Raw genomic sequence first — 121,745 nt, forward strand, 5'->3', positions numbered from 1 at the left:
AAGGATTAAGCTGAGAGACCAGGTCAATTTTATACCCTCATTGAACTTTCAGCCTCGTCTTCTCCAAGAAATATGAATAAAGTGGCATTTAAGTGCATTTGGATCCATTCATTGTAGAAAAATAAGTATATCATGTCTACCCCCTACTTGATGTCTTCTAACATACTTAAAATATTTAGCTTACCCAGCCACCCACCCCCCTCCCTCCCACACAGAGAAATATGAGATGGAATGTTGTAATATTATTTTTTTTTCTTTATCATTTAAAATATACCTTTCTTTCACTCGTCGGTTATGGTTTATTATTAAGAGTAATCAAACTATAAATAGATACTTATTCTTCCTTTTCTGTCCTGTACATGTCTCTATGTCACTCTCCCAGCAGGCACATAACGTTATTTCATGTTTGCTTTGACATTGTTATTTAATTGCAATGTTGTAATGTTGTACGACTCGATGTTGCATTGTCGTTGAATGAACATTTACGAATCTCATATTCACATTTCTCATTCCACAGTCTGACAAATCTGTTTAATATTTGGATATTTTACCTAGAAAAAGACGTTAATGTCAACAAAACAACAAAACTTTATGAAAAACATGATGACTTAAACTTTTCAATATTCAACTTCTCTTATTACATGTAATGTAGCGATATACCCTTATCACCTGCATATTGAGCTTATGTTTCTCAGTTGAGTGAATACGCAAGAGCATGCTTTACATACGAACAATATCTAAACCAATACAAGCTTTTGATAAAGACGTTGATGAAACAAGGATATCAACAGTCTCGTTTATAGTCAATAGTTCGATGGTCGATACAATGACCTTGTCAGCAAATACAATCTAACAATGGGTCGAATACTGTCTGACGTTTTTCATACTAATTGTTAGGTTATTATTCACACACTGAATTGTCTCCCGATTTTTCAATTTTCCCAATCATAACACAGAGCTCACGGCAGATGTGACCTGTCTATAGGGGATGCTTACTTCTCAATGGCACCTGATCCCACCTCTGTTGCTTTTAGAGGTTCGTGTTTGTTCTGAGGCAGATTTGTATTGTTTTAATTGAGTTTTCAGCTTGATTACTTTTCCATATCTCCATATTTTATTAAATGTATTTTTACAAAATATTTTTATTTAAAGTGTTTACATTTGTTAATCTTTAAGGCGTTTTGCTGATAATAATGTTTAGAACATATTTTCCTACATCCTACTTCCACAGTCTCATATTTTATCAATTCTATAAATGGATTTTAATATTATACATGTTTAATTCTTTTTTAACTGAATTGATATATTGATACATCAAACTCAATTAGTACTTCAGCATTTCGCTTCATATGATTTTCATGCACATATGTTGTCTGTTTTTAGCACTGTTTTGTTGTATTTTATCTTTTTAATTCTGCTGGGTTTTTTTACACTCTTTCAGAAATCTATATAGTTTTCAGAGACCAGGTCTTTAAACAATCAGTCCGAATTTCCATGGGTATCAATTGCGCCACACATATGGTAGTATTATGGACTGAATGCATGATAATCTTTCGGATGTGGTAGAAACCTGTGGGTTTGAAAGAACGTGCTAAGTGAGTGTTTATTTTGCCAAGTAATATATTATAAATGTTTCGCATAATCTTATGTTTCTTGATTATATCAATTTTCTACTTCTAACAGTTCTAAGAATTATAAGGTGCTGACACACGGACAGATGGACGCCGGGTTAAGTGATTCTAAGTGTCGCTCTGCTCTGCAGGCGAAATAAACAGCTTTATCGGACCAGTAAAATTCGATTCGAACAAAATTATGTGATATCTCATACTTTGATTATATTGATATCTTTATGTAACATAATCACGGGCATAAAATTATTAGGATTTAATACATGAATTTGAATTTCTTTGATTACACGTCATACCACCCGATAAGCATTTTCTTCCAATGGGGAAAGATAGGCAACTCTTTTTACGCAACTAGAATTTCATATGTGCAGAATTTATCTATCGTTGCACTCAGAAAGTGAAAACTGTACCAACGAATCATTTTAATTAGAATAAAGTCAATTCTATTCTATAAAGTTTATTCGTTCACTGGCGTTACGAATTAGTCGTATTTCGTACATTAGTTTATTGATTGACTATTTTCTTCATTCTAGCCATTGCATAGGCCACAATTTTGACATCAAAATATATCACTCCGCGGTCACTACCATTTAAAGGATATCTGTACCCCTCTCTCCCTTGACAACTATAGCATTTTCTGCCGAGTATAGTTGAAGTGGCAACGGTTATAAAAGTTTCCTGAACATAAAAGTATTATTTTGATTTTTGTTTCATTTTGGCCAAGTTATGAGTCGTTGTGCTTTCAGCAATTAAAGATATATAGGCGTGAGAGTCAACACTCAAAATGCCCAAAGCTAGAATTCAGGTAACTTGATAATTCCTAAAACTACATTGGGAACCAAAGAAACTGGCATAAATCTGAACGAATGAATACGAAAAGTTTTCACCGAACAACTGTGCAACATGTATTCAAAGAAATATGCAAAAATCTTTTCATATTGCAAAGGTTAAAATATGAAAAAATGAAACAAATATTTTTGCGAAATACTATGATTCTATGATTTACTGTTATGAACGATTGTTTAAAGGATAAAATGTATAATGTTGTGTATATTTTGATAGAGAAAAATGTATGCACACATATGACTGATTTCTTAGCCAAAGTTACAGTGAATCTGATCATTACACAATTCACAATATCAAATCCAGTGTGAAAAGGGTAAATGAAAATCAGAATGCAAATTGCTTACATCGGCATCTAGCTACATCAAAACAAGGCGAATATGCATGTAGTTTCAAGCAAAACATTGTTTTTATAAAAAATAATTCGTAACGAAGAAATTTTTAAACAGTTTTCCTAAAACAAAAGTGTAATCTTCACTCGACAAGTATTTCGGAAAAACCCAAGATAGAAAACACTTGGTTTTCGAGGATGCAAAGATGTACTCGTTCAACAAGATGCATCTTTTCATCATAAGATTTCATATAATTTTTTTTAAATACTAAAGTATATGGCAACACGTGATATCCTACTTGTTAGCAGACCTATATTTATATTCATATGAAGCAGAGTTTATTCAACATCTTATACATGAGAAAAATAAGACACTTGCTGTGGCCTTCAACTCGACATTAGATATGTCGACGAGGTATTACATGTATCAATTAACAATACATTGTAGTTATTTCCATTCATATGTCGACACGATATATCCCAGTGAGATTGAAATGAAAGATTCCACAGAATTTGACACGTCTGTCTCATATTTGGATATTTTACTAGAAAAAGACGTTAATGGTAACCTAACAACTAAGCTTTATGATAAACGCGATGACTTTAACTTTTCAATCGTCAACTTCCCTTACTATTTGCAGCAAATATCATCATCACATGCATACGGGGCATCTCTCAGTTGATTCAATAGGCAAGAACATGCTCTATTTATAGACAATTTCTTACACGAGGTACGTTATTGTTAAACAAGTTGATGGAACAATAATATCAACAATCTCGTTTAAAGGCATCATTTTGTAAGTTATATAGTCAATACATGACCTTGTCAGCACATACAACCTATCATTCAGTCAAATGCTGACTGACGATTTTCCTACAAATTGTTTGGCCATTATTTACATGCTGAATTGTTTACAGATTATACCGTTATTTCCCTATCATGACAAGGAGCACACGGCGGGTGTGTCCGGTCGGCAGGAGATGCTCACTCCTCCATGGCACCTGATCCCAATATATCCCAATAAATATTTTTAGTAGGACGAGTGAGGATATTTTTGAATTTCACATTAACATTAATTTCGGGATCATGGTTTGGATTAAAAGCAAACGTAAATAATTAATGCTTTCTACGTTTTGGCCTTATTAACGGTTGTGTACTGTTTATTGTTTTGTGATATAAGAGAATTTAATTTGATATTCATTAATAAAACATTCGATGCGCTTAAAGTTGCAGAAATCAATATTTAAGGCATATATCATTCGGAGACAAATTGCCCGTGTGTGAATTTTTTTTGTAGAAATCCATGTTGCAATTACTTGGATTCTTGTATTCCGTTTCACTTTTCACTTCCAGAACCTTAATGTAATTATTTTCCAAACACAATAATTATTTTTTGACATCTGATACAATGTACATATACACCATGATTTGATTCATGATTTGCACCATGATTTAATTCATATTTGTGTGCTTTGTATTGATTTTTTCTACCTTGAAGTATTCTTTGTATTTGAGTAGTAATACATAACATAGGAAGTATGAGTAATCACCGAAGTCATTTCTGAGATGTGATGTGAAAGTTAAATTCAGAAAAGAAAAATTTAAATTATTGCCCATATGCTTAATTTTCGTATACCTTAGACACATTTTTAAAACTCCCTAATGATTTGAACAAATGTGAATAAATACGCCATTTGGATTATTATACATCCATGACATCTGTTCTTTCTTTATATTCATTTGCAAACAAAAGACTCCCACAATGTACTATTCAGGCCTCATAAAACCGAACCTGAAAATACATGTACTACTTGTAGTATTCCATTCATGAGGATAGTGGTGTACAACAGTTACATATATTGCTGTGTTGTTTCTGTGAAGACAGTTGAAAATATTTTCTATCTCTATTCTTCATGAAAGAAGTCACCAAACTAATAAAAAAAAATAGGTACTTGGGTTAGTTGGAGTGACATTTGTCCAAGAAAGAGCTTCTGGTAAATTTATCATGATTGGGGAGCATTTATACGAAAAAACATTGATAAAGTCATTTGCATTGAACGACTAGTTACAGAGCGCAATGGACATGGAATTTTTTCTGAATAAAAAATACATTCTTTTCACGGATGGGCGATTCTTTTTAGTACTTTATAATCGAACAAATGAATATGGTTTATAACTACATGTTGAAGACGATTAAATTTTTACATTCAAATTTAAATTACATTTAAATTTGTCACGTGGTTTTAGCAAATATACATGAAGTATTGGGGTTATCTATAAATTGGAATATGGCAAGGACATATATCAATTTCATTATCTAAGTTTATTTTATAAATATTTTTAACACACTTTTTAGTTTGTGAAAAGTACTGCTCGATGCAAATTATCCATTTGTAAACTCATGTATTACAAAGAGAAAACAATCCATCGCCAGGCTTTACATTGAAATTGTATATTGCTTTGCCGTATGATATGATATGGTAAGTGTAAATACGTTTTGTTTATATGGCTGGAATGCTCTTGCATCTTAACTAGCCATGGATAGTTTAAATACATTAGTCAATTCTATACCTAGATATTTTAGGCATCACTTAGCTCTGTTTAAACTTTTTTTGTTGCTTTTCATTCCTGGCTGTGCAAGTGAGAAACATAGTGTTATTCTCACTTATATATCCCCTCAACGAGAGGACTAGTGTGCATGTAGAAGCAAGTGCAGATTTCCCTCGAGTCTTAACACTAATCACATTCGTTAATTACTTTTCTCTAAAACGTCATTACAGGCGTTCATAAACAAATCAATAACGACGCGATGCATATCTGCAATGCAATGGAAAACAGGAAAATGTAATGCAGTCTCCGTGTTATACATCCAGTAATAAAAAAGCATGGTACATTCATCTTCAAGATATATATAAAATCCTATTTTTTATTCTTCAGAGAATTCTTTGATCGAATGTTTAATATGCTTATCTATTTAATTGGTCCCCATGGGCCGATAACAAGCGAGAAACCCAGCCCATAATGAAGGAGGGAGGGTCGCTGTTTATCAATAGATAGCTATCCAATATCGTTATGAAAAAAGAGAATCGATTCGATTAGCTGAATCCAAAAACTCAGGTATATAAATAAGGTCATTACACTATGTACCTGTTGATTAGTAGCTGGAATTAGCAACAGCGCTCAGTGAAGTTGTTTAAGAGATCTGAAGACGTTTTTCATCATTGTTGATCATGCTAATGGCTGAATCTATTTCAAACTCATTGTCAGAGAAAGGATCAGTTGTAATGGCGGTGGACTATAGTGATAACGCAGAGTGGGCATTTGACTGTAAGTACTGATTTACATACAAGGATACATATAAATATATATTTGATAAAAACAAGAGTACGGGGCGACGCCAAAGTGATCGTTCGCATTATTTATACACTATAGTGTCTATGATGAATTCAAAAATCAAAATGTGAGCCCCCTTCTTTCGAGCACTTTTAACTACAAAAATAAGCTTTAAGTTTATACCGTATTTGGCAACCTGAAATATCAATATCAAAAGATTCTTAAAGAAGATGGTAAACAGCAGGCAGACAGTAACACAAAGTGTCAACAGCTTTTTAAGAAAGATCAAGCAGACATTGTTTTTACAAGTATGCATTGTCAATACTGCAAAGAGATTTCAGCATTTCAAAAAGTTTGAGCCTAGAAGACATTTATAGCAAGAAATGAAAAAGCATAACATACACGTATTGAACTAATTTACATGTTTTAAAAGAGAATAATGAAAAAATAGAGATAAATCTGTATAATCATTTGGACAAAAGAGACAACTTTAAAACCTTATTTTGTGCTGCCTTTTTTCAAATAACAAATAATATTTCTAATAAATTGTTCAATTTTGGGACAATATACAATTAGCAAGAGAAAAGAGAACATTCCCTTATCAAGGGTGTGCAGATTACAATATATTTCAATAAAATATGAAGACAACGAGCAGTATTAGCTCAAACTCCTTGGAATCAGATGCCATGGAGGAGTGAGCATCCCCTGCCGACCGGTCAAGACCACCGTCAGCTCCTTGTCATGGTCGGGAAATAATACATTTCTAAAATCTATTTTTTTTTACATAAAAAAATCGGCATTATGACTAGTTACCTTACACACCTTACACACAAAAATCGCTTTGTCAAGATAGACAAGTAAATCCAGACATGTATGTTAAAAATATTAAACTTGTCGAAACACAGACATGTTTTAAGTAATATGAAAATAATTTCTCTATTTATTGTCCATGCGTAACTGAAAATGAATTTTCTATACAATGTTTTAAGTAAATATCATGGATCTGATGTTATCCGATGTAATATTGATGCAATCGCAAAATGTCATAAAGTAACTGTTGTAAAACGCTAAAATCACTTTCGAAATCCTAAGAGACATGTTTGATCAAATTGATATTGGTTAAGCTTTTTTATTTATCTCGTAAAGAATTCCCATTTGTGGATCGTTTGTAGTTTGAACATGCATTGGAGAGTAAAATTATAGCCATAACTAAAACGTATCTTTAATTCCGATTCAATCATTTTATGGCAGCTTTTCATGCTATAAATGTAATCAGCTTCTAAAAGGACTTGGAACTTGGAAACCGGGGCGACGAAGTCGTGTTATTTACAACTTGAAAAATAAAACTGTCACTAGAAAATTCTGCAAAAGTAGATCTCGAATATCTTCTAGTAATTCCACAGAATGAGGTTCAGTGCCACGGCACCAGTGCTGGAATCAAAGCCTGTCTTTAATCAATGTCCTAGGATTCTTCTTTTTCCATTCTTTCTTCAGGTTCTCCCTGGATGTGTCAATCAAGACGTTAATTGTGTATAACTGATTGATTAGCACCAGTGACATTATTGATCTCTAAATTTGCATCATCACAAACAATAAAAATTCCAGTTATTTTTTCCTTACTGTCATGGAGATTTGTGTTATATCGATCAATTTGAACTGATACCTATCTAAACAGTCCAATCAATTAAATTACGTAGTATAGGATCTGAAATAGACTGAATGGTGTAAACGATTGGATATCATATTTTCCTTTTAAGAGTATTATTTTTATTATGAACTAGAAAACCTAAACGTTAACAATACGAAGCAAAATTAACCACATATACTCTTAACATAGCAAATCATTTTTGTTAAAAATAATCCACCTATTGGCGTATTTTAATTTTAGCATAGTTTATTTCATGATATATTTGATTGACGTTGCTGATATTTTGAACACCTTCAGATTAAATATATATCCCTATTCACTACTGTCGTTGGCTGTCGTACATCACAGTGATACGCAAGAGAAATAGTGCGTTTGTTTTCATTCATTATAATTATTTTGTTTGTTTGTTTGTTGTTAACGTCCCTCTCGAGAATTTTTCACTCATATGGAGACGCCACCACTTGCCGGTGGAGAGCAGTAAATTTTTTACCTATACTCGGCACTCAGGGCCATTGAGCTGTGAGGGATCTATTTCGTGCCAGCACCTACTGCGACACGGGACCTCGGTTTGTACGGTCTCATCCAAAGGACCGGTCTCCACGTCCCACAGTGGGATTTCATTATAATTAAATGCCTGTGCTAATATAGTCATTTACTAAGTATATCTAGAACTATAAGTTTCATTTGATATCATACTTGGAATATCATGTTTTTACTTAATGTAATAAATCTTGACGCTAGCCCATTGCTTAAGTGTCTGAGCGAGGAACAAACGAGAACCCTGCAAGAGGAATTGCCAAATATATATTACTTGGTATCGATTACATCATTATCTTGATATCATTAGAAAGCATGAAATTAAGTGTGAATACATTTGTCAGTTTTTAAACATTCTGAAATAAGCTTTATAAATACAGTATTTTCTGTACACGTTACTAAATATATAGGACAAGAAATAGGAACCTTTGTTGGTCAAGTTGTTGTTCTCTTTAATGTTTTTCATACAAGTTGTTAGGTCATTATTTTCAAACTGCCCATGTTGGCTCTGCTCATAATTTGTATTGTATAAATGGACTTTGAGAATGATCGCTGTTTGTTACTTCGTTATCTTCATATTTCATTCATGAAATAAATTGTCAAACCATAACAAATCAAATAGGATTAGATTTGATTGAATGATTGTATGTTGTTTTACTTCCCATTCGAGAATTTTTCATTCATATTGAGACGTCACCATATATCAGTGAAGGGCTTCATATTTTGATCTTTACTCGGCACTCAGGGCCATTGAGCAGTGAGGGATCTTTATCGTGCCAACGCCTGCCGTGACACGGGGCCTCGGACCCGCAACTTTCACTTCAAAGTGCCGAGCGCATGGCGAAGGAACAGTTGCTACCCATTTTTTATCGACTTAGGTCAGTCGCGGTCGAGATTCGAACTCACGACCTCCCGATCACGGAGCGACCGCTCTACCGACTGAGCTACCGTGAAAGGTAATTAGATTTGAAACATATAGTGAGTTGAAGTATAACAGATATGATAGATTTAAATGGTAACATGGTACGATAAACAGTAAGCGAACATTTGTTGTCATCCTCTTTGTGAAAAAAGACAAGAGCACGCAATTTGAGTATATAAACGAAGCATTTATTCAGTAAATTAAAAATATTATAAATGTTACGCAATTCATTATATCTTTAGATCTTACAATAAAAATAATACAATTAATAAAAAGAGGAGTATATAATTATATAATCCCGAGATGTAAATCAGCGAGGTTTTTTTTTTTTTTTTTTTTTTTTTTTTTTTTTTTTTTTACATCAGTTTTTTGTGCAACGGAATTTTGTCAGCTGTAAAATATTCAAAAGTGATTTCAAAAAGTTTTTTCTTTCTAAAATCTGATTCAATGAAAACGCTCACATATATACGCATTTTCTAGCAATTTTTAAGGATATCGCAGAATCAACTGTAGTCAAATCAATAGCCAGACATCATCCTGATATTTCCCTTCCTCTCCTTTTGTTTGAGACCGATATGTCATTCATAGCGTTAATTGTGTGTAATGGATTGATTAGGGCAGATGATAATATCGATTTTAATCAGATTCACCAAAGAAGAAATTGAACAACATTCAATTCCAAAGCATGTACTGGGTGGTGGGGAAGATGTTCGTGCATGAAGATATGTCTTAAGTTCTTATTTTCGCATTTATTTATTCATTTATGTACATGAAATTAATTATTCTGACCTTTGCAAATTCATTAATTTTTGGTTTATACAATCCAACTATATGGATAAACCATAATCTTAACAAGTTTTACTTATGTCACCATTCTTTTTAATGTATGCTTCATATATCATCTCTGAAGATCTTCAACAGATTATCTATTGCATTCAGTTCGTAAACTCAAAGTTTTGTTTAATACAGAAGCATGCATTTTACAGGACTGTAGACTGATCTTGTAGGTATGTTAAGTTATATTTATTTTTTTTTCTTGGTTTTTAGAAAATGTCACTATATTTGACACTGAGATTTTAAAGCTGTGTGTTTTGAATGTATAATGTTGATTTTGAAGAAATTTCTTTATTCTGTATTTTGCAAATTCTATGGTCTACATAATATCCTTGTTTGCAAATTAGCCTACCGTTAGGAGGATCTTTGATTGACATATTTTGTACCCATTGTTAAGAGATAAGATTTTTATACTAATTTTGATTACTGATAACTACGCTTACCAGATTAATCAAGAAGGCTTACGGCGAGTGTGATCGCTTGAACGGAGTTGCTTTCTCTTCCTAGGCACCTGATCCTACCTTTGGAGTGTCCTGGAGGATATGCTTTTGCCCTGTTCGGGATTCGTATTGTTTACAGAATTTGTGATGAAATATAAAAATACAGTAATCATGCTCTAAAGCACAATGAAACACAATATGAGTAGAGCAAACACGGATCTATGAAAATATAGGAGGTAGGATCAAGTGCGAGGATACAGGAGTAAGCGTTCTCTCTCGACCTCCCTTTTGCCCTTTGTCATGATCGGGTAAAAGAAAGAAAGCTGTAGTCAATTTAATATAAATAATAATCTAACAACGTATATGAAAGACGTCAAGCGAAATTCGACCGAACTACAGAATATATTTTCAAAAAATGTCATTCTATCGACAATAGAATTTTCGATATGGTGACTTTGGACGAGATCGTAGATACTCTTGTATCACCAACTTATTTGTCAGTAGCCTGCCTTGTTTTAGGAATTGTTAGTTCAGATTGTTGTTATGTTCTTTCTTATCTATTCAACTGTTGGACATAAACCTCATATGCAGTGATATCAATTACTGTTTTTTTTATCTTAACCTTTTTCGTTAAATATGCCAAAAAATTATATCTTTCACAAAATAAAAGGACTCATTGAAAATATTGTTGTTTTTTTTTTTTTTTTTTTTCTTATTCTGCAAATTTATTACACTCAGCTTGTAGCTTCAATGACATTTTCTATAGACACATTAATTACATTCATATAGATTAGGTATATTTTGAAAGTATGTATCAATATAATGTAAGCATATTTCTACGGTTCACACATCTTTGGTCTTTCATATAACATCAAAAAGTCGTAAAAGTTATTTAAGCATTATTTTCTTTATTTCACATACATTGCAATGCGACATAAAATCGTAAGATACAACTACGATAACCTATCAAACATTTGTGTTAGATATTTTTAATCAGAATTGTTACCTTCTTTCATCCTGACAATCGTTTGATTCATTGACATTCAAATATCTCATGGTGTGTACATTCTAGATATACAGTGCAGGGAACTAATTTTGTTACATAAACCAGCATAAGCATTAGTAGCATCAGGATCGAGCTAGCATCAGCAAGCAAAGGATAAAACCAGCATTGACCTACATAAAATCAGCATTATCCTACTAGCATCAGAAAATCAATGAGTTTTAATTCAGTAAAAAATTAAAAAAGAAAGAAAGAATATTGGTTAAAGTATTCACATTATTGATACATAGTGAGATATTATGATCAAATAATTGTAAAAGGCACTTTTATTGCTTTAAACGGCAATGCTGAAATTCATTATCTACTTCCGGTAGCATGATGCTACTTCCGGTAGCATTGACCTAATTCTAAAACAGCATCAGGATAAGGATTACAAGCATTAAATCAGCAAGCAAAGGAAGCATTCAAATCAGCAAGCAAAGGAAGCATTCAAATCAGCATTGATGCTGTAACAAAATTAGTTTCCTGCACTGTACACAGAGATAGTATCGCGTGAACTCTCTTTAAATAGTTCACATGATAGTACATGTATATTTTATTTTCAGGACATGATCTGGGAGAGTAATGCTTCCCAGTCATGATACGTACATGTGTACTTGCATAAGAATCCAAAACCTCATGAAACATTTTATATAGCATCCCTTAATATTCAGTTATTGACAATTTGTTGCTCTTTTCTCTTCCTAAGTGAAAACATTCTTGCGCAGAGTAGAAAATCTGTTTTATACAGAGTGTTACCCTTATATTACAAAGTAAGAATATAGTAATTCCCCTTCAGTGCAGGTCCGTGTGTAGGTGAAAAATTTTCAATGATATTAAATACCGGTAAAATACAGGATCCTGCCCAACAAGTAAATTCTGTGCAATCATATACTGAAAAAATGGTTACATTTGCAGCATGCCTGGGGAGGAACTTTGATCGGTCGAAAGCGCCGCTGATCACTAAAATAATATGAAAGAAAGAAGAGAAAAACACTGAAAAATAACTTTATTAACTAATGGTAAAACGTTGTTCAGTTTAAATGAAAGAGGTATTAAGATCTCAAGATTACGTAATATTCCTAAACAAGGCCAATTTTGAATGTTGTGAATAGTCTGATGTGAATGTTGTGGAAATAGCTCAGTGATAATTAAAGTTTATAGTCTAAAGCTAATAAAGGCAAACCTTGTTGTGTAGCTTGGGTTGCCGATTATGTACGTACTAGCTTATTCAATCATGAAACGCAATGTGACTTTGAGTAGTATTTTTATTTTTTTCAAATTTTATCTCGATTTCTCGAATTCAAAGACTTTTTTATCAATCGTTACTTCGAAATCGTATTGAATGATTAAACGTCTTTTCCCCTTGATCTTCAAGACCAATCTTAGAATAATTTTTAGAAACTGAATGTGGAAGCAAACAGAAGGAAACTGTTGTTTTTATTTCTGCAGTCTTTCAATAACACTGAAGATAACTAAATATTTATCCCTATCTGATAGCGGGGTGTTGATTTATAATTCTCAGACATATGATCAAGTATTCATCAACGAAATCAATGTTAAACTTTTCAAAAAGCTTAAATCTGATTGTTTTCTCTCTCTCTCTCTCTCTCTCTCTCTCTCTCTCTCTCTCTCTCTCTCTAAAGAAAATGTTATTGTGAAGAAGAGTTTTCTTGATGTACATCTTTAAGTCATATTGGTAAAATTGTGTGAGTGTGTTGTTGAATATGTTATCTAAGAAGAATATGATCGTACTATATAAGAAATCGACAGAAAGATTTTATGGAAAATTTTAGAGAAAACTTGTGCATCTTACAATTGTAATGACACGAGTTCTTGCCTCATCGGTATTGTTTATAATTTCATACCAAGTACGAATTCTTGAAACCATTTAAAGTACACAACTCCTGTAAGAGTGCAAGCACCATTCTTGTTGCACAGATATGTTGAATCTACAGCTGAGGGTTTGATTACTTAGAATTAAATACCTAGTCCTAGACTCGGTGTCTTGGAATCAATTTTGTATTACATGTATTTGTAAGTTTCAGATCAGTTCTTTTTTACAAGGAACTCATAAAAAAATAAATTTGAAAAGGTTTGGTTTAAACTCCTGGGCTTGGGCTTGGGGACACTGGGCTTGTGACTTGTTAAAATAATATTGAAAACCAATCATATTTAAAAGCAAAAAAAGAGAACACTTTATTCATGGAACACTTTGTAATAATCCATTTTTCTTCTTTGCATGATCTTCTTAACGACCAACAGCTAATAGGGCTCCTTTACAAATAAGGAGATCACCGAGACAATTTAGGTTGATGTGAACCTTGTCCAATTTCTTCTCTTAAAGCAGCAAAAAGTAAATGTTAAAGAGAGATTCATCCTCACTACCACAAGGGTCCTTTGTCAACTCGTTGCCGTTGAACCCCTGACAAATTTTATTCGATTTTCTGTGGGCTTACTGCAGCGATGTCTTTTGGGGATATTTAAACATCTTGATTGCTTTCTTATTGCTCGACCAATCACATTAAACCTTTCGATGATAAACAACTTGTTACATTTGCAATTAGGTGTCAACTGCTTACTTTCTGTTTAAGTTTTATATCAACTTAAGAAAGCCCCGATCTCATTGTTGCTTATCAAGAGAAGCAAGTCCATAGAATAATTAATGAAATTCCCCAGGGGTCCAACGGCAACAAGTTGACTCATAACCCCTCACGTTAAGCGGATGAGGGAAATTATAATGTGCTTACATGTATTATGCGATGAATTATTGAGTTTATTGTCAAATTCCATGGTGATCTGTTGTGATCACTGGGTTAAAGGAACACATGCTGAAAGATCCCTCTAAGATTGATGGTTACGTTACTTTCTCTCTAGCGACTTCTAAGAGTGTGTAGAGTGATGGCTTTACGAACAAATAAGTTCATTGAGAGATCTACAGAAATTGCTGAGATATTGAGTGCGACAAAGAGAGATCACTGTAACACCAAAAGAGAACGTTGAGAGATCTTTAAGCGTTCAGGAAATGTTACGTTCCTTTAACGACCTCTAAGAGACCTTTAAAAGTTCCAAGAGATTGGCGAATTTTTTCGACTCACCTTCGACTTCTTTTCAGAGACTGATTACCTTTGCAATTTTTTGGATACTTTTTGCGGGGTAGAGTAAAAATTTTGAAATGGCCATGGAGAAGACTGTAGATATCTCTGGGAGTTCCTGAGAGACCATGACGATGACTGGACCACCATTAAAAGATCGCAGAGAGGTCTAGCCAATTTCGCACTCTCAGCAATCTCTCATCGGTCGCCACCTAGTTTTAAAGGAGTTTGATGAAATGTTCTGCACAAAGAATGACTTCATTAATTTTTATATTTAATCTGTGAGATGTCCTTCCTATATTTTGCTCTAATACACGCAATTCGTGTAATATTCTTCTTCTCTCTGGTTTCTAGAGTAACTTACATAATTCTTACTCTTGGTACCTAAGCAGGAGAGTTTTTATCAAAATTGGAATTTGCAATTTTAAATTGTATTATTCAAAATTTTATCTCATTTTTCACATACCTGTATCAAATACTTCTGAAGTAAACCTTTTCTTTTGTCTGATTTTTTGAGTATTTTGGCTATATGATATGCTTTAATCACCTTTTCAGGAAAAGCAAATGTTATTTCTTTAGAAGTTAAGATCATAGAACATCTCTAAATATTTTGCTGGAAATTACAGTTTCTTGTAAGGATTTGTTGAATTATCAATTGGAAATTAAAGGATTAAAGGCTGATGTAATATCCTTTTTTTCTCCTTAATAGACCATCCTGCAGTGAAACGTTGCCGTAATGAATTCGTATAACATTAATGGTAAAGCTTAATCAGTCGCCTTTGTATAAATGGAAAAGAAAAGAAAGCAGGTGCATTGTCATACTTTGAAAACCATTATTATACTTTGGCCTTTGTAGCTGTATTTCAATATGTCTAAGAAATCCGGTATCGAGAAATATTTCACTGCATTACGTATTCAAGCAATCAGAATATTCATCTGTATTATCAACCACATCACATCTTAATTCATGAAACTTCTCGTTTACACAATTTACAGAAAAAGTCCCGTTTTAGATGTTTATTCGCATGTAAATAATTCAACTGTTTGAGCTGAATAATAAGAATTGTTCGAAAAAGAAAAAAAAAATAAACCAAAAAATAATCAAAAAATAATTTTTCGATTCCCTACAAATGCACACCAGTAGCCATACGCTGCAAGAAAGAAAATCAGAGGATAATTAACTGCAGTTCACAGTTCAAACTTTTACTCGAATAAATCCACTACGTTTCTTATAAATTCATCTACGTTGAAAGAATTCACAGTGCATGAATATAACTTTGTGTCAGAAGATTTCAGCGAAAAAGAAATACGACCAGTTAAAGAAGGATAACAAGAAAGACTTTTATACTTTTCGTTGGTTACAGTGCATTTTCTTAATTTTAAATTTAAGGTCTGGTGCGCCGAGGTGTTTGAATTAAATTACTTGCTTCAGAAAAATTTGGTTAGATAAGTCACTTATTTGAATGTCTTCGAAAACATATTAACTATTCTTTTCTGATTTATAACTATAAACTTTGATTAGGCACTATTTTAATAGAAATTTCGTTTGAAAGTTTGAAAGAGCCATTGGCAACAAACGCGAAAAGAGGGTTATAATATTTTGAATGTTAATTTTCTAATAGCGTAGCTGTTTATGAAACTGATTTGACCAATAAAGTATCTGTTGTGTACACTTTTATTTCCCTTTTACTTTAATCGTGGTGATTTCATTTTGTTGACTGAATTAAGGGGAAAATCTCCCTTTCGAAATTTAGTTCTGTGAATATCTCTTTACATTTTGCTAACATTTGTTTGATGAGACATATAAAATGGATGAAATTTATCTAGCTTCAGGTTATGCTTTCTAAAATTTTTACCATTTCATTATGTGTTTCAATTGCCACTTGAAAACGAAGAAAAATGTAATGTGTTTAAAACGTTTGAGAAACCATAGCTCAATTCTGTACACAAATATACAAATAGTTTTGACTACTGTACCAGGGTTAACAGAAAAAAAAATCATCTTGTATCAATTTAGAAACGTTAATGCTAGCTTGCTAAAAATTACCATTAATTGTCATAATTATTATTACTCACTTCAACAATTGTCTTGCCATGCTTCAAATTACATGTAAATGAGCTTGTCGCTACCATTCCGCTATTCCGGCCATTCAAGTATCATGGATATTGATGAATCAGAGACACACAGCAGCGGAGTCCTTGTAACAGAATATTATATTAAATGCCAGAGACATTATAAAGCATTTGTAAGAGACATAAGTAAAAGAAAATGAATTCTGTTCTGTAGAGTTTTTGGAGAAGGGTAAGTCTAATGTACTCAGGGGATGAGATAACAGGTATCAAATGATTCCGTGCTTGCCAGTCATCAATGAACTTGCTTCATGTTATATCCAGAAATGGGCTATTTTCCATCATTTCTTTACAACTAGTTATTGGACGGACGAAACGAATTCGATCCGATTAATTTTCTGTCATATAAAATAGGTTAATTATTTGATATCTGCACACAATGAGAGCTAGACACGACAGGCCGATTCAATAATGATCCAAAGAATCATATCAGCTGCAGAATAATCCAGAACTGTATCCTTACAACACGAGTCTGTGATGAATGCGTTAGATGGGCAATTAATTAGTCAATAAGAGAAAAAGGATGAAAGACGTTGATGTAGAATGACAAGAGTATACTCACCTTTATTCGTTACATATGTATAATGTGTTTTCTTCTGTTAAAAGGAGACGTTATCTACTATGTTTAAGAAGATCTCTGATTTTCGTAAAATGCTGGCAGAATACATATCCAATGCCTTATCGGAGAAGCAATCTGTGATAATGGCTATAGATCATAGTCTTGATTCAGAGAGAGCGTTCGACTGTAAGTATAAATGATATACTTTTTAAACACTGTCTTGGAGACAAGCTTTGGCCGAGACTTATTATGTCCTCTATCTAATAGTTCTTATATTTACATTTATGTCTTTGTTGGGTAAAAGAAACAAATTTGATTGAGAAGTCTTGGAGTATTTGGAAATTTTCATGCAGTTTGCCTATAATTGTAATTTTCATGGATTTAAGGTATTCACAAATCTAAAGGATGCTACTATTATATTTGTGGAGAGTTGTTATCATTTTCACTATCAATGTTATACTAACTAAAAAGATATAAAACAATCAACTCTGTTTTATAGGGGTGATTTAGAGTTCAATCCTCTATAAGTCATTGGAATATATGTGTTGCTATAAAGCAACGCGTCCAGAAGACGCTTTTAAACCTCATTTTATTTTAAAATTGTAGTTTTAAAAAACTATGTGTTTTAGGAAATTTATCTTTCTGACCTCTTCTTCTCAGGTCAATGTCTGTATCATTGTTATTTTTTGGTCTGCACTCATTTTTCCTTCTCGTGAAATGGCTGATAAAGATGTAATTTTTGCAGATCGATTAAAGGCAGGAAATGGTTCCCGTCACCCGTTGAAGGCCAGAAATATAATCAATGGTTAATTCTTTGATATCTTTAATGCTGCAAAAGAACACATCGCATCATCAGGTTTTTTTTTTTTTTTTTTTTTTTTTTTTTTTTTAAAAAAAAGAATTGCCATTGTTAACGGTAGAAGTTGAAGAAAAGAATTTGTAAGAAAATCTCTTGGAAAATTCTTTGTCCATTTTGTTTTAAGATATAAGGAGGAAACCAGAGTATTTCAATGTACTCCTCACACAAAACAAATAAATACTCTTGCTTTTAAGTGGATTTTAGCTCTTTTATATAATTCTGATCAAAAGAGTTTTTAGTCACTTGCAGCTCAAATATTTAAAACTACTGTACACATGCCTTGCTGCCTCCATGCTTTTAATTCACGTTAACCCTGCACAGCTAGTAATACTGTACAGTAAACTTCCTTTTAATATTTCACGACATATCGTTTTTTTATACTTAATGGCTTTGATGCTCAGAATCGACTTTCTATTACTGTCGGTTTTTATCGGTTTGCTGTTTATTCTACCAGCAGATACTCCAGGGCATTGGTATTTCATCGCACTTTCTTCCTTAACTCTCTGATGAGGAATGTTTATTTCAGTTTCCTCATGGTAAAAATTGATCTAGGAACCTTTAAGTATCCCTTGCCAAATTTAGAGTCTAACTTAAATCATTTACGATCACACTCAGAAATGTTCTTCTTGTAGTTTGTTTAATATAGTTAATTATTGATGAAAAAATGTTCATGTGGAAAATTACATAAAGTGTAATTATTTTCCGTATTCTGGGGATGCATGCTCGTCCCAGGCACCTGATCCCACTTCTGGAATTTCCAGGGGTTTGTGTTTTATGCCATGTTCACAGATTTGTATTGTTTGTAGGTTTTTGAGATCGGTTACTATTCGTTATTCTCAACTTCTTTGCATTCTACAACATGTGTATGAAATAGGTACGAATATATAGTGACCGATAATTGATAAGTAAATAATCTATTTTTCAATTATTTCAACAACAGTTTCGTGCACTAATATTTTATATAATTAAATCTTTAAATATCGTGTTAACTTATCTCCAAACATACTTTTTCGTAGATAAATTGTTGATAAAATATTACAGCACATAAATAAACAGAATAGACAAGAAGAAAATCGAAGACATTTTTTGCTGTTATATCTGAAAGAAAAGTGATATATTATATAAGGCAAGATCTTAAAATAAAAATTAATGTTTAAGACAAAACATGAATAAATATGAATATAGCCTATGGAAACCCAAGTTTAAAAAACTTGAAATATAATGGCCATCATCTATCAGTACGTTCAATTTCTTTTTGTCGCAATTTATTCCACATTCTATTGATTGGCATAGTTGAAAGTCAGGTACCTCTTGTGTCAGAAGAAATCATAACTACGTAAGATTATTTTTATTTTTGTGGATTTCAGGCACAAAAAGCAAATTGTTTTCTCATGTTTCATGATAGTATCAAAAAGTTTACTTTAGGTACATTTGTTTCATACATGTATAATAACGAACAAATCAAATGAATCGAACAAAATTATAACATCATTTTATATACCCCATCCCACCTAACCCCAAAATATGCAAACGTCATAAATTTAAATGATTGGATACGTTTTGATACGTTTTCCAAGTACTTTAAAACGTACATGTATCTTTTCGAAGATATTAAAAATATATGATGATTGGTTGCTTGTATGCTTTACATCCCAGTGAGTATACTCCACTCATATTGGGACACCACTTATTGCTGGTGGAAAATTGCAAATTTAGGCCTATACCCAGCATCTTTGGCCATTGAGTAGTGAGGGATCTTTTTGGTGCCAACATCTAATGCGACACGGGACCTCGGTTTTTACGGTTTCATCCGCAAGACCGTTCCGCAGTGGTTTTCGAACCTTCGATGTAAGGATCTACTAATTGTTTGCGACTTCCTGTTTTTACCTAGAACGCACTTACCACTGCGTCACACGGGCGACTACAGTAATAATGTAAAAAACTCAAAGTACGCATGACTGTAATAGGTAACAAACAGAATGCGTTATTCCGATTGCCCGTATCTGACGCCAAGTTTCATTTCAAACGCAGAGATATCTTAACTCTATAGTCGCCATGAAATTACATGCGTAATGATTGCATGATCCTAAAGTATTCAGTAAGAAAATAAATATTTAGAGAATAAAGTAAACTTTGAAGTTAGCAATTGTATCTAAGCATTTTGTTTACATACATTGATAAACTTAAGCTACATGCTGTTGTCTTTTATTTGAAAATCCAGTAAAATTGAAATAAATATGATACTATTTACATCCCCTGATATAATGTTAATGACATGGACGCCATCTTCCAATTATCAAACTATACAGAATACAAATAAATGTTAGATGCCAATTACGTGCCTTTGGACACAGCTATGAGGGACGTTAGGTGCTATTAAGATGTCTTATTAATAACATTTTCTACCGTCTAACTCGAAACAGTGCACTTTTAATCGAAACCTACCTGGTGATGGCTTTCGCCGCCTATGATTGATTGATGAATTGATAAATTCTTAATAAGCTGCTGATCACAATCAGATTGGCTTTATTTCTCTTGCATGCTTCTTCGCCATCTTAGAGATCTGACAGAAGATAAGCTCTTCCATCTGACGGCATGTAGTGATTTGAGTGTCAGATTTGATATTTTCCTGTGCAAAACTTCACGTCCATTGCATCAAAAAACAATTGATTAGCATAAGATGTGCATCTATTAAGGATATGAAAATATGCAAGTCTTGAAAACAGTTCATTTTTTTCATAAGGCAGAAAATATGCATCCAGACACAGGTTGGTTTTGCAGGCATACTATTTCTTAAATACTTCATTTCCTACTATTACATAAATATTTGTTAATTGCTAAAAAAAAATCCTTGCTTTTGGTATTTAGATTTAAGCATAAGAATGGTAGTTGCTTTGACAATAAAAGCCATTATATATAGATTGATAGATATTCATAAATGTGAGGAATATTTCAGGGAAATTGAAGTAAAAAAAAAACTACTCACCTTGTTTTTTTTAATTGTGGCACTAATTACGTACATGTACAGATGCATGCAGATTGATTTGATATGAATGCCTCTCATCTATTCAAGTGAGCATTAGTGCGTTCTTCATGAATTAAATGAATTAAATGCATAGGTATTTCCCCTTATATCAAAGATACAAGGTTAAGTATGAGTAAAACAAAATCGTTTTTAAATTTATATTTATACAGCCGTCACGGTAGCTCAATCGGTATGAGGCTCGCTCCGTGATCGGAAGGTCGTGTGTTCGAATCACGGCCGTGACTGACAAGTTGATAAAAAATAGTAAGTAACTGTTCCTTCGCTAAGCGCTCGGAACTTTGAAGTGAAAGTTACGGGTCATTCAGATGAGACCTTAAAAACCGAGGCCCCGTGTCGCGGTAGGTGTTGGCACGATTAAGAACCCGCACTGCTCAATGGCCTTGAGTGCCGAGTAAAGGTCTAAATAAATTTGAAGCCCTTCACCGGTATATGGTGACGTCTCTTTATGAGTGAAAATTCTCGAAGGGGACGTAAAACAACATGCAATAAATCAATCAACATATGTGTACACTATCAAGTCACATTATTTCAACATTGAATTTATACCATTGATCAAGTTCTAGTGGTATTTATTTTAATGTATTTTAGGAAGGTCTCACTCATTGAGATCAATTTTCAGGTTCTGTTGATAAAGTCTATATCATCAACTGTAGAGGACAAATCAGCTAAATGACCAGGCAGTATTTGTACCTTATCGCTTTTCCATTGTTATATATCGAAGACACTTCTCATACGTAAAGACTTTCATCTCACATAATTATATCTTCCGGCTTTATTCTGAACATAGAATGTATGTTACAGATTCTTACTGTTAAACTCCGTATTAGTAATGGTTGTTTTGGGTTATATTGAACAATGATTTTTTTTTTATTATTTTGTTAATATAGAATGAAAAAAACGAAGATAACAAAACAGTGAGATGCACCCGAAGCAATGTTTTTGTCTTCCATTATTGTTTTTAAGTCAGAAGGCTGCAAGAAATCCATTTTCTCAATGATTCTGAAGCATTTCATAAACCAAGTTACTCTCCTTGTATAAAATCCTGTTTAGTTTCCTTTAAAGCAATTTGAGTATTTTATTTTATTTTGCTGTTAAAATGTGCTGTTGTGATAAATCTATGTGTAATTTAAACATTTATGATCAAATAGACTAAAATAAAGTATTAAATTTTTTTCAGAAGAAAGATTTCTGTACAATGGAATGTATAGTATTTTATAAGAAATCAATGTTCTGCAGGTTGACAATAATGTAATTTTGCTTTAATCAAAGCTGATAAATAGTTCTTACATTTCAAATATTAATAACATAAGTTTATAAATGTACTTTTTCTCCATTGGAATAATGAATTACAATATAGCAACAAAAATTTCCGACATCAAAGTTGCAGCTCATATTGCTTAAGAGCATGTATATGGCACCAGTATACGAAGTACAATTCTAGCATATAAGTATTATATTAATAGCAACCATCCTGATTATTTTGTTTAAATCCTTGCTAACAGGCGTTGACATTTGACATTGATCTCTGACACAATCTTGTTTTAGGCGAGTTCACAGTGAATGCTCTTGTTTTCTAGACAGTGTTTCTGAAATAAAATTTGTATGAATTCGTCAATAATTGGCATTCCAGAACGTCGCTTTATAAATATATTGTTGTTATAATTGGGGAAAAAACTTCATACTTTAGGATAACACTCCTGAAAAACCATTATTACTTCTTTAATAATATATTTAATTTTCAAACATGTACTGTAGTATTATATAAAGGTCAGGAAGAGAGCAGACAAGGAAATAACCAACGTTAAGAAACTTAAATGCTTGTAACTGCATGAATTGCTGGTTAACCATAACTCACCATTTACATAATATACTCAATAGTTAAATGTCGTGAAAACTCCTTAGAAACATTTGAGAGAATTAGAAGTATCAAAATTTAAAAACAAAATTGATTTAAGTCAGCAACATGTTTTTTTTTTATCTTGATGTAAACAATCATACGCATTTTTAAATGTCATTTTTAAATTGACCATCGTTTGCATGTATAGCATTAAGCATTTCTTAAGAACTAAATGAAGTACTGCAGATTGCACTTAACCAACGCCAGGTAAAATTTCAAACTACGTGATATCTGAATTTTATTATTCTAACAAACTTCTCTTTTAGTAAAAATTTTTATTGCAATATTTTTCGCTCTGCAAATAGTTTTATCACCTTCTTTTATTATCATGTGTTTTACTAACGTGAAAAGCATGAAAAATGTTAATCTGAAAATACACATTTTGACATTAAGCAGCAGTTTGTGCACCGAAGAATGACGCTTTCTAACGTATCGCCTAAGTAGACCTGAAAGATTGAAAACCTCGAAAGTTGATTAATTTTCTTAACAACATGATCTTATGTCATGTTGCTTATAAATCAATAAAGAAGTTTCTGTTATCATGCTTATGTGAAATAAAGCGAGCATTCAGTCGGCAGACACACATTTGATTCCCGTTGATAGTTCTGCGGAAGCTAGTCGTTCCAAGCCCCATCAGACGATCGCTACCATTGAGAGCAGTCTTATATTTCTTGTCTCTAATAAAACCATCCCTCTGCTCTAGATTTGAAGCCATTGCAGCACAAGCCTAACTTTGTTCCGGGAAGCAGAGTTTTGCAACCTGAGTTATTAGTGCAATCAGAAATCCATAATTCTATATTTAATGATTTGTCAATTTCACGATCTGTTGAACCACAGGGCCAGTACCAAGGAACATAGGAAAATTATTGGATAAAAGCACAACCCTGGACACGCACGTCTCCAGTGAACAGTGTGGAAAATAATTTTATCAAACTAAGGTTGGGCGGGAAAAAAAAACAGCAGAATTTCATTTTGAATGAATAACAGATCAGAGCCTGAAACAAGTGATTCGAAGAGTCTGAGATTTATTTTGCAGACACAGAAAATTTGGATTATTTTTTTTTTATCTGATCAAGCTTAAACCTACGATAACATCGTGAAAGTAAAACCGTCCACAACTGTTTATCAAAGTGACAACACATGAAAAATTAATCTGAAGCTGCGATATTACATTAACCCGCCGGATATCGTTTTATAAGAATCAAAAAGGAACTGCGTTAATCAGTTGTCAAATTGTTATTCTGCTATGATGGCTGAGTCTTTCACAAATTCAGTATCAGACAAAGGGATTATCGTGATGGCAGTCGACTACAGCAATAACTCGGAATGGGCTTTTGACTGTAAGTAGATTTGAAGTCATTGCTCTTTTAAAATATAGCAATTCAACGACCAAATATAAGGAAAAATAAATTTAACGTGGAGGACATCGCTTTTCTCTTACCTTACAATTAATACAAGGGAATAAAAAATGATATAGTGAAGGGGAAAAAAGCACAGCTACAAAACTTAAAATTTCCTAGGAATGTCAGAAAAATTATTTACCAATCCCAGTAAGATAATTATCTGGGTTAAGGAAGAAACAACTCATTCTTCTTGTTAAGAAAACAATCGGAAAACTAATGGATGACCGAAGTGCCTATAAACTTTATAAGACCTCATACAGACATCGAGAAACTAACGAAATTGAATATTTTTTATCGCAGACATTAAATCGATAGATGTCACTTGTAACAATCGGACAAACTGACTACTGGTAGACAATTCCTACGATTGTCTCTTCTATGTTGTTAAGACTTTAGTTGTCCAATGTTTAAACGGGGTTTGTTGTGGGGGCCAATAAATTAAACGATATTTCCTGCAAGATTACGCTTCCTTCATTTTGGTAATTCTATTGTATTTATAAATTGCTATTTATTTCATATATTAATCCTAGATGATCTTCTTAAAGACTTGTTTTACCAAGAAGTGAGACACTCAACCTACGCGTTATAGAAACGTCGTGTTTTGCTGCTTCACTAATACTCGTATGTCGTCAATCACTTTTTTGCAAAGAGGGCACTGGAAAGCAGACCGGACCGTGGTGGATATAAAATTTCTTGCTCTGTAAATAAAGAAATATCTCATAAATCTGATACAAAATTCTTAATTGCTATCCTGTTAATTGAAATGATTGAGGTTACTCAACTTACAAAAGTAAACGGAATAAAGACGTTAATTTGCGGCTATGTACGGATCTAACTGTTAGGCTTTAATGCAAAATCAATAAACTTAATAAAATAAATGTTGTTTAATTGACTTAAGCTAAAACGACACAAATTTTTATGCGAATTATTTATTTCAATGACAAGTTTATATCTCGGAAACATAATTTTGGAAAGAAATACAATGGATTTCTTTTGTTACTTTTTGGAAAAATTTGATAAATAAATTTTTCACCTGTTGCATCTTTCATTGATATCTGTTTCTCAGGCTGGTAATTGTGCATTCATCTATATTGTCTCAGACCGTCACAGAAGCTCAGTCGGTAGAGCGCTCCCTCCGTGATCGGAAGGTCGTGAGTGCGCATCTCGACTGACCTAAGTCGATAAAAAATAGGTAGCAACTTTTCCTTCGCCAAGCGCTCGGAACTCTGAAGTGAAAGTTGCAGATCCCTCTGATGAGACCTTAAAAACCGAGGTCCCGTGTCAAGGGAGCGTTGGAACGATAAAGAGCCTTCACTGCTCAGTGGCCCTGAGTGCCGAGTAAAGGTCTAAATTTGAAGCACTTCACTTATATATGGTGACGTCCCTGTATGAGTGAAAACTTCTCGAATGGGACGTAAAAAAACATACAATCAATCAGTATACTGTCTCAGTTATGCTCAATCAATAAAGTTTAAATAATTCACATATATAGAAAATACCATTGTCTAATGCAACTGGTACGTTTGAAGGGTCAAATGTTTATTGTAGCGCCTGCTTTATACACCATTGTACACCGTTGTACAATGTTGTAAAGTACAGTGAAGTACGTATTTATCCAAAAGCCTACAGAACTAAAGTTAATCAAGCTGCTCTTTGAACACCTTATAAACTTCATTTACATTAATAAAATGTATGTTAATTGTTATTTAAATTTTTTATGACTAATGAACAGATGATTACGTAATATACGGTTTCTTTCTCTTAATATTTACATTACGTAAGATCAGTAAGATCAAACTTCGCTCCCTTTGATACTTACTACAGGAAATGATAAGAAAGAAAATACTGAGCAGTTTTTCACGGCGAAAAATAATTTTACAAGAAGGACTAATTGGTCATTTGCAAAATAATTTTGATTAAAAAAAAACATTCTGATCGTACACTCAAGTACTCTAAGGTTGATATTTAAAAGGTCCCCTAGTTTCTGATTGACAATATGTATGTAGTTTTTGGAGATCAGGTCTTTCTACATTTTTTTTTTTTTTAGAATTTCAATAAGTACTAATTGCGTCCCGTCATAAGCAGACCTAATTTGTTTTCATATGAGGCAGAAGTCATTCAAAAACTTCTAAATAAAAAAGAAATCTATTTCTCTGGCCTTCAATTCCACATCTAGATTTATCGACGACCCTTTATCAATTAACAATTTTCATTTTCATTCCTACGTTAATTCGATATATCCCTTTGAACTCAAAATAAAAGAAACCATAGAGTATGTTACATTCATTTCATTTTTGGATATTTTACAACAAAAGTTTATGATAAATGTGCTAACTTCAACTTTTCTATCGTCAACTTCATATATTTATGTAGTAAATAAATGTATCATTATCACCTGCATATTGAGTTTATATCTCCGAGTTGATTCGATATGCAATAACATGCTCCACTGAAAAACAATTTCTAAAATGAGGCAAGTTTTTTGACAAACAAGTTGATAATAAATAGATATCAACAATCCCGTTAAAATTCAACATATTGCAAATTCTATGGTCGATACAATGACTTTGTATTCTATTGTTAAGGATGAAGTTTACTCAGATGACAAAAAATTCCACTGATAAGAACGAAAAACCACCTATTGTACATTGTACACCTATGATTCTTTTGTTAAATTTCAATTTCAAATAACTAGGTCAATTACCTACTTTTCATACTAGTGGCCCCTGAGTATTTCTCGGAAAATACCTCAATTTTTCACACTATGACCAGTTTTTTCTTTACCCACAAAATATTACAAGCAACAAAACTCTTTAAATAATGAAATATAATAGGAATGGAACAGCGTTGCTTCATATAAATAAACGATTGGAGTTTGGGCCATAAACTTATTAATTATTACATTTCGAATTTCTCTGTCAGATTTCTATTTTCCCCCCATTTTTAATCTAATATTACAAAAATCTGAATGATAAGAACTCTAAATTATTTATAGCCTCAGTTTACTTTTGTTGCCCTTATTCTAATGGTATTAAAATTATATGAGGTCAAAGATCAAATTATTGAGATATGTTGTCTGGAATGGTTTTTGTTCATATTTTTGAATTTCTTTATTTCATGGCATTCAATTATTTGAAATAATTCATGAGCTTTAACACACATATTTGCAAAATGATGTTTAAAAATACGAGGGCCGTTCAAAAATTACGCGGACTCTGCTATTATTTACTCTTACAGACGTCATATAGAATTGAAATTACACAGGAACATATTTCTTAAAAATTCCAATAAATTCCAGGTAAATTTTTTTGATTTTATTAAATATCTCGTAAAATTATCGCCGTTTTGATACTGCTGATGGTGATGTACGGAGCACTTCAAAAATGTTGAAAAACAAACATGCGGTATCCAAAATTTTATTCATTTATTTTCAATATTTCACGATATTATTCAACAATTTTCTCTAAAATTTCTTTTTATTGTTTTATTATTCAATATTTAGATTTCTGGCGTAATATTTGAAGTACTAACAGAAATATTGTAATTTTTCTCCGATATGACCCATACGAAATCAACGGCAAAAATGACGTCTCTTGATTTGACGGAGCAGCGCACTTTCATCAAATCATGAATCCTGCTGGGAAAACGCCAATGGAGACCCAAAATAAGCCTAATGAAGCATGTAGTAAACCAGCGGAATATCCGAAACATCTCTACAAAATGTAAAAAGAATTCTAGACTGTTTTGACCTATGTCAAAAGGTAATCCGGGAGGGATGGAAGAAGTTCATCGACAAAAATACTGATCTGGGCTGTTAAGAATGTGATTGAGAACGACTGACGTCAAACTTTACTTCAGAAAATATCTGCAGTTTTGGGGTTTAACACAAACTAAAACACACAGTACTAGTTTTATAGTTTTTGAGCTGAATCAGAAATGGTATATGGATGTTTATTCTGAGTGGATAGGGTAACCTAAACTATACAGTATCAAATGCTAAGGGAAAATATTGAGAAAATGAAAGCTCCCATTTTTTAAAATGCCCGTGACGTTGAAGGTTTTACTGCGCCGTGACTTCATGACATGTCCTGTTAAATCACTTGAAATTGATATCAATTTACAATATTTTGATATGAAATTTTGATGATCATATATGATAAGATTCTTTTATATTATTTATGACTTTTTACTTGATTGATTGATTGATTGTATGTTGTTTTACGTCCCATTCGAGAATTTTTCACTCATATAGAGACGTCACCTTATACCGGTGAAGGGCTTCAAATTTTGACCTTTATTCGGCACTCAGGGCCATTGAGCAGTGAGGGATCTTTATCGTGCCAACGCCTGCCGTGACACGGGGCCTCAGTTTTTAAGGTCTCATCCGAAGGACCCGCAACTTTCACTTCAAAGTGCCGAGCGCATGGCGAAGGAACAGTTGCTACCCATTTTTATCGACATAGGTCAGTCGCGGCCGAGATTCGAACTCACGACCTCCCGATCACGGAGCGAGCGCTCTACCGACTGAGCTACCGTGAACGGTACTTTTTACTTGAATATGTCGTTAGATATATTTTCTGTGCAACAAGTCCGCGTAATTTCTGAACGGCCCTTGTACATGTTACCTTTACTTTGTAATTGATATTGCAAGAAATAAAATTATGTGACAAAAATGAAAAAAAAAAAATAATATCTAGTCCGAATTTCCTCTGCATTACCATATATTGACTTTTGTTCTTGCATATTTTCTTCAAATAATAAAATATTAAATTTTTAAATTGATATTGAGTTAAAACTTGGTTATTTTATCCATTTAGAACAATTTTTGATTTAACATGTACTTTATAGAATTTCCCTTCTGTCTTCTGAAACCTGAGTAAACGTCATCCTTAAGTCGAATGTTGACTGATGTTTTTTCAAACAAATTGTTAGGAAATTATTTTCACATTGAATTGTATACAGATTTTTCTATTTGCCCGATCTTGACAAGGAGCACACGGTAGGTGTGATCGGTCGACAGGGGATGCTTACTCCTAAATGACACCTGATCTAACCCCAGATGTTTTTGAAGGTCTTGTTCTGCTCTGCTCCCAATTTGTATTGTCCCAATGGACTTTTGAGCTTGATTACTGTTCGTTATCTCAATATTTTGTCAAAATGAAATACAAGAAAACTTCAACGATTAAATCTATATTATTGAGAAACATAGAGGTTTTTAGTCATTATTCTTTCTTTCGGAGCTGGTCTTTATCTCAAAATTATTTTTCTTTGTTTTTTTTTTTTTTTTTTTTTGTTTTGTTTTGTTTTTTTTTTTTTTGTTTTTTGTTTTTTTTTTTTTTTTTTTTTTTTTTGTTTGTTTTTTTTGTTTTTGTTTTTTTTTTTTTTCTGCAGTATGACATTGAGGTTGAGAGAACTAATTTATATATATAATGCATTGCAAAGGTAATGAGGTCAACCCCGCCGACTGTCGATGAGTTATCTCTGAAATTTTCAGCTCCGATACACAATTATCAAAATATATCACGGACTGAGATATTACTTTGAAACGTTAATTTGTTTTTCCAAGGAGTAGTACGTTATCTTGTTTTCACCAAATTCTTTTCAAAGCAAAAATATCAGCATAATATTTTCTTAGTGATGTGAAAGCTCAAAAGTAAGAATCTGTAATCAACTTTAAAGTTCCCAAACAGTTATCTAGCAATCTTTTAGGATGTTGAATAATTAGAAAATAGTTAAGCAATTCTATAAAAACTAGAATTATCTTTATAATCTATATCATTTAAGGCGTTACCTTGGAGGTTTAATAAAATAGAATACAACGTTGTTTAACATTTGTAGCACATTATCAAAATGACTTTTAGATTTCTAGAACATTCCAAAATTTCTATATTGCTTATGTAAAAAGAGTTCTTTGACAAAGATAATTAAAATTGTCACTCTCTAGCTATAGACTAGAATTAAAAGATCTAGGGAGTGAAGATGGGGTTGGATCTGTAGAATATAGGAAATCAATCCCTAGCGGTTGTAACACGGTGTTATAAACAAAATAATGAAACACAATCTGGCTAAAAAGACATTGCCTTCTCTCCGTAATGAATGACTCATGTTGAATAAATGTACCACTAGAGCATGTTTATTTTCCTACTGGAAAAATCCTAGATCGGCTCCTATAGACGTTGGAAGTTTAAAACTCTTGCTTTATAATGAACAATAACGTTGGGTTATATAGTGTCTATCTTTAGCCAATGCTGCACGTCTTGCGTGAACAGATATCTTTGTAATATAAATGAAAAGTGAAAATATCGATCAAAAACGATATTCAATCTCCAGTCAACCTAATTAGCTGATTAGATAGGACAGTTGCCTCTCTTTCACTGCAGGTACCTGCTTCTTTATGAATCAATTCCTGCATATTGTAACAAAAAGACCACGAGTGTAAAGACTTGCTTCAATCATTATAATTTTTCTAGTACATGTATATGAAATAAAAGGGTAATTAGTATTTTTCAGGACATCTTTTTTTTCAACTGTCAAACCTTTATTTTCATATAAGTGTCAAGATATTTAAAATCAAAGTATGACAATTGTGCATGTACATATGCAATTCTTATTCTGATTTAACAATTTCTGAACACATACAGCTACTAAAATATGAAAATAACAAAAGTAACCAAGCCTCAAAGTCCATTGGAAAATAAACTTCAAGCAGAGCCAACTTGGACCTCTAAAAACACAAGAGGTAGGATCAGGTGCCATGGAGGAGTAAACATCCATGTCGACCGGTACACCCACTTTGAGCTCCTGTCATGATTGGGAATATGGAAAAATCCTTTAGTTAGAAAATTCATTGTGGAAAAAATGGCCCTTACAATTTGTGTAAAAAAAAACTTTAGTCAACAGATTTAACGATAGATTGTATTTGCTTACAAGGTCATTGTTTAATTGTGAAATGTTAAATGGGATTGTTGATATCCTTGTATCATCAAATTATTTTTTTAATAGATTGCCTCCTTTTAAACATTGTTCGAAGGTAGAGTATGCTCTTACGTATTGAATCAACTGTGAGACATAAACTCCATATGAAGGTGCTCATACTTCTATATTCGCTCATTTGTTCGACCTCAGAAAATGCGGCGTTGAAGGGAATATTTTTTAAATTTTAATTATCATTAAGTTTCTATAGGAAATTAATTACAAAAAGAATTCTATACAAAGGTAAAAAAAGAGTTGATTTATTGGAATTGGATTCTAAATGTATAATATCGATTGCAATTGTAGTCTAAGCAAACGCCCTATCAATCGTGTATACAATAAATCCAATAGATAATATATTGTCATAGACACGATGGTATATATTCATTTTTCAGATAATAAATATTTCATTTTAACGAGCCCGGCATTGTTTAAAAGTGGATAAATGCTATATAAATGTTTCAACAATGCCAAACGTTTGGTTCATGGCGAAATCGCCCGCACATATTGATTGCAATTTTAGTACGAGCAACACTCCTTTCAATCATGAATATATTATCTGTACTAGTTCACTCTTTGTTATAGACACAATGATATGTAGTAATTTTAAAGATGATTAGTATTTCAAATGAACAAGCTAATATATCAGTGTTTCGACGTGGATAATTGGTTTATCTTGGCCAACTCGCAAGTGTTTAATAGCATCGTATGAATATTCTTTCTTTCAAGAGAAAGATTTTCAATACACTTAATTTTGCTTGAAATAGATCATGTGTATTTTTACTCTGCAAATAAAAGAATTAAAAACAAAACTACATATAATGAATCATGAACTCAACATGTGTAAAAAGAACAGCCATTTTGTTTTGGGTTCTCATGCAACCAATTGTAAGGACCTTATGTTGTAAAATATAACAGGAATACGTGCATCACTAAAAGCAGATGTTGCGTAATTTTGAGTTAGATCTTCGTGAAATATGTTTATCTCTTCATACAATATTTTAACTGTCGGCCATAAGGTGGGAATGTGTAGATGGTAGAGATTGTTATTTCCCCATTTGCTTCATGCCCTAGAAAGAGGCTTAATTCATTCACAGAAATATTTGCTCTCTGTGCTATCTGCACAAATATTGTGCAAAACGGTTTGGATAAAATTACTAAAATTATGGCAGAAACGAAGGTAAATTTGAAAAAAGTATGTGCACTTATGGCTGTAGATGACAGCGAACATTCTCTGTGGGCATTTAATTGTAAGTATAGAATCTCTGAATGTAATTAAAACAGAGTGTATCATTGGATCTGTATCCTATACTTCGGTTAATTTTCCAACAATTCTTAATTTTAAACTTTTTTGCTAAAAATACTTGCTTTTATTTGAGTATTAATATCCACATTTATGTTGTACAAATGTTTATGTTAATGAGAATTGTTTCAAGAATTCACTGAATACCTTCATGTATTTCCGGTAACTTAAGAAACCTTTCATTTAAAGACGATGCTACTGTCTGGGCGTATTTCTTCAGTTTCCAAGAATTGAACTGATAAATGGTTTAGGCTTATAATGAATAAAGTATCAGACACAGTTAACGTTCAGAATCTTGCTGTTCGAGAATATCCAAGGAATTCCTGAAAGAAAAGCGAATACGTACAGATCAAGAACTGTCTGAAAATACTTTGAAGACAAGGTGGTCTTAAGTAGACATTTATCTTCTACTTTCGCTAAGGAAAACATTTGCACAGAAAAAACTTTAATAAGGTTCTGGATATGGCAAAAGGTATACATGAAGACAATTCCATGTGAATGAGAACTATATACAGAGTCGAGATTTTTGTAAATTATTTATATTAAAGAAAGAGTCACTTAAAATTCTAAAGCGTGATGGTTGTGATGGTCAATTATCTAGCAATTACTGTAAAGTGAACCCTCTTCAGAGTAATTAGCCAAAGAGCTCGCCATCTTAATTATAGCCAGCTGTTTTATAAGTCTAACCTTTATCTCTCTTGATGAATTACAACAAACATCCCAATACAAGTGAACTTTTTTGTTTTATTTCACTTTGAAATAGGAATTCGACATCAATGGTGCGACCATTATATTCATTTAACCCACTGTTTCCAGATACTGTAGTAGTTGTGTGAAGCTGAGGATGCTGGACTGCAGATTTTACCAATCATTCTGACAATTCGCTTCCTGACATGTGATTAAAAAGGAATTCAAGGAATGCCATTTTAAAAAACATCAGAATTGATTAAGTAACTGACTTAATTTACCTGGTATATTTCACTGTTTGGTACAATGATAAGGAAGAATAGGATGACACTGCCAATTAAATTTATTCTATTTGGAAAAAAAGAGGAACTCAGAGAATTGAAAGTTATTTTTAGACGTTTTGAAAAAAAGCAGGAACTGGTATTTGAGGAAAAATGCTTCTATATATAAATTGGTTAAATGTAGGATCATTAAGCCGTGTTTGATGGATGATGTAGCAAAAGGAAATTTCAATTAAGCTGGAATCTTACAAATAGAAAATTGAGATTGAAGTAACTTTTTTCTAGCACCGACGATCTAATCAAGCTTTGTTTCTCATTCATTATCTTGAAAAGACCACTTTACAACATTTTTATGAATATAATCAGTACTTCCCACCACATACAGAGGTCGAAATATATGTTTATCTTAAAGAATTGTAGATACGAGAGCTTCCATTTTGAATTAAAATCTTTTAAACGACTTTATGGAACTGAATATGGTTTGTGATATTTTAATTTCATCTCTACCTCACAAATTAAAGATATAAAAGATGAGAAAAATAAATTATATGATTTTTATGATACACCACTATGCCAAATATCACAAGAAAACTTTTTTTCTTAAACGAGTGTTATAGCCAGCTCAAGTATAATTGCAAACCTGAAACGTTGTATTTGCAACCAGTAGTATATGCCACCCTGAACTGACCCAAACGGTATTGGATTGAATGCAGAGTAATCATCTGCTATGTTAAAAGTTTGAAAAACTTTAATTTTCAGAAATTGACTCATTTTTCGTTTCCAAAACAAGGGTGGGAATTTTGCAAATGTAAACTCTAGAAACCTTCGGAAACACTAACACATCAATTATTTATGCAGATTGAAATAACTTTAGAGGGGAATTTTTTTTTTTTTTTTTTTTTAAATCTTTTTTTGCTTCCATGGACACATTGATGAAGTTTGTCAAACCGTCTTCTTTTTGATGATGCACAAAATAATCCTGTAAAGTTTAAAGACGATTGGCTTGGAATTTAATGACAAAAGTGAGAATTACTTTGATACTATTGTCATGGCAGTGGTTGCCATTTTCAATAATTTTAAATGTCGAATGCACAACTTCAGTTCGTTATTATCATACCTTTGATTTTTTCATTGAGATAATCTAAGCAATCTGCGATAATTTTTTAGGTGGAACAAAACAACACGTTTTTATGATTAAACAATGTACGTTTCCTGAAAAATTAAGTTACTTAATTCTTACGTATCAAGGTTTGATTTTTAATTAATAAGTGAAAAAAAAATGCGCATAATCTTCAATAGAAGACAAATGGAGGGACCAAAGAAAAGGAGGTAGGCATGTTCACGCCAACATTTTAAAACATTGATAATCCCACTAATAACAAAGACATAGGAAAGCGAAGGAGGGAGGCTTGTTCATGCCAGAATTTTAACAATATATTCCCAAGTTCTTAGGGGTGCAAAAATTTTAAATGATATGGATATGCACAAATTAGAGTATGATCATTTTCTCTAAATATCTTTCTGCTTAAATATTCAGAAATAATGGCAGTGACTGTTTTAATCTTTCACGATGAAAGAATATTTAATAGAAAGCCTACTTCGTGGTTTTAATTAAAATGTGCAATTCTACGGAGTCAATAGCGTTCTTGACGTCGAAGAAGCAATTACTGCAAAAGACGCAAAAAGATTGGGCTATCAATATGATAGAAAAATCACGTTTCTGAGAGCGACATACCAGAATAACGCCGATATAACTTTTAATAGTCTCTCGATCAAGGTTACAGTTTCTTCCTTGTCTTACTCAGATAATAAAAAATGCGAATGTACTCAGTGTGCTTTGTGTGACTTTGCTGGATATTATTTGATTGAAATGAGGGGAATTTCTAATTTCCTTGTTTTCTTTCTCATTCTAAGTTTTTTTTCTGATGTTTACTTTTTTAGACTCCTTCAGATTTTTTGCTGAATTTATGAGTTTATGTTTCTTATACATTTGTGTATGTCTCTATTGTAATCCATGAATTGGGTTTCTTTCTCTTGTATACTAGAACCTGAGTTGCTGTTATATGTCGTGTATTAAAGTCTTTTCCCATATTTTGTCAGAGCCATGGGTGATTAACTTTTCTTTATCAATCTGTTTCTAGTTTCAATCTGTTATATACTCTATAGGTATCATAACTTTACTTGTCTCTTTTTGGCGAGGAACTGCTGATGTTTTTTGTTTGACTTGGAGTTTTCATTCGAAGGAGTTCTATTTTCTGCTGACCGTACTATGATTTTCTACTGATTTTTTTCAGCTGACATGCATTATGAATTTCTTTGTATGAATAAATAGTATACAGTTAAACTAAGTCTTTGATGTAGACACAGTTCCTGGAACCTTTTTGATTTTCACCATTATCCTTTAATAGCTTAGCGCCTTCAGATTCTTACAGCTTTCACATTTAGTATTTCAATGGTTTTCAGATCATCATAACATATTCTGAAATGTTTTTGTTTTAGATACTTTATATTCATGTTTATTATAACTTAAAACTTTTACTAGAAATATCATTAGATTGGACCCTTGTGAATGACAGATTGAATAATAATAAAATAATCATGCAAGTACTTGAGTTTAAAGCTACCACAGGGCGTGTATATATAATGTTGCCAACTAAAACGATGAAAAGAAAGTTCAATCTAAAAAGATGAATCAAAAAAATCGCTTTGTTGTGTACTAGTAAGATGAATGTAGTTCCATTTACTTCTTATTTGTCATAGCAATCAGCATTAATACCTGCTTTATCAAACACTGACGTTTTGTGCATGCTGTACAGATTAGTTGCCGTCCGTAGTTTGCTATTTGAGATATGGGCAAATAGAAAAGAGTGACATCAATACAGAATTCTGATAATGCAATGACGACATTTTCAGTAAGATTCAAACCAAGCCTAACTTTTTATTCTTTTTTTTTCTTTTTGGCATTTGAAACATGGACAAAATAGAAAAGAGTGATATCATTACGTCAGATAATGCAATAATGGCATATTCTGTAAGATTCAAACCAAGCCTAACTTTTTATATTTTTTTCCTTTTTGCTATTTGAGACATGGACAAAAAAAAAAAAGAGTAACATGAATACGGAATTCAAATTACGTGATGACTTCATATTCATTGGCTCCATTCGATAAATTACACGAATTGCAACTTTTTTTTCTTTTTAACGAGGTGTGATTGTTGCTTTTTCTAATAATTGATATTTCGATTAAAGGCATTCGCGCTCAGTATAATTTGTAGCCTTCATGCGTTTTGAATTCTGACGTAAATTGTAGAAATTGCTTTGCTCTTTAGAGAAAGTTGTCCTATAACTATTTCAGTATTATATTTCAGAATTTACTTCAACTTCGAAGCAATAAATCCCCAGTCTGTGTTTTACGTTACGGATATTTTTAAAATCAGAACAACAATGTGCATCTCGGCTTGTTAGAAATTCTTTATGAATTCTTCATAAATTATTCTGACAACAAAATAAGAATTCTAAGAAAATATATCTCATGAATAAGTAAACTTACTCAGTGATATACAGGAGTTATGCTCCTTAGATTTTTTCACTTTTTTTTTTATTTATTTATTTACATGTCTTTCTTTTATTGATTTATTTATTTCTTTTGCAAGATGGTTGTGCATGTCTATACATATATTTTTTAATTCGAAATAATTTCGTTCTATAGGCATATAAGACTTTAATGGTAATCTAACAACAAAGCTTTATGATAAACGTGATGACTTTAACTTTTCAATCGTCAGCTTCCCTTACTTATGCAGCAATATACCCTTATCACCTGCATACGGGGTTTATATCTCTCAGTTGATTCGATACACCAGAGCATGCTCTACGTATGAACAATTTCTAAAACGAGGTAAGTTATTGACAAACAAGTTGATGAAACAAGAATATCAGCAGTCTCGTTTAAAGTCATCATTTCGAAAGTTCTATGGTCGATACAATGACCTTGTCAGCAAATACAATCTATCATTAAGTCAAATGCTGACTGACCTTTTCATGCTATTTGTTAGACCATTACTTACACACTGAATTGTTGACGGATTTTTCCGTTATTTCCCGATCATGACAAGGAGCACAAGGCGGTTGTGACCGGTCAGCAGGGGATGCTTACTCCTCCATGGCACCTTATCCCACCTCTGATGTGTTAGAGGTCCGTGTTTGCTCTGCTCCTATTTTGTAATATTTAATGGACTTTTGAGCTCGAACACTGTTCGTTATCTCCACATATTTCATTCATATCGTATCGCTTCTATCTTGCACGTTCTGATGAACATGAAATATTATCACAGTGGCATCCCCCAGAATGCTAACAGTCTCTCTCCATAGAACTTTGATAAAAACGAAATATTTTACTGCGTGTATCAGTTTGCCAATAATCATACACATCTGAATTGATATTTAGTTCATAAAATTAACATTTAAAGCTAAAAATGGGCAAAAGAGTTTTTATGTTGAAAAACACTGGTTGTAGTTGTACATACATGTATGTTTTAAACGTAATTTTGCGTCGATTGTCCTTTTCTTTCTTTTAATCATACTTTGTAGAATTAGCAAAAGATTTTGATAGTTGATCTGGAGTAATTACAAACAAATGATATATAGAAAAGTTAGATTATGTTACTGTCAATACGTTTTTTGAATAACATGTTATAATTTCTGTACTTTATTTGACACGACTACATGTACAGCAGTCATTCTACAAAAACATGACCAATTAAGATTTTTTTATGTCGCTTACAAATTTACCGTTGTAATATCTTAACTATAAATTTAAAGGTCGACTTTAACTCTAAGACTTAACACACACACATGATTTTGTAAATATTCACCGATAGGGCCTATATATGCAGTTAAAGTTTTGATATGAACATAATGTAATGTTGAAAAACGTATTCCACTGCAAATCTTAATGTCGCTTCATTTATTTACAAATTTCAAGATGAAATTTTCAGCCGAAAAATCATTCCGAATAGATTGCAATGAATGTTAAAAAATGTCTTTTATCCTATATAAAAAGAAATCAACCCACTTCTTGCAAAAAAATGCATGGATCATCTTTCATGCGAAATCATAAGCATGTCGCTAAAAATCGATTAACTTTCGTAACGATTTTGTTTTATATTTCACACACAGAATGCAGATTTCAAAAAGAAATGAAACTTATCTGAAAGTGACCAGAGAACCTTATATCATCGATTCCAGTTGCGAGTCAGCTATTTAAGACGGTTACATTTTCGACATAACAAAATGAATTTGACAAAAACAGTTGTCTCTCTTAAAAATTTAACTTCCGTAACGGTAATTCTGGAAAGTTTTTGCATTAAAGGTATAATTTTTTTAGTATTTTGGGAGCGAAATGCTTCATACTTTTGTTTAATATCCTAAAACAAACTTTGATTTTAACTATTGAAGAGAATTTTAACTTTTATTGCTGGGAATTAACTTCCGTAACGATATTTTCCCCGAAAATTTAATTTAAATTCGGATTCATGCGAGACTTCAAGAATCATACTTTAGCGTTCTTTACTGAACATCAGAAACGAAAAATTGGTCAAATTCAGCTTTATTTGAAAAATAATAAGGCTTAACCAAGCATTAACTTCCGTAACATTACCTTAAAATCAATGGTATCTTGAAATTGTTGTAAAAAATTAACTATATCAGACTTGTGGACAATTCTTTATTTTCAAGTTCACTGATATGTCCTTTAGTGAATTATGATAATCATTTTGCTATTTGAAACAATTTTTTTTTCATGTTTTATACTCTGAATTTATCGTAGAATGACTGATAGATTTCTATAAATAAATGCATTCCTTCTGTCGATCTGATGACAATTTCATAAAACGGTAATATTAAGTTTTGTTCTTTACTGAAAAAGTCATTTGTATCAATAATCTTCTTCATAATAATGTTAAACTTAAGGAAAAAGTAAAATGCCACGATAATGAAAATATTCTGCTCGATTCTAAGGTTATGACGATACACCTCTTTGAGAGCTTGCTTTCGTGCGCCCTGATGGTAGTGTGTGCTTTTTTTTGTTTTTTGTTTTTTTTTTATTAAGTGCGGTTGTTTTCACTTCTATTTGGCGACATCTTTCAGTGATCAGACAGAAACACGCATTTTTTTAACGTCATCTATAAATCTAGCATTATAAAAATAATTCGCATCTACATCTGTATCTACTCTTTCAATATATGTACATCAAAGATGTCCGTTTATACACTGCAAGTCTATAAGGTCCCTTTGCTAAATTACTATGAAAACAAACAGTTTATTTTACATGTATGAATAGTCATAAAAATACAAGGCTGCATCACACGAACACAAATAAACACAAACAATTGAGTGACTGTAGCAAGTATATTCTTTGTTGTATTTTATGGTTAAATTGAGCATACAAAGGTATAAAAGCCCGATTTTTCATTTCTTTTTAGCGTGAGTTTGTTGCATTCCATTGACAATTCTTGCTCCTGTTATTTTTTTTAGGAATTACGATACCATCCATTGCATGGCAATTAAATGCCCGATTTGAACGTTAATTTGTATGAAAATCACTAAGGAATATCCGAAGGGTGAGAGTACAAAGTGGATCTCGCGTGATGTTGATAGTAAAGCTTTCAATTACATGGTCGTTTGTTCACTCTAAATCTTGCTTTCGTGCGCCCTGTTTTCCGCCCCATGTTGAAATACTGCAGGTTTAAATATAAATATATATGTGATAAAGGTTAGTGCCCTTCCTCACGAGGAAGAAACAGAGCCACGAAAGGCGGATCTGTTTATACCAATAAGTGTGAAAAATATAATTCAATCATTACTTAAAAGTGTTACTTTCTTCAACGGAGACGTGCGTGACGGTAATCTAAGGGAGCAATGTATAATTTATTTTTAAAAAAGGAAAAAGGAGAAAAATAACACTTATCTGTATCAGATGTATGAGTTACATGTATTTGGTGGCGATGTATTTTTGTCACTTATAGAAAGGTAACAATGGAATTTTTTTATGATTGTGATTCGGGAATTCGTTTACTATAACATATACAATGTATATGCTTGGATGATACGTCTACCTAAATTAAAATAATGATAAGTTGTCATAAAAAGAGAAATTGCTATCGATTCGTTCGCAAAAAAAGGGGGGAAAAACCTTTTACGACAGAAAAAAAGCAAAGCTTAAGAGCATATTACTCACAAAATCATTGATGTTACATGAAAATGAGTATTTCCGTTTCGCCAGTAATAAGTTCTCATCGAATCAATAATATGCTCTCTTCTGCACACGTAAATCTGTCACGGACAAGAACGTAACGAGGAACTGGACTGCCAAAGAGACCTTCTCGGTCCTATTTAGCAAATTAATAAATGATTTATTTAGCACTTGTAGCACATTAAGCTTGGATTTACAATAACGCTGACGGTCGTATTTCTCTAAAAAGTCAACTTTTGCGAAGTCGCACAAAGAAATCCGCCCTCAAAAAAAAAAATTGTATGCCACAAGACATTCAAATATGCAAAAAACTTTTCAGAAACTTCAATGAGAGTTACTCCCCTTACATTGCAAAGCAATTTATCATAATTAGCCTAAGGACTGCGTATTTAAAAGGACCATTGTTGCAGACACATTCCACTCTGTAAAAGTTTTCAGTACCTAACGAGAAAAAATGGCAACAGTTGTTATAGCGCTTGATGAAAGTGAAACTTCGGATATCGCTTTTGAGTGTAAGTATATATCATATGTACATAGTTTCGTACATATTTCCAGTTGTAATTTTATTCCTCCTTTATCTAAAGTAGACTTCAAAAGCCAAAAAAAAACAAACCATTTTTCCCTTATCATGAGTTTCATTTTCTGCTACTCTGTATGTTATGAAAATAAATTTTAAGTTCCTGTAAAGTAAAACATACACGAAGGATAACTCGACTGACTAAAATCAATATAATGGTCTTGTAGATATGAACACGGCAGTTCACTTATTAGATACTGACGAGATTATTGTTTATTATCGTTTGTATTTGTTGTTGTATGCTGATGATACAGTTATTTAGTAGACTCAGCTGCTAACCTACCAGCTTTTCATAATGCAATGTACATGTACATTGGAAAATGCAAGTTAATGCGCCTAAAGCAAAAATTATTTTTTCTCGCTCTAACATTAACACTGATATTTTACATTCTATGTGTAATGGTAATAAACTATAAATTGTTAAGAAAAAAATGGGATATTTTTTTTTCCAATAAAGGTACTTTTAATGATACAAAATTGCAACACGCCAGAAAAGCTAGGTATATTGTTCCTAGAAAATCCACAAAATTAAATTTACCGTTTGATATGAAACTGCGAGATTTTGGCACCATGGTTGTTCCTATTTTGCTGTATGGTGTAGGAATATGGGGTTTTGAAAATTCCAGTATTTTACATGAAATTTTGTTTTTGAAAAATGATAACGGTAGTTAAAAAGTTTATTCCTCATTGTATTTTTTATTGAGAAATGGTAGACTACCACTTACTATACCAGTAATATCTAGAAAGACTGGTTTCTGGCAAAGGATTTTGTGTGGTAAAAAAGAAAAAAATTCCTTCACGTTGTACTGAATTTTGTATCAGTTTATTTAAGATTTTTTTACAATTCAAAATGGTTCATGGAAGTTATATATAAGAATATTTTGCATGTTGATAACTCAAGCAAGATAGGTATGATAATGGTTAAGAATACATAAAGGGATGGTTTTATCCAAGGTTGGAATATTAAATGTTTGAAATTCTTCAAAATGCTTTAATTATAGAATGTTCAAGTTGTATTTTTTTAAGATTCGAAGACAGAAATTTATACCTAGCAATATTTATATGATTTCAAACACAGTATCTTTTTATTTGATGAATACCTCTGATATATATAAACTAAATAGATCTGACAAAGCTTTGTTAAACTGTTCTTAAATTATTTCAAATTTCCTACAACATAAGCAATAAAATATTTTTAACAAATGCCAGTAGTATATAGATCTTTTTATTGTTCATTTTGTTAAATGTTCACATACTGATTTGTTCCATTGTTAAATATTCATTGTACTATCATACCATGTCGAGGGCTTAAGTGAAATAAAAAAAAAGTCTCAAATATATCTAATATGTTTTTTTCTTGGTTACTATCAGAATTTTAAAAAATATATTCGTGCTATGCTAACATATTTTAAGATAGATACATGTATCAAGAACTTTAACTCTCTGTTTTCATGATTTTCAATCATTAAGCATGGAGAGATCATTAATTTATAATACAAAGTAATTAACTTAATCAACATAAAACTATATTCGAACCTAACACAAGAAATTAAGGTTATCTGTGGCATTCACTTGATTAAAATGAAAATTATCTATTAACCTTAATATTTCTTAAGTAAACTATTTGATCCGCTCCTTACTTCAGAAATTTCCGGTCAATTGCGAGCAATGTGCATGGATTCATTACAATAATCCAATATTGCCTGTTGGGTAAACAAACAAGTTTCATTAAGGGGAACCTGGTTACATCAAGTGCAACAGAGAAATTGTGAATATTCCATAAATAAGGAGCTGGATACTATCCAATAGTGACCTTTGACCTTTTTTCTGATTGCTTTAAATACCAGGAATTAATATTTAACCTCATTTAAAGCTCCGTTTGTCGTGGGTATAGAGAGATTTTTAAGTATGGCCACGGTAGTTATTTCTGTAGATGAAAGTGACTTTGCCGACTATGCATTCGAATGTAAGTAAACCTATTTTTTACACGTGGGATGAAGTTTGTAGTCATTTTTCCATTGATTTAGAGTAAACGACTTAGATATTTCATTCATAAGACGTAAGTAGGAGAGAAGGAAGTTGTATATATTTCTATTTGTGATCAGGAAATCGTGGTCTAGATTTTTATGAACAAGCAAGTGTGCACATGTTAAGTGCATTGAATTTTTTTTGTATGTCGTAAGCCATTTAAATCTATTGTCAATTGTTTTAAAACCTAATTCGTGTATTCATTCATGTTTTACAAACAAAAAATTGGTGAAGTATTTTCGCTGTAAACGGATATGTCTGTGTAGTTCAGGAAGGCAAAATATTTATGAACATGAATTTGAAATTTTAAAACATCTCTCAAGAAAACTGTGAACTGTTTGAACTTTAATACATGCAAAACCGTCTAATAACAGTCTGACCCTAAATTTTATTTAAGTCCACTCAATTGCCCTGGGTTATTTTAACACTGTGTGTTGGTCAAAATACCTTATCAGGTAGAAGTGGACATTAATTTAAGTCCACTCAATTGCCCTGGGTTATTTTAACACTGTGTGTTGGTCAAAATACCTTATCAGGTAGAAGTGGACATTAACATTGAGGGTAATATTCTGCTTTAAATCCAGAGTGATGGCGGTGTCTCGTTGTTCACGCCTATCTATTCCCAGAACCCAATTTTGCACTCGAATAAACGTGATTCTTAATAAAAATCCGAGTGCAAAGGTTTAGCCCTCTTTTTTTATTCTTCATACAATGGAGATATGGATTCTGCTTTTCGATTTACGGCATTTTCATTATACATGATGATAAATAGATAGTTACGGTATTTGATTTGCTTCTGTAGTTTTTGGTCGAAAACAGGTTTGCAAACCTAGAACATCTTGTGTATTATCACAATACATCAGTAAAAAGTTAGCAAGAAATGACAGCTTACAAGATGTACTGCTTAGCTCGCTCTATGTAAGACAGCTGTTCACAGCGTTCTCACTGCGAAGAATGCTTCACTGTGGATGCCCTGTTCAAAAATCTACTGTATTTATACCAGAGAGCACGCTGATAAAAATGTACAAAAAGTTCATCTATTGTTCCCCATGCTTTGTGTGCTAAGTGTGAAAATTGTGTCTCAATTAATCCCAGGATTTCTCTTGTGGAAGAGACCTTGACAGTTATCAGAACACAATTCTACTAATATTAATTCCCTCCTGTTTGTTAATCGATTTCCCTGTAAGCTTGAAAGTATTATTCATGAAAGATGGGATTTCTCCCGTATGTCAAGAACATAAAATTATATGCCGATCCTGAGTATTTGGCAAAGATTTTATGAGCTAACAAATTGCACAGAACATGACATTATGGGTTTTTTTTTTTTTTAATGAGCTGCTTTTTCAAATGGAATGATCTTTCGTCTTTCAATAATTCATTGCTTCAAAATTCATACTTTTAAAAAGGGGACGAAAGCCCTAGGGGAGTCGATACGCTTTGTATCTTCAATATCAGATTCTGTATTAATGACTATTATTGGAAATGGTTGTAATGAAACAAACATCTCGCCAATATTCAACTTCATGGATTGCTTCGATTGATGGGTACATGTACATGTAACAGATTTTTTTCTGGCAAATGAACTGAGAAATATACCCATATAGAGATAATATTCATGTTTAACTACGTGAACATACGCACCTGGTAATTCTACATTTTAAAGTAAACAACTGTACGTGATTGGGTTTATACATATCAGTACATTCTCTCTTCACAGCGATAAAGATACATGTATTATGTATGAGTAGCGGAATTATTGACTTAAAAGCAATTTTTTTTCATGGACACACAATTAAGTTTTTTCAAGCACATGTAAACAACATATACAAGTTAATATTCTACACTGAAACTCTCAGAAATAAATATTTATATTTTCAGGGTATGTCACGAATTTCCACAAACCTGGAAACAAAGTTATTCTACTTCACATTCCGGAGAGTTACATCAATGCCACTACAATGAGTGAGTGATTTTATTATAACATATACAAAGGCAAGGTATTATAAAACTGATCGAAAGATTTTTTTTCCCAGATTATTTATCTTGAAAGTGTTTTTGCAATAAACAAAATCAAATAGAAGTTTGTCTTCTATTCGCAAATATTTGTGGGAATATCAAGTAACTTTGCTTGATATTGCTATATTTTGCTTTATATTCATTATTTCATACCATTAATACAGGTATTTTGATGTTAAAGTATATACATGTACTTTCATAATTGAATTTCATCTCGCATGACATGTAAACGAATGTGTTCTTGTTTGGTTGTCTATATTATATCGATTTTGAAGAGAAACGGGCGCCAGATTGGGAAGGCAATAAAAACAAAGCGTTTAATTATAGTTTCTATTCATACCTATATATTTATCAAGTTTGTTCCGGAAGTTGGGTTAAAATAACTAATTTTGGTATATATGAGGATGATAATCAACCTGAGAGCCGGATTAGTATATGTTTTCAAAACATGTTTCCGAATCCTTTTTGATTTTCTGTACTACTTGCCTGTATTTTCTGCTTGTCATTTTCAAATAAAATATAGTTTAAACTAACCTGGGAGCGCGTGAAAATTTGCCGCTGCTGCGCATGCGAAATACCGGTATTCAAATTGTGTCGGTCATCACATCTTTCACATAATGATAGATACAATCCTTAAATTAAATCGTATATACTTTATCGTTGGCCCTTTTAATGTTTATATCACAGGTACTGGAAGTTAACGTAACTATATTATATGTGTGTATACAATATATAGTTAATTTCCAGTAGCCGTGATTTACTAGTATATAAATTTTCGTGAAAAACAGGTTAGACTATATGATAATTCAATAATAAGAGTTTGTGTACACTCTAAAGCCTTAACTACAGAGAGAAAAAGACAGAGAGTAAAAACTTTTAGTGTCACACTCAGTAATGTTTAAGAAAAAGCCAAAATAGTTCGCTTTAAAGCCTCATAAAATGCTGGCGACATTGAGGCGCATGATTAAATAATCGAGAATGAGAAAACATAAACTTTTTCCGCTGTAAATGTACTTGCGAGGGTAATGCTTATTCATATATTCAGCTCAGATGATGGTGAGAACACTTAAATAAATGACTTCTCCTAAAATTGTTCCAGCTTCAAAATTTGTGATCGATATTCAAGTCAGTTGAATTGTTTTGAAAAACTAAGTTCCAGTGCAAAAGCAAATGTACATGAACGAAAATGCTTCTTTTCAAAATCTTAAACTGTCTTGTTCTCGATTTCCTGTTGGAAAGTGATAAAATTCACCATAAATTAAGTTTTGGAGAACTATGAATTCATGATAAGCGAGCAAAAAAGGTAGTCAATACTTATGGAACGCCGGGACTGTCTTATATGAGGATTAAACATTATATGCAGTGTTCTCTTCATTATATGTGGTACTATTTTAATTATATGAAGTAGTTTTTACAGTATATCGTGTGCAACTTCCATTTTCTACAGTACTTCTTTCATTATATGATGTAGATGTGTCATTATATTATGTACATCTATCATTATATGAGGTGTTTTTATCATTATATGAAGTGCTTTTAACATTATATGCGGTAGATCTAACATTATATGCAGTGGACACAACAATATATTACGTACTTTTCACATTATATACAGTATATTCATCATTATATGTACATGTAGTATTTCTGTTATTATGATGATGCTGATCGTTAAATATTATGTCCGGTTCTGTTAGCATTCCGTGCGGTAGATTTTGCATTTCGTTATGATGTAGACACAGTATTATATGCGGTGCTTTCTTCTTTATGTGTATGATCTTTCGGAAGCTACCATTCGGAACCCCCCTTGTTAGATTTAGAAAGTTCTACCTTTTTTTGTTCTTAGATATGAAAATTCTTAATGATTTTGGGTTATCTATAATAATTGGTAATCAACCACACGTCAACCAAAGCATCGCGGAATAATCACATACCACACAATATTTATCCCCATATTAAAGGAATTTCGAAGTCATGTCAATACTTCAGTAGTTTACAAGAGAGAGAGAGAGAGAGAGAGAGAGAGAGAGAGAGAGAGAGATGCACTTATTACAATGTATTACTGAAATAATTTTATTGTTCCATAGTATTAATTGTTAAACTATGGCGTATAAAAAAATTGCCGAAATTGTCTTTAGTTAAATACTATGTGTATGTTATGCAATGTATCAGGAAAAGATAAACGATTTTCAGAACAGAAAATGTATTGAGTCGTGGGTTGTACTTCAAGATTTTATTTTTAAAAAGATATGTGGTAAAATTACCCAGTAATATATATATATATATATATATATATATATATATATATATATATATATATATATATATATATATATATATATATATACATATATATACACATACATATATATATACACATACATATATATATATATATATAAAATGAGAGATAAAAGGGTAATTTACATTGTGAAAAATTAGCACATCCCACCCCTAAAAAACAAACAAATAAGTAAATACATGTAGTGTTTTCTATAAGCCGTTGTTTAAGCCCTGCGTACTCGAAGGCGTAGGAATGCAGTTAGTTTTTTCAGGGGCGTCGGCAAAGGGGCGGCGATCGCCGCCCCGATAATTTTGAAAAAAAAAACACACACACACACACATACACACACACCAAAAAAAAAAATGAAAAATGAAAGAAAAATAAATGAGAAAAACAAAATTACAACATTTGTATTGGCAATATCTGTGGTCAATGGAGCGGCGAAGTGTGAAAGCTATTGTTTACACAGACGCAAATTGGGATGTACGTGTATAATTATAACCTTTACCTGGCGTTTGTAAACAATTAGCATGGTATCCATCGCTCTACGTGCAAGTTTGCTACAAATTCTTCATCAGGCCCACAGCTAGAAACGTTTTTGGAAATTCTATTTTTTTTTGGGGGGGGGGGGGGACTCTCTAAGTTGCCGGATTTTTTTTTCTTTTCAATTCTTTTGGAATTTACCCGATTTCGACCTGACAGGAAAGTGTGTATGAAAGGAGGGGGGGGAGCAGCGTCTAAGTTAATGAATTTCTACATATCGAAACTTAATTTAAAAAAAAAAACTATTCTCAGAAAAAGTGGAGAAATTGGTAAAAAAAAAATTAGAGCACCCCTTCCTGAACCCCCCCCCCCCCCCCGCGTATAACAGGCCTGTTCATTGTCTAATGAATTGGTCTATCGATGTTTGGAAATCTTTGATGAATCGAAGTTGTTTTAAATAGTATTTGTTACCCAGTATTTTAGTATATTGCTTTAATTTTAATAGGTTACAACTTCAGATGATTTTTTTTGTCATACACATTTCTGCATTTCAAAAATGGGGGGACTATGAAGGATTAGTCACCCTGTTCATTTTAAATTTCATAACTATGCATTCTTTCGGCGAGTAACAATAAATATTATACAATAATAGAAAATTATATGTATTTTAATCTTTACCTCATAAACCCTTCAAAGTTCTTTCTATGCCGTTTCGGAAAAAAAAAAAACACTAGCTCCTAGCTAATTAAAAATATTCCGTTTTTTTTAATCTATAGTGCATATAACTTAATTCACATAAAACATTTTTTTGGTTGCATGTTTAACTGTTCTTTATTAATCAGAAAATGAAAATATCAAGATTTTGGCTGAAGTCTTATTTAAGTTGGTTAGGACCCCTCCCCCTTTTCGATCCAGTTCGCCTCCCCAATGTCAAATTCTTGCCGACGCCCCTGTTTTTTTATTATCTTTTTTGACATTGATTGTCCTATATATGATATGAATCTTATTGAAAGTCATATTGTTCACAAAAAAGATAGAAAATGCCTCAAATTTTTTTCCACTCCCAAAATATTTTTATCAACACCCCCCCCCTCTCTCTCTCTTTACTTCATACCATGAAATAGAATGGATTTTATTTTACTCTATTACCCCATATCTTAACCTGTTCACGGAGCATTAATTGTTATATTTAACAGAGAGTTCCGAAAGGTAGCTTCCGAAAGATCATACACATAAAGAAGAAAGCACCGCATATAATACTGTGTCTACATCATAACGAAATGCAAAATCTACCACACGGAATGCTGACAGGACCGGACATAATATTTAACGATCAGCATCATCATAATAACAGAAATACTACATATAATGATGAATATACTGTTTATAATGTGAGAAGTACATAATATAGTGTTGTGTTCACTGCATATAATGTTAGATCTACCGCATATAATGTTAAAAGTACTTCATATAATGATAAAAACACCTCATATAATGATAGATGTACATAATATAATGACACATCTACATCATATAATGAAAGAAGTACTGTATATAATGGAAGTTGCACACGATATACTGTAAAAACTACTTCATATAATTAAAATAGTACCACATATAATGAAGAGAACACTGCATATAATGTTTAATCCTCATATAAGACAGTCCCGGCGTTCCATAAATACTGGTTACTAACACTTTTCTTTTGATGATCACATGACTAAAGAAAAAAAGATCCCCTAACAATATTACAGTACCTGGAATTTTTTTGCTCTCTCAGGTGAACTATTGCTACCTGTTTTCGTCCATTGTCGTGCTGGTATGCGTTGTGCTCGGTCGTAAACTTTTGAACAGTTCCATCTCATTCTCTTGAACCACTGAACCAATTTCAACAAAATAAGGTATAGATGGATAAAAGGAAACAAAAATTGTGAATTTCATGGTACCTACCCCAGGTGCTGAAAGGGGGAGGGCAAAATCTCAAAAAATAGTACTATCTTCAAAAATCCTTTTCTTTACCCTTTGACATGAACCAGTTAAACTGTTAGCATCATTTTATAAAGCAATGCGTCCTTTACCAAAAAATGTTAAATTCGTGGCCCCAGGGACAGGGATTCCGGTGTTTGGACAGGATCTAAAGATCATATAGTTAAAATTCTTCAAAAATCTTCTCTCCCCTGTATATTTAGCAGACAAACTAAGTGCGTGGTTATGAAGCATGACCAGTGCCTCTTCCAGAATTGTGAAATTGATCGATGGCCCCAGGGTCAGGAATTCTTGTGTTAGGCACTATTGATCATATATTGAAAATGCATTATCTCTTTGATAATATTCTTCTCTGCTCCAGCTGGGTATAACTATAAGACAAACAAAGTGCAATGTTATGATGAGGAAGGGTGTCTCTTCCCAAACTGTAAAATTCATGGCCTCTAGGTCAGGGTTTCTGGAGTTAGGGGCGGGGCCCTTTTGCTCATACAGTGCAGATGCACTATATCTTCTCTGCTCCTGGGTATCAGACAGACAACTTAAGTGCATGATTATGATAAGCTAGGGTGCCTCTTTTAAAATTGTAAAATTCATGACCTTGGGACAGGTGACAGGGCCCTATTGATCATATAGTGAAAAATGCATTAACTATTGAAAATCTCTGCCTCCGAGTATTTACCAGAAAAACTAAGTGGACGGCTATGATAAGCAAGAGTGCTTCTTCAGAAATTGTGAAATTCGTAACCCATGAGACAGGGCTCGTGGAGTTCAGGTAGACTTATAAATAATAGATAAATAGAAATGAGACAAAATACCTTACAAATGAACATTAGATCAAGAGAAACCAAATACCTGGAGGCACTTTGCAAATACCGTGTAAGTTTTAGAACATAATTATATATTTCTCCATCAAAGTTTGATTTGGGGAGCAAATATTGGTCTTTACCGAAAATATTCCTTTCATATTACACCTGTGACATATTCACAAGCAATAACTTAGCTCACATTTTGCGTGCATTCAGGACATTCCTAAATCAGCTACTGCATATTTTTCTTGCACGTTATCTCTAATTAATTGCGCGGGAAGCTGCAGAGCGGATTTCTATAATCACTAGCACTTGCACAGCATACACCTCTCTGATGAACCGATGTGTATTCATTCCATGATTTCAAGGTCAAAATTGATTCCATGGAAACTTCTTTAATAATTTGTCAAGATTATCTTTTTAATTCCAAGGTCAAAGTCTCTCGGGTAATCCACGGTTATATGTACAATTCTTATATCAAATGATCAAATGTAACTGAAAACAAGAACACGATTTTGTACCAACTGGAATGACTAATGACTTAGATACAACTCAAGGTCATGTTTCAGAGAAGGTCAGAGGCTGATTAGATTACAAATACTTATTAATATGTAATGGATGTAAAAAAAAAAAAGTCATCACAATGGATAAAAGCGTTTAGAAATGTTTTAAAGCATAATTTTAATCATATCAGAAAACTATCCTTCATGAAAATTTCGTCAAGAATCAATTCCTTTAAACCATATTGCTGTAAAATGCATTTTTAGAGATTTTTTAATTCTATATGGCATGCTTTTTGGATGATAACTAAGCAAAAGTATATGGTTATGTTAAACCCATTTCTATGGAAATGAGGAAGTCTTTTTAATGTTCTATAGGGTTACAGAAATCGGATTTCCCTCTAAGTAGTACAGACGTTCCGATAATGTAATCCATTTTTGAGGACTCGGAAGGCAAATAGAATTTACAAAGTCCTCTCTGTTACTGCATTCATGGCGATTGATTCCCGATTTTTTGTGTCCACTAGATTTCCTCTGGGAAACATGGCAGCGAAAATCAATAGCTCTTTTTCAGATGCATGATTGTTTAGTTTTTCTAGAAGAAAATATCAGACAATGGAGTGGAAAATAGTTCGCAAGGATCGCTTTTGTCAATAAAACACAAAATATCGCTTTCCAAAATCACTGGTGATTATCGCATCACTGTGACAATGACCTTCTATATAAAATAATTATATTTGATCAGTTATTGTAAGACTGATTTATCAGAGATAATGGTGTCCAGTAATACTGACTAAGCTGTATCCATAGTTATAGGAATGATTGATTGATTACTTCTACGCTCTTTAGTCAGGATCTTTGAGATCCGTAATATTTCATCCAAATGTTACCAATGTAATCATAGACTGATTGATGAAACGATTAGGCGAAATAACATCTCTGTCAACATATGATCAAAATGTCTCGGTGTAACGAGAGCAAACAAAAAACTTCGGCGGGATTTTAACAGCACTGTTATTATAACTCAGCGCTGTTAATTCTGAGTTTGCTGATAATTCATCCAAATATTGCAGTTGTTAACTGGTGTAAACTTAGACTGATTGATGAAACACTTAGGTGGAATAACGTCTATATGTTAACATACCATCAAAATGGTCTCGTCGAAGCGAGAGCAAACATTGTGAATACATAAATAACTTCGTTAAGTTTGAGATGAATTGAATTGAGTTGTGATAGAATTATCGCAAAATAATCAGGCTTCATAATGCTACAGTCTATTTCATTAAAGGTTCTTTTTTGATGAGTTTGTTGACCTATTGACCTTGTTTCCTTATTTACAGGTCCCGGCAGAGTGATGGAACTACAGAGGGAAACAGACGGGAAAACAGGGGAACTCAAACAGAAATTTATTGACAAAGCAAGCAAACTGGGGGTATAAAATTGTCTAATAATTATCTTTTTTTATAATTGGTTTATTTTACAGCACTTCTTTGATTTATATAGCCGGGGTAAATTTTATCGGGGGAGGGGGGGGGGGAGGCTGCTGACCACAAGCACTTTTTCTGTATCATGGTTGATGTGATCAATTCAGGGTATGATCCTATACAGTCAAAAGGGTACATGTAACTGATAATAAATTTATGTGAGTAATGATTAATTTTAAATTTTTTCTCGTACCTTCTTGGCAGATTGAGGCGGAATTCAGAGTAGAGAACGCCGACAAACCAGGACACGCTATTGTAGACATCGCTCAGAAAGAAAACGCAACCTTTGTTGTCACAGGCACTAGAGGAATGGGCAAGTTCCGGAGGACAATTATGGGCAGCGTCAGTGATTTTGTCGTCCACCATGCCCACTGTCCAGTTCTAGTCTGTAGACACAAAGATAAATAGACTGATGATATGTCCTCAACATTGTACGAAAGCATCACTCACCTTAACTATGCGCACCTGTAGCCATGCGCAGTCATGTGATACATGTAGAGTGAACAGTTCTATCAATGTACACTGTATTTAAGCATCTTGTATTCATCAATTCTGTTTATAACTTTTTCGATTCATATGTTTGTATAACCTATTCAAAACAGGGTTGATGCGTGTGAACATTTTTTCGAATTTTTTTTTTACATTGACTGGTTAGACTCAATTTCTTTATTCATAAAAAAATTATAAGGAAATTAAATCTTAACATCTAAAAAAAAAAAGTCGTATTCAATTTCAACATTTTGGCATGTTAGCAACATAAAAAATGAGTTTTTCTGAATACAATATTTTTTTTCTAAGTGCAGTAAGTCCCTCTTACAAACTAACAATCATTCTGCCGTAGTCCTTGGGCGATCTGAAAACAGCATTTAAAGACTCTGTTATAATTTTCTCTCTGTATACAGAACTGTATTGTGACTATGACTGGATGTTGTATGAATATGGAAATCGTTGTTTCTCGATGTCGTGTCTGTCCTATACCACTATCTAACAGAGAATTGTTTTTCTTGATCGAATATCTCCTTTTGTAGCATAGAAATAAGCACGCAAATATTCAGTTTGCAATTTTCGCAAATAAGATACGACACATTAAGTGGTACTATTTTTCACTTTGATAAAACGTTACGATTACTCAAAAATCTTTGAAATAGCCAGAGGATTATATATTTTATGTGCTTATTTGTTAGTGAATTGTTAATTTGTTATACTTAGAGAATTAAAAGACCATTACTTTGATTTGTTTTCAAAGATAGAAATTGTACATGTATACTATGGAAATATGTCGGGAAATAAAAGTGCTTCTGTGAAGAAGTAAGAAATCCTTAGAACGACTTTTGAAGGTAATGTGCAAGTTGAAATTCTGCAGAATACGTGTTTATGTATATACAGTAAAACACTCTTATAGCGAACACAGTTATAACGAATTGACGTTTACAGCGAAGTTATTTTCATTTCCCGTGGCTTAAAAATATATTGTGAACTTAAAGAATATAACGAATTACGTTTATAACAAAGCAAAATCGTCCATCCCTGGCACTTCGTTACAAGCGTGTTTTACTGTATTAGAAGCTGCTCGCACTTCATCCATAAGACCACCGTGACAACAAGGTGAGTGGTTCTGGTCATAGTAGGTATTTTTGGCTGTGAAATGTTGTACATTGAATATACCCTTTTCAAAAAATAGTTTTGGACTCGGAGCCGGAATCATTAATTTGAAAATCATTTTATTAGATCAAGTAGATTTTTTTTCAATATTTTTTTTTTTCATTTTCCTTATTAAAAGAAGTAAAATGATAGGCCACTTATCCGTTGCTGACTTACATAATACGGAATGTCAAAATTATGTTTGTTTTCACTCTGATAAAGCATAATAAGGTGTCTACCGAATTTAAATCTCGTCCGTACTTAGCACCAAGACGTTCACAACAAAGCTCTTTTACGACTAAAGATTTATGTTAGACACAAAAGAAATGTAAATATATAAGGTCGGTATCGTATCCTTCAGTATACTTGAGTCTGACATGGTTCAGTTTACAAAATATTTACATGAATGTTTTCGACTGGATATCAAAAGATAATATAATGTAGGACTAAATTATTTCAATCTTTTATCCCACATTATCTTTCGATATCGAAAACATACACATATAGTAATAAAAGATTTAGTCCTTCAAATCCAAATTATCAGAGAGCTCCATCATTTTGGTGACTCCTCATTTCAATCGTTTCATGGAAACTAGTACAATTCTGAAAAAAAACACACTTTTTTTCTTTTCGATGGAGTAAGTCTAGTATTTTGTTTGGACACAATAATGTCCGTCTTTATACAACTTTTTCGAATATAGTAAGTATTATAGTATAAAATGATATTTTGTTTGGGCACAATTTTGTTCGTCTTAAGACACCTTTCTCGAATATTTTAATTATTCGACCACTAACCCATTATACGATCCTGCTCAACAATAACTAATTATAATCGCGTTTATATACCAGAACTTTCTTAAGAAAGTTGTTATCCTGGTCTGTCAGTCCGTCTGTCACACTATCTCCTGCCACAAACTCCTCTGAGACTTAAATTTTAAGCTGTAGCCAATCTACTTTTGGAATATAATTGATGGTGTCCAGTAGATGTGCAAAAATGTTGAGGAATTTTCACTTTCACCATTAGTACGAAGGGTGATCAAAAAGTTCGCCAACTATCTCTATATTTACAAAACCACAATTCAGATCAGAGTGAAATTTGGCACACATTTAGTCATACACATTTCTATAAATAGCAGATGTTAGGTAATGTTTTGCTCCATGTCTGTGACGTCACAGGTAAAAATGACGTCAATATGTAGATGACTTGTGACAAAAAATGGTTGACTCGGTCATACTCGAACAACGAACGGCTGTAAAGTTTAATGTGTATCTTGGAAACTCCTTTGTAGTAACATATAATAATGTGTACAATATTTGTGAAGACAAAAGACTTGCCAGAATTAAGTTTAATCATTAATTGGATTGATTCTTTTAGTGAAGGAAGGGAGGTGGTTAAAAATGATGTTTGTTCTGGTGCCCAGTGAAAGTAAGCTGGGGAAGAGATGTGTCCTTAGTTGGGCAATTTGTTATGAAAGATCGCCAAGTTACAGTTAGAAAAATAGTTGAATATTTTAACAGTAATATAATTATTTAACCCCTAAAGTATCATTGACTTCAGACTTTAAAACATATCCGATATGATAAAAAGAATGCGCCCATACTTTATCCATATTGGATAAACGACGCACCCAGGACAGAGGACTCGGGTTATGATGGTCACCATGCTCGGAAAAGATATCCCTATCAACCCATCCTATCGCCGAGATTTGGTCATTTACATGTATGACAAATGGACTGTTCTTGTTATAAAAAATAAATTGTATAATACTTGGAAAAATCTTTAAAAAATTTTTACTGGGTGGTAAATTCTAGGTGAGGGAGGGGCTTATTTTGTACAAGTGTGAATGCCTTGATGGCTTGCAGTCTACCTGTGGTTATTTGTCTCCTAATCCCTATACACAGGAAGTGATTTAATACACAGTAAAATACCAAGAAGTCAAACTTTACCTGTATTGGGATTTTGAGACGATTTTGAATTAGAAATAAATAGTTGTAAATAAAGTATATATTAATTTGTATTTGAATGTATGTCAAACCATCCCCATCCATTAAAAAATATTATTATTTAAAGTATTTGTTGAGATTTGAAAAAAGGGTTATTATATTATCATGAAGAATATCATAATTATTTCAAACTAAAGGTATGTATATATATGATATTATCAAGCTAAAAATTTCATGATAGTAATACAGCTTCTTTGTGCGGTAAACATCAAAGGATCAAAAGTGAACAAGTGCTAAACAAGGTGCACAGGGTATACCAGGTCTTCCAACAATCTATTGGAATTTCCATGGGTACCAATTGCGCCCCGTTATAAGCAGACCTTTTTTTTTGTATTCATATGAAGCAGAATTTGTCCAAAATCTAATACGTGAAAAGAAGAAAACACTTGCTGTGGCCTTCAACTCAACACTTAGATATACCGACGACGTATTCTCAATACGTTCTATTTCCACTATGGAAGAGTTATACTTCTTAGTGCGCTCTTTTGTGAAAAAGTCTGTAAATGTACAAATCTCGCGGGATTTCAGGGACAAACGTAACGTAAACATGTAAACAGAATGTTGAATGTCGATGAACAAATCCTTAGAAAATGCAAATGAAATATTTTATTGTTGTGGACTTTATATACATCAAGAGTAGGAATGACAACGATATTAATTTATATCTATTGTTGATCGTATGTATCTATTTATCGTATGGTACATCTAAATACAATACACATGCCTCGGAAATGTCGTATTTTTTTTTATTAATGGATGATAAATTTAGGGTTCTCGCTCTCTTACATTTGTCTTTTAGTTCTTCTATTCTTTAATTGGAATGACAAATACATTTAACATTAAAAATTGGATTGAGATTGGCATGTTTTGTATTATCCGCAACGCCATGCTGTCCCTGTCAGACGACCAAACGCGCCTCTAATTTTGAAGAGTTCACTAATGGAAATATAACGTATTAGCAATGGTTATTTCCATTCTTATATCGAAACGATATATCCCGGTGAGCTTGAGATAAAAGATACTACAGAGTCTGACACATCTGTTTCATATTTGGATATTTTACTTGAAAAAGACGTTAATGGTAATCTAACAACCAAGCTTTATGATAAACGTGATGGCTTTAACTTTTCAATCGTCAACTTCCCTTACTTATGCAGCAATATACCTTCGTCACCTGCATACGGGGTTTATATCTCTTAGTTGATTCGATACGCAAGAGCATGCTCTACGTATGTACAATTTCTAAAACGAGGTAAATTATTGACAAACAAGTTGATGAAACAAGAATATCTACAGTCTCGTTTAAAGTCAACATTTCGTAAGTTCTATGGTCGATACAATGACCTTCGCAGTACAGTTAAGGTGCCAAATGGAAATATCGGCGAATATTTTGTATAGAAAATACATTCTTTACAAGGATGGGCGTTTCTTTTTAGGACTTTACTATTATCGGACAAATGCAATGTGGTTGAAAACTACATGTTGATGACGATTAGATTTCTTATTTAGACTTGTCGCGTGATGTGGCAGTCACGTGATTTTAGCAAATATACCTGAAGTATTGAGGTCATCTATAAATTCTAATATTGCAAGGGCATAACCAAGTTAAAAATCTAAGTTTAACATATAATTTTTTTCAACACTCTTTGTAGTTTGTGAAAAGTGCTGCGAACCTATATAGATTCTACTATCTAATTGCTAAAATTACATTTGTTAGACCGTATGTTGAATATTTTGCTGGTCAAGTACATTAAATACAGATATAATTAATTCATTTGCAAGATTTCAACAGGTTCGCAGCACTTTTCAAATAGCTTCATACTTCTTGAGTTTATGTGTAAAAGTTAGTCATAATTCATTGAGGGTATGCCCTTGCAATATATCGATTTATTACGACCCTTCTATTACCCTTCAATGAATCTGCATACAAATATATACGACGGTATCGCTTGTCTGGGGAATGTACGGGAAGTATATGAATAAAATCATAAAATAGACATTGCATCCAAGTTAATGGCCTTTTATATATCTACAATTTATATTTTATTTAATTACAAAATACATTTTTCATTTTATAAATATAACTTGATCCGCCTCTCACTGCATAAAAACTGCGTCAAGTTTTACGATATGACGTCACATTGACAAGTGCATTGCGATCAGTGAATTGTTTATATATTGCTGTGTGGGATTTAACCAACGACAATAATGCATGCACTAGTTAGTATTGATGTAGTTTAAAGCTATTCAACAGTTTAAAATAGCAATTCATTTCATTTTGTGGTAATTTGAAGAACTTATATTTTTGCGTGATGTCATAGTAAGCATTTCCCGTATAAATTAGGCCCCGCCTCCTTACTGCAGCCTTAACTGTGCTGCTTTGTCAGCAAATACAATTTATCATTGAGTCAAATGCTGACTGACGTTTTTCATACTATTTGTTAGGCCATTTTTTACACACTGAATTGTCGACGGATTTTTCCGTTATTTCTCGATCATGACAAGGAGCACACGGCGGGTGTGACCGGTCGGCAGGGGATGCTCACTCCTCCATGGCACCTGATCCCACCTCTGATGTTTTGGAGGTCCGTGTTTGCTCTGCACCTATTTTGCAATTGTAATGTTTAATGGACTTTTGAGCATGAATACTTCGTTATCTCCATATATTTCATACACAAGGACTACTAGTTTTAGGTAAATGTCAATCAAATTGTACTACCCAATGATGTAGCTTAATGCATTTGATTGACAGGGGTACACAGACCAGGTATTTTAGAAGGCGGTGCTCAAAATCTCTGCTTAAGCTTCTGTGAACAGAACGCTACGGAGCATGTCACGTGACCGCCTGGATCACATGATTCGCGCATGGACAGAACGGTGGCAGATGTGCATTAAAATCGAAGAGGACTACTTTAAAAAATAATGAACACTGGAACATAATTTTATTTTTTATGGAAGTAATTCAATTAGTTCGCGAACTTTTTGATCACCCCTCGTACCCACTGAGGGTTGGAAAACGACGGGGTTTTTTCTTACGAATACCTAGTTCCCTGAATTTCTCCTATATTTAACGCAGTAGCCAAATCATCTTTTGGAATATAATTGGTGGTATACTGTAGATGTGCCATAAGGTTTCAGAATTTTCATTTTCATTCCCGAGGCAAATTTGTTACTAAAAGCGACGTTTTTCTACGAATATCTTGTTCTCAGAACTCGTCATATATTTAACAGTAACAAAATCTTTTGGAATATGATCGCTGATTTCCTGAATATGCAATAAGGTTTTAGAATTTAAATACATGCACACTGGAGGCCTTTTTGGGTCGAAAAATGATCATGTATTTCTACAAAAACTTGGTTCCAAAATTTTTTTTACACTTTAAGCAGAAACCCAATCATCCTTTGAAATATGATTTGTGGTGTTCTATAGATCTGCAATAAGATCTTATAGATGTGAGATGAAAGATTCTTTTTCATATAGAGGCTATCGGGGGACCAATGTCATCTTTTACATATGCAATAAGGTTAGAAAATTTTCATTTTAATACAAGAGTCCAGTTGGGGTCGATTTATTTTCTTAAGCAAAAAAATCTTTCCAAAAGTACTTTTTAATCCGAATTTACTAGTTGACCAAGTATGAAGGAGATTGAATTAAGAGACAAACACTTAGGTTAGGTATTATCGTTTTATGGCAGCATCTAGGTACCTGAGACAGTAAGAGTAAAGTTTTTATTCTCAATGTGTGTTATCAATACATTTAAAAATAAAGGTAATCAAAGATGACAAAAGCTTCCAAATGTAATTTAATGAAATTTTTCCAAATTTAATGTAATCATTAAGCAAGGCAAACAGGCGCAGATCCAGGATTTTTTTCCAAGGGGGGGGGGGGGGGTTCAACCAGTCAAACAATTTCCAACTCAGAAAATTTCTTGACAAAAAAATCCATACCAAAACGTGAGAAAACCGATTTTGTTGTGGTGTTGGTGGGCTCCACGCTTTCTGTGAGGGGGATCTTTTTGCTTCAGTACATGTATATACTTTTAATATCTCAGCAACCTCCCACCTCCCCTCGCAAAATCACATTATTGTCACCTGTACAAAAATTGATATTTTGAATTATCCATACATTCTTTAGCAAGGAAATCTTTATTACAATTAAAATCATGATTTTACCTTCTTTGACTTAATATAATGTATCCCTTCTACTCATACAAAAATGGAAAAGTAAGGTTTTTGTATACATTATTTAAAAACCATTGACTTCTCCAATTTTCTCCATCTTACATGTAGCTATTTTGCATAAATTTAGAAGCTTGAATGTTCAGCGTCTTTTACCCTTCATTGAGATACAAATGTAATTGCAAAGTAAATAAAGTTTGCTTATACATCCCTACTGATGGTATTGCAATTTAAATTCGGGACATATGGCCTCTTTGACCTATGCAAAGCTAGGTTGTAGGTTAGAACTATTGCTATTAATAGTAAGTCTGTTCCTATTCAATTTATAACATAACACGAGAGTCTGCTAAGTACTATCATGTACATTTTGAAGTTACTGGATGGAAGAAAATGCAAAATTTACCATACATGTACCTCCACCCAGTAAATCCAAACTTCACAACATAATACTAGGATGAATTTTAAACTACACATACATATTTGTCAGAAAAGAAAGTTTGTTCCATGAAAAAATTTATAAATAAAACTGTAAATATGATTATTGAATGTTTAAATGAATATTCTAGAGGGATTTGATTACATTTTGATCCATGGATATCGTTTTGTGGTGATCGAAACTAAAACGCAATGTAACTCCTCTGCGTATCATCTCCATGTGCCAGAATACGGCACTACTTTACAGCTATAATACTTCCATGAATAATTGACAGTCTAGGACAATTTTACCAGGTATCGAGAACTACGCGTGTATGGTGTTCCAATGGGGCGACTCTCGCCTTTTCACTTTTTCCTTTAGGTTGAAGATGCGAAAAATGCAAAGACACAAGGGTAAAGATGCGATGGCGAAATTGAGAAACTAAAGATCATTCTTTTACCTTCGCACTTTCGCCATCAAAATCGATCAAAGAAAGAGAACTGTGAAATACTACGAGTCTACATCAGACAAGCTGGTATCCCAGCAACCTTATTGGATCTTTTCTACATAAAATAAGGAAGCTCAAAACGCTCACTATAGAAAAGATGTACAGCTTATTCAAAAAGCTTTGCCGTCTTTAGCAACAACCTTAAACTGTATTCACCTACCAGGCCGTATTATTTTTAAGTACTGTAGTTCTTGGCTTTGAACTTTTTCAACAACTTTTTACAGACATTACCCATACCCATATAAACGAAGGAGAAAAAGAATAAACACACATTTCAAAGTTTGCATGCAGTAAAAGAACTAGCTGTTTATCATAAAAATATAGGAAAAAGCTTTATAATAGTTGCTATAAAAAACTAAAGAGTAATTTTTATTTACTTCGATTTTCTGTGTTTGTTTTGTCGATTTATTTTAAGATTGAAAATCTTGAAAAAATGTTAAATTATGTGAAAATTAAATCATCAGAAAATTATCTCCCTTGCCTGGCACAACTTTCAACCAATAAAATAGTTGAAAATTTTCACATTATGCATTTTCTACCAATAACAGAAGAGAGGAAGTGCATAGTCCAAAGATTGTAAAATACTTTAACTCTATCAACCGTCTTTCAAGGAAGACTATATAATAAACACACACTTCAATGATTGCATGTAGAAAAAAAGAATTTTCTGTTAAGCATGAAAACATAGAGAGATTTAAAAATAAATCGTCTAAAAAATATAGAGTATAAGCCTCTTTTTTCTGCAATTTTCTTGAATTCGTTTTGAAACCGACGGTTCAAAGAGCAAGATCCACTTAGGGCCTTGTTTGGCCCTGAGAATTTCTGAAAAATCGAAACTGCTCAGTTTTGGTTGAAAATTCAGTATTCATAACTTGGACCCTTGGTGACTGTCTATCTATTGAACATGACGTAATTTTTCTCTCTAGTCAATGTATTATGACGTCATAAAATGCGTCATTTTCCCCATATCCTGTAAATTCCCTTAAAAATTGCCAAAAGTTGAGGTATTTTTAAAATATTTCATATAGAGCACAACCTCTGATCCAAAATATGCAATTATATAATGAAAGATCTGTTTCTGAAGATCACAAAACATGTTACCTCTGTAATGATTAGAAGAAACTTGAATCTACAATATATACATGTAAGTAGGCTTAATTTTGCCAATACTGTTCTTGAGAGGATTCTTTCCTGTTTATATTTTAATCTTGATGCCCTAGGCCCTTCCTAGCCCTAGGAACCATGATTCCTACAGATTCCTACAGTCTTGATTAAACAATGCATAGACTTGAAGCCTGTTGTTCTTAATAAGACTTGTGGTGAGGGGGGTGTTACATTTCCAAATAGACTAGTCAACTATAGCTCAATCCTTATCCGAGGGACCATAATTGTATGAAACATAGCGATAGTGCACGTTTAAAATAATAACAGTTGTTGCATGATACACAGTTGATCAATCAAGTTCAATGTCTCCTCCCCGTGCTGCTAGTATGTACATTTCCCTTATCTCCCTTACACAGAAGTCATGAACATCAAAAACATTTATTGATTGAATTAAACATTGTGTTATAGTTATAAAAAAACAACATTTCATTATAAAAATCATTACAATTACTATGTATTCATTTTATATAAAGAAATTATAATTTAGCATTGTGACGGAATCGTTGAACTTTAAATGGTGACATGTCGTATGAAGGCGGTTTATTTAAGGCTAACTCAGCCAGCACTTTCCCTACCACTGGAGCTAACTTAAATCCATGACCTAAAATGTAAGAGAAATCCAATACATATCATTGAACTTTTGTTTTTCTTTTGATAACGATTTCAATTCATTTATTTCATTAAAAAGAATTGATATACCCGAGAACCCAGCACCAATGACAATATTTCTCCAGGCAGGATGATGATCAAGAATGAAATTTTCATCTTTAGACCACTGTAATTTTAGTTGAATGACGTCAAATATTGAAATATTCGATTTTGTCCATTTTCTATTGTTATTGTGCTACGTACTTTTCTGTGTTGTTAAATGTTGTTTTTATTCTATGGTTGTCATTTTATACTTTGTATTTGTATTCCAAATTTACCCATGTAAATGTTTTATTTGAAACGTATTTTATAATTTTCCATTTGCATTCTATATTTATTATCTATACCATATAATTTCTATTCGAAATGCACATTACATCATTTGTATTCGTCATTGTTTCAATTTGTATTGTACGTGTATGAGAATCTCATATTCCAATTAGAGATACAATAAGGTTTATCCAATACAAATGTAGATCATATCCATGTACAATACAAACTGTTGACATACATAAATTGAGACATTACAGAATGCAAATAGTAAATTATATGGCACCTGATCCCACCTCTAAATTTTGAGGTCCGTGTTTTCTCTGCTCCAAATTTGTATCGTTTCATTGGACTTTCGAGATTGAATACTGTCGTTATCTTCATATTTCACAATACAATGCACATTATTAATAAAGATATATTGAATAAAAAAAATGATAATATATAGTATATAAAATAAACAATTATAATGCACAAATAGAAAATTTAACAGTACAAATTGAAAATGTACAATACAAATGATCTACTCAAATGAAAATTATAAAACAAAGAAATAGAAAAACATAGAAATTAAACAATGAAAATGGACAATAATAGAACAAAAATCAATAGAAATAATGAAATACTAAACACAAACTTACAAAAAATTAAATGGAAAAGATCGAATATATCGAATATATAATTTTCATTTTCATCGATTTTCTGTGTTCGTTTTGTCGATTTAATTTAAGATTGAAAAACTTGAAAAAATGTTAAATTATATGAAAATTAGATCATCAGAAAATTATCTCCCTTACCTGGCACAATTTTTCAACCAATGAAATAATTGAAAATTTTCACATTATGCATTTTCTACCAATAACAGAAGAGAGGAAGTGCATAGTCCAAAGATTGTAAAATACTTCAACTCTATCAACCGTCTTTCAAGGAAGATTGTAATAAACATACACTTCAATGTTTGCATGTAGAAAAAAGAATTTTCTGTTAAGCATGAAAATATAGAGAGATTGAAAAATAAATGGTCTAAAAAATTTAGAGTATAAGCCTCTTTTTTCTGCAATTTTCTTTAATTCGTTTTGAAACCGACGGTTCAAAGAGCAAGAGCCAAGAGAAACATAGCAAGAGCAAGAGAAACATAGCGATAGTGCACGTTTAAAATAATAACAGTTGTTGCATGATACACAGTTGATCAATCAAGTTCAATGTCTCCTCCCCGTGCTGCTAGTATGTACATTTCCCTTATCTCCCTTACACAGAAGTCATGAACATCAAAAACATTTATTGCTTGAATAAAACATTGTGTTATAATTATAAAAACAACATTTCATTATAAAATCATTACAATTACTATGTATTCAGTTTGTATAAAGAAATTATAATTTAGCATTGTGACGGAACCGTTGAACTTTAAATGGTGACATGTCGTATGAAGGCGGTTTATTTAAGGCTAACTCAGCCAGCACTTTCCCTACCACTGGAGCTAACTTAAATCCATGACCTAAAATGCAAGAGAAATCCAATACATATCATTGAACTTTTGTTTTTCTTTTGATAACGATTTCAATTCATTTATTTCATTAAAAAGAATTGATATACCCGAGAATCCAGCACCAATGACAATATTTCTCCAGGCAGGATGATGATCAAGGATGAAATTTTCATCTTTAGACCACTGTAATTTTAATTGAATGACGTCAAATATTGAAATATTCGATTTTGTCCATTTTCTTTTGTTATTGTGCTACGTACTTTTCTGCATTGTGAAATGTTGTTTTTATTCTATGGTTGTCATTTTATACTTTATATTTGTATTCTATATTTACCCATGTAAATGTTTTATTTGAAACGTATTTTATAATTTTCCATTTGCATTCTATATTTATTATCTATACCATATAATTTCTATTCGAAATGCACATTACATCATTTGTATTCGTCATTGTTTCAATTTGTATTGTACATGTATGAGAATTTCATATTCCAATTAGAGATACAATAAGGTTTGTTATCCAATACAAATGTAGATCATATCCATGTACAATACAAACTGTTGACATACATAAACTGAGATATTACAGAATGCAAATAGTGAATTATATGGCACCTGATCCCACCTCTAAATTTTGAGGTCCGTGTTTTCTCTGCTCCAAATTTGTATCGTTTCATTGGACTTTCGAGATTGAATACTGTTCGTTATCTTCATATTTCACAATACAATGAACATTATCAATAAAGATATACTGAATAAAAAAAAATAATATGTAGTATATAAAATGAACAATTATAATGCACAAATAGAAAATTTAACAGTACAAATTGAAAATATACAATACAAATGATCTACTCAAATGAAAATTATAAAACAAATAGAAATTAAAAAATGAAAATGGACAATAATAGAACAAAAATCAATAGAAATCATGAAATACTAAATACAAATGTAAAAGTTACAAAAAATTAAATGGAAAAGATCGAATATTGCAATGTAATTTATTTCTTGAGTGTATACTAGTATCGACTGGGAAGAGAGACTGGGGCCAAAATGAGAGAAAGTGTTTAATTAGAATTTCTGTTCGTAAATACATACTTATATTTTATTTTATCAAGTTGATCCAGAGGCGGGCTTTAAAGGTAAAAGTGCAAAGTACATAAGTAACATATTTATATATGTGTCTATTTTTTGTTGTGTATCAGGATTACAACCTACATTAGACCACATGATAGTTCTTATGCAAATTATCACGTGGTCCCATGTCGTTAAACATCTAATACACACCGGAAAGTAGATACATATCCCTTAATATTACCTGGAATGAAATAAAATAATGCAACTTGGATTTCAAATCACAAAATGATACACGTATATAGGTCCCTAGGTCCCTATAGGACTGTATAGGTCCCTGAATGATATTATCGTTAATTTACCGTATACATGCATGTTTCAGAGATGACTGGTTCCGGCTCTATGTCCGGGAAATGTTTTGATATGTATTTCTTCATCGTATTAAGTACCCATGTGTCATCTGCCTTGTCCCGTGTGTCAGGATCCACCTCGGGTCCCCAATGGAGGCAAATCTGGCACATAGTAAAAGGTATAATCTAACACCAAATGCTCAAGTAGAAACAATGGAAGAACAATTTTGTTTCACTTTTAAGATTTGGAATTTTGCGTCAACGGAGATGGAACATTTCTACTACAGAAATACATGTAGTGTCTATGAAATATGAGCATATGTCGTGTTGTGATCCTGACCATATGTCGTGTTTCTTTAATTCATATACATGTACATTGTACATATTTTTCTGTAAATATGATTTCTTTAAATTCTACCATGTACACTGTACCAAAAACAGGCGATACAATTATTACCATTGGTCATAAATATATTAATAGCAAATGTTTTCAAACATTTTAATGACGTCATTGTTACCTTGACCAATCCTGGATATTCTTCACTAGGCAGACCGTAAACTGCGTAACCATTAGAAGCATTCTCTTGTAGGAACACTGGGAACTTGTCAGGACTGTATCTACCCCTGACCTTCTCTTTCCAATAGAGTACATTTATCCTCATGACCTTCAACGTATACAGAGAACTTCAGGTAACTTGAATGCTGCGATTGATTTTATACTTTTAAAATTTAAAATGCAACTGTATCTGTGATCATTTTTTTAAAAGTATTCAAAAATAATACAATTATATTAAAAGATCTCATCACAATGTTTATACAATATTTAATTTTCGTAAATGTATATTTTAGCGAAGGGAAAGTAAGATGTTCAAGCACTTTAAGTTTACTTTGTTATGATCTATATAATTTTTCTCATCTGCAAAAATTTACATATCTTCTTTAAAACTGTACATTGTCTAAATTGTATAATATACCCGTATATTATTGGCAGCTGAACTTGGGTTAAATTGTACTGTTGTATGTTCCATATACTAGTATACATATGTAACACAACCTTTATGGCAAGTGAAATGAGTTAGGTTGTATTATACAATGTTTAATTTATACCCTTATTGGCAGGTGAACTTGAAGTTTAGGTAACACTTTTGTTGCCCATGCCCCTACAGTCAGTACGACAGAGCCTGCCCTGTATCTACTGGTAGCAGTCCGTAGCTCTACCGTCTCTCCTGGAACAATCTCTAAAACTTCCTCGCCATCTCGTATTGTCCCACCGTAATAACGGAACATTTCCTACGATACAAGTTAATGACATACTATGATCTCGCTAATATCCTTAGTATTTCTTTTTTCAAAAAAGGTTGCAATAAAAATGGACAAATTATTAATAATAAGAACAAGCATTCTGAGAGTATTGCATTTATTTAACAATACTAGTCCCTTATCGGCAAATGTAATCTGGTTCCCATTAAAAATTATTGGAACACCGGTTGGGGACTAATAACGTAAAATGAAAATACTTTACTAAAAGGAAGTATTAGATTTTGATTTTATATACCAGTACTAAACGCTTAATAAAATGTTCTTTTGAAACTTGTTCTTTGTAAACGTACGTGGAAGGACATTAGCGCTTTGTCCGCCATTAGAATACCTCCGCTCTTATCGACGACAAACGTAAAATCTCTTGGAAATTCGACCATAGGGTAAGTTTTCTTCATCTGATTGTAATCTAGAACGGTGTGTGGAATAGCGTGACGTTGAAGACATCGGATAGTTCCCATTGTAAACTTGTCGTCTGCTGATCCCATTGTCAACATCCCAGTTTTCCTATTCAAGACAAAAGGTACATGTTCTTTTAAAAATTGTCCAGGAAGCAGTGTGCCTTTATAACGTTATTGAAATCCAAATTGTGTGAGGTGTCCCATCCTACTTGAAGATCGTCCGTCCTGACTCCTTTTCTAGAGTTTCCCATAGATTGTATGCCTCCTTCATCATCACAGTGAAGTGTTCCATCTCCCCATAAGCCTTCCTGGTGATCCTGCTCTGACCATGGGAGCTCCCCCGCGAGTGGGGAAGCGGAAACTAATATACACAATTGTTAGAGAGTTTAGTTGTATAAGACGTTAACATACTAGAAGTTTTATTTGGAACTTCAAGAGCTGAAGATTAAATGCGTTTGTGATACATCTGCTACATGTAACATTCTTTTTAATTAGAAACTTTAATGTGTAAGGAATGCCAATATCTAATTTTTTTAAACCTGTTCTAACAGCAGCGTTTTCCTCCCATGTTTTGCCAAATGGTAGGCAGTCGACGATCCTTCAATACCAGCACCTACTACGATGACGTCATACATATCCATGGGTTCTGTCCAAAAAATATTAAATAAATGATAATGAACACAGACATGTATATCCTTATTAACATAAATGATCTAATATGCGCATAACCCTTTGAATATTATAAAATTTCAGGGTGTCTATATTTAATATTTATATATGTTCATCCAATGCAAATTGTGTCCCTAACACTCATCCATACTAGAGATTTTACTGGTCACCGCCCATCAACACTTTCTCCGATCCAGTAAACACTGGTGAAAGCGTCATTTTAAATTTGCATTTTTCCAACCATTTGCCTTAGTTAAATATGAAACATAACATGGTGTCCTGCACGTTCAGTAGAGCAGTCAGTCAGGAGAACTAAAATTTCTGCACCGAATGTAGTAAACATCTAGTATCAATTGTTGTGCAATCTCTGAATTTATATACTAATTTTGTTATTCATCACAGAATATATATAATTTTTTATAAAAACAATTGTATTAAAAGGTATTAATGACTTTTAAAGATAACAATGGATAAAGATATTTACTTGCCGGTACTTTTGCTAAGAGTTCCACATTCATGTATGGATGTACATTCGGGTACAACTTCAATATAACAAGAACCTACATCAAACGGCAATTATATCTGACTGTATCAAGGGAAAAAAATCTCTGAACTAAAGGTCCAAATAAGAAACTGAAAAGTAATTTTTCATTATTGTGCTGGAAATATTTTTTTAATGTAATAACATGTATTTTTTTTTATATTTGCTAAATTTCATATACAAACCTGTTATTCTCAGTGTAAATGTACATGTATGTCTGCAAAATTGTACAGGTAATCATTGTTTATTTTTTTAATGTCAAATGACAGAAATAGCTTAGAACTTTAAAAAAAAATGATTTTGATTTAAAAATTTTAAAAAAATTAAAAGCTCAGAATTTTCCCAATTCTAATGGGAGGTCTCCTTCAACTCGCATATATATGCTTTAATTTATCTGTCTTATTAAGAAAAAAATTAAAGGTATGTGCATTTTAAATATTTAATTCACTTAGCCATACTCTACGGCGTAAACCGTTACCTAGATTACCTAGGTAAAACATATTCTCTCAGTTTTGTAGAGGGAACATTATTAGAAATAACGAAATTTATAGGCCTAGGTATATACAGTAAAACTACTACTTGACTGTATATTTTGCAAATACACCGTATTTTCAATATAGGACCAAAATAAACCTGTCCCGATGGCATATGTTTGATAAGTTTGTAAAATGACAAATTTGATTTCAATCAAAGAAACAAATTATTAATATGTTAGATTTCATACAATCGCAAATATAGTACAAGTCAAAATCTAATTCTGAATCTGAACAGCTTTGCCGAACCCCTACCAAGAGACCTGGACTCTCACATTCAACATTGTTTCTTTTCATTATACACCTGGTTAGTATATCCTCTAGATGATCAGAACACCTGCACTAAGCCAAAGGTTACGATCTGTCCCTGAAAGGGGTGTAGAGACGTTATAAACTGATCGTGACTGTAGGATAATGAAGATGCCAGGAAAATTAGATAGGAATTTTATGTCATCATTAACTGTGTTTTAACCTTTGAGCAGTATCCCAAATAGCTTCAAAACAATGATGCTAGTTACAAGAACTTTTAAATTGTTGATTTCAGAGAAGGTAGCATCCATAGCTTCTGAATTACACAAGTCAGCCATTTTAGAATTGCTTCTCTGGGTGAGCACAGTCTATATATGTACTTGGTGCATGGTTCACATGAGATTTAAAAAAAAAATGATTCTACCCAATTCCCTTTTAATTATCCTTCAAAGTTCTAATCGTACAAATTAATCAAAAGTTAATTTCTTTCAATAATCAATTTTCTCTGCTGTTTAGTCTTCTACTTGTACAAGTATCTAAGGTGAGTATTTTTTTTAAATCACTAGAATAAGTATTGTTTAAAGCTTCCACACTTGTTCTTTTCCTTTTCAGTGGAATGTCTATTGACACAGAACACAGTCAGGATTTGAGTCTTCGAAAAATTATGAATTGATGACAGTGGCTTTTTTTGAGGTGTTTTATTTTGTTTTAGTTTTTATGTTTGTTTTGTTTTTAAACAGTGTTAAACTGTTCAAACAAGCTGAAAGATGGAGAATTAAAACAAGTATAAGATTGAGTGTAGATAAACATGATATTGGTTGTTTACGTTCAAATTAAAATGTTCACCGATTTTGAATTTGAATAAACCCACGTTTCTATATAGTTAAATTGACTTTAAACTGTGTCTGATATTTAAATGCGGAGTCGGTAAATAAATCGGTTATTGTTTTAAATTTCTAATATATGTGAAACCCGATTAATTTAAATTGTGTAATTTACAGGAAAATCCTATCTTTATATAAAGTAATAAATCAATTGCAAATAGAAAGATCTTTTTATAGATTTTAGTTAGTCTGAACTTATCAAAAATACGCCATATATGACTTTATAAATGTTTAAGTTTAGATTTTTAAAGTTTTAAGTTTAAGTTTAAATATGTTTAAGTTTTATTGTTTATTATCAAGAACCACTGATACATTTCATAGGTTTGAAACATGAAATCAATTAATTTGTACAAAAAATGTGTGATCATTTTCATAATGACATAAACATTAGACAAAGTAGGATAGTACGGTAGATTATGATGGCTATGCAGTGTCTATTTTTAACCTGCAACAAGCCAATGTTTGTCATTATCCAATCATTGCTAATATTATAAGCACAAAGGATTCGAAGTGTCAGTGAATGGAATGCAATTCATATATACATGTAGCATTGACAGGTTTCTTTTTTTTTCTGGATGCCTTCCAAGAGAAAATGAACGAATCAAACATTCCATCGAAAATGATTAGAAAATATATAATATGCACAAACGGTATGTTGATAAAGATGCTGAAAAACCAAAAGAACTTACGACTAAGACCAAAAACTTTAGATGATTGTCTTTTTAAAATGATTAAAACCATTTTCAAATTAATGTAAAATGGAGAGTAATGAGCAGAATTAAATTTTGGTCTTAGTCCTAAATAAGTTTTTCTGTAACAGGATAGGGTGGATATCTAACAGCAAAAAATCCGAGGTGGAAAGTATGGAGAGACAAAAATACTTGCATCGTCGGACAACCCACGGCTGATTACGCTGATTACGTGTTAAGGATGCCAACAAAAATATTACCTACAAACAAATTTTAAAATTTCCTCGCAGAAAAACATCACAGGCGCAGCAACTCCTAAAGATAATGGGCACTTTTACACACCTATACATGTAGATAGGCATATTATGCCTATCTCTATATAGGTGTGTATAATGATATAGATCTACATGATAAAAGATTGCAGCTTATAGCTAGTAGACTATTCACTAGACTGTTTCATGATCGTAAATTTACCTTTAGTTTCAGTTTGATTTAAAAAAAAAAATGCAGCCGGTTTGTGTTTTATAATGTGCCTTGAAATGTTAATAAACATGTAAACTAGAGTTACCCGCCCACTAGCAGTGCCACGCCGAATTTTCTCGATTACACTAATCGACCGCTGTCAGCTGTAGAGGATAACCAAAGAAAATGGCCACTGTTCTGATTGCCATAGATGAGAGCCAGTTTGCAGAAAATGCCTTCAAATGTAAGTTTATTTTAGTAATTTTCCCGTAATATATGCAAATAAGCCTTCGAACGATTTCGATATTGTTAGTAAACAGTTTTAAGCATCTATGGCGCGCAACCATGGGACTTTTTAGCTGTTCTAGCTTAGAGAATATAAAAAAGAGAAAAGTACGTCTAAATAAATAAAAAATAAATAAATAAATAAATCACAAATGTGTATTACATTGTCATCTCTTATAGATACCGTCTGTTTAAGGTATTTTAATTTGCATGTATGTCATCTACCTGAATTTGATTGCAATTCTATCCTTCAGTAGAATTCGGTCCTTTTGTATGAGTATTTTATGTAAATTAAGGAGCATAAATGTATTTACGCTCTGTAGTAAGTGTCTATTCTAGGTCATAGTATGCACAGACCCGTTACGTGTTTTTGTTGTCCAAATGTTGTTGTTATAAAGATAATAGTTCGTTTACCTCCATTCAGTTTAGTGATAAAAGCGTCTGAAGGTTTATATATATATATATATATATATATATATATATATATATATATATATATATATATATATATATATATATATATATATATATTGTATTCTCGCTGATAAGGTTTTAGGGATAATACGGGATTCAGGGGGGTATGTGTAAAACACGAAACGAGAAACAAGAAACGAGAAACAATGGAATGTCAGATTCAGCATAGAACACCTAATGACCTTAAAATGTCAACAAAGGGGGGCAGCTTGTGCTTTTGATTTCGTTTTGTTAGATAACAGATGCAGAGTGAAATGAAATATCTAACTTAGGTCAGGTTTATCATCGACCCGCACAACTATCTCAAACACACACAAAAAAAATGTAACACAATGAGCGTACAAATTATAACTTTAATTAATATATTAAGTTTGTACATTGAGTTTATTAATATTTTTAATATTGTGTTTTGAATTATAATTGATACTATCAGTGTGTAGAGCGACGGACAGTAACCTCCTAATTATGAACTTGTTTACAAACTCTGGGAGATTGGATACAATAAGTGAGCGTCTTCATTTGATGGACAATTAGTTTTTACGATGTGTTGTTCTCTAACATTGACACTTCCAATCAGACTTTGTGCAAAGCTGCAACCATCTAATTAACTGAAAAATGTGCAAGATACACAATGTTAATGTAAACAGAGGACATTGCCGTATCCTATAAGGATATGCAGTGAGGGGCGGACTATATCAATATTAATGAAGTGACACTCTTAACTAATTGTTGTTACCAAATATGTGATCCCTATGATACGGCTTCTTGTACAAAAGATGTGCGCGCTGAGTATCAATAGCTTTTTAACATATTAGCTCTAAGACTGAATATGTGAGCTTTCACCACCTTAGCTCCGAGACCGACAGCCATTGAACTTTTCTTATGTACCATTGTTTTGCCTTTGCTGTGATTTTATAATAAAACTATAAACTTACAAAAGTCTTCTTAATCCCAACACATTGAGTAATTGTGTTATATAATGGATTAATTGTTGCCGTGGAACAGGACACAGAACGGGAAGTCTCCCAACGCTGGAAAGAGAAAGACATTCAAGACTACTGTAAGTAACTGTTTTATTATACCTAGATTTTTTAAGTATGGACAACCAAGACATTGGGAATGGTTTTGATTTGGGAGGTGCCTTTATGACCTTGTCGACTGTATTAGAAACTAAATTTGATGGTCTTGATTCTAGAGTTAAAGGTTTATCAAATGCAATTGGTACTAATGGGATTTCAAATGAAATAACACCATATGAGGGGGATCCTGGCAAATTCAAAGATTGGATAAAATCAATTGAAAAGTATTCTTTCATGAACAAACTATCAGATGAAAAAGTCAAAATTGTGGCTTATGGTTCTAGTCGTGGGGCAGTTTCAGACTTTATTCAACGAAGTCTCACGAATAACCCAGGGGGGGACCTGGAATGATTTGAAAAATGAGTTATCCACAAGATTTGCTGAAGTAACAGATCCTCAACATGCATTCATGTTATTAAGAAAAGTTAATCAAAAACCCGAAGAAAATGTTCAGATTTACGCTGAAAGATTATTGTCATTGGCTGAAGAAGCATATAAAGGTCTCGAAGGAGGACCTTCAGTTCAACGTTAATTGATTGGAATATTTGTTGATGGCTTATTACAAGACAAATTGAAATTCAAGGTTATGCGTGAAAACCCTGCAACTCTGCAAGCAGCTATAAACTGCGCAATGGCTGAACAAAACCTGTATAAGCGATTCGAACTCAGGTCGGGTAGGCAAACCCATATACCCATGGAGGTTGACCATTATAGATCTAAACGCCCTTCAAAAACAATACCGAAGAGAAAAAGTATTTATTCTGTAAATCGAGCCACAAACTATCAGAGTGTTGAATGTTGGAATTGTGGAAAGAAAGGACACATTAAACGAAATTGTAAAAAGCAAACTAAAAATCAGTTAAACGAGTAAACTCCTTTCAAAATAGGGCCATTGTAAGGAGTAAACATTTGCATGAATCAAAGAATAAAAACATTCCAAATTTCAAAATTAATATTGCAGGAAACCCTAATTCTTGTATTATTAAGATTAACGGTCAGAAATTTCGCGCACTTATAGATTCTGGTGCAGAAGTCTCATTGATTCATTCAAAAGTTTTTAGGTCCTTTCATAACATTCCACATTTATCAAAAGAAAGAGTCAATTTACAATCTGTAAATGGTGATGCATTGAAAATCAAAGGAAAAGCAAATGTCAGTTTTCAAGTTGGTGGCATGACTTTGAATCATCCATTTTTTGTCATTGAAGAAATGAATAGAAATGTCATATTGGGGCGCGATTGGTTGATCAAGAATGGTGTGCGCTTATACTATGATTTAGGGTCTTTTAGAATAGGGAAAACATACATTCCATTTCAAGAAGATATTCATATCTCTGCAATTGTAAGAGCAACTAGAAAATCTGTATTCAAACCTCAAACTGCGCATGTTTGGTATGGAAAACTGAAAAGAAGTTTTCTTACATATTAGCTCTAAGACTGAATATGTGAGCTTTCACCACCTTAGCTCCGAGACCGACAGCCATTGAACTTTTCTTATGTACCATTGTTTTGCCTTTGCTGTGATTTTATAATAAAACTATAAACTTACAAAAGTCTTCTTAATCCCAACACATTGAGTAATTGTGTTATAAAAATAATAAAATGTTGACAGATTTAATTAATACAATACTATTACCGGAAAGAAATGCTTACTCTGTTTTTGCTTAGAATGATAATGTTATCATCAAATGATACAATTTCATTGATAAACTAATTTGATGTATTTCCGTTAGGATACTATATATAATGGTCCAAATTTCTACATCAGAACTCTAACTATACCTCTGTCAAAAAGAATCAACTGTTACTGATCATTAGCTTTTTACTACCACAATGATTTAGTAGTTCTGGTAATACATGTATTATTGGTGAAATTTATTGTCAATGTTTATATAATAGTTTTCTTTACTACATATATAACAAAAATATAAATATATTATTTATAAATAATTAGTTATAAATATATTATTTAACATTTTGTTTAGCATTATGTTCAACATTTTGTTGATTTTGTAAAATGCAGAAAATAATTTGAAGGAATCTGTCTCTTACCAATTGTGTACTTTTCAGCTGTTGATATTTAATTAAATCTGTCATGTCTTTATGGGTTAGCAGTGCCGGATCACTGATAAATCTGTCCTGAGTTGTATGTTTTAATTTCACTCAGCACTTGTTTTCTAACAAAATGAAATCAAGGCAAAAGCTGCCCCTTGGTTGACATTTTTAGGTCATTTTTATGCCCCCGGATCGAAAGATCCCGGGGGTATATTGTTTTTGTCCTGTCTGTCTGTTTGTCTGTTTGTCTGTTTGTTTGTCTGTTTGTCTGTCTGTATGTTGTCAACTTTAACCTTGCCCATAACTTTTGATTGGTTGGAGCTATGACTTTCATTGTCACATGTGTATTCCTTGTGACAAGACCTTTCTTTGGGTACCATCATATTTGACCTTTTGACCTTGACCTTGGAGTTTGACCCACTTTTGCAAAATTTTATGAGACTTTAACCTTGGCCATAACTTCTGAACAGTTGGTGCTTGGGGTTTCAAACTTCACATGTGTATTCTTTGTGACAAGGCCTTCTTTTGGATACCAACCACTTTGACCTTTTGACCTTGGACTTTGACCTACTTTTGAAAAACTTTAACCTTGGCCATAACGTTTGAACAGTTGGTGATTAGGCTTTCAAACTTCACATGTGTATTCCTTGTGACAAGACCTTCCTCTGGATATCAACCACTTTGACCCTTTTGACATTGACCTAGGAGTTTGACCTACTTTTGATAAACTTTAACCTTGGCCATAACTTTTGAATGGTTGGAGCTAGGACTTTCATACTTCACATATGTAATCCTTGTGACAAGACCTTCCTTTGAATACCAACGACTTTGACCTTTTGACCTTGACCTAGGAGTTTGACCTACTTTTGAAAAACTTTAACCTTAGCCATAACTTTTGAATGGTTGATGCTAGGACTTTCATACTTCACATATGTAATCCTTGTGACAAGACCTTCCTTTGGATACCAACCACTTTGACCCTTTGACCTTGACCTAGGAGTTTGACCTACTTTTGAAAAACTTTAACCTTGGCCATAACTTTTGAATGGTTGGTGCTAGGGCTTTCATACTTCACATATGTAATCCTTGTGACGAGATCTTCCTTTGGATACCAACCACTTTGACCTTGACCTTGACGTTTGACTTTTATTTAAAAAACTTTAACCTTCACCATAATTTTTCAACAGTTGTATCTAGGTCTTTCAAATTTCAGAGGTGTTTTCCTCGAGACAAGATCTTTCTTTGGGTATCAACATTTTTTATCTTTTGGCCTGGATTTTGACTTGCATTTGAGAAACTTTAACCTTCGACATAAGCTACCATACGGGGGCATAGTGTTTCACAAACACATCTTGTTTTTCTTATGCTATTGTTTCTCGTTTCTCATTTCTTGTTTCTCGTTTCGTGTTTTACACATACCCGGCTTAGGGTGTCTGTCCCTTCGTCAGTCCACAGTTTGTATATCCATAGACGCAAGGTTAAGCTTAGCGTTATAGGTCACTTTCATGCTAGTCACAAAGATTATCAGTACAAAGCATATTTGCAGATGTGCATTTGCTGATAATTAGAAGCATTCCCTGATTGTGCTCCCACATATGTAGAGAATGCATGACTTTGATTCTGATATTCTTTACCAATTAACAGAGAAGAAATATCGAAAGAAAACCATTGAAACTGTATATTTTTTTCTTACACCTGTTAATCTATCTTAGTTGTAAAACTTTTAGTTGGTTTTCGTACTTAAGAACATCATGAGTCGAAATGCTCTCGAACAAGAAGATTTCACATTGGAGGTGAAACAAACTGAATCGTATAAAAATAAAAGAATTCTCTTTTCAGGGTATGCTGCAAACTTTCACAAACCTGAAAACAAGGTGATTTTGTTGCACGTCATAGAGAACCTCGGTATCACGGACATGAGTAAGTAATGTACACTTCTCCATTGGTTTGAACATATTTTATTGTAATTTATAAATACAATGGGATTGGGCACAAGTTCTGAAAACTTATTACGCCCTCTCCCTGCATGTAAATTACACATTTAAATCGTCACGGTTAAACATGAAGTTTTAAAGTATACAATATTTGCAAAAGTTTACAAATCGATGCATTTCTCTCTCCATTACAGTCAGGACACTCATATATTTTATAAATTTCTGGGCCCCTTTGTCCCCGAAATTACAACCGTTTCACAGGGATCGAGATTTTTCTAACGTATTGGGTAACACGTGTGATACATAGAGGATATTCAATGTTTTGTAGATGAATATGGAATTTATTTCACGAGTGGGACAGGATTTTTTGATATTTTCACGAGTGTCTCACAAGTGAAAAAAATTCCATATTCATCTACAAAACATTGAATTTTCTGTTTATTACATTTTCTTTGATTTTCTCTTTGCCTCTGTCTTTTCTTAACACAGTGCCATAGGCTTGATGTCATAGCTGAGCGGTTGAGACGTCATAGCTTAGAGTTGTGTGATTGAAAACATTACATAGCATGGATTTTAGCAACATATTTGGGAAGAAATTTGCAGTTTTAGCTCTATCAAGATACTATCTCTGTCTTATGATAGGCCAAAAATTATTTTTTACTTACTTTGATATCCTTTCACACTGTGAGAGAATATCATTTTTGGTATCCTTTCACACTGTGAGAGAATATAACTTTTATTCAATAAATAAATCACGGTATTTCACTGAGGAAAATGTAATAAATACTGTCATACACTAACATTCACTTGTGATCACTTTTTAGCTTTCGAGCTTTCCAGCTCCGACGAAACTGTAGAATGATCTCTAATAACTATTTACTATGTATCTTTTATTGAATAAAAAACAAAATCGAGAATATTTATCATCACTCCTAGCTAGAGAACCAGCATATACCGTGGTGTTGCCATGAACTCTATTAAAAACTGAATATAGTCACCTGGGTCTAAGGTGTATTGTAGTATGTGGCCGTGCACTTAATTAAGTTCATTTTGACAAGGTCACTGGACGAAGCATTTTTCATTTTGTAGGTCATAAAATGTACCAGAAATATATGATAAGCTTGTATGTAACATGGAAGAGCTCGAGGCTTATATGTAAAAATATTGCATAATACATGTACTCAGGTGACTGATGCTGAAGGGAATCTTTTTTTAAACATGCTAATGATGCATGAAACTACATCATTATGACATGCATTGTAAAAAATATAAGATCCACTGTAATTAACAACCGCTATTCTACATCGTCAATGTGAGAAATATATTCAAGAATATAGTTTTAATATTCTGAGAGAGACTGAGAAAACTCTTTTCGATAATCAATAGTTGCATACCCCTGTCATTGCATCTGTGGTATACACAGTCATAGAAAACGATTTCATCTCAATTTATTTTTATGTTCATGCAATTTTTTTGTTTTGAAACACGAGAGAATGAGCTTAAAAACTCCTAATCAGGTGAATTTTCAAATACATATCGTTTTCAATAATAGCCTCGAAAATTTATAATTCGATTATCCACATTTTATTTTCTTGTTGACGATAGCCATATCTGTATAAATTCATGAAGGTTATGTACAAGCATGTACAGAGTAGGACATTCTCTACAGGTCCAGCCCGGTACATGGAGTTACAGAGGGAGGCCAAACAAAAAGCCGAGGCCCTGAAGGAGAAATACGCCGCCATGTCTCGGGAACTTGGGGTAAAGTATTGCCAAAAAATAAAACAAACCCGTATTATATAGTATAATTTATATACCTGTAATAAAACAAAAGAATTTCACATGTATTAAATTACATCATTGAGTGACATGCATATCCAAAAAAAGATGGAATTTTAGGTAAAACATTGTTTATGACCATACATAAACGTATTTTAAAAATGATGTTGCCTTGTATTGTTTTACGGTTATCTTACAGTCCTAACTTTTACCTTACTACACCGGTGACCTACTTTAGTTAATCTGGGTAATGCACATTCCTGGTGTACAAAGATAATTTTTTTATAAGGACGAAGCAATGTCATTCTGTGTTATCAATGCAAACATTTTGTTAGCTAAATAAGTCTGAAGCGAAACTGTTGGTATTAATTTATTCCTCAAGCCATATGGTCTATCAGATCGCATTATCATTTTACATGTACAGAGTAAGGAATATAATAACATAAAAGTAATGCATTATATATATATATATATATATATATATATATATATATACATATATACAATGTATATATACAATGTGTATATATATATATATATATATATATATATATATATATATATATATATATATATATATATATATATATATATGCACTTGGTTTAACATAATATTGTTTACAAAATTTTAAACAAGAAAATTCTTGAGGTAAGAAACAAAGAATGCGGTTCTGTTTTCTGTAGAAATTTCCCTACATTATACATGTTCTAAGTTCATTGACATTTTTAGTTATATTCTGCCTAGATAACAATAGCACTTTTTAATAGACAGAACTCAAGAAAAAGTGAGTATTTCAAAATAAAATGCTCATCAACCTCCAAATTACAAAAATTAATTGATTCTCTCTAGGAGTGTGAGAAAACTTCACTTCTCAATCATTAATAAATGTGCACTTAGCAGTTGAATATACTTGGCTGAAATTAATGGTTTCATTAATAAGATTTAATTAAGATTGCAAACACAACTTATTTGTTAATTATCTACCAAAAACACTGATGATAAAAAAGACATCACATTCTTGTTAAAAACAATCAGTCTTTGTTTATTTAAAAATATTTAAAAACAGATTTTTGTAATATTTCGACAGTACCAACCTTCTCCAACCCCAATGAAAGCAGTAATTTTTTTCTACATCAAGTAGCCAATTAAATTTTGTTCAAAAACGTTTCACTTCTTTCATGTATATTCCTGTAAATTCTTTTTATAATGTAATTCCAATAATTTCAAATAAAATTTCATTATGCAATTTTCCTTAAGATAAAAAGAGAACTTGTACTCTTAAACTGTAAAACTAGTACTTAGAGCAGTTTTAACAAGATGATGTCATATTGCTATGCAGTTTTTATCTGGTTAATTAAGAAATGGTAATTGGAATCAAAGATGCTTAAACCTAACTTTTGATGTTACGTACATGATCTGATAATATCAAGTTCAACTGAATAAAATTTTAATGATCTATTTGAAATCCCTTGTACACATAGTTACACAAGCTTGTTCTGGGCCCAGTGCTTAGTTGAATTAAATCAGATTAAAAATATATTTTTCCTCCTACAATGAATAAAAACATGCAGTTAGTTTTCAAGATTGATCAGATTTAAACATTTATAAATATCATGTTATGCTGGTATTCAAGCCAGTCATTAAAAAGCTATCATTACCTTATGGTGTTCATTTATCATATACAGGTTTTTGTTATAGATCATCCTCAAAAATAAAAATGAATTTGAATTACCATACCTTTATTAGATTCCTAATCATATAAAAACCCTTACAAAGATACATAGCGGGTTCCAGTAAATGTTCTACAAAGCCTCTTTCTTTACTTCTCACTAAAATATTAACAGTAGTGAAGGAGAAACTTCAGGAGTACTCTAACTTTATAACAATACATTCGAGAAGTGGTGTAAATCAGATGTGGATGCTTAAAAAAAATAGCTAACTTTTAAGAAATTTGAAATCACAAATTTTTACCAAAATCAATACTGTACGACTTTTCAACACTTTATACATCCATCACCCACGATAAATTAAAATCCAGGCTTTTTGACATCATAGACAGCTGATTTTTTTTTTAATATAAATGGAACTCGTAAATTTACTTACCTTGTCATTCACAAAATTATTTTGTTAAAAATCATTCAGATTGTACACACAAGTACTATGAAGTTGATATAAAAAAGATGCTTGAATTTCTGATTGACAATATCTATGTAGTTTTTGGAGATTAGGTCTTCCAACAATCTGTCGGAGTTTTCATGGGTACAAATTGCGCCCCGTTATTAGCAGACCTACTTTCGAATTCATATATTAAAGCAGAATTTATTCAAAAACTTGTACATGAGAAGAAGAAAACACTTGCTGAGACCTTCAACTCGACGTTTAGATATATCGACGACGTACTATCAATTAACAACAGTTACTTTCATTTATATGTCGACTCAATATATCCCAGTGAACATGAAATGAAAGATACAACAGAGTCTGATAGATCAATTTCATATTTGGATGTTTTTCAGGAAAAGAGGTTAATGGTAACCGAACAATGAAACGTGATGACTTCAACTTTTCTATCGTCAACTTCCCTTATTTAAGTAGCAATATACCCTTAACACCTGCATATGGGGTTTATGTCTCTCAGTTGATTCGATATGCAAGAGCATGCCCTACGTAAGAAAAAATTCTAAAACGAGACAAGCTATCAACAAACAAGTTGATGGAAAAAGAAGATCAACAATCTCGTTTAAAGTCATCATTTTGCAAGTTGTATGGTCGATACAAATTATTACCTTGTCAGCAAATACAATCTGTCATTATGCCGAATGTTGACTGACGTTTTCCATACTTATTGTTAGGCCATTATTTACACACTGAATTGTCTACGGATTTTTTCCGCTTGCCTAATCATGACAATGAGCACATGGCGGGTGTCACCGGTCGACAAGGGATGCTTACTCCTCCATGGCACCTGATCCCACCTCTGATGTTTTTAGAGATCCATGTTTGTTCTGCTCCTGATTATTATTTTTTTCTCTGGACTTTTGAGCTTGATTACTGTTCTTTATCTTCATATTTGAAAACAAAACCACTGATGATAAAGAGGGCATCCTTGATAGGTCAGGAGATTTGAAATTTCTAGCATAGCCTAGTATTTTCAGATCATATTTGTCACATACTTTGCTTGATTAAGAAATCTTTGTAGTTTGAAGCGGATATCCATATTAAAACATCAGACAAACCGGAACATGCCATTGTGGACACTGCTGAAAAAGAGAAGGTTACATACATTGTTTCCGGAAGTCGTGGAATGGGCTTAATCAGACGGACGATACTGGGCAGCACCAGTGACTTCATCCTTCATCACGCCCACTGCCCAGTCCTAATCTGCAAGAACCAGTAAATTAGAATCCTTTGTAATCATCTGCATTGTAAGCTTATACATGTGTATATTCTCTCAGATTGGAATATAGGAGAATAAATCGGAAATCAGTTATCTTGTTTGTCCAGTAAGTTTTAGCGTTCCGAATGCTTGAAAAGTTATGTGTTATCTTTTAAAATAGGATAAACATTCCTGTACGTACACAGTTTCTATTATTGCATTAAAATGCATGAAAAAGATAACACTTACCTTTGTTTTATATTTATGTATTCAGTAATTTACGAAACACAAAAGATTTCAAATTATATGCTTGTTTCCTTTAAATTTGTTCCAAAATTCAGATCTTCTAGGAACTTGGAGGACTATACGGGCAAGCTGGTGACTTAGATAATTGTGTTGTGAATTATATATGTATTTATATATATGAATTTGTTAAAAACAAATGATTGTTTAGACATTGTTTTGAAACATTTTCTTTGCATAATTAACTCAAGAATGGTCAAATCCTTATATTTTACCAAAGATTATATATTATAAATATATACATGTAAACATTGTATCCAGGATCAATGAATTGCTTCTTTGTAATGTGTAAATATACTTAATCAGTGATTTCTTGTTAATGATACAGAAATAGAAAAATTTCTCAGCTTTGGTATTCCAATGGTTACAGAGTTTTTTTATTATTTTATTTGTCAGGTTTTATGCTATGGAATAAATTCTATAAAATTCTCATTTTCACTCAGGAAAAATAGTGTTTTCATCTGCTTTTTTTAGATTGGCCATGCATCGTGAATTGTATGTAAACCTGGACTTGTATTGATATTTAAAATATTTGTGGATACATAAATTGCATTTAAATGACGGGGAAAGGCCGCAAACAATATTTTCTGTATTTTTAAGTGAGGTAGTTTATTTTTGGAAAATATTTTCCATCAAATGTTGCTACTCAATCCCAATGATTTTATTTTAGTTCAAGATTGTATTATTTTACTCTCTCAATAAATGTGTATAAAATTACCATTTCTTCTGTGTGTTTTTTTCTCTCTCCAAAGAAATGTAAATGTTCTTTAAAATTACAACGAACATTCACTAGTAACAAACACAAACATGACACTTGAACGAACTTTGTGCTTTAAATAAAGAAATGTTTTTTAAATAAGTCTACCTGAAACATCGCTCTCTCGTATTGCCAAGGACCCTTCATAGCCGGGTTATTAAACACATAGAAGGCCATAGACCGGATTCTTTTCTCACTACACATTATCTTTCTTGTCTCGGATGACCTGCAGAGGACATCGATATTACGAAGACCTGATGACTGGAGTTGGGCCTAGCCGAGAATCGTTACCTACTCTATGTGTTCCAGTGCCGGTTATCAAATGTTGGCCTGAAAAGTTTATATAAACAAAACATATTGCATCCAAATTGGAGCCACTCTTTCACTTGAAATGTTAGGAGGATGCTATCTCAATATCGATTTGAAAGCAAATTTATGACTCGTTATATAGATTACTACTAGGAGATTATCTGCAATGTGTAACAAGTAAAAAGCAATGAAGTTTAAAAATGTAAATAATGACCCAAATTGAAACACATTGAAAATGTGCACTGAAGAAATTCACTTTACATTTAAAATTTTAATCCACTAGCCAATAAAAAATTCAAAGCAAACTTGTGTCCTGTTACGGGTAAGGGAGCATGAATAGAATAGGTACGGACAGAAAGGAGACCAGTCAACCATGTACTGCGCTTGCAATTGATAATAGGTGCGAGGTTTAAAACGACAGTGAAGTATCTTGCTTGATTTTGAAGTAAAGTCTGTATGGTATGATAATTGTTCATGTCTGCCTCTGCATTTACTTCAGCTGTTTTATTTGTCCCTGTGCTCTCTATTCTTAGTATTTCTTTCGAAATTAACATAAAGGCATGATTGATGTCAGTTACCACCTTAGCTTGGGAGTTATTTTTGCCTGACTTGAAAAAAAAAATGAAAGAAAAAAAATCTTTAAATTATACGAAACGCACGACAAATTCCGATTATCTCTGTCGGACTTTACAAACAGAGGTACTTGTAAATCAACGCAGAAGGTGGTTTGAATACCTTCATTTAAGAGCTTTTAACCTCTAAAATAAGTAATTCGAATGATGTAAATGGTATCCTCAGTGGTAACAAGTGCCGATTTGGTGTCTAAATTCGCAGCCTATCACCGGTCATTGGTGGTGTCCCGGCCAGCATGAGTGAAATATTCTTCAAGGGATGTTAAATGCTGAGGTTGACAATGGCTTTTGAAGGGTGAAAATTTTTAATATTACCCTCAACTGCATGCAGTATTTATTATATTATACTAAGTTTTTATACAAATACAAAAAGGTAAAGCGGTCCAGCATACACGTAGATTCCGCGCAATCCCATTTTTATGTCACCTGAGTCACTCAGGTGACCTATTGCTATCCGTTTTCGTCCGTCGTCGTGCGTTAACATTTGAACATTTTTAGCTTCTTCTCTGAAACCGCTTAACCAATTTCAACCAAGTTTAACATATAGCACCTATGGGTGAAAGGGACCAAAAATTGTGAATTTCATCGTCTCGCCCCCCCCCCCCCCCCGGGCCTGAGGGGTGGGGCTTAAACAACCAAAATTAATGCAATCTTTAAAATTCTTTACTCCTAGACATCAAGCAGTCAAACTGTTGGCATGATTGTAATAAGCATTGAGCCGTCTACCAAAATTGTGAAATTCATGGCCCCAGGGTCAGGGGTTCTGGTGCTAGATAGGGGCTATATAGATCACTTAGTGAAAGTGCATTATTTCTTTGAAAACCTTCTTCTCTGCTCCTGGGTATTAAAAAAACTAAGTAAGTACATAGTTATGATGAGCAAGAGTGCCTCTTCCAAAATTGTGAATTTCATGGCCCCAGGGTCAGGGGTTCTGGCGTTAGGACAGGGTTCTATTGATTATATAGTGAAAATACATTAATTCATTGAAAATCTTCTCTGCTCCTTGGTATTAAATAAACTAACTAAGAACATAGTTATAGTGAGCATGGCTGCCTTTTCAGAAATTGTGAATTTTATGGCCCCTGGGTCAGGGGTTCGGGTGTTAGGGCGGGGCCCTATTTATTATACAGTAAAATTGCATTAATTCATTGAAAATCTTCTTCTCTGCTCCTGGGTATTAAATAAACTAACTTGGTGCATAGCATAGTTATGACGAACATCAGGTTGCCTCTTCCAAAATTGTGAATTTCATGGCTCCTGGATCAGGGGTTCAGGTGTTAGGGCGGGGCTCTATTAATATATATATAGTGAAAATGCATTAATTCTTTGAAAATCTTCTTCTCTGCTCCTTGATATTAAATAAACTAAGTATATAGTTATGATGAGCATGGCTTCCTCCTCAGAAATCATGAATTTCATGGCCCCTGGGTCAGGGGTTCTGGTGTTAGGGCGGGGCTCTATTGATTATACAGGGGAAAATGCATAATTTCTTTCAAAATATTTTTTTCTTCTCTGGTTATAAAGCAAAGAAACAAGTGTTTAGTTATGATTAGCAAGGGTGATTCTTCCAGAATTGTGAGTTCATGGCCAATGGGTCAGATGTTCTAGCGTAATGATGAGGCTTTATTTATTTAATAATATTATAGTGAAATGCATTTCTTTGAAAATCCTTTTCTATGCCTCTGGGCATATTCGAGGCAAACAGAGTAAAAGTTTTAACATGCACGGGCATTTTTACCAGAATTTTGAACATCTGGACCATTTAGTCAAGTGTTCTGGTCTTGGTCTGGGCTCTATTAACTTGTATTCTGCTGAGCAAAGTTATTCCCCTTTGCCATTCACCTTTGATAATTAGTTACTTTAAGTTATATATTTGAAAGGTTAATAGAATAAGAGAATTATGCAAGAATATTTATTGTATAATACAAAAAAGTACTTTCATTGTTTTAATGATCAGGTAGACTTGGAAATAATAGATGAATAAAAATGAGACAAAAAAAAAACTTAATATCTTTTTAAATGTTTTTCAAAGGCCAAAAGAGGCCAATGTGAGAAGTTAAAATATGGGGTTAAAAAATAGACATTTTGTTAATAGTCTGCATAGTAATAGTGATAAATGGGGGACAGATGGATACTAGACCAATTATTTTGTTGATGCTAATCATACTATTTTATTTACTTTTGGGCAACAAAAACGGATCCTCTAATTTGTTGTATTGTACTCAGGTGACCATTAAGGCCCTTGGGCCTCTTGTTTTGGGATTACACCCGTCTTCAAGCAATGTTGACTGTTGCTAAGTTCTATCGAGATGGAGGGTGTGGTTCATCATTCAAAGGGTTAAAATATGTTTTTAAGAAATGTTTCTCGACGGATCAAATTCAAGAAACATATATGAAAGTATAATATTATCCTGTAGAACGCAGGGGGGGGGGGACCACTTTTTAATAGTTTAGTATTTTGCTACAGTAAATTTTCCTTTAGATGCTGTTTGCCTCTTCCCCCCACACTTTTTGTTGCTGTAAGGTCGAGCACTGGCAAATTCCAAGATATGGAGGATACATGTAGGTAATTAGGTCTTTTTTTGCTTGTCAGATTATTTTGAGAAGTTGCTTCCACCCACCCACCCCTTTTTGGTCTTTTTTAGGGGGGGGGGGGTAGCAGCAGGTCTGTATCTCGCTTGTCTGAAAAAAAAATTAGGATGGACGACCCGAGAGCTACAGTGCCACCCATTGAAAAAGGTGTATATTTATTGCGCACAAAAAAGTGCAGTGTTTGTCGATTTATTTCTCCGTATTTTTAAACTACAATCTCAAAATATTACTGACCTTATGTTCTTAACACATTCTTTCACTATTTCACATCAAAACATTTCCCTCCTGGGCCTGAAATTGAGACCATCCAAAATTTCGCCTGTTCATCCTCCCATTTTAGGCGTCTAGAAAATTCGGTCAAACGAACTTTCGTAAAGATGTCAACTACGAGAGTAGTTGACAGAGGTCTATTGAATTTTTGGAAATCGAGCTTTTGTGCAGTTGAGGTAAGAATTTTGAGAAATAAATCGAGAGTCGAGCGCAAGTTTTGTGCGCAATAGATATATACAGTTTTTTCAGTCTATAGGTGGCACTGCAGCTCTACGATCTGTCTGTCAATATATTTTTTTTCGGAGAGCTACATTTCTGGAGCTATTTTTTGGTCAGTTTTTTTTTTTTTTTTTTTTTTTTTTTTTTTTTTTTTTTTTTTTTTTTTTTTGAGGTTGGTTCCCTCACTTTTGAAAACGTTGTTACTGGCCTGTAATACGTATTGTTACACCTTTAAAAATTGTTTCCTGTATAAATCTATACTAAAAAAGTCTAACTTTTCTAATGTTTTACTGAGCAGTCATAAATAAATAGATGTCTAATCGTGGAGTGAGATATTGGACCTGTCGATAAGATAGTGTACCGCTTACGTCACACTGTGGGCGGGATCAGCTAAATCTCATTTGCATTCTTTGGTGTAACAAATTTAATAGCATTGCAGGTAATTTCTACATCATGGAAGCCAGCACAAATTACATGTATGTTAGATAAAAAAATTAAAGATTCAACAAAACATTTATTGATTGTGTTCTCGGGCAAAATGCGTTTTGTCGATCACAAAACGCTTGTTGTTTTCGAACAGTTAATATACGTTTATTTATTTACATAAGTTTATATACCTTTTTTTTTTTTTTTTTTTTTTTTTTTTTTTTTTTTTTGCTTTTTCTAATTATTATTATTATATTTGCTCGTTTGTTTGTGTTTTTAATCATCTTTGAAAAGTGATTTGGAAAATCCCTTTGATTTGTACACATATAACTCGAATATCTTGTTATTTTTCTGTTCTTAGAGGATTTTGGCATTTTGTTGACAGCGAGATTTCTAATAAAAAAATAAATGTAAATATTTGTTAAAGTTAATCTTATATCAAAATTTATTGGGTATATGAATGCTTAAGTTTTTATGTTTTACAAGTCGCCATTTTTTAAAGGAGCAATTTACTTTTTAAAGACATTTTTAATTTCGATATTCTTTTCCAAAGCTACTCCGTATTTTAGAGCATGCCATAAAAGAGTAATGGAATGTTTTCCCACACTGTTGCGACCCTGTAAAGTTGAATAGACACAAACTATTTTATCGTCCAAGCAGTTCGATTATACCCAGAAGAACGCTCAATATGGCCACGGTATTTGTAGCGATTGATGATAGTAAATTTGCAGAAAATGCCTTCAAATGTAAGTACATTTTAATTTTTAACAATTCTTTTATTTTACATTAAATGATTGATTAAAGTCACCTGCGTTAGGGTTACAGGTAAATGTTCGCTAGACCGTGAGAAAGATAGCGAAAGGTTAATAGGTCGAGAGCCCCATGCAAATAAAATGCTTGGCTATGAAAAAATTCAATCCGTCCGTACATACTCATTAGTATTTCAATCATAGTCATACTAAATGAATCAAAAGCAACTGCACGTGTAATGTATTTTTTTAAGTTGTAGTTTTCTGCTAGAATGAACCATTATTCATAAGGACGTTAAGATGCGGTGGCCGTGCACATAAAATTGATTCTGCACTCTCTGAGTTGATTCATATACATCTGCGTAATTGTAAACCGTCTCGAGTAAAACATAAAATTCAGAAACAAGGTTGAAATAACGCTACAGTAAATGAGAGGCAGGCACTAGAAAACAGATGTTCAGGCATGATCTTGCTCCGAAGAACCTTATCTTATTTACAGAATTAGTATGTATTTGTGAATGGTGCTTTGGAATTATTTTTAAACTTTGAAAAACACATACTTAGGGAAGACGTACAGGTGCGGTTCATGTCAGTTATGATTTTATCACTTTATTAATTTTTTTTTTTTTTTTTTTTTTTTAGTTTAATACATTTAACGCATTTATTTCCATATTCCAAAACGAATATTTAGTAGACTGAGGAACAGTCAACTAGTAGGATCCATACGTGTGTTTGTTATTTAATGAATGGATTTAATAAGCTACCGAAGTTGTATTATAGGCTACTGTTGGGTAGGGGCAGATAACGCTTTCTAAACCGCGATTGAAGCGGTATGTGTTGTTATGTACAAGTACTGGTTAAGCACATGTAGTCAGTTAGACGTCTCTGTCCTCTCCAAGGTGCATGTATTACGAATATTTTCAGAGTGATTAAATTTTTTTTGTTCTTTTTTTTGTTTCGTGAAAAATTTACAAATATCATAAACTGACGTACAAAAAGAGTAACCTGTATTTTATTTTGGTTTTGATTATTAAGTATGTCTTTTACAATGTACAGTGAATACTTGCATCTAGTATACCAATTACATGTACTATGGGAATCCTTTTTTAAGCTACACTGTATCATATTAGCTCCTTTCAAAAAGAATGACTATTTTCTATAGGGGACATCATATTTTAAAAATACTGAGTTGTTAAATATGTTCAATTTTTTTTAAATTTTATTTGTATATATTCTTTATATTAAAGTATCAAATTTGAATACATTTTAGGTTACGCAGAGCATTTCCATAGGCCAGGGAACAAAGTAGTCCTGTTACACGTCATAGAGAACCTCGTCGACTACAGAGATATGAGTATGTGTCCGCTAGACTGATTAGTCATGGACAAGGAATGATAATGTCGATTGATGGGAAAAAAAACCACAACCATACCGTCCAAAACTCTATATTTGTATGGAAAATGAAGTGGGGGTGTAATAAATGGTTCTATTGGTAGTTGTCAGTTATCAGTTTTAAAAATTATCAAACTCAAGAAATTTTAAAGCATGTCGAGATGTCATTATTGGAACTCTTAAATATTAGGAAGCTACGTTGTCATTCTCTATCCAGAGTTGTCTTCCGCTACGCTCCCGACATCTCTGGATAGAGAATGACTACGTTGCGCCTGACCTTAAAATGCAGTTAACTATGGCATGTCAAACGTTGCAATATTCGATCATTTCCATTTGTATTGTATAATTTTCCATTTATATTCTATAATTCTCCATTTATATTCTATAATTTTCCATTTGTATTGTATAATGTTTATTTGTATTCTTTAATTTTCCATTTGTATTCTATAATTTTTCATTTGTATTGTAAAATTTTTATTTGTATTCTATAATATTTCATTTGTATTGTATATTTTTTCATTTGTATTGTATAATTTTTATTTGCATTGTATAATTTTCCATTTGTATTCAATAATTTTTCATTTATGTTGTATAATTTTTCATTTGTATTGTATAATTTTTATTTGTATTGTATAATTTTCCATTTGTATTGTATAATTTTCCATTTGTATTGTATAATTTTCCATTTGTATTCTATAAATTTCTATTTGTATTCTATAATTTTACAATACAAATGAGAAATTATACAATACAAATGGAAAATTATACAATACAAATGGAAAATTATACAATACAAATAAAAATTATACAATACAAAGGAAAAATTAAAGAATACAAATTGAAAATTATACAATTCAAATAAAGATTATGCAATGCAAATAAAAAATTATACAATACAAATAAAAAATTATACAATACAAATGAAGAATTATTGAATACAAATGAAAAATATAGAATACAAATAAAAATTTTACAATGCAAATGAAAAATTATAGAATACAAATGAAAAATTATAGAATACAAATGGAAACTTTTGCAATACAAATGGAAAATTATACAATACAAATAGAAAATTATACAATACAAATGGAAAAGATCGAATATTGCAACATTTGACATGCCATAGTTAACAAGGCAAAAATTATTATTTTCAGGCCCTGGGCGTATCATTGAACTACAAGCCGAAGCCAAGAAAGAAGCCCAGACCTTAAAGGAAAAGTACTCAACAATGGCCAAACAACTAGGAGTAAGAATATATGTACTAAGTATTTGTCATAACACCCGTAAATGTTTTTATTGTATAATTCTATATTTTATAGAGGAATTTCAAAATTAAGTAGAGATGTAAAAGTTATTAAAAATTTTATCAAAATAATTAAAACAGATAAAGCACTTCGCAATTTAAGTGTGGTGAAAAACTTTCAGATTCATGCTTAGAACTGAAGGTCTGTTAAGTATTTGAAATGGGTGGACATGAAACCTTAAAAGCGAACATTATGGTGACTTTCTGTGATTCAGGTGGAAGCGGAAGTTAGAGTGGAGACGGCGGAGAAACCAGCGCACGCAATTGTGCAGATGGCAAACAAAGAAAATGCGACATTTATAGTAACCGGAAGTAGAGGAATGGGAGTTGTACGACGAACCATTCTCGGTAGTACAAGCGATTTCATTCTTCATCATGCCAAGTGTCCAGTTTTTGTTTACAAAATGGATCAGAAAAACATGTAATTTACATTTTTGAGAATTTTTTCTACCTAAAAACACAACTTTTCTTGAATTTCATGTACATCTCAAAGAGAAGTATTAGATTCTGTAATACTCGTACTCCAGAACATGGTTACAGAATTATTCTTGCATTGATCCAATAGTAACAGGTTTAAATAGTGTCTGTGCCTTTACTTGACAAACAATAAATTTACGAGGGATATATATATTTAAGACGCGTAGTACCAGCCCCCACCCCCCCCCCCCACTTCTACTGCTGTAAATTTAGTGTGATTTTTTTTTTCATTCAAAGGCTACTTCCCCTTTTTTGTTGAGGTATGGTAGAACACTCAAATATTATTTTATTAATGAATCCCCCCCCCCCCAATATTTCCCAACCCCTGACTTTGAAAAAAAATCGTTGCTGCAGATTTGTATTTCTTTCTTTAGAAATTGCATTTTTGTGCTCTTACTTTAACAAAAAATATCGTTTAAGCCGTGGTTTTTCATGTAAATTTTTAATGTATACTGATTATATGATATTAAGAATATATGAAGATATTATGCATCGTCACTACTCACTGCTCTTTATGAGTTGAAGCGGATTTTGAAATTAGCAGTGAGGACCTCCGCTGTTTACCTTTGCTGTATTTGTGTCTTTTGCATTAAGTTGTTTTGTATCTATACTTTATATATAATTATTACTTTTAAATTTATGTATATGCATATTAATATAATGACCAGGGTGAAAATGTAATGAAATGTTGGATATTAAGCAGTATACACGGTTGACACAAGATGTCTTTTATTTTTTATCATGTATATTTTAGATTACATATTTTTTCATCTTATTTTGAATATCAATCCTACAACATATCTTGTATTTATATTTCTACATATATTCACATGATGAAGAAAAATAAAATGCATAAAATACGAAGTTTTTAAAGCTTTTACAAATCGGTGTTTATTTCAGTTTACTTTGGCTGGAATATCACTAATAAAACAGACAGAAAGGTTACGAATAAAATTGAGACGAACAAAGATTCAAATAAAGTACCAATTAATGCCTCAGGGACGTGTTCATTTTTCATCCAAACTTATATACAATTGCTGTGCTTATGTCGGGGATGGGGGAGGGGGTAAAGATTGGAGCTTATAAATATTACATGTATGTCTATTTTTATGTAAATTTTTGCTAAATGTCGAAACATAAATCATAGTTATAAATTCTTGGGTCTCTCTGAGAGACATTCGAATTTTTAATGTTAAGAGTCGAAATTTTTGTGTTTAGAGTCTGATTATCTTTTGAATACTTATCATTGAATACTTATCTTCTTTTTTAAGGGGGGGGGGGGGAGAGATGCGTGACGATACTCTTTAAAGACGTATAAAAGACCTCATCCAGTGGTTTTGATATCACTGCATTTTTATGCAGAAAGATAGGTTTTTAATCAAGATATAGAAAATGTCCAGTCTATACTTAGAACTGTGATTAAATCCAATAGATTCTTGGCAAATATAGAAAGATTTTACAAAATTCAAGTCATATAAACCCAAATTGCGGACGCTTAACATAGAAAAATCTTTGGATGGTCTTAAAAGAGTAGTTGTAACTCCATTTCGGATAGATCTCAGGTCCATATGAAGCAATTACAGTTGATGGGCACCTAACATATCAATTTTGGGAGGGAGTCCTACCAAGCAAAAATTCCTTAAAAAAGGTCATCAGACGTTATTATTGAGGCGACACAAGCATATAAAGTACAGAAGCTATGTTTTCTATAGTATACATGTACTACTAAAGTACTACTATAGTATACTACATATAGGCTAAATCCCCCCCCCCCTCCGTTTCCTAAGGCCATGGATCTAATTCAGACATCTCAACAACATGATACATCAATTCAGGTTTACGCAGGCACAATTCAATCCGTGGTAATGAAATTTACAGGGATGATAATGAATGCAAAATATATAAATACAATGGACACTTGCCTATTGTGTAACATACTTTATCGATAAAAGAGTAAAATATTGAGGATTACGGTGCGGATAACCGAGAATTAGCTTCTGGACCAGGGGTTAACTCATTTGACTAACGCACGGGGATAAGTCCATTCACAGCGATTTCTAGGAAATGATTAACAGTTGACGATCCAAATTTTATATAGGAGAAATCAGTAGAGGTATAATAAAATAATTCACTTTATCTTTGCTGAGTTTTCCTTATATAAAATTAGCTCGTTAGATATGAAATATTCCCCAAATATCGATGTGAATGGCCTAATCCGTACGTTAGTCAAGTGAGCTTATCCCTGCTTCGAAAGCTACGTGTGATTCCCAGTTATCCGTATTAAATCCTCTAGATTTTACTTTTGTATTGTTATAATATGTAAATGGACTAATTTCCATGTGTTAGTCAAGTGAACTAATGTCTGCTTTAATTGAAAGTCAGTTCCCGCGGCAATCCGTAATCCTTTAAATTTTATTTTTGTATCAGTATAATAAAACAATTAAAAAGTATATCTTTGAGGGAGCTAAGAAGATTCCAGTTCCCCTCGAACAGGACTATTTCCCTCGGCTTTGCCCCATTTACATATTATAACAATACAAAAGTAAAATCTATAGGATTACGGATAACCGGGAATCAGCTTTCGAGACATGGTGAATAAACGTATTTATATATAATATATCAGCAGGATATATACCTTATATCAACAAAATTATTGGGGTGGGGGGGGGGGGATCGGCGGAGGGAATGGGCACGACTCCCCCCCCCCCCCCCCCGGTTCATCAGTACGGCTATGGATTTTGCATATTTCTGCCCCCTACATGCAAGATAAATTATGTCAACATGCAAAATAATTATGTTGACATACAAGTTACAAATCTTTTAAGACAATATGAAACAACCGAGAAGGATGTTGAACAAAAGAACGATAACTCTACATTGTTTACAACGAGAAAAAAAAATTCTGCGACGCCATCAGGCCTAGTCGTCTAACTCTGTGTCGAGCATGGCTACCATTGTTGTTGCTGTAGATGAAAGTAAATATGCCGAGAATGCATTTCGATGTAAGTTCAATCTGTTACTGTCTGTTACTGTCTTTTTTTCTTTTCTTTTGCTTACTGTGTTTTTATTAATATAATTATACGTCTCGAAGCTTCCATTCAGGTTTTTTTTTTTTTTTTTTTTTTTTTTTTTTTTTTTTTTTTTTTTTTTTTATCCGTGTTGTAATATGTGTTATTTCCCTCTATGAATATGATAAATTGACTCATTGAAGACTGCTGGTAATATATTATAAAGATAAGTTCAATTAATTCACAAAAGTTAAGTGTAATACATGGAAAAAGTCAATAGGTCATGCACAGTAATATTTGCAAATGAAGAGTTAGTACTAATAAATACGTGTACAGTCATAGGGATACCTTTAATAGTTTAATGTTGCTTATGTTTTAGGTTGTTCACAAATCAATGTGTTTTTTATGTATTCATCAATAAAACGATGTATAAGGACTACTTCAGAGTTGTGTATTTTCTGTTTACTAAGATCAACAAAAAATTGCAGTCAATTTAAACTCGATATATTTTCATCAATCAGTAAACTTTCTTGAAGTAGTAGATAGAGCAGATTTTTTATTGTAAATAGAATTGAAAATGTATAAAACAAACAATTCATCTGCATGTCTTTTTCTTTCTTTCAGGGTATGCGGCACACCTTCACAAACCTACGAACAAAGTAATTCTACTTCACGCCATGGAAAACATTTTTCTCCCCGAGATGATGAAAAGTGCATCATTTCCAACGACAATGAGTAATTATTTCTTCACAATGAATGTTTTATTGCACGCTTTGTAAAATATTCCCAGTGGCACTAAGTCTAGAGAAATTGTAAGCGCTTCCTTCAGTCTGAAGCAATTGGCTTTACCACGGAGTTTGGTTATGTGTTAGTTATGTAGGTATTGATTTTCTATTCCATTGTAGTCTATAGTTCAGAAAACAACACGTAAAATACATTGACTGATGCTAGATAGAAAAAAGTTCGATATACAGACTCTAAATGTAATTTTATAATGATGCATATGCAAATACGGTATTAGTTTAAGCAAGTACATGTAGCGTGTTTGTGCGTTGATAAAATGAAAGCTTTGATTTTTGTTTGTTTGTTGTTTAACGTCCCTCTCGAGCTTTTTCCACTCATATTGAGACGCCTTAAAGCTTTGTAGCTTAATGAAAAGAAAAGATTTTGAAACTCACAATTTATTGTATCTATTAGACTAGCTTTTGTTCTTTGTAAATTATTGAATGAAATTACTGCATGAATAAAAAATAAAGGGTTTGTTTAATATTTTATTTTAAATCTCAAATTTCAAATTGTCAGGTCCCGGAAGGATACAGGAACTCCAAAAAGAGGCTGACGAAAAGGCGGCAAAACTGAAGGAAAAATATGCAGTAATGGCTGCTGGTCTTGGGGTAAATTAATAAAGTTGTCTGTTGTGCACCCTTCCATTACGTTTACAGAAATTGACAAACAATTAATGGTGTAAACTGATTGTAGAGGGGTTAATGTTCTGTTTAATTTACTTCAAAATATTAATTGAAAGGAAATTACCGGGGTCTTTTTTTTATTAAAGTCTTCATATGCATTGGAAGACAGTTTACAGAGCTGAAGTATTTTATAGTCGTCGGACTATGCACTTGCTCTATTTGTGATTGGTAGAAAATGCTTGATGTGAAAATTTTCAATCATTTCATTGGTTGGAATGCTGTTCAAGGCAAGGGAGATAATTTTCTGGTGGTCGAATATCTTTTTTAAAAAAACGCCGAAACGAACAAAAGAAAATTGTAATTATATTAATATAAATGAAACTGACACCCTATTTTTTCTATAGCAACTATATAAAAAGTGTTTCCTAATTTATTTGTCATGGTAAACATCAATGTTCTTCTTTGCTTGTAAACATTAAAATTTGTACTTGTTTTTTTTTTTGTCCCCATAATCGAAGATACGGTGGCACATAATTTTTGCCCTGTCCGTCCGTTCGTCTGTCTAGCTGTCTGTCTGTCCGCAAAAACTTTAACCTTGCCCATAAATTTTGATTGGTTGGAGCTATGGCTTTCATTTTTCACATATGTATAATTTCTTGTAACAAGACCATCGTATCTTACCTTTTGACCTTGGAATTTGACCCATTTTTGCAAAATTTTATGAGACTTTAACCTTGGCCATAACGTTTGAACAGTTGGTGATTGGGCTTTCAATCTTCACATGTGTATTCCTTGTGACAAGACCTTCCTTTGGATACCAACAACTTTGACCCTTTGACCTTGACGTTTGACCTACCGTTGAAAAAACTTTAACCCTGGCCATAACTTCTGAACAGTTTGTGCTAAAGCTTTTATACTTCACATGTGTATTCCTTGTGACAAGACCTTCCATAGGATACCAACAACTTTGACCTTTTGACCTTGGAGTTTGACCTACTTTAATTTTGAAAAACTTTAACCTTGGCCATAACTTTTGAACAGTTAGTGCTAGGGTGTTCATACTTCATATATGTATTCCTTGTGAGAAGACCATCCTTGGATACCAACATCTTTGACCTTGACCCTGGAGTTTGACCTTCTTTTGAGAAACTTGAATCTTGGCCATAACTTTTGAACAGTTGATGTTAGGGTTTTCATACTTCACATGTGTATTCTTTGTGACAAGACCTTCCTTTGGATGCCAACAATTTTGACATCCACCTTGACCTTGGAGTTTGACCCACTTGTAAAAAATTTAACCTTGGCCATAACATTTGAATATTTGGTTCTAGGGCTTTCACATTTCAGGATCATGTGTATCACTTGTGACAAGACTTTCTCTTGGGCAGCAATTGACCTTGACCTTGCCATTTTACTTACTTTGAAAAAAAAAATACCTTTGCCATAACTTTTCAACGGTTGGTGCTAGGGCTTTCATATTTTATAGGTATATTCCTCGAGACAAGACCTTTCTTTTTGTACCAACATTTTTGATCTCTTGACCTGGAGTTTGACTTGCATTTGAGACACTTTAACCTTCGCCATAAGCTGCCATACGGGGGCACCAGTGTTTCACAAACACACCTTGCTTCTCTTTGTTTTGCACTGCCTTTTTTATGGTAGGGATTATGGTGTCCGTAAAAGCTATTCAGTTGAAGTTATACAAAGCCAAGAGCTACTCAACAATAATACGATCTGATGGTTGAACTAAAAAAAAGTACACAGCTTTGATTTTGCTCGTCATAATTTTTTAATCTAAGGAATCACCTTAGTTTTTGTTGTTTTTTTTTATTCATCAACTGCTTATTTCATGGATTAACAATGCAATGAAAAAACTATTTTAAAAATCTGCAGCAAAAATAAAAGTGTGCACTACATTGCATTTAAATAATGTTTAAATGTACCAAAACTTCTCTTGTTTTAAACAGATTGATGCAGAAGTCCGCATAGAACGAGTTAACAGTAAACCAGAGTATGCCATTGTGGACGTCGCAAGCAAGGAAAATGCTGCTTGTATCGTCACCGGAAGTAGAGGGATGGGTCTAATAAGAAGAACCATTCTAGGCAGTACAAGTGATTTCATTCTTCATCATTCAAGCTGTCCTGTTGTCGTCTGTAAGATGGAAGACTAAAATAAGAAGTTTTATTGTCTTCTTCACCGGTTGTAAAATCAAACTTATTGTTTTCAGCTTATTTTTGATAATGTGTTCAATGAGGTATTAATGTATTCTCAAAGGTTTTGTATACCATGCTTGCACTTGTTCGTGTCTTCTCATACAGGTCTGTTTATGTACATCTAAAATACATGTAATTCATATGTGGTATTTATGATTATTTTAATATTACTTTTGATGAGTTTATTTCAGCCAGCGCAAGTGTAAATTTTATATTTCTTCAGGGTACTTGTTGGACTTATAAATCTTAAGGTAAATATATGTTTTGTAGTACATGTAATTGAACAAGTAAAATATTGAGAAATGGTACATGAAATTCAATTAATTAATTTCTAACAGATTTCTTAGTGATGGAGACCCATTACACACTGCAAATTACATGACACGAATGTCATTTTTTATGCGCATCAGCTACATTGTAGAAAATATTATTTTCTTTCAATCCATCCCTCTTACAAGCTTTTTGTGATCGACTAAACTATTAATTCTACCTGAGGCATCCGGCAAAATACAAATATAAATATCTGCTCGCACATGACTCGACATCTTCGCTAGCCAAGGGTTTCCGATCCGAAATCTACTCTACAACCCTTGGCAGATTTAGTCCCACCAAACGGGAACTTTAATTGCGCCGCCTATCGCCGTAATTGAGTTAAGTCCCTTGAAGCTCTTTAATATTTGTCCAATGAAAATAGCTGTAACATACGTAAATCAATATGACGTTTGAAACAATATGGCGACCTACATGCAATCTGATGTGGAATATAACCCAGCAACCTCATACAGCTGTTGGCACACCTCAAAAGTGGTACAAAATATCGTTCGTCGTGATTTTTTGTCAAGAGTTTGACAACACTTTCTACATGTTTCCGTATCAATTATTATCAATAAGCCGTGACATTTGATTGGCTTAAATTGATGCACCTAAAATGCGGAACACGGACTTATGTGGTCCTTTCAATAATTCTTGAAAACGTATATAATCAAAAGAAAAAATTTCAAATTAATTACTCCCTTGTTTTTTTTTTTTTAGCATATATCACGTCCTAACTTTCATCCCTTGTAAATAATACTCTTCTTTTGCATAAAACACGAACAGACTTTAATTCAGCCGAAAATCGTCGATTAGTAAAAACCTTGCGTAGACTGGGACTTCGCAGCCAATCAAATTCGTTTGCACGAGTTCTAAAATTTTCAGCCAAATCTGCCAAGGGTTGTAGAGTAGATTTCGGATCGGAAACCCTTGGCTAGCGAAGATGATGACTCGACGACTTTTTTGTTTACTAGATGCTTTTTCAGCTTCCTGTAAATTAAAATATTATGTATTGAAGAGCTTCCTTTTAATGCTAATCGTATTTATTTTTTAATATTTATATATACATTTATATGCTGACTGTGTAAACGTTTTCTCTAAGAGCAAGAATTCCATTCACTGTAGAAACGGAAGTACATTTAAATTTTGGCTCACCTCGGTTATTATCGTGGTACTTCAGCCAAGGTGTGCCGAGTGACACCTACATATGTACCAAATTGATCGGACGGTTAACAAAATTAGAGAAAAAACGGGGAAAGCTAAGGTTTGAATGCATATTTCAGGTGTTTTCAGGGTCCTCCTCACACATTCAACTTTAGTATATTCTACTATTACTGAACACACAAAAATGGTTAGGTGTTGAAATATTATTCGCACTAATGTTTTTTTTTATAATTTATTTCACAAGCATTAAGGTTTTTTCCCCTCCGAGTGCAGCAAATTTTATTTTCTTTCCAGACGTAGTAAGATTATTAAGTGCTACATGTACTAGAATACAAAGGTCTACTCTGCTTGTATTGAAAGAAATCGACTCTTTTTTCGGTCATTGCACACCGTATGTCTATTTTTTAAGATAGAATGGCTCTCTTTTAAGAATAATTTTACAATGACAAACTGTCAATCATCTATAAAGCGTTTGCAAGACTGTATATAATTATTATATAGAGCCCCAAAGCAATCCCAGGGAAATTGTCTGTGCACAAACTTGCAAAATAAAGGTATTTTTTCTATATATACGTCAGAGGTTAAGCGCACATTTAAGACTTTACAGAATATACAACCAGAGACTTCCTAACTTTTCATTTTGAAGTCTCTGGTTTTACCGTACACTATAACCCTAACCGGAAGTTGATGTATCTTCTGTAAAAGTCTTAAAATGTGTGGAGGTAATATACTAGCTTTTAATTCTGAAGTCTCCGGTATAATAGTACACTATATCCCTAACCGGAAGTCGTTGTGTCTTCTGTAAAGTCTTAAAATTTCCGAGGAATAAATGAATGTTTCGCAATGAAGAGACTCGACGAAGGTCGTCTGGAAATAGAAAAAAATCTCTCAAAGCGAACTATGCCATGTTAGGTTAGGTTAAAATTAATGATTAATATATTAATAAAATACGAGCTTGAAGTGGGGGAGGCCTAAAACTGAGTTAGGTACATGTACTTTGTAGAGAGAAAAAGGAGGGGGAGCCCTGTATACGAAGATTTACACAGTCATTATATTAAACATGAACTGCACAAATGAATTCTTCGCGAAATATTTTTTAAAAAATGAAGACCTTTTAACTGATTCAGATTATTTTTTAAGCACAGATTCACGTTGATAAAAACATTGCCTGTATACGTTACTTAGATAAGATATGCATTTATCTCTTATCCAGCCCTTACGAAATAATTATTTTGAGAGAAATAAAATGTACGTAGCTACCCCTTTTCTAAATTTCTTTTACACCTCCGTTCACATTCTTTAAATTGTTCAACAACTCTAGACAACAAGCACAGGTATTTTTTAGTGTGATTTAATAAAGTTAAAACCAGTTCGTGCCTTTTTTTAAATGGTGCACACGTAACAGTGTATTGAAAACTACACCTCCATACTTAACATCCGTGACGACATAGAAGTTCCCCCTAAAATGGCTACGGTTGTTATTGCTATCGATGAAAGTAAATTCGCACAGTATGCATTCAGATGTAAGTGCATTAACTTATGATTTACTTCATAGAAAGTAAAATATATTACGTGTAAGATAAATATATTGATTTTTTTTTATTGTTTGCCAACGAATTTTCCAGAACTTGTACAAAAATAGTTATTTTAATTGCAGTCGACGAGTAAAACTCATCTAAAAATACCATGATTCATTTAATGTCCTTATTTAGGCCTGATTAATATAATTTTGAATAATGTGACAATGTAAAAAGTGCATGATAAAGTATATTTAAGAACATTTATGTTACATGCTTAAATATATTCGAACATGGGTGTTTCCTTGATAAATAAGCTGTAAACCTAAAATTTCAGGGTATGCAGAACATCTTCATAAAGAGGAATACAAAGTCGTTTTACTACACGCTTTGGAGAATTTGTTCATGAAAGATATGATGGGTATGGATCATTGCAAAATGATATAAATATTATTTTACTCTCTATTTTAATCATTTATATCAAAAGTGCTATTGTTAAATATCTTCAACTTTAACTACATGAAATATTTTCTTAGCAACAAGCATAGATGTATGACAAGTCAGATGAGTTCTTGTTAATGTTCAATCTCACTTTTAATTAAATAATAATTACTTATTTGGTGTTAAAATAACTCCACGTTAAGTCTTCTTTTTTGCAAGTGCGATAATGTATCTCTTTCTCCTACTTCATGCATAGATATTATGTAAGAGACTTGACCTAGATATGCCAACGTTAAAACTCAAAAACCGGAAACTAGCTGTATTACCACTGATTGTCATCTCCCTCGGGAGATGACACATTAAGTTTGAATCACCGGAAGTGAAGTCCTAGTGTAAGCTGCCATTGATAAGCTGGTGGTCTGGCAAAGGAACTGACGATGACACGATTTCTAAATATAGAGATGTTAACAAAATTGACCAAAGTCTGTCTTATTATTATTAAACAAAATGGTCCGTCTTAAAGTAAAACTACACCAGTGTTCATTAAGAGTAATAGGGGTAGGATCACTTGGGTGGTGGTGGGTCTTCATTAACGGTTTATACACATAAACATTGTATCTAGGCTATTGCGTAAAACGATGGTCAGCGCGCAGGGATCAAAATACACAAAACATGGCATATTGAATGTATAAGTCAAGGCGTGGATCCAAGATTTACTGACGAAAGAAAACAGTGAAAACATTTAAATAACAACTCACATTAAATGCATATATACAATGGCAAAAACTTTACTTTTATGTGCACTTTAGTCAATCGATAATTAATGCCGTATATATATGAAAAATAAAACAGAACTTATTCAAAAAATAAATAAATAAATAAATAAATAAATAAATAAATAAAAATAAATAAATAAATAAATTTCGAAGAAAAGAAATTTTACCTAAAAGCACAATTTAGGCAGAAACATACTTGTAAATGTCTCTGGTTTAAGTAACTCAGTGCTGCAGGCATTGGAATAAAGATCATAAAGAATCATTATATGAGTATTTTCTCGGATATGTGCACTTTATTCTTTTTTATTTAAATTTACCCCTGTAGAAAAGTATAAGAAAAGATAGTTTTCTTTACCTGGCCCAGATTTAAAGAATTAATAAACAAAGCAACTGTTATAATTTTCTTTATGCAATTCTAATTTGCGTTTTTTGTCAATGAGAAAAGGTAAAAAAAAAAATCATTCCTCGTATTCTTGAAATAAAGCCAAAATTTTAAATTTTAAATGTGTGTCTCATGGAACAGCCTATAAAATCGATGTTGGTAGATTGGGGTTCTTTTCGGTGTGTTAATACTTAATTTTAAATGGTAACGTTTTAATTTTATTACCTTTCTATGCATGATTTTTTCCCAGGAGCGTATATATGTACATGTACTTATATTATACATAATATAGCGTTAGAACATGAATCTGCATGGGCAGCAGAAGGGCATGATGCAGGAGTGTCTCAATTTTTCCCTTGATATTCAAAGTGGCTCGATAATCAATCAAATCCCAGTGGCTCGTTGGCCAAGTCACTTCATAGGATACGATTAAGGAAAATAAGGAAAGTCTTGGGAATTAATTCAGGTTCAGATTAATTTAAGTTGGCGCTTTAAAACTTCTTTGCTGCCGTAGTAGGCGGCTAAGAACTAAAGTCGAAAGGAACGCTGTTTTTATCCATCTTCTTCCGGAATAATTGTTAAAGCTATATATGACGTATCTGAGCTAAAAAATAAAAATACGAGATTGGGTGTAGCTAAACATGATATATGTTATTTACGTTGAAATTAAATTTTTCACCGATTTTGAACTTGAATAACCTCATGTTTCCATAGTTCGACTGATTAAAAAAAAAATGTGTCTGTTAATTAAAATCTGAATCGGTAAATAAATCGGTTTTTGTTTTAAATTTCTAATATTTTTGAAACGTGATTGATTTAAATTGTGTAATTTACAGGAAAGTCCTATTTTTATATAAAGTAATAAATCAAATAGAAAGATCTTTTTAATTTAGGTAGTCTGAACTTTAAAAAAAAAAAACGCAATATATGACTTTAAATAATTCTTACGAATATTTCTCAGTGGTTAGAAATTTTTACAGACATTATACAAAATATATTTTAACTGAATAAAGCATATTTACAACAGGTAAAATAATACAGGCACATAGCACCAAACATTGAAGAGGCGCACCCTTGACCCCTCTTCCACCTTTTGTTGCAGTATGGTACGTCGATTCATCCCATTAGAATGTATTATAATTTAAAATATGTTTGTCGGAAAAGTTGTAATCCCTCCTTCTCTTCCAAGAAATGAAAATGTTGAGTTTGGATAGCCCCTTTTTCCCCTTGTCAAAGATTGTTCAGATAAATCGTCGATTTTTTTTTGTCCTCCACCCCCCCACCCCCCCCCATTTTTTCAAAAGCGATACTACTGCCTGTAATAGCTGAGAAAATAATATAACATTCCACTGTTTATTCTGTGACATTAATGAAGCCAAAGAGATGACATTTCAGGCTTTCTGGAAAGCCAAACTTGTGTAATGATTACTATGTCGATCACTATAGCAACATGGCGAATTCCGATTAGACACATTTTTTTTATGCCTGAAAAAGTGATAACCTACATGAATAGGTTTGTATTTGCAGAGTATAAAGATCAAAATTTGTCAATCTGTCAGTAAGCGATGGATCGCGTGGAATAGACGACTTTAATATTTTAAAACAAACAAGATGTGTTTGATAAATTGGGCCATTTCTAACGATAAACATATTCGACTTATAAACTTTTCTTCCAGTGACATTGAAATTCCCCAAATGATTGTTGGTCAAGGTCCTAAACAACCTTTCATTAAAAATCTTTGTGCAAAGAACGATCTTCCAGTGTTTCTTCATTACAAGATTTCACCATAGGGCAAGAATTATACATGTTTCAAAAAGAGATCTTGAATTTGCCAAATGTTTTTGTTCAAGGTCATGATATGCCATCTGGTCATGGGTAATCTTTGTGTGAAGTACCTACTGTTAATATTTTTCCATAAGAGTTTTATAGACTGGAAAGGAATTGTACATAATTCTGAAAGTAGCCTCGAACTTGAGCAAATGTCTTTGGGTCAAGATCGTACATGTAATACACCCTCAAGTTAGAAGTAATCTTTGTTTGAAGTGTGAATTTCCAATGTTTCTCTATGAGACAGCTATGGACCCGAACCGAGTTTTACTTCCTTTTTCTGCCAGAGACATTGAACTTGCCCAAATGACTCTAAGTCTAAAACACCCTATGGTCATAAATAATTTTTGTTGTAAATATTATCTTCCATTGGGGAATTATGGACCAAACATGAATGATACAATTTTTCTATCAGCAGTGACATTGTGTGACACTATCAGATCATAAGTGATTTTTATGTCAAGTTGGAGCTTTCTCTGTTTCTTCATTACAAGACATGGAAAGGACAGGTTTACATTTTTGAAAGAGATCTTAAATTTATCCAAATGACCTTTGTTAAAAGAAAAACCATCAGGTCATAAGTAATCTTTCTTGAGGTGTGAACTTCAGTGTTTCTTCATTAAAAAATTATGGAATGGGCATGAATTTACTCTTTTTTGGCCAGTGCATGACCTTGAACTTCCCAAAATGATATTGGGTTTAGGTCTCAGTCACAAGCAATCTTTGTGTTAAATATGAGGTTCAAATGTTTTCTTATTTACCAAGTTATGACACTAACAGACGGACAAACAGACAGAAAAGCAGACAAACATGATGATTGTAAAATATTAAAGCTCTCATATTTTTCTATCATTTTGCAAAATATAAGGTCTTTTACTTGTATGGTTCAAAAGTTATTAGGAAGGTTAAAGATTTTGACCTCGGGGCATAAAATCAATGTTCTAAGTATGACTAAGTGAAAGTGTGCAAAAGGAGGAAAAAAGCAACTTACTCAAAATCCAGTGTAATGAAATGCTTTATGAATTATGTTACTTTTGAAAGCAAGTCGCTGTCTGTATTTACTTATTTTACAAATTTTGAGATCGGTATCATGAAAAAAAATGAAAATATTCAAGTTGGAGTAATCTTTAAATATCACAGGCTACTTCACACTCTGAATCACAATATTCATTCATAACTTATTTTCATATTGATGATACAACAGATGATACAACAGATGATACAACAAAAGATGGATGCCTGGATTGATATATATTTTTGGACCTATTTTCATTGTAAATGATTCAAACATTAAATATCTAAAATATAAAGAAATTCAATTGAACATTAAATATCTAAGATATAAAGAAATCCAAACATTAAATATCTAAAATATAAAGAAATAAAAAAACTTTCTGTATAATGTTCACAATTCTACTTTTTTGACCAAACCGCATGGATTTCTGTGCTTTACAATTAAAAAATATGAAATGTACACCTTCAAAGAATAATTTAAGCAATTTGCATGCTTGAAGGTGAAATAATTTAGGACAATGTCTAGAATGTAGTAACTTTACCTGTAGAGGTTATACATAATATACATGGCCAAAATCACTAAATTGTTCAGTAGCAGAGCATAATTTTGAACATTGTTAGAACTGTTCCTAAAACCTTTTAAAAAATAAATTTTGTAGAATGAATTTTAGGTGATAAGCATCTTTGGTTGAAACAAAGGAAATTTTCAATATTGCAACTCTCCTAGATTTAGAGGAGAGGAGACTCCACAAGGCTGAAGTAGAATTTGAAAGTCTTTACCGGGGACATTTAAACGACGTAATAAAAATAGTGACAATGAACTCTGCAAAATTAAAACCATGGGTCCTGGGGAAGCAATTCAGGTGGTAAGGAAAAACGGTCATGTAATAAAGAAGACAAAATTGATGAGTCAACTTTAATTAAAGATAATTGCCTGGGATCTGTCAAACAAGCTGGGTGAACATCAATATTGAATTATTAGTCCGGTACTAAATTTGTGAAAAGTGATTTTACCTGGGTCAGGAACGCGGATTGTGCTTATTTGCTAATAGTTAAAACTGCATTATACTAAATTAAATTTGAATACCTTCCATGCAGGTTGTTTCAATTATAAAGAGCTCTATGCATGAAATTGCAAATGTTCTGGCATCTGGTTTCAAAGTTCATAATCCAGGGTGAGCTTACATAATCGTTTTCTGAAAATGTAATATTAAAAAATCCTCTTTCTACCTCTGGACATCTTGCAGTCACCAAGTTAAGTCCTTCACCAAACCTGTGTGGCCAGGGTCCTCTTAATCTGGGTTCCAAGGGATAAATCTAAAATACATTATGTCATGTACTTTGTAAGTGCCCCTTGTTGATAATTAATCATTTTAAGCTGAGTAAATGCTCTGTTAATTTAAGGTCTTCGTGGTCCAGGTCAAAGTCCAGATTTTAGAGATGAACAACGTAATGATGCACTAAAAACTTTATAAATCTATTTCCCTTCTGAATATTTGACAGGCAGAAATTTGGGTGATTGACGTAAATAATGTACCATGTTTCAAAATTTTCAAATTTATGCTGTCTAGGTTCAGGTCCTTAAGTAGGAGTTTGAGACATCTGTTTGTCTTCCGACATTGTATTATTGTTAACAAACATTAACTTCTCCCTCCTTCAATAACAATTACGGGTAACGCATACATTTATCTCCATCAGTAACAAACTTATATTAGATGATGTCAGAAGCAAAGAAATGTTAAATCAATTCTCTGAAAATGAAAGTAGCTACCAACGTGCTGTTCTCAAAGTGTGACATGATCCAAAGATTTTAGGACTAGATCCTGGCTGCAACTAAGTAAAAACATCACAACTCAATCTCAGACTTGAATCCCAGGCCATTGTGAAAAGATTAAGGTTGCTTCGAAATAAAAATGAACATATATTTTAATTTACCAGAACCAGATTATTGTTTTTTACAGAACATGAAAATATTGTTTATATTATAACAATTGGCTGATGGTGAGAGAAAAGTTGCTTCATTGATTGCAGATGATTCTGATGCTTTACAAGTCTTTTTACGCCTGAAAAATCTTAAATATAGTTTAACAATAATTTAAGTTAACATACACTCTCGCAGTATATATTGTAATCAATCACTAGTTGATCTTAAGAAAAGAAAATATCCTAAGAGTTTTGTTAAATTATTTCCTACATTTTTTCTCTCTTATGTTAGTTTTAAACTATAAAAATTATACTAGTATATAAACAATACAAGATATTACCCTGTTCTTTTAGCGATAGAGATGAATTGTTTCATTTTACAATTTTTTTCTTAAAATGCAACTTTTGACCAATGCATGTCATTTAAAGATATGAAATATATATAGTTTGTAGATTTGCATTTCCTTATCTTTTTGACTAGGTCCAGGACGACATGAAGAGTTCAACATAAAAGCTGAGAAAAAGGCCGTTGCTTTGAAAGAATTGTACACAAAACTTGCTCAGGAATCTCAAGTAAATTTTGATTTTTTGATGACAATTCTTCATAAACACAATAACTAAACCTTTTGAAATCATATACAGATTTTTTTTGAGGTCCTTCTCAATTTTAGGCATTATATTTGTTGCCTTAATGAATACAAAAATATATTTACAGCTAAAACGAATAACATGAAAACATATTTTAAATGGAGTCATATTTTTTCACTATGAACTAAGGAATAATGAAATATTCGTTTAGTAAAACAAAATCCGGATACTCGTATAATGAATTGAGACAATTTTGTTTCCCGAAACTTCACAATTTTAACTGCAAAGATAATTATGGTTGTTCTTCTCTTACAACAGTTTTTCGTAAATTACTTACATTGTATTTCATTAGTTCTGCTTTATATCTATTAAGCAAATGACATTCTATATTTTTTTAAAACAGGTAAACCCAGAAATACGTGTTGAGAGAGTAGACACGAAACCCGAACATGCAATTGTAGATATTGCTCATAAAGAAAATGCCAAATTTATCGTAACTGGAACTAGAGGAGTTGGTGTAATTAGAAGAACCGTTCTAGGAAGCACTAGTGATTTCATTATGCACCATGCTCGTTGTCCAGTTGTCATTTGCAATATGGACTAAATCTTGACAACTTTTTATCCTCCATGTACATATTCCTTGACTAAAGACATTGGTACTAATGCACATGAAATAATTGTTATATATTAGATTGTTTCTTTTTTTCTTCACGCTCTTAAGTCTCTCAATAACACGTTAACCATCTGACGAAGAGTAAAATTTTGTCATACATGAGTAAATAGTCCAGGTATTCTTAATATCTTCTCCTAATCATACGAAATAAAATCAGCGTTATTATTTAGATTTTTAATTAGTTATATAAAGAACTTTACTAACTGAAGTCTCATTCATGCTATTTTTCTTGTATATTGTCTTTCGTTCTTTACTTCACAGATTTATCTTGAAAATATATGTTTTGGAGTGTTTTGAATCATCCTCCTTATAGATGTAGAGCCGTCTTTCCTCATTAGATGATTGAAACTTTCAATTCAATTAAAATAGAATTTAATTCGCACATTGTTTAGAGTCCTTGCAAAGGTCACAGGTTTTATTAAATTTTATAACTTTAGTTATTGTTGGTATTTTTTTCCGGTGATTTGTTTCCAGAATAAAATAAAATGAGATTAAAAGAACATGGATTATGATGAGACTTAACATTTGCTTTAACTGACAAACTGAAATGGTTTACGAGCCAAACCTCAAGAATATGCATGTACATACAAACACATTTTCGGTCAAGCAAAAGGAGGAGCTATATATATATATATATAGCAATTTTTTTTTTAATAAAGAAAGTGTGAAAAAATTGTAAAAGGAAATGGGTTAGTACCGGTAAATTTATATTTAGAATATATTCTAACTTTAATAGGTTTTTGCAGATGTCCCCGAGGTGGGTCATATTCTTACTTAAGGTCATGCCTCATTGGTCAAGGCCATTGCCAGACTAATTTTTTTTATTTTAAGATCATAATATAAAGAAAAGGAAAAGATAAAAATGTTTATATTAGAATGTCTATAATAATGATTGGAACCATCTTTGCAACAATGATATGCTATTTGTAAGCAATTCTACTTTCATTGCAGTCTTTGTACCTATCTACTTCTAGTAAATTAAAAATGAAAAATGATCATACAAAGTATTTGGAAATTTCTAGGCACACACATTACCCCCAGAACATGACTTCGGTTTATAATCTAAGATATGGGTTACTAAAGTTCTAAGTTAGATGTCAATGGTCATTTATTTTTAATTTATCGTAATTATCTGAACACTCTCATCAAAATAAAGGAACTTTTCCGATATCCGTCCTTGTAGGAATTCGTGTAAAATTAACTATCAAAGAGAAAAAAAACATAGTAAATACTATGGAAGATTGATTTACTTTAGTAAAAACGTTGATATTTTGATTAACTATATAGTTTAAATTTGATAATTGGATTTACTATACTAAAACAAAAACGATACTTTGGTTTACTGCAAGTCTATTTTGTTTATTTGTTGTTTAACGTCCCTCTCGAGAATTTTTTCACTCGTATGGAGACGCGTACGCCGCCGGTGGAGGGCTGCAAATTTAGACCTTACTCGACACACAGGGCCATTGAGCAGTGAGGGATTTTTTTCGAGCAAGCAGTTTATACGGTCCCATCAGAAGGACCGACTGCAAGTCTTTAGTGAACTATAATGATAGTTAACTATAATGATATTCTATAGTCAAACTTAGTGAACCTATCTTGAAAACTAAAGTGAAAATTTTGAATTACTTTAGTTAAAACTTATGTTGACAGCTGCTTTTTCTATAAAAATGGAACTCGTAAATTTACTTACCTTGTCATTGGTCATTTGCAAAATTACTTTGTTAAAAAACAATCTGATTCTAAACACAAGTACTCTGAGGTTGACATAAAAAGATGCTTGAGTGTCTGACTGACAATATCTATTTGTTTTTTTGTTGTTTTTTTTTTTGAGACCAACACCAACAATCTATTGAAATTCCCATGGGTACCTATTGCGCCCCGTTATAACAGACCTATTTTTGTATTCATATGAAGCAGAATTTGTTCAAAATCTTTTAAGTGAAAAGAAGAAAACACTTGCTTTGGCCTTCAAATCGACATTTAGATATATCGACGACGTATTGTCAATTAACAATGGTTATTTCCATTCTTATGTCGATACGATATATCCCGGTGAGTTTGAGATAAAAGATACCACAGAGTGTGACAAATCTGGCCCCAAAATCATAAACTGAGAACAGACTTAAGTCAAAATTTAGATTTTAAATATCTTGATTTTAAATTCAACAAACATGTTTTGAAAGTTGCAGGTTTGTAAAATATTCAAATACAAACACTTACTGAAAATTTGGTTTTATTTTCTTGATCATTTCCAAAGTTATACAGAATTGAAAATTTGACTTAAGTTTGTTCTCAGTTTATGGTTTTGGGGCCTGTTTCATATTTGGATATTTTATGAAAAAGGTGTTAATGGCAATCTAACATCAAAGCTTTATGATAAACGTGATGACTTTAACTTTTCAATCGTCAATTTCCCTTACCTATGCAGCAATATACCCTTATCACCTGCATACTGGATTTATATCTCTTAGTTGATTCGATACTCAAGAGCATGCTCTACGTATGAACAATTTCTAAAACGAGGTAATTTATTGATAAACAAGTTGATGAAATAAGCAGGGGATGCTCACTCTTCCATGACACCTGATCCCATCTCAGATGTCTTAGAGGTCCGTGTTTGCTCTGCTCCTATCTTGTAATGTTTAATGGAATTTTGAGCTCGAATATTGTTTCCACATATTTCATTACTAAAATTAACTATAGTAAAAAAATGCTTATTATAGTACAGTTAATTATAATGAACTAAGTTTAGGATAGTGTCAAAATACACATTTTGATTTCCTTTAGGAAATATTGTGGAATTTACTTCATAGAAAATACATAAATTACCGTAGTGAAAACTTCTATACTTTGATTAACACTAGTAAATACTATGGAACTTTGATTTACTATGCAGTGAAAATGATGCTTTGGTTTACTATAGTTTTACTACAGTAAACTATGGTTTACTATAATATATTATAGTATTTTTATGGTTTACTGTACGTGTACATAAATTAGCGTATTCCTTGTTTAGCGCAATCACTAGGTATAGAGTTATTGGCGTATTCATGAATTAGCGCTACACACCTCTGCGCCGTATATTTTAGGGTGTATTCGATTAGCGACACGAGTTACACGAGTTACTAGAGTTGTAAATAAAACAAGACATCTTCGACACGGGTGACCAACTCGTGTTACGCGAGTATACTCCTCAGTTTACCTGGAGTAACAGGTGAAAAAAAATGGCGGGAAGTGAAGTCGCAATGAAAATGTGAAAACTGTTTCTGCATATATTTGTCAGTGTTTGTATTAGAAATTTACAACGTCCATGAAAAAAGTCTACAGCATAATTTTGACATCTTTTTTTCCTTGTTTATTTTTCAGATTAACCTCATCAATGTACTATTGTGTTATCATTGACAGTATTTAATTATTTTTTTTTAAAGAAGTTTATCTTTTTTTTTTTTTTGACTATGCCTAATTATTGGATTATAAAAATGTCTATGTATATTGATCAATAAAATTATTCCTGTAGATTTAACGATCGTAACATAGATATGTCGTGTTAATTAGTTATATAATTCAGTTTCAAAATGATTTCAGACTCCAATGTGAGAGCAAGGGCAGTTACATATACATGTAATAATCTTATAAATATGGAGGTCGCATCCCCAGAACCAGCTGCTTTGTTGTTTACAATAAATATACACTTAAAAAGGTTATACCTATATGGAAATACCTTGTCAGCCTTCAATCATAATATTGTACCATTACGTAAGTAATTTTTTAAAGATAAATTTAGTTTAAATATTGAACATAATTTTTACAGACTCAAAGTTAAAAGCCACAACCACGTAAGACCTCAAAAACCATTAAATCAACTTAGCTCAAGGTTTATTTCCAACCGGCGTAACAATTTTTTTTGTGGTATAGATCAATACAAATTTAAACAAGTATATGTCTCTCACAACCTATGACTAACACTGGATTAATGAAAAATGTCAGCTATAGTACTTTTCTGACCAATTGTTAAACCCCATGCAAAAAGTTACAGGAGGTATAATATGTAATATTTTTGACACTTCTGTATTATTCTTTATTTGCTTAATACATACGTATTATCAAAATTTTCTTACAGTATACACAGAAAAATCAGAATGGTGTGGTATGGCGCTACAGCCCCTTTATTTTAAAACAAATTCGCTTTGTATGGCGCTTCTATACATGATGAATATAACAAATATTGTAACATATAATAAATTCATATATACAGATATAAAGAACTTTTTTTTATTTCTTAACTTAAAAGCTAAATGCAAAAAAATTCCGAAATAACAAAGCTCAGAAAAATTTTGGACACTCAGTTATTGAACTAGTTTGAATGCGGATGGGTTTTTTTTCCAGTTATTAACTTCTCAATCTTTGTATAGAGGACAAATCAAAAACAAATGAAATTCATCTTCTCTTCTATGTAAGTTTTACAAAATTCACAAAAATTTTCAATTACAATATTTCTACGATGTCCAGTTTCAGTTGCAAGGTTATGTGAAGACATTCGTGTTCTACTTGTTTTTTTTTTTTGTTTTTTTTTTTGTTTTTTTTTTTTTTTGTTTTTTTTTTTTTTAAGAGGAGGTATTGACTTTCTTAAATAATATTGCAAGGTCAAATAATCTTCAATTGTGTCTGTAAAAAAATCCATTTTGTTGAACAATTAATTTCAGTCATTAGGTTTTGTATGAAATTATCTGTTATTGTTTGTTTGATAATGGGAAATTGTTTATTAATCTTTTGTTTGTCCTGTTCAAACCAGATAAATCCAAGTCCATTTTAAAAAAGTTTTTCTTTGATATTTATAACCAGTTGTCAGAGTGTCTGCTGGAATATTCACATGCATTGAACAATTGTCGGTTTTTGTTTTTTGTTTTTGATCTGTTTTTATACACCCGCTCCGAAGGAGAGGGGGATATACTGTTTTACCCGCCATATTTAAGGAGGCTGGGGGTCAACAAATTAACCACAAATTAACCACCAGATTTAACTTATTTTTTTAGATATGATATCTTAAGCTGTCAACTATCATTTGGCAAAGAAAAATTTCAAAAATTTTAGTTTTAAAATTTGATCATTTTCTATATCTTCATATGGAGCTCTTCTTCTAAAGGAGATCAATATAGTCTAAAAATGGCCACAACCCCCCAGCCTCTTTAAATAAACACTGTACAACACGAGATGTTTTATTTTGATTTCTAGAGTTCAACTAGTAAGCATGCGCGTATTGAACACTAGTTTGACACGGGTTGTCTTAATCGAATACACTCTTATTTACATGTATATATGATTTCTTAGCGGTATTCATGAATCATCGGTGTCGGCGCCAAAGGCGCTAAAATATGAAGTCCGGTTTTTTTAAGTACACATACAGTATTTGCTCCTGTACTCAACATGAATTTTGAAAAAAAAATACTCGGAGTTTAACTTTTACCATTCGCTCAGCAAGAGGTGAATTAGATTCTATCTTTTGGCAATTTTTTACTGTATGTTGTAAAAATTCTACGCTGCTAAAATTTCAAAACTCGTTAACCTCTCTAGGGTACCAAATGCGATGGTTTTAATTTCACGCAATAGGTGAGTGTCATTGGACAGATACCTTACCGTGTATCTGAAAACTATATTCACCATGGGTTTAATTCCATGGAAACTATCGTGTTAATCTCTTTATCTAACTCCTAATCTACAGTATTCAATAAGAAAAAAAGTACAGAGTTCTTTGGCGCGAAAACGATACTCTCTTGCAAATCAATCGGGTTAAGAGAACTAACTACAATTATAAATTAAAGCAGCATGAATTTACATTACGTGAGTATGGAGACTATTGATTTATGTATTGGGAGGGCTGAAAAAGAAAAAAAAAGTCAAATTCAGAGTAGGATGCATAATATATTAAACAGTTTTTTATGGAATATGTAGATCGTTTGAGTGAACGTATATACTTTCTAGCTTTGCAGCAGAATGTTTATTCATACAGATATACGTTTTGTGTGACTTCTCTATATGTAATCAAAAGATAAAAAACTTAAAAGTAAGTAAATTCAAAACATTCTATCCAGAAGTATAAAAAGAATTAAATTCTAGGTAATTGTCCTAAATCTGCAATCGTTTTCATCTGTACTGTGTTCTATAGCCCCAGGAATTTGTCCCGATGAGTTCTTGACAATAAAACATGACCAATGGAAATGTTTGCAATCTTTATCAACATATTTCATATATTTTGAGGGAGACATCGAAGAGGTTTATGAATACAAACTGTGTTTCTGTTGAAGAATCCCCACAGTCTCAATGAAATGCCTTTATCGTGAATGCTCTTAAATAGCAATATTTTTAACCGCCATTTTAAGAGACGTTTTAGATAAAGAAGAAAGTGTCTGTGCTTGATGTGTTGTTGAAATTGATTAATCTTTTGAAACCCCTTCAAAAAATCAAGGTGTTTAATTCTTGGTCTCCATGTCTAGAATCAAGACGATTGGATATTTCTATCAAGGAAGAAAATTTGGTCAAATATAGTTCTAAAGAAATAAGCTTTCAAAAATATCGGCAATGTTTACCATGTACACTGTATGTTATTTGATAAAGTACCAAGGGAATTTACCATTTTTTTATCTCTTCCCTGTGTGACGCATTTTGTTTAAATATCAATTTAAAAATTGACCTGCATGGGCGTCCATATATTAACAGTTTGTACCCCGAGGTTTATGTGTGCAGTTTAATCTCATCATAATATTGATTATTGGGCGTTCAAACTTTTTTCCATATCTCATTATTTTTGTTTTCAAAAAAATGCGTAATTAATCTTCCTTGTTTTTAATATTCAGTTTTTAACATGGAATAATGATTGTCAGGAAGGGTGTAAAGTAATATACTTTGTGGATTATTCATAAAACATCATCCATTTAAAATGTGTTGATAAGAGGCAATTTTCAATTGTTATTAATGATATTCAATTAATTTTGTCTTCTAAATTATGTTCCATAATCAAATTTTCTCAATATTCACGAAACATAGAAATGGATGTTTGATGATTTTGTATGCTTAACTTTCCTCTGAGAACATTTAACTCTTGTTTGGACGCCACCAAGTCAATTGTCGTTTTTTTGTTTTTGTGTTTATTTATTGTTTAACGTCCCTCTCGAGAATTTTTCACTCATATGGAGACGCCACCACTTGCCGGTGGAGCTGCATATTTTAGCCTATACTCGGCACTTACGGCCATCGAGCAGTGAGGGATCTTTTTCGTGCCAGCACCTACTGCGACATCCGGTCTCTTCCGAAGGACCGTTCTCCACAGTGGGATTCGAACCTGCGACGTAAGGATCAACTCTTTACTATGCGGCTCTAGAGCGAACGCTCTAACCGCTGCGCCAGTCAATTGTCGATAGGAGGCTACGAAGGGAGATTGAACAATGAGGGATCTTATACATGCCAGTATGTACTTAAACAGAGGACCTTGTTTCTTTAAAGGACCCGTTACAACGTTCCGTAGTGGGAATCCGACACCCTCTGTAAGGATCCACTCCTTACACCGCAATTTAAAAAGAAGCTAAGGTATGGCACGCCGATTGCTTCAAAATTATTTTCTGCACAACGATCACGATTTTATACACGAGCTTGATGAAAAATATACACGAGTAAAATAAAAATGCACGTATCGGTAAAAATTGCACATAGTTTGAAAGATTTTAACACAAACATAACGAAAAATACACGAATCCGAAATTTTTTACACGATTAAGGGGTATAAAATGCACAAACGTAAAATCAAAAACTGCACGAGCAGAGGAAACTAAAAATTACACAAACAATTTTACTGCGCATACAGCTGCGCATATCATTATTATGCACATAGAATATTCATTGTGTTCTTGGTTTTCTGTACTCTTTATCTCTTCATGAATGCTGGGTGTAATCGAGAGAAAAAGGCGTTGACGATGATATGCATGTTTGTTTGCTTCTTTATTTCTTTGCTAAAACTCGACCCGATTTCTAGCTAATGCCAATCGAACGAATGAAATGTTTTCTTGTGAACTGTGTGAAAAAATTTAAAAGTTGTTCGGAGATATTATATTTTTCTTATATTGACCGAGATCCTAGCCAAAATATGGAGGTATTATATGATGCCGGACATAAATTGTGACAAGAAAGGAATTGCATGTTTGTGTTATAATGCGGGGAAAAAAAGTACCATTGCATATGATGCACTCGACTCCGAACTAAAAGTAACACGCTCTATGGTCTTTTAAAATTATCTAACTTATAGATACAACTTTAACGGAAAGTACTTGTATAAAATAAAATTAACAAATGCGTAATAAAACAATTAATAACGTGGATTCTTCATGAAAATGATGGCAGAATTATTGCTGATTATAATTATTAAATTGTAGAATTTATTTTGGTACTTCTCATTTGTACTAATTATGAATTCATTTGGGCAGATTTTTTTCATTTAGGAATAGGAAATTATTCAGTTGGCTGGATATATTTTTTATTTTCAAAAAGATTAAAAAGTGGGAATTACCTGACCTTAGATATACACAGTATGTTTTTAAAGTCAAACATAAAAAATATTTTTAAATTATTTCTAATTGTACGTGTATCTTTACTTATAAAATATGAGAATATCAATTTTGGTTGGACATCTGTAGCCTACACTGTTATGAATTCCTTCCATGATATCGCATATTTTCAGTCATAAACTACTCAATAAAAAACAGGACATTCCTAAGGGTAAGCGTTACCCTCATTCGTAATGGCGATTACTTGATAAATGTTTTCACTTTTAATAAATAGGACCAGATAAAGGGAAAATATATATACTCTATGTGCTTTAGTACATGCGGTTTTGTGTTTTGTTACTTAAAATTTGTCCAAATGAAATAATAAAACTCTACTCAAATGATCCTGGCACCGGTAAAACATATCATCAGTGGCGGATCTGGTTCGTGGATTGATAGAGTAACAACATCTGAATCTATGTACTTATTAAAGTTTCAAATCGTTGGACCATAATGACACATCAGAAATTTTAAAACATAGTGAATTACTAAATACATCTACGTACAATGTTATAAATAAGAAAATGGGAATGGATATTATAATAAATAGAAAGAACAAAGAATGTGTTGTATCACTCTTAAATAATGCAAATAAATCATGTTCTTTATGGAGCTCGAGGTTTGACAAATATTTTCCAAGAGAACAATTTCTCTATACATTTCGAATTCGTATGCATGAAATTTTAATTATTTTCCGAACACTAAGTTTTTGTAATAGGCTAACACTTTTTTACCCAAATCTATAGTCATTATAAAAAGAACATGAGTGTATAAATATAAAATGAAAATTTCAAGGAACATACACATGTATTTGATACAAGATTCACTTTTTAAAAGACTATTCATGTGCATATCTAACGTTTTTGAAAAATCAGATTATGAGTTAAAAAGCCTAATCTATGCAATTTGTATTTTGTACGTATACATGTACAAATAATTAAAAAGTTTGCTTTATAGCAATATTGTACATGTGTATCAATGGCATCAACCAGGTCTTGTTTTACTTCGAGCATGACTACGAATAAATATAAGAAAACATATGATGAATATAAACCTCAAGAAATCTTTGTTTTATTACCGTGTGTTTATTATTGTCAAAATCTGTATTGAAAATAAATGTGCATGTGTAGCCAAGTCCCAGCTAATTAAGTTCATCTTGTATGTCTTCTTGAATTTGGTCTTACAATATCGTTACAGTTCAGTTGAATTGCAATCCTGATTTCGATAGACTATTTTATGTACCCTTAAATTCTTAGAAAATATTTCAGGCACGTAGCATCAGGAGGGGTCTGCCCCCCCCCCCCACTTTTTTTCCAAACATAACCTACTTCTATTGTAAATTTCCACTGAAAAGCTGGTTGCCCCCTCCCTTTGTTGTAGGATAGTTTAAATCAAAGTAATTTGGTATTATAATGTGTTTCGAAAATACTTGTTCTGTTTTTTTTTTCAGGTAGGTTGTCAAAAAAAAAAATCTGACTCCCCCCCCCCCTCCTTCAAAAACGATACTACTTGCCTGTATTTTATAATTTTAAATTTTCTTAACCCCTTTATATGCATTTTAACTATTCAAAATAGACTACCGCCGATACATTAAAAACAACATAAATTAAACTTTAATTTACATAAGTAAAACGACTGTATATTTTTATACATTTTCATGGAGTTTTTATGAAATCACCACACGTTGCTCAAAAGTTAAGACTACATGTACTACATGCACTTTGTTACATACATATACCAAAAAGTGAGATATGCGTTTCAATATTAAAATTTAAGTTGCACAATTAATATTTGCTCGATTTTCTTTACTGTTGACTTCCAAAAAAGTTTTCGGTCAAATTCCACAACCCAGATGATCGCAACATTGCTTCAAAAAAAAATTATGAATTGCTAGTAATATAATCTTTAATCAAAAGGTATTATTGGTGTGTCGAGTAGCTATAAATCGATTAGCGTACATGTGTCTTTGTTCCAGAACCAGCAGGGAAGGATCTCTGTATGAAAAGGTCACGCATGCACATGCTTGATTATTACCAAAAGTACACACAGTAGGTGGTGGAGGAGAAGAGTTTGATTTGTTGTTAACTCTCCTGTATTATATCACATGTTTTTATTTATTTTTATTTAGGCCTATATGTCATTGCTTTATAATTTCAAAAGAAATTGCTATATAGAAGAATGACATACTTTTAAAAATCCAACAATTAAACACACAACTGGTAATATGCATCCCCCTTTTTTACGTTATCTATACAAGTATTCTGTGAAGAATGTTTTTTATTCGGGGTTGTTCATATACTACAAGTTTAAGATTGTGTGCCTGTCAATTTATCTACATGTATAATATACGTTGTACATATATTCTTGAGAGTCTAGCGGAATTTTAAAGGAATCTTTTTTTAAAAAAAAGATCACCAACTCTTTACTCCTCCTTTTGTAAAAATTTTATAGTATGTTTCAAGCATCCCAACCACATTGAACTGTTCTCTAATGAATATTAATGAAATGTGCGCAATGAGGATGCGTAGCATATTATGTCGATGTTGTATTCTCACTCGTGCAGTTTTCGTTTTTTACGTTTGTGTAATTTCCTCACTATATCGTGTAAATATTTTGTTGATTGTGCAGTTTTTCTATAGTTTGTGTAAATTTCAATAGCTTCGTGTATATTTTCCTCACGTTGTGTAAGTTTTTACTTACTCGTGTAATTTTTGTTTTAGGTCGTGCAGAAAATAATTTTGAAGCAATCGGCGTGCCATACTAAGGCTTTGTTTTATCTACTGCAACATGCGTCCA

General features: G+C 32.5%; 6 protein-coding genes across 10 annotated transcripts; 5 read left to right on the forward strand and 1 right to left on the reverse strand.

Annotated features, from left to right (window-relative positions):
- Nucleotides 1-17,316: 17,316 nt before the first annotated feature.
- LOC133187386 (uncharacterized) lies at nucleotides 17,317-54,533 on the forward strand. 5 transcript variants are annotated; one of them, XM_061322735.1, is made up of 4 exons: nucleotides 17,317-17,529; nucleotides 45,528-45,611; nucleotides 53,065-53,156; nucleotides 53,413-54,533. In XM_061322735.1, the coding sequence occupies exons 1-4, from the start codon at nucleotides 17,406-17,408 to the stop codon at nucleotides 53,614-53,616; spliced, it is 504 nt and encodes a 167-aa protein (XP_061178719.1). In that variant the 5' UTR covers nucleotides 17,317-17,405; the 3' UTR covers nucleotides 53,617-54,533. The 5 variants fall into 5 exon arrangements, with proteins under 5 accessions (XP_061178719.1, XP_061178720.1, XP_061178718.1 ...); XM_061322736.1 differs by lacking the exon at nucleotides 17,317-17,529 and adding an exon at nucleotides 23,834-24,485; XM_061322734.1 differs by lacking the exon at nucleotides 17,317-17,529 and adding an exon at nucleotides 32,662-32,770.
- Nucleotides 54,534-65,299: 10,766 nt separating this feature from the next.
- On the reverse strand, nucleotides 65,300-69,313 carry LOC133187711 (peroxisomal sarcosine oxidase-like). The gene is made up of 8 exons (XM_061323114.1): nucleotides 69,208-69,313; nucleotides 68,878-69,029; nucleotides 68,561-68,774; nucleotides 68,058-68,240; nucleotides 67,469-67,615; nucleotides 66,963-67,112; nucleotides 65,634-65,709; nucleotides 65,300-65,535 (listed from the first exon to the last, which is right to left on the reverse strand). The coding sequence occupies exons 1-8, from the start codon at nucleotides 69,307-69,309 to the stop codon at nucleotides 65,411-65,413; spliced, it is 1,149 nt and encodes a 382-aa protein (XP_061179098.1). The 5' UTR covers nucleotides 69,310-69,313; the 3' UTR covers nucleotides 65,300-65,410.
- A 3,527-nt stretch (nucleotides 69,314-72,840) lies between these two features.
- Nucleotides 72,841-84,697, forward strand: LOC133187712 (uncharacterized). Its single transcript, XM_061323115.1, has 4 exons — nucleotides 72,841-72,939; nucleotides 78,427-78,507; nucleotides 80,191-80,282; nucleotides 83,501-84,697. The coding sequence occupies exons 1-4, from the start codon at nucleotides 72,882-72,884 to the stop codon at nucleotides 83,696-83,698; spliced, it is 429 nt and encodes a 142-aa protein (XP_061179099.1). The 5' UTR covers nucleotides 72,841-72,881; the 3' UTR covers nucleotides 83,699-84,697.
- A 5,114-nt stretch (nucleotides 84,698-89,811) lies between these two features.
- LOC133187713 (universal stress protein in QAH/OAS sulfhydrylase 3'region-like) lies at nucleotides 89,812-93,970 on the forward strand. The gene is made up of 4 exons (XM_061323116.1): nucleotides 89,812-89,931; nucleotides 91,205-91,288; nucleotides 92,481-92,572; nucleotides 92,845-93,970. The coding sequence occupies exons 1-4, from the start codon at nucleotides 89,874-89,876 to the stop codon at nucleotides 93,052-93,054; spliced, it is 444 nt and encodes a 147-aa protein (XP_061179100.1). The 5' UTR covers nucleotides 89,812-89,873; the 3' UTR covers nucleotides 93,055-93,970.
- Nucleotides 93,971-96,007: 2,037 nt separating this feature from the next.
- On the forward strand, nucleotides 96,008-100,052 carry LOC133187387 (universal stress protein MSMEG_3950/MSMEI_3859-like). Its single transcript, XM_061322740.1, has 4 exons — nucleotides 96,008-96,108; nucleotides 96,739-96,849; nucleotides 97,417-97,508; nucleotides 99,491-100,052. The coding sequence occupies exons 1-4, from the start codon at nucleotides 96,051-96,053 to the stop codon at nucleotides 99,692-99,694; spliced, it is 465 nt and encodes a 154-aa protein (XP_061178724.1). The 5' UTR covers nucleotides 96,008-96,050; the 3' UTR covers nucleotides 99,695-100,052.
- A 2,587-nt stretch (nucleotides 100,053-102,639) lies between these two features.
- Nucleotides 102,640-110,789, forward strand: LOC133187388 (universal stress protein MT2085-like). The gene is made up of 4 exons (XM_061322741.1): nucleotides 102,640-102,736; nucleotides 103,068-103,151; nucleotides 109,576-109,667; nucleotides 110,086-110,789. The coding sequence occupies exons 1-4, from the start codon at nucleotides 102,679-102,681 to the stop codon at nucleotides 110,284-110,286; spliced, it is 435 nt and encodes a 144-aa protein (XP_061178725.1). The 5' UTR covers nucleotides 102,640-102,678; the 3' UTR covers nucleotides 110,287-110,789.
- Nucleotides 110,790-121,745: the final 10,956 nt, after the last annotated feature.

This window comes from Saccostrea echinata, unplaced genomic scaffold (assembly GCF_033153115.1).
Source record: "Saccostrea echinata isolate AGI-Se365-2 ecotype Australia unplaced genomic scaffold, CSIRO_AGI_Sech_v1 ptg000015l, whole genome shotgun sequence".
In the NCBI taxonomy this organism is placed as follows: Eukaryota; Metazoa; Mollusca; class Bivalvia; order Ostreida; family Ostreidae; genus Saccostrea; species Saccostrea echinata.

What these genes read in the sequence shown, in the direction of transcription:
- LOC133187386 (XM_061322735.1), top strand. Translation starts at nt 17,406, where the DNA reads ATGTTTAAGAAGATCTCTGATTTTCGTAAAATGCTGGCAGAATACATA. An exon ending in TTCAGAGAGAGCGTTCGACT is followed by an intron (nt 17,530 to 45,527) that starts GTAAGTATAAAT and finishes TTATATTTTCAG; the next exon opens with GGTATGTCACGAATTTCCAC. An exon ending in CATCAATGCCACTACAATGA is followed by an intron (nt 45,612 to 53,064) that starts GTGAGTGATTTT and finishes CCTTATTTACAG; the next exon opens with GTCCCGGCAGAGTGATGGAA.
- LOC133187712 (XM_061323115.1), top strand. Translation starts at nt 72,882, where the DNA reads ATGGCCACTGTTCTGATTGCCATAGATGAGAGCCAGTTTGCAGAAAAT. An exon ending in TGCAGAAAATGCCTTCAAAT is followed by an intron (nt 72,940 to 78,426) that starts GTAAGTTTATTT and finishes TTCTCTTTTCAG; the next exon opens with GGTATGCTGCAAACTTTCAC. An exon ending in CCATGTCTCGGGAACTTGGG is followed by an intron (nt 80,283 to 83,500) that starts GTAAAGTATTGC and finishes AAATCTTTGTAG; the next exon opens with TTTGAAGCGGATATCCATAT.
- LOC133187713 (XM_061323116.1), top strand. Translation starts at nt 89,874, where the DNA reads ATGGCCACGGTATTTGTAGCGATTGATGATAGTAAATTTGCAGAAAAT. An exon ending in CGTCGACTACAGAGATATGA is followed by an intron (nt 91,289 to 92,480) that starts GTATGTGTCCGC and finishes TATTATTTTCAG; the next exon opens with GCCCTGGGCGTATCATTGAA. An exon ending in CAATGGCCAAACAACTAGGA is followed by an intron (nt 92,573 to 92,844) that starts GTAAGAATATAT and finishes TCTGTGATTCAG; the next exon opens with GTGGAAGCGGAAGTTAGAGT.
- LOC133187711 (XM_061323114.1), bottom strand. Translation starts at nt 69,309, where the DNA reads ATGGATATGTATGACGTCATCGTAGTAGGTGCTGGTATTGAAGGATCG. An exon ending in AATATCCAGGATTGGTCAAG is followed by an intron (nt 67,113 to 67,468) that starts GTAACAATGACG and finishes ACTATGTGCCAG; the next exon opens with ATTTGCCTCCATTGGGGACC. An exon ending in CTGAAACATGCATGTATACG is followed by an intron (nt 65,710 to 66,962) that starts GTAAATTAACGA and finishes TTAAAATTACAG; the next exon opens with TGGTCTAAAGATGAAAATTT.
- LOC133187388 (XM_061322741.1), top strand. Translation starts at nt 102,679, where the DNA reads ATGGCTACGGTTGTTATTGCTATCGATGAAAGTAAATTCGCACAGTAT. An exon ending in CGCACAGTATGCATTCAGAT is followed by an intron (nt 102,737 to 103,067) that starts GTAAGTGCATTA and finishes CTAAAATTTCAG; the next exon opens with GGTATGCAGAACATCTTCAT. An exon ending in GTTCATGAAAGATATGATGG is followed by an intron (nt 103,152 to 109,575) that starts GTATGGATCATT and finishes CTTTTTGACTAG; the next exon opens with GTCCAGGACGACATGAAGAG.
- LOC133187387 (XM_061322740.1), top strand. Translation starts at nt 96,051, where the DNA reads ATGGCTACCATTGTTGTTGCTGTAGATGAAAGTAAATATGCCGAGAAT. An exon ending in ATCATTTCCAACGACAATGA is followed by an intron (nt 96,850 to 97,416) that starts GTAATTATTTCT and finishes TCAAATTGTCAG; the next exon opens with GTCCCGGAAGGATACAGGAA. An exon ending in TAATGGCTGCTGGTCTTGGG is followed by an intron (nt 97,509 to 99,490) that starts GTAAATTAATAA and finishes TGTTTTAAACAG; the next exon opens with ATTGATGCAGAAGTCCGCAT.